This window comes from Gymnodraco acuticeps, unplaced genomic scaffold (assembly GCF_902827175.1).
Source record: "Gymnodraco acuticeps unplaced genomic scaffold, fGymAcu1.1, whole genome shotgun sequence".
In the NCBI taxonomy this organism is placed as follows: domain Eukaryota; kingdom Metazoa; phylum Chordata; class Actinopteri; order Perciformes; family Bathydraconidae; genus Gymnodraco; species Gymnodraco acuticeps.
Genome location: NW_022989947.1, coordinates 775470 through 897560, shown reverse-complemented (window position 1 = coordinate 897560; position 122091 = coordinate 775470). Strand labels below are relative to the sequence as shown.

The window sequence follows — 122091 nt, the reverse complement described above, 5'->3', positions numbered from 1 at the left end:
ATCTATCTTTTTATCTATATATTTTACAAATCAGTGGCTTCAACAATCCTACATCCTGGGTATGCCCTAACACTTCAGGTGAAATGTGACTTTGTGATTTTGATGAAGTCAACATATAAAACTCTCTATAAAAAAAAGTTTTAATATAACCAAAACATACATTGTGAAATCGTTTTTATAACAAATACTTTATTCAAACAAGTGTTGGATACATTATATTTGAATCACCATCAAATCAGAATGGTGGATGTAACTAATTGTATGTTATTTATGTTATGTACTTGTCTTTTCGTAGAGGTGTCATCCTCCTTTATTTATATAGCATCTTTCGAACTCAGTTACAAAGAGCTTATTAACACTGAACATATAGTAACAGACATAGAACGGAATGAAGTTAAAACCAACAACACAATATATAATAAAATGGAAACCGAGATAAACAATAGAGAAACAATAAAAGTTATAATGCATAAATAAAATCCCACACACTGAGCATAACTGTAGGTGACCATGTCGGTGGAATAACTGACTCAGAACAACATATTAATGCAAAAAAAAGCACATCTTTATTCGAAAACAAATTTGTTGAGGATATTATAAATGTATTAAAACAACGACTGAGGAAATAAATACTGCGCAACAATTACATTTCTATATGAGGTTGGACACTTGAAGAAGCTCCTGATCCAACTGGATCCGGAACTGAAACTCTGCGCTACTGTTTCCATCAGGGACTCCTTAAAGTCTCGGACGACCGGTAGTGGTCGCAAATTTAAACAGCCATCACATCAACAATACGCCCGGACTTTTACTTCACGGGCTGTGTGGGTTATCGATGCATTTATGAACAAGAAGATTGAATCCTACAGAAGATTTCTTTAAGGTGAGGTTTGCAGGTATGCACTTTGTCAATTGCTGATTTATTTCTGCTTCCCGCCGCTGGCTACTCTCCTTCGCCGCGGATGTTGAAGCTGACTATTACCTGGAAAACAATCTAGTCCACATTCGCAGTGGTTGTTAAGGCCCTACATTTCTACAAATCTTTAGTGCTTTAAATACAGCACAAAAGGTATGAGAGACTTACGACTTTTTAAAATATTTTCCAGATTTTTTAACTTGATTTTGAATACGCAGTTTACGAACTCATTGATAATCATGTGCATGTTATGGTTAGCTTCCTTTAATATCGGTGCGCCTTCCTGCCGCTGAAATATCGTAGTCCATTTAATACATGTACAAAAAACAGCTTTAAATGAAACGCGGATACAAATACATTAACACTTTTTTAAAGGAAAAAAAAACCGTTTTATTTACATTTATTATCATGTATTTAAATGTGTTCTTTATTCTTCAGAATATGTCGTCTATGTAGATTGTTTATGACCCCTCCCCTTTTTAATTTTTTTACAAAATTGTAATGGTATACATTTTGTCAGACATTTTATTTTTTAACAAATTAATAATTCGAATATTTTACTGATATAAAGACAATTTTAAAGCTTTTATAAATTGATCAAAGGTACAACATATATATTTTAGTCCACTGGCCAGAGGCTAGGGCAGGGGTCTGCAACCTTTTTGACCAAAAGAGCCATTTTGCTCCTTTTTCCAAAACATTTTTTTGTCTGGAGCCGCAAAACTTATTTCATAGTTTTTTATTGTTACATCAGACAAAAACTACAGTTTTTTTGCATTTATTAGGCTATTTATTACATTATATAAAACTGTTAACCTCTAATAAGAAACAAATAACTCTTATAAGGAGAATTAAAAAATAATACACAGGCCTACTTTAAAATAAATTAAACACAGCACTTGGGGAGTCCTCTGCACATTTGAAGGGAAAAAAAATATTATTAAAATGGGCCCACTTTGAAATAAATAAAACATATAGCTGCACCCTAAAAAGAGTTAAAGGTAGGGTAGGTAAGAATGGAGAAACCAGCTCGAGTGTGCTAGAATTTGAAAATACACAACCGGAAAAAATATGCCTCTTCCTTCAGACTTTCTTACAGAGTCCCTCCTCCAACACACACGAACGCGCACATGACCAATGAGGGCACGAGATAAGTTTGTGCACAGATAGAAGGCTGACAGGCAGGTAGGCCATCCAGTTACTTTAGCCGGGCCGGCTCAGATGATTGGTCGTGCTTTTTACAGTACTACGGCTTCCAGAGATGACATTTTTGTATGTATTTATTGTCAAAGCATTTAATATATTCATTGCTATCGGGACGTTAAGAGCATTCCATGGAATATAACAAAAAGTGTTTTCTGAAATAAATTACATACCCCATTGAATTATGACTGAAGATCGTCAGCTGTCTTCCTCTCCCTTGTTGTTCCTCGATAGTAAAGGCTGCACCACCGTTGACAACTTCTCTCTACATATCAAACATACCGGTAAACCAGCATCGTTTGCTGTGAAAGCATATAACTCTGTCCACACAGAATTAAATCCTGTGTTCCTCCGGTTCTTTACTTTGATTTATCCATAGTTCGCTCATGGAGCTTGATTTCCTTCTTATTTTTGTCTAAGCTCAAGGGAGCCAGAGCAGAGGGCTTAAAAGGCTGCATGCGGCCCGTGGGCCGCGGGTTGCCGACCCCTGGGCTAGGGGAATGAAGTTTTACCAGCTACTCAATAGCAACTCATTGGGGGTTTTTCAGGGGGAAGGGGGCTGTTGAATAGATCTACAAGCTATTTGCCTATTTTACCATCATTTTGCTGGTAAATGGTGTCAATGTGCCCTGAGGGAATCAGTAAGTATTTCCAGTAGTGGCTGCTCAAAATGTAGCAGCGAAAGCTCGCATGGTCTCTTCTCTACCTCTGACTTCATGTCAACAGTGAAGGCATCCACTTTCCCTGGTTCCAGTTTTCTTTATTGGCGCATTGTAAATTCACACCCTTAAGATTTTTTAAATATTTCAGAGTGCTTGATTTAAAAATCAGCATTTGGTCATGGAAATCATTATTAGTTGTAGGTCTCTGCAACAAGGAAAATAATCATATATTATTTACATCTTTCATCAAAAATTCAGATTGAACATACCAATAAAATCTTCACTGGGTTACATGTTGAGATTTTTGTTTGAGAAATGTCCCAAGTTTCATTAACTATCAAAGTAGTTTGTTAATTTATTTTTATTTTAAACATTAGCGAAAATAATACATTTCTCATTGTAAGATTGAATGACTTGTATTGCACAAAACATTTTTCAAGCTCACTCACACTCAGTAAATAATCAATATTATATAATTAATGTATGCAAAAATGTTTTATGAATTATAAATAAATTGTCCATTTCAATCTTCCATGTACAGGTGCAAAGCTGACAGAAGCAGTCCAAGCTGACGGCAACAGCATGGAAGAAGAAATAATAACGACCGAGACAGCAGGTGAAGATGTGGCGCCCAATGATGAAGAGCCTAGTGTAGACATTTCCAATGACAGTCCATCTAAAAGAGGAAGGGGAAGGCCAAAGAAGCTGAAGGTTGTAGTTACCGACGCCAACCTAATGGTTTCGGGCATTTCTAACGGTGAACCCCCACAGACCCCGAGAGGGAGAGGACGTCCAAAACTCTTTAAACCCACAGAGCAGCAAGTATCAGAAGACAACAATGCCGATGATTCAGGGTCCCAGAAAGAGACCAGTGATGAAGACGACGCTTCACCAGAACATTCTCCTAAGAAAAGAGGCCGGCCACGTAAGTCTCTCAGCACCCCTGCAAAGGCTGATACACCGAAGGGAAATAGGGGTCGACCAAAAGGATCCACGAAGCGCAAGTCAGAGAGTCCGAGTGAATACACAGGCCTACTTTAAAATAAATTAAACACAGCACTTGGGGAGTCCTCTGCACATTTGAAGGGAAAAAAAAATATTTTTGAAATAAATAAAACATATAGCTACACCCTAAAAAGAGTTAAAGGTAGGGTAGGTAAGAATGGAGAAACCAGCTCGAGTGCGCTAGAATTTGAAAGTACACAACCGGAAAAAATATGCCTCTTCCTTCAGACTTTCTTACAGAGTCCCTCCTCCAACACACACGAACGCGCACATGACCAATGAGGGCACGAGATAAGTTTGTGCACAGATGGAAGGCTGACAGGCAGATAGGCCATCCAGTTATTTTAGCCGGGCCGGCTCAAATGATTGGTCGTGCTTTTTACAGCCCTACGGCTTCCAGTGATGAATTTTTGTATGTATTTATTGTCAAAGCATTTAATATATTCATTGCTATCGGGACGTTAAGAGCATTCCATGGAATATAACAAAAAGTGTTTTCGGAAATAAATTACATACCCCATTGAATTATGACTGAAGATCGTCAGCTGTCTTCCTCTCCCTTGTTGTTCCTCGATAGTAAAGGCTGCACCACCGTTGACAACTTCTCTCTACATATCAAACATCCCGGTAAACCAGCTTCGTTTGCTGTGAAAGCAGATAACTCTGTCCACACAGAATTAAATCCTGTGTTCCTCCGGTTCTTTTCTTTGATTTATCCATAGTTCGCTCATCGAGCCGGGGGTCAGGTTATTCGCCTCCAAGAAAAGGCGCTCGCGCGGGACCGTACCAGGATGTGACGCATATTTTAGTTGACCTAATTAAAACCGTTTTGTTTTTTATTTATGTGTCACAGTATCACCTCAAAATACAAGATACGAAACATTTTCATCCATGCAACAAAATATAAATAGTCTTACAAATACTTTTATTTGATTTCCTTCTTATTTTTGTCTAAGCTCAAGGGAGCCAGAGCAGAGGGCTTAAAGGGCCGCATGTGGGCCGCGGGTTGCCGACCCCTGGGCTAGGGGAATGAAGTTTTACCAGCTACTCAATAGCAACTCATTGGGGGTTTTTCAGGGGGAAGGGGGCTGTTGAATAGATCTACAAGCTATTTGCCTATTTTACCATCATTTTGCTGGTAAATGGTGTCAATGTGCCCTGAGGGAATCAGTAAGTATTTCCAGTAGTGGCTGCTCAAAATGTGGCAGCGAAAGCTCGCATGGTCTCTTCTCTACCTCTGACTTCATGTCAACAGTGAAGGCATCCACTTTCCCTGGTTCCAGTTTTCTTTATTGGCGCATTGTAAATTCACACCCTTAAGATTTTTTAAATATTTTCAGAGTGCTTGATTTAAAAATCAGCATTTGGTCATGGAAATCATTATTAGTTGTAGGTCTCTGCAACAAGGAAAATAATCATATATTATTTACATCTTTCATCAAAAATTCAGATTGAACATACCAATAAAATCTTCACTGGGTTACATGTTGAGATTTTTGTTTGAGAAATGTCCCAAGTTTCATTAACTATCAAAGTAGTTTGTTAATTTATTTTATTTTAAACATTAGCGAAAATAATACATTTCTCATTGTAAGATTGAATGACTTGTATTGCACAAAACATTTTTCAAGCTCACTCACACTCAGTAAATAATCAATATTATATAATTAATGTATGCAAAAATGTTTTATGAATTATATATAAATTGTGCTTTTCAATCTTCCATGTACAGGTGCAAAGCTGACAGAAGCAGTCCAAGCTGACGGCAACAGCATGGAAGAAGAAATAATAAAGACCGAGGCAGCAGGTGAAGATGTGGCACCCAATGATGAAGAGCCTAGTGTAGACATTTCCAATGACAGTCCATCTAAAAGAGGAAGGGGAAGGCCAAAGAAGCTGAAGGTTGTAGTTACCGACGCCAACCTAATGGTTTCGGGCATTTCTAACGGTGAACCCCCACAGACCCCGAGAGGGAGAGGACGTCCAAAACTCATTAAACCCACAGAGCAGCAAGGATCAGAAGACAACAATGCCGATGATTCAGGGTCCCAGAAAGAGACCAGTGATGAAGACGACGCTTCACCAGAACATTCTCCTAAGAAAAGAGGCCGGCCACGTAAGTCTCTCAGCACCCCTGCAAAGGCTGATACACCGAAGGGAAATAGGGGTCGACCAAAAGGATCCACGAAGCGCAAGTCAGAGAGTCCGAGTGAATACACAGGCCTACTTTAAAATAAATTAAACACAGCACTTGGGGAGTCCTCTGCACATTTGAAGGGAAAAAAAATATTTTTGAAATAAATAAAACATATAGCTGCACCCTAAAAAAGAGTTAAAGGTAGGGTAGGTAAGAATGGAGAAACCAGCTCGAGTGTGCTAGAATTTGAAAGTACACAACCGGAAAAAATATGCCTCTTCCTTCAGACTTTCTTACAGAGTCCCTCCTCCAACACACACGAACGCGCACATGACCAATGAGGGCACGAGATAAGTTTGTGCACAGATAGAAGGCTGACAGGCAGGTAGGCCATCCAGTTATTTTAGCCGGGCCGGCTCAAATGATTGGTCGTGCTTTTTACAGCCCTACGGCTTCCAGTGATGAATTTTTGTATGTATTTATTGTCAAAGCATTTAATATATTCATTGCTATCGGGACGTTAAGAGCATTCCATGGAATATAACAAAAAGTGTTTTCGGAAATAAATTACATACCCCATTGAATTATGACTGAAGATCGTCAGCTGTCTTCCTCTCCCTTGTTGTTCCTCGATACGTAAAGGCTGCACCACCGTTGACAACTTCTCTCTACATATCAAACATCCCGGTAAACCAGCTTCGTTTGCTGTGTAAGCATATAACTCTGTCCACACAGAATTAAATCCTGTGTTCCTCCGGTACTTTTCTTTGATTTATCCATAGTTCGCTCATCGAGCCGGGGGTCAGGTTATTCGCCTCCAAGAAAAGGCGCTCGCGCGGGACCGTACCAGGATGTGACGCATATTTTAGTTGACCTAATTAAAACCGTTTTGTTTTTTATTTATGTGTCACAGTATCACCTCAAAATACAAGATACGAAACATTTTCATCCATGCAACAAAATATAAATAGTCTTACAAATACTTTTATTTGATTTCCTTCTTATTTTTGTCTAAGCTCAAGGGAGCCAGAGCAGAGGGCTTAAAGGGCCGCATGTGGGCCGCGGGTTGCCGACCCCTGGGCTAGGGGAATGAAGTTTTACCAGCTACTCAATAGCAACTCATTGGGGGTTTTTCAGGGGGAAGGGGGCTGTTGAATAGATCTACAAGCTATTTGCCTATTTTACCATCATTTTGCTGGTAAATGGTGTCAATGTGCCCTGAGGGAATCAGTAAGTATTTCCAGTAGTGGCTGCTCAAAATGTAGCAGCGAAAGCTCGCATGGTCTCTTCTCTACCTCTGACTTCATGTCAACAGTGAAGGCATCCACTTTTCCTGGTTCCAGTTTTCTTTATTGGCGCATTGTAAATTCACACCCTTAAGATTTTTTAAATATTTTCAGAGTGCTTGATTTAAAAAATCAGCATTTGGTCATGGAAATCATTATTAGTTGTAGGTCTCTGCAACAAGGAAAATAATCATATATTATTTACATCTTTCATCAAAAATTCAGATTGAACATACCAATAAAATCTTCACTGGGTTACATGTTGAGATTTTTGTTTGAGAAATGTCCCAAGTTTCATTAACTATCAAAGTAGTTTGTTAATTTATTTTTATTTTAAACATTAGCGAAAATAATACATTTCTCATTGTAAGATTGAATGACTTGTATTGCACAAAACATTTTTCAAGCTCACTCACACTCAGTAAATAATCAATATTATATAATTAATGTATGCAAAAATGTTTTATGAATTATAAATAAATTGTCCTTTTCAATCTTCCATGTACAGGTGCAAAGCTGACAGAAGCAGTCCAAGCTGACGGCAACAGCATGGAAGAAGAAATAATAACGACCGAGGCAGCAGGTGAAGATGTGGCGCCCAATGATGAAGAGCCTAGTGTAGACATTTCCAATGACAGTCCATCTAAAAGAGGAAGGGGAAGGCCAAAGAAGCTGAAGGTTGTAGTTACCGACGCCAACCTAATGGTTTCGGGCATTTCTAACGGTGAACCCCCCACAGACCCCGAGAGGGAGAGGACGTCCAAAACTCATTAAACCCACAGAGCAGCAAGGATCAGAAGACAACAATGCCGATGATTCAGGGTCCCAGAAAGAGACCAGTGATGAAGACGACGCTTCACCAGAACATTCTCCTAAGAAAAGAGGCCGGCCACGTAAGTCTCTCAGCACCCCTGCAAAGGCTGATACACCGAAGGGAAATAGGGGTCGACCAAAAGGATCCACGAAGCGCAAGTCAGAGAGTCCGAGTGAATACACAGGCCTACTTTAAAATAAATTAAACACAGCACTTGGGGAGTCCTCTGCACATTTGAAGGGAAAAAAAAATATTTTTGAAATAAATAAAACATATAGCTGCACCCTAAAAAGAGTTAAAGGTAGGGTAGGTAAGAATGGAGAAACCAGCTCGAGTGCGCTAGAATTTGAAAGTACACAACCGGAAAAAATATGCCTCTTCCTTCAGACTTTCTTACAGAGTCCCTCCTCCAACACACACGAACGCGCACATGACCAATGAGGGCACGAGATAAGTTTGTGCACAGATAGAAGGCTGACAGGCAGGTAGGCCATCCAGTTATTTTAGCCGGGCCGGCTCAAATGATTGGTCGTGCTTTTTACAGCCCTACGGCTTCCAGTGATGAATTTTTGTATGTATTTATTGTCAAAGCATTTAATATATTCATTGCTATCGGGACGTTAAGAGCATTCCATGGAATATAACAAAAAGTGTTTTCGGAAATAAATTACATACCCCATTGAATTATGACTGAAGATCGTCAGCTGTCTTCCTCTCCCTTGTTGTTCCTCGATAGTAAAGGCTGCACCACCGTTGACAACTTCTCTCTACATATCAAACATCCCGGTAAACCAGCATCGTTTGCTGTGTAAGCATATAACTCTGTCCACACAGAATTAAATCCTGTGTTTCTCCGGTACTTTTCTTTGATTTATCCATAGTTCGCTCATCGAGCCGGGGGTCAGGTTATTCGCCTCCAAGAAAAGGCGCTCGCGCGGGACCGTACCAGGATGTGACGCATATTTTAGTTGACCTAATTAAAACCGTTTTGTTTTTTATTTATGTGTCACAGTATCACCTCAAAATACAAGATACGAAACATTTTCATCCATGCAACAAAATATAAATAGTCCTACAAATACTTTTATTTGATTTCCTTCTTATTTTTGTCTAAGCTCAAGGGAGCCAGAGCAGAGGGCTTAAAGGGCCGCATGTGGGCCGCGGGTTGCCGACCCCTGGGCTAGGGGAATGAAGTTTTACCAGCTACTCAATAGCAACTCATTGGGGGTTTTTTCAGGGGGAAGGGGGCTGTTGAATAGATCTACAAGCTATTTGCCTATTTTACCATCATTTTGCTGGTAAATGGTGTCTATGTGCCCTGAGGGAATCAGTAAGTATTTCCAGTAGTGGCTGCTCAAAATGTGGCAGCGAAAGCTCGCATGGTCTCTTCTCTACCTCTGACTTCATGTCAACAGTGAAGGCATCCACTTTCCCTGGTTCCAGTTTTCTTTATTGGCGCATTGTAAATTCACACCCTTAAGATTTTTTAAATATTTTCAGAGTGCTTGATTTAAAAATCAGCATTTGGTCATGGAAATCATTATTAGTTGTAGGTCTCTGCAACAAGGAAAATAATCATATATTATTTACATCTTTCATCAAAAATTCAGATTGAACATACCAATAAAATCTTCACTGGGTTACATGTTGAGATTTTTGTTTGAGAAATGTCCCAAGTTTCATTAACTATCAAAGTAGTTTGTTAATTTATTTTTATTTTAAACATTAGCGAAAATAATACATTTCTCATTGTAAGATTGAATGACTTGTATTGCACAAAACATTTTTCAAGCTCACTCACACTCAGTAAATAATCAATATTATATAATTAATGTATGCAAAAATGTTTTATGAATTATAAATAAATTGTCCTTTTCAATCTTCCATGTACAGGTGCAAAGCTGACAGAAGCAGTCCAAGCTGACGGCAACAGCATGGAAGAAGAAATAATAACGACCGAGGCAGCAGGTGAAGATGTGGCGCCCAATGATGAAGAGCCTAGTGTAGACATTTCCAATGACAGTCCATCTAAAAGAGGAAGGGGAAGGCCAAAGAAGCTGAAGGTTGTAGTTACCGACGCCAACCTAATGGTTTCGGGCATTTCTAACGGTGAACCCCCACAGACCCCGAGAGGGAGAGGACGTCCAAAACTCATTAAACCCACAGAGCAGCAAGGATCAGAAGACAACAATGCCGATGATTCAGGGTCCCAGAAAGAGGCCAGTGATGAAGACGACGCTTCACTAGAACATTCTCCTAAGAAAAGAGGCCGGCCACGTAAGTCTCTCAGCACCCCTGCAAAGGCTGATACACCGAAGGGAAATAGGGGTCGACCAAAAGGATCCACGAAGCGCAAGTCAGAGAGTCCGAGTGAATACACAGGCCTACTTTAAAATAAATTAAACACAGCACTTGGGGAGTCCTCTGCACATTTGAAGGGAAAAAAAATATTTTTGAAATAAATAAAACATATAGCTGCACCCTAAAAAGAGTTAAAGGTAGGGTAGGTAAGAATGGAGAAACCAGCTCGAGTGCGCTAGAATTTGAAAGTACACAACCGGAAAAAATATGCCTCTTCCTTCAGACTTTCTTACAGAGTCCCTCCTCCAACACACACGAACGCGCACATGACCAATGAGGGCACGAGATAAGTTTGTGCACAGATAGAAGGCTGACAGGCAGGTAGGCCATCCAGTTATTTTAGCCGGGCCGGCTCAAATGATTGGTCGTGCTTTTTACAGCCCTACGGCTTCCAGTGATGAATTTTTGTATGTATTTATTGTCAAAGCATTTAATATATTCATTGCTATCGGGACGTTAAGAGCATTCCATGGAATATAACAAAAAGTGTTTTCGGAAATAAATTACATACCCCATTGAATTATGACTGAAGATCGTCAGCTGTCTTCCTCTCCCTTGTTGTTCCTCGATAGTAAAGGCTGCACCACCGTTGACAACTTCTCTCTACATATCAAACATCCCGGTAAACCAGCTTCGTTTGCTGTGAAAGCATATAACTCTGTCCACACAGAATTAAATCCTGTGTTTCTCCAGTACTTTTCTTTGATTTATCCATAGTTCGCTCATCGAGCCGGGGGTCAGGTTATTCGCCTCCAAGAAAAGGCGCTCGCGCGGGACCGTACCAGGATGTGACGCATATTTTAGTTGACCTAATTAAAACCGTTTTGTTTTTTATTTATCTCTGGCTACACCTCCCTGCAGTCTCTGGATTTCCTTGCTCTCACTGAAACCTGGATTACTCCATCCAACACATCCACCCCAGCAGCTCTCTCCACTGCATATTCCTTCTCCCATACACCCAGACCCACTGGCAGATGAGGTGGCACTGGTCTCCTGCTCTCTCCCAAATGGAGCTTTTCCCTCTTCAAGCTACCTAACTTTACTCCTTCCACCTTTGAGTTCCATGCCGTCACAGTAACCCATCCTATACAGTTAACCATTGTTGTTCTCTACCGTCCACCAGGCGCCTTGGGGGACTTCTTGGAGGAATTAGATCATCTCCTCTCACACATCCCTGAAACTGGCCCTCCCGCTGTACTTCTCGGAGACTTCAACCTCCAGATGGGGAAGATAGACGAACTAACATCTCTGTTAACCGCCTTTGCTTTCTCACTGTCTCCGTCCCCACCGACTCATAAAGCTGGCAATGTCCTTGATCTCATATTCTCAAGGAACTGCGCTACTTCTAACCTCTCTGTAAACCCGCTCCACACATCCGATCACTTCTTCATTTCATTCTCTCTATCCCTTTCCAAACATAACAAACTAATCTCTTCCCATCCTACACTTGTCCGCCGTAACCTTCGCTCCCTCTCTCCCTCTACCTTTGCCTCGTCGGTGCTCTCAGCCCTCCCTTCCTCTGATTCGTTCCAACTACTGCCTCCAAACTGCTGCAGAAACTCTCCTCTCTACTCTCTCATCCACTCTGGACTCGCTCTGTCCTCTGACATCTCGGCAGGCTCGTCAGTCCCCTCCGGCTCCCTGGCTAAATGATGCACTGCGTGCTAATAGAACCGTCCTTAGGGCAGCAGAGCGGAAATGGTGGAAATCCAAACACCGTGACGACCTCCTAACCTATCAGGCTCTCCTCTCCTCTTTCTCTGCTTCGATCTCTCAGGCAAAAAGCACTTTCTTTCAAGATAAGATCCAATCTTCCTATTCCAATCCTAAAAAAACTATTTTCCATCTTCTCCACCCTCTTGGACCCTCCAAAAGCTCCTCCCCCCTCCTCACTTCTGTCAAGCGACTTTGTTACCCACTTTGAAAAAAAGGTTAATGATATTCGCTCTTCTTTTTCTGACTCACCTTTACTCACCGCTGGGTCACCAGACCTTCCTTCCACCAACACACTAACCTCCTTTTCCCCTCTCTCTCCAAGTGAGGTTCTTACCCTCATTACCTCTGCCCGCCCTACCACCTGTCCTCTGGACCCTATCCCTTCAAACCTCCTTCAGACTATCGCTCCTGATATTCTACCGTTTCTCACCCATTTCATCAACACTTCTCTAACTTCTGGTCACTTTCCAAACAGTCTCAAGGAGGCAAGAGTAAACCCTCTCCTAAAGAAACCCACTCTCAACCCGTCTGATGTTATAAACTACAGGCCTGTCTCTCTCCTCCCGTTCCTGTCTAAATCACTTGAACGCGCTGTCTTTAAACAACTCTCCTGTTATCTCAATCAGAACAACCTTCTGGATCCGCACCAGTCTGGTTTCAAGGCAGGTCACTCCACAGAAACTGCTCTCATTGCTGTCACGGAGGAACTGCACACTGCCAAAACTGCATCCCTCTCCTCTGTCATCATCCTGTTGGACCTGTCTGCTGCATTCGACACGGTGAATCATCAGATCCTCCTTCGCACTCTCCAAAAACTTGGAGTTTCTGGCTCTGCACTTTCCCTCCTCACCTCATACCTGAAAGACCGTACCTACAGGGTGACTTGGAGAGGGTCTGAGTCCGACCCTTGTCAATTAACTACGGGGGTCCCTCAGGGCTCTGTTCTTGGTCCCCTCCTCTTCTCCTTGTACACAAACTCGCTCGGATCAGTCATTAGCCCGCATGGTTTTTCTTACCACTGCTACGCTGACGACACCCAATTAATTCTGTCCTTTCCCCGCTCAGAGACCCAGGTCGTCGCACGCATCTCTGCTTGTCTAGCTGACATCTCTCAGTGGATGTCTGCTCATCACCTCAAACTCAACCTTGACAAGACTGAGCTGCTCTTCCTCCCGGGAAAAGATTGTCCAACTCTTGACCTGACAATCAACATCGGCACCCTCAGTTGTTTCCCCCGACTCAGACTGCAAGGAATCTGGGTGTGATCCTAGATAACAACCTGTCCTTCACTGCAAACATCGCTGCTACAACCCGCTGCTGCAGATACACGCTTTACAACATCAGGAAGATACGTCCCCAGCTGACTCAGAAAGCGACTCAGGTTCTGGTCCAGGCTCTCGTCATCTCACGCCTAGACTACTGCAACTCCCTCCTGGCTGGTCTACCTGCATGTGCCATCCGACCCTCTGCAGCTCACCCAGAATGCAGCGGCTCGTCTGGTTTTCAACCTTCCTAAATTCTCCCACACCACTCCGCTCCTCCGCTCCCTTCACTGGCTTCCGGTAACTGCTAGAATCCACTTCAAGACACTGGTACTTGCTTACCGTGCTGCGAATGGATCTGGCCCTTCCTACATCCAGGACATGGTTAAACCGTACACCCCAGCGCGTGCACTACACTCTGCATCAGCCAAACGACTCGTTGCGCCCTCGCTGCGAGGGGGACCCAAGTTCCCATCGGCGAAAACACGTGGGTTTGCTATCCTGGCTCCAAGATGGTGGAATGAGCTCCCCATTGACATCAGGACGGCAGATAGCTTGCACATCTTCCGGCGCAAACTGAAAACTCATCTCTTTCGACTCCACTTCGAGCGTTAGAACGATTAACGAAGCACTTTTATACCAATAAAGGACTGGATTACCTAAAGCCAGTTGAGTAGCACTTGAAATGTTTGGCTCTATGAAACCTGATATACTTATATGATTCTGTTTTCTTCAAGGTTGTGTCTTCCTGGTCGAATGTACTTATTGTAAGTCGCTTTGGACAAAAGCGTCAGCTAAATGCAATGTAATGTAATGTAATGTAATTTATGTGTCACAGTATCACCTCAAAATACAAGATACGAAACATTTTCATCCATGCAACAAAATATAAATAGTCCTACAAATACTTTTATTTGATTTCCTTCTTATTTTTGTCTAAGCTCAAGGGAGCCAGAGCAGAGGGCTTAAAGGGCCGCATGTGGGCCGCGGGTTTGCCGACCCCTGGGCTAGGGGAATGAAGTTTTACCAGCTACTCAATAGCAACTCATTGGGGGTTTTTTCAGGGGGAAGGGGGGCTGTTGAATAGATCTACAAGCTATTTGCCTATTTTACCATCATTTTGCTGGTAAATGGTGTCAATGTGCCCTGAGGGAATCGGTAAGTATTTCCAGTAGTGGCTGCTCAAAATGTGGCAGCGAAAGCTCGCATGGTCTCTTCTCTACCTCTGACTTCATGTCAACAGTGAAGGCATCCACTTTTCCTGGTTCCAGTTTTCTTTATTGGCGCATTGTAAATTCACACCCTTAAGATTTTTTAAAATATTTTCAGAGTGCTTGATTTAAAAATCAGCATTTGGTCATGGAAATCATTATTAGTTGTAGGTCTCTGCAACAAGGAAAATAATCATATATTATTTACATCTTTCATCAAAAATTCAGATTGAACATACCAATAAAATCTTCACTGGGTTACATGTTGAGATTTTTGTTTGAGAAATGTCCCAAGTTTCATTAACTATCAAAGTAGTTTGTTAATTTATTTTAATTTTAAACATTAGCGAAAATAATACATTTCTCATTGTAAGATTGAATGACTTGTATTGCACAAAACATTTTTCAAGCTCACTCACACTCAGTAAATAATCAATATTATATAATTAATGTATGCAAAAATGTTTTATGAATTATAAATAAATTGTCCATTTCAATCTTCCATGTACAGGTGCAAAGCTGACAGAAGCAGTCCAAGCTGACGGCAACAGCATGGAAGAAGAAATAATAAAGACCGAGGCAGCAGGTGAAGATGTGGCGCCCAATGATGAAGAGCCTAGTGTAGACATTTCCAATGACAGTCCATCTAAAAGAGGAAGGGGAAGGCCAAAGAAGCTGAAGGTTGTAGTTACCGACGCCAACCTAATGGTTTCGGGCATTTTTAACGGTGAACCCCCACAGACCCCCGAGAGGGAGCGGACGTCCAAACTCATTAACCACAGAGCAGCAAGGATCAGAGACAACCAATGACGATGATTCAGGGTCCCAGAAAGAGGCCAGTGATGAAAGACGACGCTTCACTAGAACATTCTCCTAAGAAAGAGGCCGGCCACGTAAGTCTCTCAGCACCCCTGCAAAGGCTGCTATACACCGAAGGGAAATAGGGTCGACCAAAAGGATCCACGAAGCGCAAGTCAGAGAGTCCGAGTGAAACAGGGCTCTCCCAATAAGGACACCCATGCTGAATCAGTGAAGAAGAGACGGTCGGCCCAGGAAGGTGGAGGCAGCATCAAATGGCATCTCAAAGAAGTTGCTGGGAAGCCCCAGAAAAAGTATTGAACAGGAGAGCGGAAGATGAAAGAGGGAAGGGGTTTTATATAGGGTTGGACCAACAGGCAACAAGAAATAATCCCCTGCATATAAGGGTTCCAGTTAGGTTAGGCCGCTGCCAGAAAGGGAGGATTGTTCGACCGAGAAAAGAACCGGCCACAAGAGGAAGACCAAGAAATACCCCCGGCCGATCGCCAGAGGAGCTGAATAAGCCACGAGTATGGAAGCCGCTGGGAAGGCCCAGGAAATACCCGCGTCCCGACCCTCCTGAGGAGACTTCACCGGCCTCTCCCAGAAACCCGTGGCCGACCTCCTCGGCAAGACAGAATCCAATAAAGGCGATCACCTACGTAAGAATTTCCCTGGCCCTTCTCACCAACCTAAACCCTATGTTGGACCCCCGAGAGAAAAGGGGGCCGTCCCCCAAAAAGTGATGCTGAGGCCCCACGGGAATTGGGGCAGCCCTAAGGGTTCAATCAACAAAAATAAAGCCACAAGTGAATTAGAAGCCACACTCTCCAACGAGGCAAATGAAGAACAGACGGTGGAAGAGGAAGTGCAGCAGAGCGCAGAGACGTCCATCGAGGACATCACTGAATAATCGCTCATCGATCAGGCGGCCACTTTGAGTCACGAACCAGGCAAGATGAACAATCCCGGTCGGACCAAAAAGTTGCTGTAGTACTTGCTGTTTAAAACATAGAAGACAAACCTGTCAATGAATCCTGTTTTAAACATTTTGTCCGTCGGCTGGGCTAGATATTCAGCAGCTCTTGTTTTCTCTTACACATGTCCACCTTGTTTTATTGTGCTTGATTTGTATTCTTTATATCCTTTTTTCTGTCATGAGTAGTACTAATAACCTTTTACCAAAACTGGCATGTTGAGTTTGTTATTATAGACTGATATCCAGTTTTCATTTAGCTTTCAGATAGTGTGCGCCAGATGAAGTGTAACTATAAAACGGTTGCAGTGGAAAGAGCTGTGGAAGGGATAAAAAAAGTCCAAACTAATTCTTTTTGTTTTTCATTAAAGAACGGATGTGAAGACTATAGAGGCAAATGTCCTGACATTACATCAGGGCGGGCCTTTGTTCAAGTATAGTGTAACTCAATACAATCTGTCTTTTTTGCATTTATTTTTATTGAACTTTCTGAAAATAATGAGTTCTTGAGGTTCACTTTCCATATTGTTGGGCCATTGTCAGCCACTGTCGTTTCCATCACTTTCTCATATAGTCATGTAAATAAAAAGCCTCTTTGAACTGAAATATAAGAACCTGATGTTTATTCTGTCATGCACATACACATTCTTAACCTACAATGACTTATAAAACACAGAACATTATAAAATAAATGTTGTTCGTATGTGATCTGCTACAGCACATGATGTGTGGAAGGATTGCGTATTATAATGGAATGTCTCCTTTTACGTTTATTGATAAGATAAAAGTATTTAATTGTACACAGGGATTTCATGTCACAAAAGCAGTAGAACAATAATAATAACTTTATTTATACAGCACTTTTCAAAACAGCGTCACAAAAGCATTGTTTAGATACCAAAGTATCTACTTAAAATATTAAATAAGAAATCGAAAGGTAGGTTGTATGTAATGACACACTTGCAATTGGAGGAGCTGAGATATTTTAGCCAGGGATGTGTTAATAAATACAAGATATGTCAGTCTTTCCTGGATTCTTTTTAACAAAATCCCCTGCACCAGTCTGACTGCATGAAGACCTGCCCTTCCCTTTTGTTTGATTTAATTAGTATTACTTGTTTTCTCATAATGAAAATACAATTGTGGGTTTATATACAGGGATGTGCATATTATATGTACTATAATGAAATATTATTATTAATGTAGTACAAATGTACTTTAATTGTTTGTTTATATCTATACATGTTCATGTGCTCTGTTCAATATAATTAAAAACAGTTGAAATAATACACAGTTTAAAGGTGCAAGGTACTATATAGAAACCAATATCATTATTACAATAAAGTGTATCGAACTAAAATAATCACAGAGGGAGGACTATGCTGTATTGGGGCTGCAGATAGCAGATGTAACTAATTAAAGTAAGGCAAATGTGGGTATACACGTGTTATATGTAGGTTACAGTAGTCAAATCACAATTAGTGTCTGGAAGTCAAAAGGGTCGCTGCTGAAGCGGAACTGAAACTCTGCGCTACTGTTTCCTTCAGGGATTCCTTTAAAACCTCGGACAACCGGAAGTGGTCGCAAATTTAAACAGCCATCACAGCAACAATACGCCCGGACTTTTACTTCACGGGCTGTGTGGGTTATCGATGTGAATTTATGAACAAGAAGATTGAATCCTACAGAAGATTTCTTTAAGGTGAGGTTTGCAGGTATGCACTTTGTCAATTGCTGATTTATTTCTGCTTCCCGCCGCTGGCTACTCTCCTTCGCCGCGGATGTTGAAGCTGACTATTACCTGGAAAACAATCTAGTCCACATTCGCAGTGGTTGTTAAGGCCCTACATTTCTACAAACTTTAGTGCTTTAAATACAGCACAAAAGGTATGAGAGACTTACGACTTTTTAAAATATTTTCCAGATTTTTACTTGATTTTGAATACGCAGTTTACGAACTCATTGATAATCATGTGCATGTTATGGTAGCTTCCTTTAATATCGTGTGCGCCTTCCTGCCGCTGAAATATAGTAGTCCATTTAATACATGTACAAAAAACAGCTTTAAATGAAACGCGGATACAAATACATTAACACTTTTTTTAAAGGAAAAAAAAACCGTTTTATTATACATTTATTATCATGTATTTAAATGTTTTCTTTATTCTTCAGAATATGTCGTCTATGTAGATTGTTATGACCCCTCCCTTTTAATTTTTTTACAAAATTGTAATGGTATTACATTTTGTCAGACATTTTATTTTTTAACAAATAATATATTCGAATATTTTACTGATATAAAGACAATTTTAAAGCTTTTTATAAATTGATCAAAGGTACAACATATATATTTTAGTCCACTGGCCAGAGGCTTAGGGCAGGGGTCTGCAACCTTTTTGACAAAAGAGCCATTTTGCTCCTTTTTTCCAAAACATTTTTTTTGTCTGGAGCCGCAAAAACTTATTTCATAGTTTTTTATTGTTTACATCAGACAAACAACTACAGTTTTTTTTTTGCATTTTATTAGGCTATGTATTACATGATATAAAAACTGTTAACTCTAATAAGAAACATATAACTATTATAATGAGAATTAAAAAATAATACACAGGGCCTACTTTAAAATAAATTAAAACACAGCAAAAAATATTATTAAAATGGGCCCCACTTTGAAATAAATAAAACATATAGCTGCACCCTAAAAAGAGGTTAAAGGTAAGAATGGAGAAACCAGCTCGAGTGCGCTAGAATTTGAAAATACACAACCGGAAAAAAATATGCCTCTTCCTTCAGACTTTCTTACAGAGTCCCTCCTCCAACACACACGAACGCGCACATGACCAATGAGGGCACGAGATAAGTTTGTGCACAGATGGAAGGCTGACAGGCAGGTAGGCCATCCAGTTATTTTAGCCGGGCCGGCTCAGATGATTGGTCGTGCTTTTTACAGCCCTACGGCTTCCAGTGATGAATTTTTGTATGTATTTATTGTCAAAGCATTTAATATATTCATTGCTATCGGGACGTTAAGAGCATTCCATGGAATATAACAAAAAGTGTTTTCTGAAATAAATTACATACCCCATTGAATTATGACTGAAGATCGTCAGCTGTCTTCCTCTCCCTTGTTGTTCCTCGATACGTAAAGGCTGCACCACCGTTGACAACTTCTCTCTACATATCAAACATCCCGGTAAACCAGCTTCGTTTGCTGTGAAAGCAGATAACTCTGTCCACACAGAATTAAATCCTGTGTTCCTCCGGTACTTTTCTTTGATTTATCCATAGCTCGCTCATCGAGCCGGGGGTCAGGTTATTCGCCTCCAAGAAAAGGCGCTCGCGCGGGACCGTACCGGGATGTGACGCATATTTTAGTTGACCTAATTAAAACCGTTTTGTTTTTTATTTATGTGTCACAGTATCACCTCAAAATACAAGATACGAAACATTTTCATCCATGCAACAAAATATAAATAGTCCTTACAAATACTTTTATTTGATTTCCTTCTTATTTTGTCTAAGCTCAAGGGAGCCAGAGCAGAGGGCTTAAAGGGCCGCATGTGGGCCGCGGGTTGCCGACCCCTGGGCTAGGGGAATGAAGTTTTACCAGCTACTCAATAGCAACTCATTGGGGGTTTTTCAGGGGGAAGGGGGCTGTTGAATAGATCTACAAGCTATTTGCCTATTTTACCATCATTTTGCTGGTAAATGGTGTCAATGTGCCCTGAGGGAATCAGTAAGTATTTCCAGTAGTGGCTGCTCAAAATGTGGCAGCGAAAGCTCGCATGTCTCTTCTCTACCTCTGACTTCATGTCAACAGTGAAGGCATCCACTTTCCCTGGTTCCAGTTTTCTTTATTGGCGCATTGTAAATTCACACCCTTAAGATTTTTAAATATTTTCAGAGTGCTTGATTTAAAAATCAGCATTTGGTCATGGAAATCATTATTAGTTGTAGGTCTCTGCAACAAGGAAAATCAATCATATATTATTTACATCTTTCATCAAAAATTCAGATTGAACATACCAATAAAATCTTCACTGGGTTACATGTTGAGATTTTTGTTTGAGAAATGTCCCAAGTTTCATTAACTATCAAAGTAGTTTGTTAATTTATTTTATTTTAAACATTAGCGAAAATAATACATTTCTCATTGTAAGATTTAATGACTTGTATTGCACAAAACATTTTTCAAGCTCACTCACACTCAGTAAATAATCAATATTATATAATTAATGTATGCAAAAAATGTTTTATGAATTATAAATAAATTGTGCTTTTCAATCTTCCATGTACAGGTGCAAAGCTGACAGAAGCAGTCCAAGCTGACGGCAACAGCATGGAAGAAGAAATAATAAAGACCGAGGCAGCAGGTGAAGATGTGGCGCCCAATGATGAAGAGCCTAGTGTAGACATTTCAAATGACAGTCCATCTAAAAGAGGAAGGGGAAGGCCAAAGAAGCTGAAGGTTGTAGTTACCGACGTCAACCTAATGGTTTCGGGCATTTCTAACGGTGAACCCCCACAGACCCCGAGAGGGAGAGGACGTCCAAAACTCATTAAACCCACAGAGCAGCAAGGATCAGGAGACAACAATGCCGATGATTCAGGGTCCCAGAAAGAGGCCAGTGATGAAGACGACGCTTCACTAGAACATTCTCCTAAGAAAAGAGGCCGGCCACGTAAGTTGCTCAGCACCCCTGCAAAGGCTGATACACCGAAGGGAAATAGGGGTCGACCAAAAGGATCCACGAAGCGCAAGTCAGAGAGTCCGAGTGAAACAGGCTCTCCCAATAAGGAACCCATGCTGGAATCAGTGAAGAAGAGAGGTCGGCCCAGGAAGGTGGAGGCAGCATCAAATGGCATCTCAAAGAAGTTGAGGGGAAGCCCCAGAAAAAGTATTGAACAGGAGAGCGGAGATGAAAAGAGGGGAAGGGGTAGACCAACAGGCTCTCCAAACAAGAAATCCCCTGCATATAAGGTGCCAGTTAAGGTAGGCCGCGCCAGAAAGGGGAGGATTGGTCGACCGAGAAAAGAACCGGCCACAAGAGGAAGACCAAGAAAATACCCCCGGCCGACACCAGAGGAGCTGAATAAGCCACGAGTATGGAAGCCGCTGGGAAGGCCCAGGAAATACCCGCGTCCCGACCCTCCTGAGGAGACTTCACCGGCCTCTCCCAGAAACCGTGGCCGACCTCGCAAGACAGAATCCAATAAAGGCGCTCACCTACGTAAGAATTTCCCTGGCCCTTCTTCACCACCTAAACCCTATGTTGGACCCCCGAGAAAAAGGGGCCGTCCCCCAAAAAGTGATGCTGAGGCCCCACGGGAATTGGGCAGCCCTAAGGGTTCAATCAACAAAAATAAAGCCACAAGTGAATTGGAAGCCACACTCTCCAACGAGGCAAATGAAGAACAGACGGTGGAAGAGGAAGTGCAGCAGAGCGCAGAGACGTCCATCGAGGACATCACTGAATAATCGCTCATCGATCAGGCGGCCAACTTTGAAGTCACGAACCAGGCAAGATGAACAATCCCGGTCGGACCAAAAAGTTGCTGTAGTACTTGCTGTTTAAAACATAGAAGACAAACCTGTCAATGAATCCTGTTTTAAACATTTTGTCCGTCGGCTGGGCTAGATATTCAGCAGCTCTTGTTTTCTCTTACACATGTCCACCTTGTTTTATTGTGCTTGATTTGTATTCTTTATATCCTTTTTTCTGTCATGAGTAGTACTAATAACCTTTTACCAAAACTGGCTTGTTGAGTTTGTTATTATAAACTGATATCCAGTTTTCATTTAGCTTTCAGATAGTGTGCGCCAGATGAAGTGTAACTATAAAACGGTTGCAGTGGAAAGACTTGGAAGGGATAAAAAAAGTCCAAACTAATTCTTTTTGTTTTCATTAAAGAACGATGAAACTATAGAGCAAATGTCCTGACATTACATCAGGGCGGGCCTTTGTTCAAGTATAGTGTAACTCAATACAATCTGTCTTTTTTGCATTTATTTTTATTGAACTTTCTGAAAATAATGAGTTCTTGAGGTTCACTTTCCATATTGTTGGGCCATTGTCAGCCACTGTCGTTTCCATCACTTTCTCATATAGTCATGTAAATAAAAAGCCTCTTTGAACTGAAATATAAGAACCTGATGTTTATTCTGTCATGCACATACACATTCTTAACCTACAATGACTTATAAAACACAGAACATTATAAAATAAATGTTGTTCGTATGTGATCTGCTACAGCACATGATGTGTGGAAGGATTGCTTATAATGGAATGTCTCCTTTTACGTTTATTGATAAGATAAAAGTATTTAATTGTACACAGGGATTTCATGTCACAAAAGCAGTAGAACAATAATAATAACTTTATTTATACAGCACTTTTCAAAATGCCAGTAACAAAAGCATTGTTTAGATACCAAAGTATCTACTTAAAATATTAAATAAGAAATCGAAAGGTAGGTTGTATGTAATGACACACTTGCAATTGGAGGAGCTGAGATATTTTAGCCAGGGATGTGTTAATAAATACAAGATATGTCAGTCTTTCCTGGATTCTTTTTAACAAAATCCCCTGCACCAGTCTGACTGCATGAAGACCTGCCCTTCCCTTTTGTTTGATTTAATTAGTATTACTTGTTTTCTCTTAATGAAAATACAATTGTGGGTTTATATACAGGGATGTGCATATTATATGTACTATAATGAAATATTATTAATGTAGTAAAAATGTACTTTAATTGTTTGTTTATATCTATACATGTTCATGTGCTCTGTTCAATATAATTAAAAACAGTTGAAATAATACACAGTTTAAAGGTGCAAGGTACTATATAGAAACCAATATCATTATTTACAATAAAGTGTATCGAACTAAAATAATCACAGAGGGAGGACTATGCTGTATTGGGGCTGCAGATAGCAGATGTAACTAATTAAAGTAGCAAATGTGGGTATACACGTGTTATATGTAGGTTACAGTAGTCAAATCACAATTAGTGTCTGGAAGTCAAAAGGGTCGCTGCTGAAGCGGAACTGAAACTCTGCGCTACTGTTTCCTTCAGGGATTCCTTAAAACCTCGGACAACCGGAAGTGGTCGCAAATTTAAACAGCCATCACAGCAACAATACGCCCGGACTTTTACTTCACGGGCTGTGTGGGTTATCGATGAATTTATGAACAAGAAGATTGAATCCTACAGAAGATTTCTTTAAGGTGAGGTTTGCAGGTATGCACTTTGTCAATTGCTGATTTATTTCTGCTTCCCGCCGCTGGCTACTCTCCTTCGCCGCGGATGTTGAAGCTGACTATTACCTGGAAAACAATCTAGTCCACATTCGCAGTGGTTGTTAAGGCCCTACATTTCTACAAATCTTTAGTGCTTTAAATACAGCACAAAAGGTATGAGAGACTTACGACTTTTTAAAATATTTTCCAGATTTTTTAACTTGATTTTGAATACGCAGTTTACGAACTCATTGATAATCATGTGCATGTTATGGTTAGCTTCCTTTAATATCGGTGCGCCTTCCTGCCGCTGAAATATCGTAGTCCATTTAATACATGTACAAAAAACAGCTTTAAATGAAACGCGGATACAAATACATTAACACTTTTTTAAAGGAAAAAAAACCCGTTTTATTTACATTTATTATCATGTATTTAAATGTGTTCTTTATTCTTCAGAATATGTCGTCTATGTAGATTGTTTATGACCCCTCCCCTTTTTAATTTTTTTACAAAATTGTAATGGTATACATTTTGTCAGACATTTTATTTTTTAACAAATTAATAATTCGAATATTTTACTGATATAAAGACAATTTTAAAGCTTTTATAAATTGATCAAAGGTACAACATATATATTTTAGTCCACTGGCCAGAGGCTAGGGCAGGGGTCTGCAACCTTTTTGACCAAAAGAGCCATTTTGCTCCTTTTTCCAAAACATTTTTTTGTCTGGAGCAGCAAAACTTATTTCATAGTTTTTTATTGTTACATCAGACAAAAACTACAGTTTTTTTGCATTTATTAGGCGATTTATTACATGATATAAAACTGTTAACCTCTAATAAGAAACAAATAACTATTATAAGGAGAATTAAAAAATAATACACAGGCCTACTTTAAAATAGATTAAATACAGCACTTGGGGAGTCCTCTGCACATTTGAAGGGAAAAAAAATATTATTAAAATGGGCCCACTTTGAAATAAATAAAACATATAGCTGCACCCTAAAAAGAGTTAAAGGTAGGGTAGGTAAGAATGGAGAAACCAGCTCGAGTGCGCTAGAATTTGAAAATACACAACCGGAAAAAATATGCCTCTTCCTTCAGACTTTCTTACAGAGTCCCTCCTCCAACACACACGAACGCGCACATGACCAATGAAGGCACGAGATAAGTTTGTGCACAGATGGAAGGCTGACAGGCAGGTAGGCCATCCAGTTATTTTAGCCGGGCCGGCTCAGATGATTGGTCGTGCTTTTTACAGTACTACGGCTTCCAGAGATGAATTTTTGTATGTATTTATTGTCAAAGCATTTAATATATTCATTGCTATCGGGACGTTAAGAGCATTCCATGGAATATAACAAAAAGTGTTTTCGGAAATAAATTACATACCCCATTGAATGATGACTGAAGATCGTCAGCTGTCTTCCTCTCCCTTGTTGTTCCTCGATAGTAAAGGCTGCACCACCGTTGACAACTTCTCTCTACATATCAAACATACCGGTAAACCAGCATCGTTTGCTGTGAAAGCATATAACTCTGTCCACACAGAATTAAATCCTGTGTTCCTCCGGTACTTTTCTTTGATTTATCCATAGTTCGCTCATGGAGCTTGATTTCCTTCTTATTTTTGTCTAAGCTCAAGGGAGCCAGAGCAGAGGGCTTAAAGGGCCGCATGTGGGCCGCGGGTTGCCGACCCCTGGGCTAGGGGAATGAAGTTTTACCAGCTACTCAATAGCAACTCATTGGGGGTTTTTCAGGGGGAAGGGGGCTGTTGAATAGATCTACAAGCTATTTGCCTATTTTACCATCATTTTGCTGGTAAATGGTGTCTATGTGCCCTGAGGGAATCAGTAAGTATTTCCAGTAGTGGCTGCTCAAAATGTGGCAGCGAAAGCTCGCATGGTCTCTTCTCTACCTCTGACTTCATGTCAACAGTGAAGGCATCCACTTTTCCTGGTTCCAGTTTTCTTTATTGGCGCATTGTAAATTCACACCCTTAAGATTTTTTTAAATATTTTCAGAGTGCTTGATTTAAAAATCAGCATTTGGTCATGGAAATCATTATTAGTTGTAGGTCTCTGCAACAAGAAAAATAATCATATATTATTTACATCTTTCATCAAAAATTCAGATTGAACATACCAATAAAATCTTCACTGGGTTACATGTTGAGATTTTTGTTTGAGAAATGTCCCAAGTTTCATTAACTATCAAAGTAGTTTGTTAATTTATTTTATTTTAAACATTAGCGAAAATAATACATTTCTCATTGTAAGATTGAATGACTTGTATTGCACAAAACATTTTTCAAGCTCACTCACACTCAGTAAATAATCAATATTATATAATTAATGTATGCAAAAATGTTTTATGAATTATATATAAATTGTCCTTTTCAATCTTCCATGTACAGGTGCAAAGCTGACAGAAGCAGTCCAAGCTGACGGCAACAGCATGGAAGAAGAAATAATAACGACCGAGACAGCAGGTGAAGATGTGGCGCCCAATGATGAAGAGCCTAGTGTAGACATTTCCAATGACAGTCCATCTAAAAGAGGAAGGGGAAGGCCAAAGAAGCTGACGGTTGTAGTTACCGACGCCAACCTAATGGTTTCGGGCATTTCTAACGGTGAACCCCCACAGACCCCGAGAGGGAGAGGACGTCCAAAACTCATTAAACCCACAGAGCAGCAAGGATCAGGAGACAACAATGCCGATGATTCAGGGTCCCAGAAAGAGGCCAGTGATGAAGACGACGCTTCACCAGAACATTCTCCTAAGAAAAGAGGCCGGCCACGTAAGTCTCTCAGCACCCCTGCAAAGGCTGATACACCGAAGGGAAATAGGGGTCGACCAAAAGGATCCACGAAGCGCAAGTCAGAGAGTCCGAGTGAAACAGGCTCTCCCAATAAGGAACCCATGCTGGAATCAGTGAAGAAGAGAGGTCGGCCCAGGAAGGTGGAGGCAGCATCAAATGGCATCTCAAAGAAGTTGAGGGGAAGCCCCAGAAAAAGTATTGAACAGGAGAGCGGAGATGAAAAGAGGGGAAGGGGTAGACCAACAGGCTCTCCAAACAAGAAATCCCCTGCATATAAGGTGCCAGTTAAGGTATGCCGCGCCACAAAGGGGAGGATTGGTCGACCGAGAAAAGAACCGGCCACAAGAGGAAGACCAAGAAAATACCCCCGGCCGACACCAGAGGAGCTGAATAAGCCACGAGTATGGAAGCCGCTGGGAAGGCCCAGGAAATACCCGCGTCCCGACCCTCCTGAGGAGACTTCACCGGCCTCTCCCAGAAACCGTGGCCGACCTCGCAAGACAGAATCCAATAAAGGCGCTCACCTACGTAAGAATTTCCCTGGCCCTTCTTCACCACCTAAACCCTATGTTGGACCCCCGAGAAAAGGGGCCGTCCCCCAAAAAGTGATGCTGAGGCCCCACGGAAATTGGGCAGCCCTAAGGGTTCAATCAACAAAAATAAAGCCACAGGTGAATTAGAAGCCACACTCTCCAACGAGGCAAATGAAGAACAGACGGTGGAAGAGGAAGTACAGCAGAGCGCAGAGACGTCCATCGAGGCAGGGCTCGCAATTAACGATGTCCCGATGTCCCGGGGACCATAAAAATTCCTACTGGGACACAAATCTATTTTGTCTGGGACTATTTCGGGACAGTGAAAAAAAAATTAAAAGTAAACTTCAAAATGGGTGTTATTTGCAAAGTCATTGGGCTGTCAAATCATAGAATGCATTCTACGTCATCCACTCTGCTGCTGACTGCTGCTAGACTCGCGCCAATGCAACGGTCACGACAGTTAAAAAAAAGTAGAAAGAAATGCTGAGGTGGTTGAATAAACAGCCCCCTGATGCAAGCCCCAATTCTGCCGACTCCCGAAACGAAAACATCCCAAGTCCTGGTCATGATGCATCGTCTTCCACTGTGGTAAGTTAGTTGTCTTAAGTGTCAATGTTAGCTAGCGCTAGCGTTAGCTAGCGCTAACTAACGCTATTAACTGAAGTGTGCCTTACAATGCATACAAACGTCCTAAAATGTGGTGTCATGTTCTTTTGAAGTTTGTGACAATGATGTGAAATACAGTTGATCAGAATAAGAGGTGTAGCCGATCATTTTTGTATTTTCTTTGTCAGCCAGTCAGTGACCAGGCTAAAATCTTTAGCTGCAAAAACGTAAGGCATTTAGCTAATCATTTAGCTTTTCATCTTTTTTTAGTGTTTTAGTTTTTTTGGGTCTAGAACGTCAGTCAGATTGGGTGACGATTAGAAAGGGGGTCGCAAGGTAATTTTAGTTTGTCAAGAATCAACTCTGGTATGAGACTAATGTGTCATGTTAAGAGAGAGTAATGTTCCAGTTGTTTTTGTGCCTAGGGGGGGGGGGTGAATGAGTGAGAGCAAGATGATTGACAATCATGAATGAAGATAGAAGATCAATTTATATTCCTATAGTACTACTGACTTGTGAGGATAACTTGTAATTAGAACTGAAAACAGATACATTTAGTAAACTGTATTATGGAACTTCTGTTTTTTTATTATCATTCATGCCACTTTTATTGCCAGATGGAGGGTTCCGATCATAAAACACAGAGCCCATACAGCCATACCATATTGAATTGAAAAATACAAATCAGAATTCTTCTATGTTGACATGACAATGATAAATTAGTCTGGATATTGAGAAACAATAGAAAAACATGTCTTAAAACAACTCTCTTCCCTTGTACTCTAGGAGAGGCAACAGATCAGACTAATATTCATATGTTTAAAAGAACAAGTATTTTAAACTTACATGGTGGACCGGAGTCTATGGTGTGATGATTAAGTGACAAAAAAGTATCAAATTATATGTATTCTGCATAATTGGGGGGGGCGACGATACAAATTTAAATTTGGGACACTGCTGGTTATATCCGGGACAATACAAAGTAGAATTCGGGACAGTTGTGGGACACTGAGGAAAAAAGTTAATTTCAAGCCCTGCATCGAGGACATCACTGAATAATCGCTCATCGATCAGGCGGCCAGCTTTGAAGTCACGAACCAGGCCAGATGAACAATCCCGGTCGGACCAAAAAGTTGCTGTAGTACTTGCTGTTTAAAACATAGAAGACAAACCTGTCAATGAATCCTGTTTTAAACATTTTGTCCGTCGGCTGGGCTAGATATTCAGCAGCTCTTGTTTTCTCTTACACATGTCCACCTTGTTTTATTGTGCTTGATTTGTTTTCTTTATCTATAGGCGCGTTCACACCGCAGTACTTTTCCCACTTTAGTTCCGAAATGTTGCGTTCACACCAAAAAGAGCCGGAACTAAAATTAGTTCATGAGAACCTTTTCGCCCCCTTTTCCTTCCCTGCTAGAGAGCAGGGACTTTCGTGGGAGAAAAAGGTTCCTATTTCTGATTGGCTGGGCGGATTGCAAACCACGCCCCGTAAAACTCCCAAAAAGTTTTGTGAAGCCGCCATTTTATTATCCTCGCATTAGCATTATTAGTATTAGCTCAGCGCAGAGAGACTAACTTATGGCAACACAAAATAAGATGAGGATGAGGAGTTGTCGGCGTTCTGGCGATTTACTCGGAAGGCTTCAGTAGAAGCTGCTGGGAGTCCCAGCAGCTTCTACTGAAGCCAGTCCCCAACTCCGGGGACTTCTGGCTGGGGAAGTGGTTTGCGGCCTGCCAGTAAACCCAAAGCAGAAGAAGTGACGTCAGCGGCTTCATTTGCCTAAACCTCCCCAGGGACTTATTCCGGTGTGAACGCGTTCATGAGAACTAAAGAGTTCTCATGAACTAAGTTCTCATGAACCTTTGTTGGAAAAGTACTGCGGTGTGAATTTGCCTTCTGTCATGAGTATTATGAATAACCTTTTACCAAAACTGGCATGTTGAGTTTGTTATTATAAACTAATATCCAGTTTTCATTTAGCTTTCAGATAGTGTGCGCCAGATGAAGTGTAACTATAAAACGGTTGCAGTGGAAAGACTTGGAAGGGATAAAAAAAGTCCAAACTAATTATTTTTGTTTTCATTAAAGAACGATGAAACTATAGAGCAAATGTCCTGACATTATATCAGGGCGGGCCTTTGTTCAAGTATAGTGTAACTCAATACAATCTGTCTTTTTTGCATTTATTTTTATTGAACTTTCTGAAAATAATGAGTTCTTGAGGTTCACTTTCCATATTGTTGGGCCATTGTCAGCCACTGTCGTTTCCATCACTTTCTCATATAGTCATGTAAATAAAAAGCCTCTTTGAACTGAAATATAAGAACCTGATGTTTATTCTGTCATGCACATACACATTCTTAACCTACAATGACTTATAAAACACAGAACATTATAAAATAAATGTTGTTCGTATGTGATCTGCTACAGCACATGATGTGTGGTAGGATTGCTTATTATAATGGAATGTCTCCTTTTACGTTTATTGATAAGATAAAAGTATTTAATTGTACACAGGGATTTCATGTCACAAAAGCCAGCGGCGGGGACCCTGTTTTTTTTTTTCCCAAACCGCCCCCTACACTAGGGCTGTGCGATTATGGCAAAAATCATAATCACGATTATTTGGTCAATAATTGATATCACGATTATTTTGACGATTATTCATTGACCATTTATTGAACTTTAAAACAAATAATATTTTACCAATAAACAAGATCAATAAATGTGTTGGAGCGCACTTCCAAAACCATACTAAACATATATTAATATGATAAATAAAAATAAATTAGACCAAAATAAATGAAATCAAATATGTTGCAGTGCACTGTCACAACCTACTGAAAACTCCTTAACATATAGCCAACATTTTGGTAAAACATATTCAACATATTCCACTCAGTTAAACGTTGAAGGCTGGCCAACCGTCATGGTCCAGAAGTAACAGGAAATAAATGTTGAACTACAATTTAAGACCAAATAAAATGTTTAGGCCACCATGGCAAATGCTGGTAGGGCTGCTCATGTAATCTCTTAAAGATTTTTTGCAAGAAATACCAGCCTGTTTACATGGTCTGGTTTCAGAGATGAGCGCAGGCAGGTGACAATATTGCCACCTGTACTGAAGACCCTCTCTGAAGAGGAACTTGTGGCAGTGCTGCCACATATGACACAGGAAAAAAAGAAAAGACTCTGAAGAACCCTTTCTTTGCCATTATATAAAAATAGTGTTACAAAAGTATAAATTAGGCTTACTAATAAGACAACTCAGATCTGAAGCTACACAGTAATCTGCTGCAGCAACAGTGCAATAAAAAAGACAACATTAATAGAATCAAACCCATTTTTTGTTGCATTTTATTAGAGTATACAAATAAATGCCTTTAAAATAGGATGCAAGCAACACTAGTTTCTGAACTGATAGACTATAATCAATTTAAACAGAACAGATCTTAATGTTTGCATTCTTATACCATTTTGTACAATAATTATCATGAATAAATTCAAACAAACTAAAACTTACAGCAGATTAATAACGGTATCTAAATTGAGTTTTTATTATATCAAAAACCTGTTGAAATGCTACTGTCCCACAAAAGCGCGTCGCAGCCTCCAGGAAAGCTTCTTTCATAACTTCGCCGTCTTCGAAAGACTTCATGTGTTTCGCAAGAATGTGACTGACACGATAAGATGCTCTGGTAGCAGCCTTGCTCTTGTTGTTGGGCCTGGTGAAAATGGACTGCTGTGCATTTAGCTGTGCTCTCAGGCCCCTCCCCTTTTGGAGCGTAGGGCAGAATTAGGAGGGAATTCCGTCTCGTAGCGTTTGTGCACTGTTTTGAAATGCCGCTCCTAAATTACCCTTCTTCGATAAAGCCACGCTCGCATTGCAGATGAGACAGATGGACTTTGAATTGGAATAGATACAAAAATAATGATCCTCCCACTTGGAGTGAAAATTATATATTTTGGGCTTTTTTGCTTCTGCCATAATTGCGGTCTTGTGTGTGTGCGGACTGTCACTCCTGTTGACCATCCATGCTGTTGACACGGACAACGTCAGCGAACTAGTGCACTGCTCACCAGCCACGCCCGGACACATGGGGTGAGGCCGGCCAATCACAAAGCTTTGATGCGTTCAAGTGCATTATTCTGGCACGGGAACATTATGTTACAGGACATTAACGATAAAACAGAATATTGTTGTTCTATTTTTAGACACATCTCGCGATCGACTGGGAATCTCCCCGCGACCCTTCTTTTTAACTAGTTGCTGCTCTTGTTCTGACATCTTCGCTTGCGCTGAACACTCACAACACATGTCACTCCCACGTGGCCGAGTGGGCTTTTAGGGAGGGGCGAAAGCGCACCCAGCAAAATAATCGTATTTTGTCAATTATGCTGTTTTCCTAATCGTCGCAAGCCATAATCGTAATCGCGATTAAAATACGATTAATTGCACAGCCCTACCCTACACCCTACCCCTCCGTTTGCGAGTTCACGCGGAGGGTCCGCCATATTGAGGGCTGTTCCAAAGCAACGAGTGTGGAGGGGGAGTGGGCTATCAAGCCCTCAAACAGCGAGTCTGCAGCGGTGCTGACTTGAGACCGGTGTCAGTACCAGATATGTTCGGGCTACCAGATATGTTCGGGCTACCAGATATGTTCGGGTGTATTTCCGTCGCATCCGTCTTCCGTCATATACTCACCTCCCTCTGCTCCCAGCGCTCTGCTGCCACACACCGGCCGTCTGCGGAACTGCAGCCGGAGGAACTCGGGACAGCTTGTTATGTGTGGGGTGCTATGGTGTGGTCCCATGTACTTGTGCACATAAATAATGTTTCTAATTATTTACAATTTAAAAATATATATATATTCTGCGTTACTTTAGCCAACACTGTTATCAGGCCACTAGATTAGATAATTACGAAATGTGTAGATAGAATATATATATTTCAGGTTGTTATTTTGCCATTATGTTTAATGTTTTATTTACCTTTTAGTATTTGTATATAGTATCTGAACTTTGGAGAGGAGTTGGGAGACACACGACACATCAAATCACATCTACATATCAAGGCGAAGCGAATGGAAGTACTCCCATACTCCTAGCGTGAAAATGTTTGTGAAAACGTGTGCAAAGTCTCCGAAAATCCTAAAAATAAGCTCATATTTGAATTCCCCATTAAAAAAAAACACATCATTCAGTAAAAACAAGGCCCCACTGATCATCTACTCTCTGAGACGATTCCATGGATGTCTGGCTTGAGTTTCGGCCACCAGGGAAAGTGGACAAAAGTGCCCGAGATCAGCCTCTTAATTTACCCAGGGCCTAGTGCTTGGCTTTGGGCATGAAAATTCAGGAAACTCCCCTGAGTATTTTATTAAATATCTGAACTTTGGAGAGGAGTTGGGTGACACACGACACATCAAATCACATCTACAGATCAAGGCGAAGCGAATGGAAGTACTCCCATACTCCTAGCGTGAAAATGTTTGTGAAAACGTGTGCAAAGTCTCCGAAAATCCTAAAAATAAGCTCATATTTGAATTCCCCATAAAAAAACACATCATTCAGTAAAAACAAGGCCCCACTGATCATCTACTCTCCGAGACGATTCCAGGGATGTCTGGCTTGAGTTTCGACCACCAGGGAAAGTGGACAAAAGTGCCCGAGATCAGCCTCTTAATTTACCCAGGGCCTAGTGCTTGGGCATGAAAATTCCGGAAACTCCCCTGAGTATTTTATTAAATATCTGAACTTTGGAGAGGAGTTGGGGGACACACGACACATCAAATCACATCTACAGATCAAGACGAAGCTAGTGGAAGTACTCCTAGCGTGTGAACATGTTTGTGAAAACGTGTGCAAAGTCTCCGAAAACGGAGCAGTGGCTGTGATGCTAGCTTTGCGGCTAGCGGTTAGTTGTTATTGTTTGAAGTTGTTGCTATGGAAACAACATGACGGAGAAAAAGTATAATCTTCTACATATAATAACGGAAAAAGTAAAGAATGAAGTGTCGGCTATGTTTAAATGTTCGGAATTTGACCGTGATGGCCCTCTTGAGTTGCCGTAAAATATGACGAATATGACGGATGACGGATGCGACGGAAATACACCCGAACATATCTGGTACTGACACCGGTCTCTACCTGACCGGAGTCACGCTGTGTGTGTCCATCAGGAAACACGCTGTTTACAAGTAGTTCCAGCAAACATCCACTGATAAATTGCGATGTTAACAACCTCATGATTGATAACCTCATGTTTTTAACTTAGGATCATACCTGTGTTTAGTCTAGAAAAAGGTAAATGTGTGCATTTTATTATAAAGTTGTGTATACCGTTGCAAAAACTAAGAAGCTTATAAACATCAGGTTTAAAACTAAAAGAGCTTTGAAACACAATGAAAGATGTTTGGAGTTTTATTTGAGTTATTCATTTAAACTTTTTGTCTAAGAGATGCTGATTTGAAGCCGTTGTTACATACAGTTACGGCATTTCCTGTTTCTGCCGGATAGAGGGGAGGCCGTCCCAAAGCTTGCTGCTGTATTTACTCCCTCCATCTGACAGGAGGGAGCCTCGTTGAGCTGCGAGTGTGGCTGCAGACGGAGTTCACTCCATCACGGAGGGGTAGGGTCGAGGGAGTGGTTTGGGATTGGGCCTGTGTCTCAGGCAGTGGCGTTTTCTCCTTGAGGCCAAGGGAAGCCAGGCTTCCTCTGTTTTTTTTCTGATTGTAGTTATAATTTGAATAAATAAATAAGAACACTTCGTTTAGTTTCGGAAATTCTTTGTTGTGTGTTGCTGCCGGCCCGTCTCTCCCCCATTCTCATTGAGTATTTTACAAAGAGTGAAACAGCGCCCCTCTAGATGTGATGGTGAAACAGTAGATTGCACTTTCTGTTGCGGGAGGAGGCCAGCCGAAATTGGCTTCCCTTGGTGAAAAAAATGGAGGGATTGACCAATCAGACAAGGCTCACGTCAAGCCCCTGCCAACATTTGATAAGTCAGGGCCATGCCTCACAATCCAATCAATTTAGTGTTGCAGTGACTCGTCCTAAAACCCGGAAGTAAGCTGCGCTCGGTTTCCCTCTACAAAAAAGCAATGGGATTTCTCCATAGGATTTTGGAAAATAGCTCGAAATAAGGTCAGTGGAAAACGAACCTGTTAGATAAATGCACGTTTTGTTCAGCCGGATAATATCCACATGTCTACTCTACTTTTATAATTTTCGAATCATAAATCTAATCGATAGAAGATAGATAGCGTCACTGCACCACTCTCACTGCCGTTTGAAAGAAGCAAGCAACTGAAGCAAGTGCAATTATGTAGGGTGGAGATTTGGAGTATTTAATCAAACACAATTGTACTAAACTTCCGCTAAAGCAGCAACAACAAATACAATCTGATGACAGGCTAATGCCCAAACTGAAGCTGTGTACAGCGAGGAAAAAAGGAGCGAATCGGACGTAAAACGTTTAAGGTCTCCTGATTTAGTTTGTGAATTAATGCTTATTAGAGTTTCGGCTGGAGAGTGCGTGCGGACATGTCGGTTAGATAACAGGCGTGTGCAGGCCCGGTTCCAGAACAAAATGACTAAGGGTGCAACTGATGCCCCGGCCACACGAGGACGAAAACGGTCGTTTGCGTTACTGTTTAGTGTCATATAGACCGTTCGGCCACGTGAGGACGACCGAATACGGCACTAAACGACTGCGTAAACGATAACGGGTCCCAAGGTGGATAGAACGGCATACGCAACGCTCTGGGGGGTCCAACGGCTCCGTGTGTACGCCCTATACGATAATTTTCTGATAATGATGAGGCAATAGCCCCGCCTCTCCCCACCTCTGCTGCTCACCCCCGCGTCAAAGTAAACTGCACACTGAATTCAGATTATTTATCTTTCTCTCGATATGGACCTAAACGCGAGTGAAATCTAATCTGACAGGACGGAGACACGCAGCTCTGCTCACCTGCAGCTCCTCCCGCTGTGATGCGGTGGTGAACGGAGTAAAACACACACTTCAAGTCCGATCATCACCCTTAGCTATTTTAATTACCTCTCAAACTACCTAAACTAGATATAAATATGTTTATTTTTACTGTCGGCCGGGTCACTCATTACTGGATCAGCTGCTACATGAAACAGACACTGGCGCTGTCCGAAGAGAGGGAGGAAAAAGAGAGGCTCCATGTATTTTATTATTATAATATATAGATTCGTTATTCATTTGTTTTAAAGCTCAATAAATAACAAAGAAGACCTTTGACCGGCACTTTTATAATTTTGTCGGAAGATTGAAACTTTAATACACGTTGACTGGCGAAAAACTCTGCCCGGTTCCCTCGGCCCCCACCGCGGAGAATAAACAGAAGGGCAACCATGACAACCATGCTTCTTCGCTGCTTTTGTGGAGGAAGTTACAGCGCCACGTACAGGCTCCTGCAGATGTACTGCAGCTTCTCCAGCGGTTGGAGCTAAACGGAGCTGTCTCGTGTGGACAGACACTATCCGGATGACTATTGCGTGTGGACGGAAGCTTTTTTGCGATTGCGTTTGCGTTAATCCTATGCGTTTAGCCGTTTTCGTCCCTCAGTGTGGCCGGGGCATGAGATTAGAGAGGGGTGCAGTGGGTAAAGTGCTATTTTTATAAGTGGGGAGTGGACCTAACACCCTCTAGGGGGTCCTCACCTCCTCTAGGGGGGTCCGTGCTCCCCCGGGAAGATTTTTTTTTAAATATTGAAGTTAAATGCATCAATTTGGTGCACTTTGAGAGCAAAATGAAGAGATCTATGGATACTCAACACCCATATGAAACAGAACTGTAAGCAGATTTACTATTTCTTTATGGATATTTTACAAATCACTCATATGAAACAGAACTGTAAGCAGATTTACTATTTCTTTATGGATATTTTACAAATCACTCCCCTTTCAAGACCGAAATGTCTATGCATAGCAGAAAATGGCATATTTTTTTGAGGAATATTCCAGCCAATCTCTGTTGTGAAACCATGAGCTGCAAAATGAGCACCTTACCCCACTGTACAGGCGAGTTGGGTACTTTTTTAATATACCTGGGCAGGCTCTGTTTTGCCGAGGTCCTCTGGCACTTGCGGGCCGCCGAGGGGTGGCGGTGTTTGGGGCAACGAAGACGGCTGCGGCTGCTCCGCCTCCGTGGGCAAAGCCGGCGAGTCGGGCGGGAAGACGTTAGTGTCCACGACAGTGGCCGCGGGTAATGTAATCTCCCCATGATCTGAACTGTTATTACCTGCAGTAGATGCAGTGTTACTGCTGGCGATAAGGGCTGGTTGTTTTAACCATTTTCTGAGTTCCATCATTGACTGCTGTGTAAGCACCTTGCAGATGATGAACACGCAGCGGCACAGGTCACGCGCACCTGACATAATAACGTTACTTACCATTTAAATTGACCAAATAAATGCAGCAGACAATGTTATTTAACCACAATTACAATTTATTTTATTTCAACTATATTATTATTATTATTATTATTATTATTACTATTGTTATTATATATGTAATATCTTTCACTTTTAATAATAAAAAAAAAAATTCACTGTTAATTTTTTTTTCACTTTTAATTTTTCAAATGAGGGTGCATAACAACTCAACTGAGGGTGCAATGCACCCTTATGCACCCCCGTAGAACCGGGCCTGGGCGTGTGTAAGTCCTGCATCTGTATGATACAAATAAATGTGTGTAAAATGATACCGGGTGCTGTAATCACTCATCTGGTTACGTTATTATATTGACCACCAGACCCCCGACCCAAAAGAAAGGACGTATTATTGGCTTCCCCTAATTTGTTTCCCATGCCACGCTACTGGTCTCAGGGGATCTTAATATTTAAGAACCTATTAATATGTTTTACCAGATTAACGGGAATAATCTCAGCTAACTGACGATACAAACCATTTTTACCAAAACAAAACACAAGTTTCATAAGAAGCATCTAAATGACCCCTTAGCGAAAAATGCTAATGGCCATTGGCACAGAACTCAAGATAAAAGTACCCTTATTACTTGTCGTAGCTGCACATACAAGATATCCGATTAAAGCTGATGTTCCACAGATTATTTAGGTATATAGTATCATCACTGAGTGATCCGAACTCGCGACAGGGGAAGCAAACACAGACATCACAACACGTACCTTTACGGAGCTTCTAGGGCAGGGGTGGCCAACCAGTCAGAGGTTAAGAGCCACATTTTTTCTATGTTACTGCAAAGAGCCACATCAAACACACAGTCACTGATAACGCTTGTTTCAGTTTTTTGTTTTCTGGAGACAAGATTTCAACCACGTCACTGATGCATCTTTGTGGCATTGGGATATATATTTTTTAAATCCTCTGGAGCAGAGAGAGGAGCTGTGGATTATTGTTATTGATTATTGCATCAGTGTTTCTTAGGGTCAAAAACACTAAACTCACAACTTAAAATGAAAGCGTTTAGTTTATTTAATAAAAGAGCACATGTTCAATGTGAAAAGTGACAGTAGTTATAGATTATTTGCAATTTGGTGCTATATATATATTTAAAAAAATATATATTATATATATTTTTGAAACACCTTGAATTTCAGGGGGGGGGCGCGGGGCTCCGTTGGCGGGGCGCAGCGCCCCTCCAACACAATGGTAGGGGAAACACTGGATAGTGTTTAATCAACGATAGGTTTTCCCCCCCTCAAAGGTGATTGGTTCACTGCATCGCAGGTATTATTGTGATTGGCTCTTGGGTCACATCAAAATTAGACGCGCTGTCATCCTCTCATACTGACACCTGACACCACACATACACACATAGGGAGAGCCGGGACGAAAGTAACACGGGACGAAAGTAACACGGGACGAAAGTAACAGAGCGATTTTATCCGAGCCCAAACAACTTTGACCGGCCAAATTACGTCAGAATTATCAGCATTCAATACTTAACAGACCTACTAAATATCAGGTTTAACTGTCAGGAGTAGCTAGTGTTGTCACGGTACCAACATTTTGGTTTCGATACCAAGTCAAGAATTGCGATTCCGATTCTTTTTTGATACTTTTCTTAAAAAAAGGGAAACAGTCTTAAATGTAATTATTGTGCTTTATTTCACACCAGAACCATAACCATAACATAACCTTTTAAACAATGAGAACAATAAATAAAATAAATGACAAGAATTCGTATTAAATAAAATTAATACATGTCTCACAGACAGGCCTCGTGGTGTCCGTAGGCTTGCCCTCACTGTCAGAGATATAGCTCAAATACTTCCAAATTTCGCTTCTGGCGTCTTTTTTGTCAACAAGCCGAGGCGCAGCGGCAGCTGCACTCCCACTTGCAGCCATGCTTCTCGTTTTCTTACATGCTCTGGCAGCTAGCGCGTGCACGAGAGAGGGGAGGCACTTAGAGCGTGCTTGAGAGGGGAGGGACTTAGAGCGTGCTTGAGAGGGGAGGGACTTAGAGCGTGCTTGAGAGGGAGGGACTGCAGGCAAGGCTGCAGTGCAGGGAGTGGAAGCAGAGCGCTGAACACACACGGCTCTTATTAAAACGGCGCTTTCTCACCGGAGTACTTTTCCCCGTCATTCTTAAAGTACCGATACTAATGAAACGGCGGAATCTTAACGTTTTTAACGGCAGGGTATCGCGGTACCTTTCAAGTATCGGTACACCGTGCAACACTAGTCAGGAGTCAATGTCTCTCCCCCAAACTCACACATATACAATTCGATATGAACTGAAGAGCCGCATGAAACTAGGCAAAGAGCCGCATGCGGCTCGAGAGCCGCGGGTTGGCCACCCCTGTTCTAGGGCAACACATCCTCACTCCCAGGTCGGCCTATGTTGACGTTATGTCCAGTGCTGGAATTGGGCCGGTACTCACCGGTACGCAGTACCGGCACTTCTGGTTCTGACCCATGGAGTACCGGCACTTCTTGCTCAGTACCGGCATGCTGGCGGTACTCCGGTACTCATCACTCTCCCGCCGTTCTTATTATACATCTATATACATCTATATATATATATATACATATATACATCTATATATATATACATATATATACATATATATATACATATATATACATATACATATATACATATATACATATATATATATATACACATATATATACACATATACACACATATACATATACATATACACATACACATACATATATATATACAGCCGCCCGGTACTCAGTAGATGCGTCATGAGGTGCCGAACGGACATTCTCATCGCTCTAACCGCTGGAGTTTCACAGCGGCTGTCAGCTGTTTACTCCTGTCATTCAAACAGAACGTGCTGGAGAGGGGGCGGGGCTTATCTTCTCCATGTAAATACTGTGGTGGAAACGACTATGTCAAAATTAACCTATTTGACCGTGATTTAATAGTAATACACGTTTCAAAATAATAATAATAATAATGCCGAAGTAACAACATACTGAAAACTGTTAGTAAAACCATGTTTTAATGCTTTACAATTTACATACCTAGATGCACGTGTGTTGTGTTTATGCAGTGCAACTCCCACCCCCCCCAGTGGGTGGCTATGTAGAGTGATAGAACAGAGCAGGCACGCCCCCGAGAGAAGGAAAGCAAGTCACGTCACAAATTAGCATTTCTAAAATGTTAGCGTGGATTAATAAAAGTGCAAAAAGACAGCGGTTGTCGCCGGAAGAAACTTCAAATACAGAGAATGCTGTGCCTGTGTTGGAAATTGTGTCTGATGGGGAGCTTTCTTTGGTTGATCCTCCTGCTCCAAGTTCTAGTGCATTAGCACTAGCTCCGCCGCCTCCTCCAGAGCCTCTAACGTTCGCTGCTGCTGGCTCAACTGCCACCACCAACACCGGGCAAAGCGATGCACCTGACTGCTGGACAACGGACCAGGTGCAATATTTTTGCAAGACCAATGCATGGCTCCTTCTTAAAGATAAGAAGCTAGGATGTCGGATATGCAGAGATGTCAAATCTTTGGGAATACACACTGGACAAGGACTGAAACTGTCAACTGAATGGGGTGAGTGTGCAGTGTCTCATTTCGGTGTTGACAAGGGCAAACAACAAGCTAGCCTGAGAAAAAAAAATCAAAGAACATAAAGAATCACAAGCCCATGTAAAAGCTGCTGACATCCTTACATCTGCTTCACGTGAAACTATTCAACATCAAGTGCAGTCTATGCATAAATCTGAATTAGACACCACTATCAGAGTTTTTAGAACGGCATATAAAATTGGCAAACATAGCCGGCCATTCACAGACATGCCAATTGATTTGAATGTACAGAAACTGAATGGGCTGAACGTGGGCAGGGTTTTGCACTCCAATAAAACCTGTGGCGAAATCATCGACCACATAGCTCATGAGCTGAAGAAAAAAAATGGCAAAAGACATTACAGAAAACCAAAGAAAACTCTGTGTTTTGGTCGATGAATCTACCACTATTAGTGGTAAAACGGTGCTTGTTGTGTGTCTACGCTCAGCATTAGCTGATGCTGAGCCCGAAACGTTTTTTGGGAGCTGATCGAGTTGGATGGAACAACGGCTGATGACATCACAAAGGCGTTAATGGAGTGTCTTGGAAGAGATTTTAACGAGGACTTTTTAGGTCAGTGTTTCGTTTCTTTTGCATGTGATGGGGCTTCAGTCATGCTAGGGAAGAGAACAGGCGTTGCTACCCAGTTGTGTAGTAAATTCCCAAGCCTGTTTGTGTGGCACTGCTCCAATCATCGTCTAGAGCTGGCAGTTGGGGATGTGGTCAAGGAGGTCTCAGGGCTCAATCATTTCCAGATCTTTTTTGACAAACTCTATTCCTTGTTCCATGCCTCCCCCAAAAATCAGAGGCAGTTAGCGCAGTGTGCGCAAGCAGTCGGACAGCGTCTCCTGGTGATAGGGCGTGTTTTGTCCATCCGCTGGGTGGCTTCAAGTGAAAGGAGCGTCAGAGCAGTCTGGGAAAACTACCGAGTGCTTCATGATCACTTCACAAATGCTGCAAACGACACGAGCAGGGATTCCAGAGACAGAGCAAAGTACAAGGGCCTGGATGATGTGCTCACATCTGCAACGTTTGTCAGCAATCTGGGACTGATGTACGATGCGCTCACAGAGCTCAGCGACCTCTCTCGGCAACTCCAAAAAAGAGAGATGACACTGCCTACAGCAGATAGGCTCTTAACTCGAGAAATACGAGTTTTTGAATCCATGGTCACCATGCCTGGCCCACACATGACTACAGTTCATACAGCTCTAGCTGAGAAGTCCTTCAAGGGTGTTGCCCTGCGTGAGAATGGCAGGCTTGTACAGATTCATGCAGGTCAGTTTTTCCGCAGTATGGTAGAGAATCTGAGACACAGAATGACTTCCACAACCTCCTCTCATGTCAGCACAAGAGAAATCCCATTACATGGCCGGGAGGCGTAGAGGTGCTACGTTTGTGCGAAGTGCTGAAAGTGGACAGAAGAGAGACTGTTCAGGGCTTTCGCGAATACAAGGAAACCAGGGCATCCCGTACACCTGCTGCCATGGAGCCTCTACTGAAAGCAGTCCGAACCATCGCTGTCTCCACTAGTGAGTGTGAGCGGGCATTCAGCTGCATGAACGATATCCTTACTGCAAAAAGGAATGCTCTCTCTGTCAGCCGACTGTCCAGCCTTGTTTTCATTAAATGTAATGGACCATCACTAGGACAGTTCAATCCGGAACAGTATGTGAGGTCCTGGCTGGCAAAGGGAAGGAGAAGTGCTGATGAAAGAGCCTGTCCAGCTCCAGCCCCTGATACTGATGTCCCCAAGGCCTTCTGGAGCCTTTTCTAACAATGTGAAGTATATTGCAAAGCAGCTCACCCAGTGAGAAGACTTTTGGCATAATGTGCCGATTTGTACAGATCCTGGAGATAGAAGGACTTCAGACCAACCAGGGAGTTATCTGATCAGCTTGGTGTTCAATGTAACTCTTTACCGGCTCAGACTTTGTTACTTGCAGTTACAGTTTCTCATTTTAGATTGTGCAAATTTTGCATTTGTTTTTACATGTTCTTTGTTCATGCTCTTTATCATTTTTCTGAGTTGGAAAGTTAGATTGCATCATAGTTTACTTTATACATATTTGTATTCTTCAGTGGTGAAGTATATTGCAAAGCAGCTCAGCCATGTGAGAAGACTTTTGGCACTTTTTCGTTTTTCGTTTTCTGAGTTGGAAAGTTAGATTGCATTCAAAATGTACAGAAATACTTAATTTTGTTAAAGCTTTTTATAAAAAATGCTTCTGACCAGAGCTTTGTTTCCTTGTCATTAATGTTGAACACCACCAGAGGGGCTCTCACCTGAAAGGTCTCTGCTTCATGTGTCTTCAGCAGAAGATCTAGACTTTGATTGCTATATTTTCAGTTAATATTGACCTTACTGAGCTTTAGCCATATCCGCTGCCTATCATAAAAAATGTTAAGTACAGTGAACCTTTCTAAAATATACAGTAGTAAAGAGACAAACCCACCAGCATTATAGTAGCCAAATTCTTGTTTGTGGGCTGTATATATAAAATTGACTTGAAAAAGTTGCTGATTTTAGAGTACTGGCACCTTTTTCATTCCAATTCAAGCACTGGTTATGTCAAGTTCCCTGTCGGCTTTTTCCAACGCAAGGGGGGGGGCCTTAGCGTCCATTTTCAACGCAAGGGGGGGCCCCTTAGCGTCCATTTTCAGCTTTCCGGGATGTCCATATGCTTCTATAGACGCTCATGGAAGCACGGCATTCGTTTGTGTCGGCTGCCCTTAAAGGCAATGTGAGCGTCCATTCTCATTGGATAACGGAGAATTGTACACCCGGAAGTAAGTATTCCCCTTACTGTCGATTGATTTTACAGTGATATCTGCACTACTCATCGACTAAAAAACACCAGATTATCCTTGTTAATTACACAACATTGATTGGTTTAAATTGTGTGCAATGCTTTTGTATTTTTCCCCTTCGATTCGGAGAAACAAATGTTTTTTCTGAGTAAAGGATGGCAGAAGACACTACACTACCCAGAATCCCCAGCTATCGTTTGGACTACACCATGTGCTCTGTTTGACAAACCCCGCGATAGTCCTCAAGCTCTGTGATTGGAGAGTGTGCTCCGAGGGTTACGCCGAGCCTCGAACAGCACTTTAAATGGGATGGAACCACGCAGACTGTCCAAAACTGGATTTGAACGGGTCCACCGCGTCCCCCCTCCCCCACCCTGTCCCCAGAACTACAAATGCTGGCTATTCTGTTTCGCAACATGTTCTGTATCTATGGCACGTCTCTACTGGGAGTTGTAGTTTTAAAAGACGTTTTCGTATTTCCCATAATAAGAAGTTGCCAGTATTAAACTGTGTACATCCCTGGAGGTTTAGGGGATAGGAAACACTCACATTTAAAACATATAATTAATAAATGGGTGAAAATTGCTTGTGCCCATAATGGGCAGCATTAATATATATATACACACATGCCAGCTAAGGTCAGAAGAGCTTTATTTAACAGCTGGTCTTATGTTTGTGACCCCTGTTGTTAATTGATAACATTACATTACATTACATTAATTGATAAGCCTGAAACATGCACTTGTTAAGGTTCAGAGGCACATTTTGCAAATATGGCAGTATAGCCATCGATCAGCTTAAGATAAGATATACTTTATTGATCTCAAGTTGGAACATTTGCGTTACATCAGCATGTGTAACAGTTAAATATGCAGTGGTGTTTATTTGTAAATAATTTAGTATAATCACACAAATTCTGTGTTTTATATTCAACAATTCTGTGTTCTTTATTTATTGATTGTTCAATACCTGACAAGGTCGGAGATGAAATATCTACATACATCTTATAAGAGTATAATACATTATGTATAATATCAGTTAAAATAAGTGCTTCAACATAGTTAACATTGCTGGAGGTACGCACAAATATTGATAGATGTCTTGTAATGCACTATTGAGGAACCTGCGACCCAAGTTTTTCATTCAATGCATAACTACACCATAGTTGTGTAGGCCTATATGATATGTCAATAAACCTTAGAAAATCTTGAAATCTTGAAAGGGATGTGCAAAATAGTCATTATATACAGTCTTTAATGGACTATTAGTAGAGAATAACGAGTAATTAATATACTTTATAGGGATCCTATTAATATCTAATGATAAAAATAATGAAATTCAATAACATGCTTTAACCACTAGGTGTCCCTTTATATCAGCTGTGCACCTTTATGGTGTAAATACAGCTTATCTACCAATTGGATCAAATATAAAAGTCAGCCGAATTAGTGTTGATACTGCAAGGAGACGTATTGTGTGAAAAGAAATGTAAGATGTTGTTTAATGGCTGATATATTTATGATCCACGTCACGTTTTCAGTTCCTCATGTTTGTCTAGAAGTCTTCTCATCAGGGCTCTATAAATACAGAACTACGGCAGATATGTAATATTTAATGCAGCCGAACCGTGTATTACAATGCCGTTATGTGATGACTTCCAAAGAGAAAAGCAAGCACACTCGGAATAAAGTATTATTGTATTTTTTTTCAATGTTTTCGGTCTGTTTCCGTTATTTGTTCATGACGATGTGCTGTGAGATGTGAGACTGGAATTGCACAGGGGAAAATAACGTAGGCTATCTTTAGATGCGGATTTTGTTAAACTAATATGTTTCGCTGTGGACCAACACTATACATTGACGGGGAAGGGGGTAGCAATAAAGATAACACCATTAAACAGTTAAACAACATAACAGAAATAATATCGATAGCAGCGTCCCTAGCAACCACCTTGGTAACAATGAAAACGTTATGGACGCAATTTCCTGAAGTAATCTTCGTAATAACTAGCAAACTAAAGATCATGTACATCCACTGCACACATAATCTGAAATAACAACTCATATTTCTCGCATCAAATGACATCAAAACGCATTTTAATGGCCAAACTAACTTTAAAATAGGCATTTTCCATCGAGAATAAAACGAAGTTCGGCCATGTTTTTTTTTTCTTCAGGGAGAAATTTGAAGATCACGTGACGTCAAACAGAGCACATGGTGTAGTCCAAACGATAGCTGGGGATTCTGGGTAGTGTAGTGTCTTCTGCCATCCTTTACTCCGAAAACATATTTGTTTCTCCGAATCGAAGGGGAAAAATACAAAAGCATTGCACACAATTTAAACCAATCAATGTTGTGTAATTAACAAGGATAATCTGGTGTTTTTTAGTCGATGAGTAGTGCAGATATCACTGTAAAATCAATCGACAGTAAGGGGAATACTTACTTCCGGGTGTACAATTCTCCGTTATCCAATGAGAATGGACGCTCACATTGCCTTTAAGGGCAGCCGACACAAACGAATGCCGTGCTTCCATGAGCGTCTATAGAAGCATATGGACATCCCGGAAAGCTGAAAATGGACGCTAAGGGCCCCCCCCTTGCGTTGAAAATGGACGCTAAGGCCCCCCCCCTTGCGTTGGAAAAAGCCGACAGGGAACTTGACATAACGTCAACATAGGCCGACCTGGGAGTGAGGATGTGTTGTCTAGGGAGATCGTCTCACCGTAGCTGTCAATCTGATCAAAAGACGTGTTCAATGGCATTAAAACGAGAAAAAAACGCGGCTGAATCGGTTAATCCATAGGTTTTTAACGTCTCTGTATAAAACAATTATTTCATTTATAATCCATAATTCCATTTTTATGTAAAAATCGCAGAGCAAAAGTTAGCTGCTAATGGTAGCTACCAGAGTGGCTGCTGCTTCCGGTCTTGGCTATGAGGCAGTATAACACACACACATTATCAAATAAGGACTATGTGTGAGTTCCCCTCGATTCCATTGGCTCTGACGGTTAGAAAGATATGTCACATGTCAAAATCCAGCAAGGGGGGCCAGAGATATGGAAAATCCACCCAAATGGCTTCAGAAGAGGTTTTTTTTGCTAAATCTGTCTAAAAAGGTCAAATATCACTTGTTTTGCATCAATCTTGATACAGGGTACTTATTATATGTTGTACTTTGGATTCCTAAAGCTTTTAGTCTACTAACCCATCATCCAAGGTTAGTTTTCACTATAAGTACAACATATTTTTGGGACGGACACTATAATTTACAGTTTTTTACCATGTTCAATCTGAATTTTCTTTAAAATAAAAAACATCTATATTGATTCTAACTTTTCCACATCCAACTCACAGGTTTATCATTACTTTGAGAAAAAAGATTATTAATTTAACCCTTTTAATAATTCCTTACATTTATTATAGCACGTTTCCAGATGCTCAAAGCGCTTTATTTGTATACATGCAATGGTCACTGTGGACAATACCCACAGGAGCAAGTTCAGGTGAAGTGTCTTGCCCAAGGACACAACGGCTTTACAGACGCAGCAGCGGCGGGTTTCACCCTTGATCTGATGATCATTGCACAGCGCACTGCGCCACACAAAAGGTATGAGAGATTTACGACTTTTTAAAATATTTTCCAGATTTTTTAACTTGATTTTGTACGGAAGAGTATTAGGGCCACATAACAAATTTTTTGTGAGGATTTGAAAAAAAATATATATTTTTTTGTTCTGAGAAAAAAGTCAGAATTCTGACTTTAATCTCAGAATTCTGACTTTAATCTCAGAATTCTGACTTTTTTTCTCAGAAAAAAAAAAACATTTTTTTTTTGGGAGAAAAAAGTCAGAATTCTGACTTTAATCTCAGAATTCTGACTTTAATCTCAGAATTCTGACTTTAATCTCAGAATTCTGACTTTAATCTCAGAATTCTGACTTTTTTCTCAGAACAAAAAAACATTTTTTTTTTTGGGAGAAAAAAGTCAGAATTCTGACTTTAATCTCAGAATTCTGACTTTAATCTCAGAATTCTGACTTTTTTCTCAGAAATACCGGTAACTGTAGAACCAGCTTCACTGCGATTTACACATTGCAGTAGGCAACAATGGAGGACGTGAGTGAATTTCTGCGCGCCAGAGGGGTCCAAGAGGAAACCATAATAAGTCATTTTACAACCATCTGCAATGTGTAAATCGCAGTGAAGCTGGTTCTACAGTTACCGGTATTTCTGACTTTTTTCTCCCAAATAAAATGTTTTTTTTTTGTTCTGAGAAAAAAGCCAGAATTCTGAGATTAAAGTCAGAATTCTGACTTTTTTTCTCCCAAAAAAAAAATGTTTTTTTGTTCTGAGAAAAAAGTCAGAATTCTGAGAAAAAAGTCAGAATTCTGAGATTAAAGTCAGAATTCTGACTTTTTTCTCAGAACAAAAAAAATAATATTTTTTTTCAAATCCTCACAAAAAAATGTTTTATGTGGCCCTAATCCTCTTCCGTAATTTTGAATACGCAGTTTACGAACTCATTGATAATCATGTGCATGTTATGGTTAGCTTCCTTTAATATCGGTGCGCCTTCCTGCTGCTGAAATATCGTAGTCCATTAAATATATGTACAAAAAACAGCTTTAAATGAAATGGGGATACAAATACATTAACACCTTTAAAAAAAACAAAAACGTTTTATTTACATTTATTATCATGTATTTAAATGTGTTCTTTATTCTACTTCTGAATATGTCATCTACGTAGATTGTTTATGACCCCTCCCCCCTTTTTATTTATTTTTCAAAATTGTAATGGTATACATTTTTAGCCAGACATTTTTTTTTAACAAATGAATAATTCGAATATTTTACTGATATAAAGACAATTTTAAAGCTTTTATAAATTGATCAAAGTTACAAAATATATATTTTAGTCCACTGGCCAGAGGCTAGGGGAATGAAGTTTTACCAGCTACTCAATAGCAACTCATTGGGGGTTTTTCAGGGGGAAGGGGGCTGTTGAATAGATCTACAAGCTATTTGCGTATTTTACCATCATTTTGCTGGTAAATGGTGCCTATGTGCCCTGAGGGAATCAGTATTTCCAGTAGTGGCTGCTCAAAATGTAGCAGCGAAAGCTCGCATGGTCTCTTCTCTACCTCTGACTTCATGTCAACAGTGAAGGCATCCACTTTCCCTGGTTCCAGTTTTCTTTATTGGCGCATTGTAAATTCACACCCTTAAGATTTTTAAAATATTTTCAGAGTGCTTGATTTAAAAATCAGCATTTGGTCATGGAAATCATTATTAGTTGTAGGTCTCTGCAACAAGGAAAATAATCATATATTATTTACATCTTTCATCAAAAATTCAGATTGAACATACCAATAAAATCTTCACTGGGTTACATGTTGAGATTTTTGTTTGAGAAATGTCCCAAGTTTCATTAACTATCAAAGTAGTTTGTTAATTTATTTTATTTTAAACATTAGCGAAAATAATACATTTCTCATTGTAAGATTGAATGACTTGTATTGCACAAAACATTTTTCAAGCTCACTCACACCCAGTAAATAATCAATATTATATAATTAATGTACGCAAAAATGTTTTATGAATTATATATAAATTGTCCTTTTCAATCTTCCATGTACAGGTGCAAAGCTGACAGAAGCAGTCCAAGCTGACGGCAACAGCATGGAAGAAGAAATAATAACGACCGAGGCGGCAGGTGAAGATGTGGCGCCCAATGATGAAGAGCCTAGTGTAGACATTTCCAATGACAGTCCATCTAAAAGAGGAAGGGGAAGGCCAAAGAAGCTGAAGGTTGTAGTTACCGACGTCAACCTAATTGTTTCGGGCATTTCTAACGGTGAACCCCCACAGACCCCGAGAGGGAGAGGACGTCCAAAACTCATTAAACCCACAGAGCAGCAAGGATCAGGAGACAACAATGACGATGATTCAGGGTCCCAGAAAGAGGCCAGTGATGAAGACGACGCTTCACTAGAACATTCTCCTAAGAAAAGAGGCCGGCCACGTAAGTCTCTCAGCACCCCTGCAAAGGCTGATACACCGAAAGGAAATAGGGGTCGACCAAAAGGATCCACGAAGCGCAAGTCAGAGAGTCCGAGTGAAACAGGCTCTCCCAATAAGGAACCCATGCTGGAATCAGTGAAGAAGAGAGGTCGGCCCAGGAAGGTGGAGGCAGCATCAAATGGCATCTCAAAGAAGTTAAGGGGAAGCTCCAGAAAAAGTATTGAACAGGAGAGCGGAGATGAAAAGAGGGGAAGGGGTAGACCAACAGGCTCTCCAAACAAGAAACCCCCCGCATATAAGGTGCCAGTTAAGGTAGGCCGCGCCACAAAGGGGAGGATTGGTCGACCGGGAAAATAACCGGCCACAAGAGGAAGACCAAGAAAATACCCCCGGCCGACGCCAGAGGAGCTGAATAAGCCACGAGTATGGAAGCCGCTGGGAAGGCCCAGGAAATACCCGCGTCCCAAACCTCCTGAGGAGACTTCACCGGCCCCTCCCAGAAACCGTGGCCGACCTCGCAAGACAGAATCCAATAAAGGCGCTCACCTACGTAAGAATTTCCCTGGCCCTTCTTCACCACCTAAACCCTATGTTGGACCCCTGAGAAAAAGGGGCCGTCCCCCAAAAAGTGATGCTGAGGCCCCACGGAAATTGGGCCGCCCTAAGGGTTCAATCAACAAAAATAAAGCCACAGGTGAATTAGAAGCCACACTCTCCAACCAAATGAAGAACAGACGGTGGAAGAGGAAGTGCAGCAGAGCGCAGAGACGTCCATCGAGGACATCACTGAATAATCGCTCATCGATCAGGCGGCCAGCTTTGAAGTCACAAACCAGGCCAGATAAACAATCCCGGTCCGACCAAAAAGTTGCTGTAGTACTTGCTGTTTAAAACATAGAAGACAAACCTGTCAATGAATCCTGTTTTAAACATTTTGTTCGTCGGCTGGGCTAGATATTCAGCAGCTCTTGTTTTCTCTAACGTGTCCATCTTGTTTTATTGTGCTTGATTTTTATTCTTTATATTCTTTATTTGTCATACGAGTAGTACTAATATCCTTTTACTAAAACTGTCATGTTGATTATTATAGACTAGTCTTTTCCAAAACATTAGCTTAGTTTAACTGTTAAACGGTTACTGTGGAATCACTCGGAAGGGGGGTGGAGAAAGTCCGAAAAATGCTTAAAGGTCCCATGTCATGGGCATTTCTACTGATCATAATTCAATTTTTGAGGTCTACTAGAATAGATTTACATTGTTCAATGTTCCAAACTCACATTGGTTTCCCATACAGCATATCTGTTTAGTATGTGTATTCACTCTCTGGGTGTTTCTCAATGTGGAGGACGCTTCCTTGGTAGGACATGTCTTCCGAGTCAGGTCCTTCAGAAGCGAGGCAAGAATCTTTCCTAGCCTCGGAAAACGAAGAATGGTGGAGCCGGTGTGCGTCATATGCGAGGCCCCGTCTTAAATGGAGCGCGATTTCCGCCAAAGATTTGGAAATTGGTCCGTGCGCAAAGCATTGTAGGGATTTTAAGACGCGGAGGATACACATGGGCAGCCTAGAAATGTCTCGCTACGAAGGACGTTGGGCTCGGTAGAATTCCAAGGAGCCTGGACATTGGAACAGTCCTTCGGCGGGACTCGATGACCTAGCATCCTTGAAATAGTGGCTCTGGAGCATCCTTTCTTGACATTGAGAATCACCCTCTGTCCTAAACAGCTTGTTGGAGCTCCTACCTCCCCCTCCCTATGAGCCCACTTTGCTCTGATTGGTCAGCTCGCCCATTCTGTTCTGATGAGTCCACCACCGTTACAGCGGAACATCAGTGATTATGTGTTACAATGGCGTTAGCAACCAGAAAATGACACCAGTAAGGGCAAACAGATGAGAATGCTGCGTGGGGTCTGGGTGCCGTGTTGGCGGGACGTTGCGCGGCTCTCTGCTGTGAGGAGGGTACAGTGTGAGCTCTATTACTGGTGTTGCGTGGGGTCTGCGAAACTCAGCCTGAGAACCATGGACGGAAGGGGGGTGCTGAGGGAGCTGCAGCACCCCCATCTGCGAAGCTCCACTAGCAATCCACCCCCACAACGCGGCGCACCTACAGTGCGCCACAATTTTGTGTGTGTGGAAAAATAAATGTCCAACAAGGCGTTCTGGGGCAGCATAGACAGGTATTTTCTGTGTTAGAGTTTTACTCGCTACAGGATTTACTTTGAGGGTTTGTGACTCTGCAGACCGTTTACATGCAGAAAAGGCTACATAACACACAAGGGGACGGGTAATAACCGTAAAAGCATGACATAGGTCCTTTTAAAAAAATGTGTGACTGGACTTTTTTTAATGTATTTTCTGGTAACAAAGAAAGGGTTCATGATTTATCTACAGATGATTATCCCCTCCAGCTTTCTATCGTGAATCTGTGAGAGTGCTTGCTAGATAAAATGTCTAAATACATACTGTCATACTTTTTCTCAATGCCATTTCACAGTTGTTTTTGCCTTAATTGCCAAAGCTTTGAAAGTACCATCACTTACGGTTCCTGAGAGCGATGTGTCTTCCTTCTCTACTTTTGCATTACTTGGCAGGACGATAAAGCTCTATGCACTGCCTTCCTGCCACTTAGTTACTTATTTAGTTATTGCTATAGTTAGTTCACTCTTTTATTTAAATGTTTACTTGTAGTTGTGAAGCATCTTCATTTGTGTTTTTAAAACTGTCTTGAGATTAATTCATGTGATTGGTTTGCAATCACAAACATACATCTACATGTGTCTTTTTTGTAAAAAGAGTGACTTGTATATAATGTTTACATTCATTTTTTCTTTGTCGGTTCAAAGATTTTACATTTCTAAATGCCAAATTGTTTATTGGTTTGTAATGTTAAAAAAGGTGATCTGAAGTCTAACTATTTTAGTAGACATTTGAATTGTATGTGTTTTTGAACAAGAAGTCAATTATTTGTTTGCTTATAAATAAAAAAAGAAATCTTGCTGTTTTATTTTCAACAATATCTATTTCAGATTATTTGTATTCCTTTGTCTACCTCCACACAATTTAGATAAATCAACGATGAATGAGAAACTTTTTAGGTGTAGCAGCACCACTCTTACAATACTGTTTGAAGACTGCATTGATGCTAAGCTAATATGCAATACTTAATACAACTTTATTTATAAAGCAGTGTAGCAGCAGTGTGTGTATTTAGATTGATACATCACTTAAAACTGGAACACCTTTACACAATGTAGTTTTTCTTTTTAAATACCAGTACTTGACATGATTCAGCATTTGGCATAATTAGTTATATGATAAACCCAAAACAAAAGGATGTACTAAGCCAGGGGTGGCCAACCCGCCAGGGTGGCCAACCCGCGGCCTAGTTTCATGCGGCTCTTCAGTTCATATCGAATTGTATATGTGTGAGTTTGGGGGAGAGACACTGACTCCTGACTAGTGTTGCACGGTGTACCGATACTTGAAAGGTATACCGCGATACCCTGTCGTTAAAATCGTTACGATTCCTCCGTTTCATTAGTATCGGTACTTTAAGAATGACGGGGGAAAGTACTCCGGTGAGAAAGCGCTGTTTTAATAGAGCCGTGTGTGTTCAGCGCTCTGCTTCCACTCCCTGCACTGCAGCCGTGCCTGCAGTCCCTCCCTCTCAAGCACGCTCTAAATCCCTCCCCTCTCTCGTGCACGCGCTAGCTGCCAGAGCATGTGAGAAAACGAGAAGCATGGCTGCAAGTGGGAGTGCAACTGCCGCTGCGCCTCGGCTTGTTGACAAAAAATACGCCAGAAGCTAAATTTGGAAGTATTTTAGCTATATCTCTGACAGTGAGGGCAAGCCTACGGACACCACGAGGCCTGTCTGTAAGAAATGTATTAATTTTATTTAATACGAATTCTTGTCATTTATTGTATTTATTGTTCTCATTGTTTAAAAGTTTGTGTTATGGTTATGATTCTGGTGTGACATAAAGCACAATAATTACATTTAAGACTGTTTCCCGTTTTTTAAGAAAAATAATCGGAATCGCAATTCTTGACTTGGTATCGAAACCAAAATGTTGGTATTGTGACAACACTGACAGTTAAACCTGATATTTAGTAGGTCTGTTAAGTATTGAATGCTGATCATTCTGACGTAATTTGGCCGGTCAAAGTTGTTTGGGCTCGGATCAAATCGCTCCGTTACTTTCGTCCCGTGTTACTTTCGTCCCGGCTCTCCCTATGTGTGTATGTGTGGTGTCAGGTGTCAGTATGAGAGGATGACAGCGCGTCTAATTTTGATGAGGCCCAACAGCCAATCACAATAATACCTGCAATGCAGTGAACCAATCACCTTTGAGGGGGGGAAACCTATTGTTGATTAAACACTATTCAGTGTTTCCCCTACCATTGTCTTGGAGGGGCACTGCAAGCCGCCAACGGAGCCCCGCGCCCCCCCTGAAATTCAAGGTGTTATATATATACTTTTTAAAAATATATATAGCATCAAATTGCAAATAATCTATAACTACTGTCACTTTTCACATTGAACATGTGCTCTTTTATTAAATAAACTAAACGCTTTTATTTTTATTTGTGGGTTTAGTGTTTTTGACCCTAAGAAACACTGATGCATTAATCAATAACAATAATCCACAGCTCCTCTCTCTGCTCCAGAGGATTTTAAAAATATATCCCAATGCCACAAAAATGAATCAGTGACGTGGTTGAAATCTTGTCTCCAGAAAACAAAAAACTGAAACAAGCGGTATCAGTGACTGTGTGTTTGATGTGGCTCCTTGCAGTAACATAGAAAACATGTGGCTCTTAACCTCTGACTGGTTGGCCACCCCTGTACTAAGCCTTTAGTTCTTAGCTTTGTGGTAGCCGCTGGTAGTGCTCATTGGCAGGTATATAATTAAACAGAGACTAACACAAAGATGAATCCCTTAAAAAATGAATATGATTTATACATTTAAGCTCAAGATCTCAAATAATAGTAATTAGAGGACATCAATTGACCGTTTGTGCGAAGGGACTAATAAACGAATGACGTCAGATTCAACGAGGGGGCGGGGAAATATCCGCAGAGTGACACCTCGCGACTGTCTCCGCCTCTCTCTCAGCTGGACTCACCTGCCAGGTTACCTTTACTTCCCCCGGGAGAAACAACTAAAGTGAGCTCGGTACTTCTTTCCGACAAAGCCCAGGATTGTGTCGGTAATGTGACCAGAGTGAAAGCAGGTACGTCTACCATAAACAATTCAGTACTTTTCTGTGTTTCTGTAATACAATGCTCGACGTAAATACAGAGTCGCTCAACAAGTTTGAGCTTAGCCTGAAACTACATTCCTCCCTGCTCCCTCCGGGCCTCCAGCTACACCTCAAGGAGGGGGAAGCTTTGGTATTAAGTTAACAACGTTTTGAAGTAAATAACCAGCAGAGGACTGTTCACAGTTCAGACTCCATGTAACAATCACTTAAAAGTGACAGTGTATCGGTAAAATGCGTGCCACTAATTTAGGACTTTAAACAACAAAGTCAGAGTAAGGGTAAAGTAGACACTTTCACGGGGAAAATGCTGTTGTTTCCTGAGGGTTAATTCAATAAACATGACTCATATTTCTTAACATTAACACATCTCTCCTGAAACTAGATTAAAAACAATGATAGTTTAAAACTCAGTCTCACCATTAAAAGCCAGCCATGTTTAATTATTTCATCACAACAAAACTTATTTCTGAAATCTGGTACCGACATACCTACACACAAAAAAGAGAAATAAAGATAACATAAGGTTTAACATTCTTATTCCACATTATTATTTCCTAGAATATAATTAAATATTGAGAAAAAGGTAGTCCAATGTTCCAGAGACTTAACATATTATGCTAAGAAAAACTCAAATCAACAGAGCAGTAAAAATGTCATCAGATTTGTCTAAGGAACGCCTGTAGTGATAATATGTCAAACGGTCAAAGTCCAGTCTGTTTCAGGAGAGCAGGAATGCAGCCAAGTAGTGTATTACTCACTTAATGACTGGAACTATTCAGTGTTGTCTGTAAATGTTTAATAATTGATTTGGACTTTATTAACGCAATGTAATGTAATGTAATTAACAGTGTTTCTGTTATCTTCTTCAAAGCATTGTATATAATGCTGATGTTTTCACATAGCTTCTTATACACTTTCTGGATGTGTTGTTGATGATACTTGTTCTGGTTTTAGAGCGTCATATTATCACTATTCAACAGTTCGATTTTGGTTACAAATGTAGATATTAGAAGTGTTCCTGAAAGGAATTTGTCTTCTGTGGCGTACACCTTACCTGCTGTAGGCTACACATGGCTGGCTCTGCAGGGCAGGACAAGCCATTTAGTGCAACACACCCATGATAAACAGTGAACTTTGATATTTTTGTGAAGCTGAAGCCAGAACACACTATTGTTTTAAACTCTTTTCTTCTTTTCCTTACACAGAAATCAATCAAAAATGACCATAGGAAGCTGGAAGAAGCTATGCTAACAGTTAGTGTGAACAAGTATTGACTGAAAAGAGAGAAAATTAAGATAAGAAGCTTGAAAAAATGTCTGGCCAAGTCAGTGTAGTCACAGACTTAACCGAGGAGGATGCACTTTCACCTGCAGAGCCACACATAGCAGGAAATAAAAAGCCAGAAGAGAGCAAGAGCAAAGAGGAAAGACGGGAGAGTACGGACAAGGGAGGAGAAGACTCAAAGGAGGAAGAGGAGGAGGAGGAGGAGGAGGAGGAAGTGATCAGCTCTGCTCATCTGGAGCCAAGCACTCTGCCCTGGCCTGGAGACAAAGACAGGCCTCAGACGGACAACGACGATGGAGTTTGGTCCGAAGAGAGAGACACGGGGGTCAGTGGGGGGAGCCAGGACCTGTCAGAGGAGCACAGAGACATGAAGAGCAGCATGAAGAGCAAGTGGAGGGAGAGCATGCCTGAAGGAGAGAAGTGGAGGGACGACGAGCTGGAGGTGCAGCGTGATGATAAAGGGGAAGGCTCCCTGGCAGACGATGAAGATGAGGAGGAGGAAGAAGGGGAGTCAAACTGGAGGTCAGATAAAGCTGCTATGGGTTTTTCTCCACAAGTCACCATCGTGCGGCCGTCCAGCAAAGAGCTTCTTGAGGAGAGCCGGATGTTCATAGAGGACGACGAGAAGGAGCAGCAGGCGGAGCACGGCGCAGCCAATCGGTTTCATCCAGAGTGGAGAGAGCAGGACGACAAGTTCTGTGAGTATAAAACGAGAGTCAAGATACTTTATTAGCAGAGGTGGAAGAAGTACTCAGATCTTGTAAAAGTACCAGAGTGTAGGAATACTCTGTTACAAGTAAAAGTCATGCATTCAAAATGTTCCTAAAGTAAAAGTACACAAGTATTCGCATCAAAATATACTTAAAGTACCAAAAGTAAAAGTACTCATTATGCTGATTGGCCCATTTCAGAATATTATATATTATGTGTTATTATAATTATTGATGCATTAAAGTGTTATCACAGCTGCTAACAGTGCAGCTTTAATGACTTTGTACACGGCAGGGTAGCTGGAGAAGTGTACTAAAGTCTTATTTTTGTGTTGATTTTATTTCACACAATGAATCCAAATCTGCAAAGAAACTAAAGATTTAACAAATATGTAGTGGAGTAGAAGTACAAAGTAGCAAAAAATGTAAATTCTCAAGTATTGTACAAGTACCTTAAAAGTGTACTTAAAGGAGACCTATCATGCAAAATGCACTTTTTGATGTCTTTTATACAGAAAGATGTGTCCCCCGTGTGTCGGGGAACTCACGCAGCGTCAGAAAATAAAACCCTCTCTCTTTTCCTCCGTACCCAAATCTTTTAAAAATGGGGCTACAACAAGCGGATACAGATTTGCTGCTGATATGATGTCAAATCGGCGGCGGACCCACAGAGAGTTGCTATCAGAAACAATGCCTGATGTGTTTTGGATGTAATCTCGTTTTTGTTTACATTAGCAAGCCTCGCTAACACTCAGAGCTAACCTGTACTGTAGAGCAGGGGTTCCCAACCCCCGGGCCGCGGAGGTGTTACTGCCGGGCCGCGAAATAGCTGTGAGTTTATCGTAATATTTGCAGAATTATAAATATATAAAAATATTTTATCATAATATTTTTTTTAAAAGGTGTTTAATGTTTGCACCTATACCAGTCATATTATTTCATCCAGTAGCCTAGTTAATCTTTCACCAGATAACCGTTGAAAATGGCTTTTATGATGTTCCGAGGGATTCGGCGGCTCAGCCTGGTCTCAGCCTCTCGTGCGCACGAGAAAGTTACCGGAAGAGGAGCGCACAGGAGACAACCGTTTAATTGCAGACTGTTATGTTTATGTGGGGAAATGGCAGTGCATACATTATTTGAGATATATTTCAAACTCGGACTTCATTTTAAGGACATATCGGCCAGGGGCGTAGAGCTATATGTTTATTTTATTAGCTTTTCTTTTTAATGACTGATTTTAAATGCCATTTTCTTAATGTCTTTCATTTTTTTGTAAAGCACTTTGAATTGCCTTGTGTTGAAAAGTGCTATATAAATAAACTTGCCTTGCCTTTGTTTAAGCACCGGATTGGCAAAACAGGAGAGTAAACCAGTCTGCCTTGATCTATGAATTCATGTCCGGGACTCTCACGGTATCTGCTGCCCGCAGCTGTTTTATAGAAGGAAAACCTCCTTCACTTCATGAAATGGCTGCAGGCAGCATCAGGAGGCAGCGGGACGTATACTCCGCCTCTGAGAAGTGCAGCAGCAGCGTGCCGAGAGCTGTGCCTTTTTACGCACCGCCTTCGCTGTGTTCACCTTCATCAGAACAGCGAGTGACTGCAGGCTGCTACGTGTTAACCACACACACACCTCTACACACATCGAAATGCCCGATTACTCCCCCTTTTATTAGTTTTATGAAGGAGATGTCCAGTCACCAAGGCGCATGATGTGTGTGTGTGTGCTCTGCTCAGCTCTGTGTTTGTGTCTATCCGACACCGGCATTTGTTTTCAAATGACCATGAACAGTAATTTACACACATCTGGCTAACTCCATAGGTAGTCTATATGCGGGTGATCCCAAAATAAATTAGTTTAATCTTAATCTCGATGTAGTGCTAAATGCTGTCAGACGTGCACCGGAACGAACGTCACTATCATAATTATCTTCTGAAAACAAATGCCAGTCACACACACACACACACACACACACACACACACACACACACACACACACACACACACACACACACACACACACATTGTTAATATGTTTTGGATGCATATTGATCTAGTATTTGTTCAGAGTTATTTGTCTCTCCCTGTCTGCCGCTAACACGCCTGTTCACTCTCCTCTCCGTCTTCTCTCCCTGTATCGCTAATTATTGTCTTCACACTTTCCTCTCCGCTTCTCTCTGCCGTGCTCTCGTCTCTTCTTCTGTGTTTCTCTCCCTGTATCGCTCACTCGTCTCTTTCGCCCCCTGTCGGCAGTGGTTAAAATAGAATCGTCCCGTCAAAATTGAAATCCCCTATTAATGTATTGATTATAGGTCCGGGTCCGTATAGGTCGGCGTCCGGATCCGGACTGCGGTCTGCCTGTTGCCGACCCCTGCTCTACTGTGACATGTCTCCATGCTTTAATGTTCAAAAAGGTCTTTATTTGTAACATACTGCCTGTGCTGCAGCACCTCTTTTCACCCTCCGTCTGAAACCAGAGCCCAGTCTGCTCTGATTGGTCAGCTGGCCGGCTCTGTTGTGATTAGGGATGCTCCGATCGGCCGCCGATCGATATTGGCCGATACTCACTCTCTGCCGATCGATCGGTGCTCTCTATAAAGGCCGATGGCGAGAGCCGATCACATGACGTAAAATACACGACACTTTTCTCAGAGAAACTCCCTCTGGTATAAACTTTGGGATTTTTGCCTTTGCAGACCATTTACACACACAAAAAACATATAACGCACTACAGGAAAGGGAAACCCCAAAAAGCATAAAAGGGCGCGTTTACGATGAAACACACTATGACTCCAGTCGCTCCTCATGGTCCCCCCCCATTGAACGTGTCCCTTCTCCTTCCTCAGACCTGTGTGAGTCTCTCTGCAGTGAGAAGCTGAAGCTGGTTCTGGGGACGGCGGCTGCAGCGTTGCTCTTCCCTCTGCTGGTGTGGGGGGGCTACGCCCTCATTCCCTTTGAGTCCCCACTGCTGCAGAGCACCCCCCTCAGGGTGGTGTACACTCTGCGCTGCGCCTTCTTTGCCATCATCCCCATCATGCTCGGTAAGACCTCAGTAAAGTTTATCATGCATTGGAATAAAAACGTATTAAGTTTGAAAACAGACACTGTTAGCTCTGAACCCCCCCAGGTGTGTAACCCCTAACCCTGACACCCCCCCCCCCCCTGCAGGTGTGTTGGTGCAGGGCGTGGCCCGGCTGCGCTACAGCGCCCTGAAGCCCCTCTACGAGAGCACCCTGGTGCACAGAGAGGTGGCCGTGCACTGGCACTATGTCAACGAATCGCTGGCTCTCTTCCTCTTTTACTTCCTGCAGCTCACTGTCATGGCAACCTACATCAGCCAGGACCTGGTCAAACTGGTGCCGCTGCTCACCATCATATTTGTCTTCGGCAGGTATGTGAATTGAATTTGTATAGTCATTTGAACAAATATGTTTTCCCTACTAAATAAGGTTAAAAAGGTTAGGAGTAAAAACCGAATCAAATATTTAAAGGCGGCATTAAAACTCAAAGCGTTCATAGTTATTGCAAAACCACCAATCCCACCAGTCCATATTCCTTTAGATTTTAAACACTTTTGATAAGAAAAACATAAATGAATGAATATTTTATTTTTATTTTTGAACTGCAGTTGTTTATTTCAACACATGATGTTTCAATCAGGAGAGTTTGAATTTCAAGTTGTATTTGAATGACAAAAGATGACACTCACCTTAAAATGTCCTTTGTATATTTCTATTTGTCTTAACTGTGGGAACTTGTCCAGGCATCTTAAGTGGGAGTGGACTTGAAATCCTTAACTCAAGGTGTAGAACAATTAAGTTATCAAGCCAATTGCATTACTTACTTCAACTTGAATTTAGGTTGAAGTCAATTAATGCAGAAATCAGAGTTCAAATGACACAATATTATGTTGATGTAATTACCAACATTATTACGTCAACACAACTTATAAATTAATGTTTGCAACTTAAAATGTTTATCTAAAATCAATTAACTCACATTTTTATCTTGCAACCAGTGCATTTAATTAAGTGGAGGTGAAAGGTCGCCTGAATTCGGTTTTGAGATGTACAGATCACTCATTTTGAAATATTAAACTTAGTTTTCTTTTCTTTAATTTTTCATCCTCGTGTAGAATGCTATCACGAAACACACATTTGGTTGTTTATAGCATAAAGAACATCTGAGGTAGGGAAATAATCATTTGAGTATGTGCATATAAATATGTAATTTACAACAGCTGTAAGATACTTGAAAAGCTTGAAAATGCACCTTGAAAATGCTTGAAAAGTGCTTGAATTTGACTTTGGAAAAGGTGTAAGAACCCTCTTATGCCTTTGCCTGAAGACGGTGACGAACACGACTGTGTTGCCGAACTAATATTAATATACCCATCTCGGCCGCTTGTATCCGCGATCTCGTTCTTTCGGTCATGACTCATCCTTCATGACCATAGGTGAGGGTAGGAACGAAAATGGCCCGGAAGACAGAGAGCTTTGCCTTCTGGCTCAGCTCTCTTTTCGTCACAACGGTGCGGTAAAGCGACTGCAGTACCGCTCCGGCCCATCTCACGCTCCATTGTTCCCTCACTCGAGAACAAGACCCCGAGATACTTGAACTCCTTCACTTGGTAAGGACTCATTCTCTACTTGGAGTCCGTTTTATAATCTGTGTAATACTGCGTATGTTCTGTATTCACACTGTGTTATACTGTGTGTGTTCTGTATTTACACTGTGTGTTTTCTGTATTCATACTGTGTGTTGTTCTGTTTCATACTGTGTGTTCTGTATTCACACTGTTCTGTTTCATACTGTGTGTGTTCTGTATTCACACTGTGTGTGTGTGTGTCCTCAGGCTGATCTACTGGCTCTGCCTCTCTCTGGGCAGCAGCTTCCGGAGTCTCGGCTTCGGCTTCTCCTTCTTCCCCATATTGGTCATGCTGGGGGTCAACCTGTACTACATCTGCTCGTCTGTCGGGCCGGAGTCAGTGTTTGATGTCGAGCCTCCAACATCAGCTCCTCCCCCCAGGCAGCGCTGGTGGGGTTAAAGGGGGACGTCCAAAAAGACGACAAGGAGATAAGACACAAACGACTAAAAACACCTTTTTCACATCACATCACACCTGCACCTTGAATCCCTTCTTCTGTGTCTTAAATATGACTGCAAACTCTCCTTGGGTAGTGTTTTTATTATTAAAATAATAACGATGTGCTCTCAAAAGACCCTCCCAGTAATGGCCACTGTCACTATTTGTTATGCTATCTGCAGTGACAAACACAGAGTTTCTTGTGGCTGTGCGAGTCCCTTGTGCTTCAAAAGACAGTTGGTAATGCTTGGTTTGATTTCGTGAAATCCCAAGGATTAGATTTTTTTGTTTTTGATAAAAAAAATGTAGGCCTTTTTTGCTTACAAAGATATAAAGCCTGTTGGGGGTTTATTTGTAGTTTGAATCACTGGATTGAAAAAAGGAAATGCTAGTTCAGAGAGGAAGTTGAAAAAGTTTACATAAAAACAAAAAAGCTCCTGTGTACTTGCAAATGAAAAAAGGATGCTCTCAGGAAGGGCTTTAATTACTTAACTAACCTTCTGTTCAAAATCGACAGTGAAATAATATAAATGAGGCTTTTGAATTAGAAGTGTTTCTGTTGAGGCATCCAGTGTGTCGACGTGATGCAGCAGAAATAAAAGTAAGAACTGATATTGTAAATATTTACTATCAAAATTATTTTGAGATTGAATTAACTTTTTTTTATGAATGTTCACATTTTTATTTTTGCACTCTTGGTATTAATGGTAATCTTATGACGTAATATGTATATGTGAGACTGATGAATGCATCTTTGTGTTATTGATCAAAGGCTTTTCTTTCTTTATGTCAACAGAAGTTGTCTGTTTTTGGGCAGTGTCTTTTTTTTTATTGTGAAAATGTTTCCAGCCTGAGTCAAGTTTAAGCATTTTTTCAATAAAGCTTTAACAAATGATACTCAACATTGTGCGGAGGCTGATGATTCAGATCTGACTGAGGGGATGTTTCTGAAATAAAGGGACTAACAGCATGACAATTTCATGTTTTAAATGTGGTTGCTGCGATCAGATGAGGTAAGTTGCAACTACGCCAACAAGTACATTTATTATTAACATGTGGGACACACGGGGCCGCCCCTCCCTACAGGCCAATCACGCAGGCTGCATGGGGCCCCGCCCAGAGGGCCTCAGCTGCTGTGCGCAGTTCTCCGCTCAGTTCTCCTCGCAGTTCTCCGCGCACCCCCCGCGAGAGTGAGAGTGAGAGATGACAAGGGGAGCATGTCTGTAACCCGACACCGTTGTAATGTATCGACATCTGACCAATCACGGCTTTGATACGGCCACTAGTGCAGGTAAAGAGATGTCGGTGAAAAGACAGTTTCAGTCCGGCGCAAAAAACAAAACATGAAGAAACTAGACTAGAGCATCACTCGAAGGTGGGTTATTATTGTATGAGTCAAATGTACAACTTGCGAATGTTGTATAAGTCAAATTGCCAAATTAAAACATCAGCTGCAATTCACGACATGCAGAAGGCAGTCTCTGCATAGCATATATTATAGGCTAATGGAGATGCAGTTATTTCCAGCATTCTTTATTTACCATTCATTCAAGTATGTGATGCCTTTTATCTGCTAATGTACAGGAGGAAGAGTGATACACTGTAGTTGGCTTACATAACAGTTAAAGTTTACAGCCTAAAAAACATGGAGCATTGTTTCCCTTTTATTCATTTTTATGTCAATTTGCACATTTCATGGTGATGCTCAGCCTCTCCCCTTAACTCCTAACAGTCATCATCATGGTGATGCTCAGCCTCTCCCCTTAACTCCTGACCGTCATCATCATGTCAACCACAACACAGAGAAATACTGATAGAGATGTGTGTCAAGTTGTTGATGCATTGCTGACAGAGGGAACTACATTTGAATACAGATTTAAGAAATATCAGTTTTTGAGCATGTTATAAGCATGTTTTGTCTTGACTATATTATAATAAAACAATATAGTATTTTTATTATTGAATTGATTATGATTATTAGTAGAAGTAGTTTATTTGCATTAATTATATTTTAATCTTTTTGAGGCTAGTATTTGGCAGGAAATGCAGACGTATTCACCTGTAAACACATACTGAACGACATACATGCACATTTACCTTACTGTATAAAAAAGTAACTGTTGATAATAATAATAAACAGGAATTATATTTGCAATTTTTTTTTCACTCCTGTCGGCTGGGGGGGGGGGCCTCATCTTACAATGTCGCTTGGGGCCCCAAGTTGGCAAGGGGCGGCCATGGACACACCTCTTTTTATTATATTTTAGTGTTTGTTCTCTATTTTATGAATGTTTCAATGAAACTTCAGAAAAACCAAAGTATAATTCACGTTTTAATAACTTCCATGTTAAGCTTACAGGGACTCTAAGTCAATGCAGTATTACTATACGACACACCTTTTTCCTGGATTTTAGTTTTTTTTTTCTCTCAATATTTTGATGAAAGGGTTATTTTCTTCTATGTCATGTAACTTTAAATAAATGCACCACTGTATTACCACCCTGGACAAAAACACTAAAACCCTTTTTGTTTAGAATTATTGAGGACAGTTCACCAGTAAGTAAAGCAGAAGCCAGTTCAATATACCCTGGATATGTTTGTGTTACCCAGCTTAACTAGCCCTAAGAAACGAGGGTTGCGTTCCGATAATCCAAAAATCAGCTCCTAAATTCTAACCCTATCTCCTATTCCTTGACCTCTGAGTGAAACGTCACGGGGTTAAGGGATAGTGGATAGGAGAATTCAAAAGGACTTGGGAGAAGAGACCGCGGTACTTTAGAGAATCCGAATGCACTTTCACTATCCGACGTGTTTATGATGCGCCAGCGGACGTCATGAATGTGCGTCTGCTGCTGTGGGGAAACTATGGAAACTACAGTTTTCTATACAGCGGACTACAACATGGATGTTTAATAAGAACGAGGGACTACTGTAAACTCATCTAGAGACTCTGCACCGTGCTCTGATGCTGTTGCTTTATGCTTTATGAACGTGGACAACAGAGAAACATATTCTTCATGACCAAAGTTGGAATTGAAATAAAAAAGGAAAGTGAAACTTATGCTCGTCACCCTCTCCCTCCGGTCCGCATTAATACAAATGATCCCAATACGTATGATTGTATGGAAATATCTTAAAATCAATACAAATGTATTTATTATAAACGTTAGTCCTTAACATCTATCACTGTGTATATCACCATTCAAACATCTTTTAAAAGTTGAACAAACCCCACACAGCTCAGTAAAGACTGTGAAATGTTGACTTTATTTGATCATTTCAGTAAAAACTAACGTTCATATTTCTCTTTTTGATTATAATACTGATGAACGTTCAGAAAAAAGCACTTTGGCAACTTACCATATACGTTTTAAATTGCTTAATAAGCACCGTAACTTTCATGATATCATTTCTCGGTCATAATCGGTTGTTTCCGTGAACGGCCGACTGTTGTGATGGCAAATTCTGCGGCTGCAATGCATTGTGGGGCAGCATTTTCTCCTCTCCTTTCGGTTAGGGAGGTCCAGTGGTTCCTAAACTAAAGGAGGTTATAAAGGAAGTTTGAAACCTCCTTTCCTTTCATTTGGAGAATTTGAACGGCACTTATCATGGTTGCTATGGAGTCAGATTTGGGTCAATATTCTAGCGCGTAAAACAAGCTACTCACGAGCGGAAAATGTGCTTTTACACGCGCATAAAATGACCCTCGCGCGCAGATTAAACCCCCGCGAGCGGCTCTGCGCTCGCTCGCGAGAGAGACAGCCCTCTTGCTCGCTCGCGGGAGTATCAGCCTCGCGGAGTCTGTCTACACGTGCGTGAAAAGTTTCTGGCACTTTGGGGCGGAGCCACTGGACTTTGATTGACAGCTGCCAGGAAACCCGGAGTTGCCAGGTTTGATAAATGCCTGAACTACCAAGAGCCGGCAGGAGGGACGGCAGCAAAATCAGTTGGACGAGATTGAATGGTAAAGTTGTCCATAAAAAAACTATTATATTCGTAAAGTGTACAGCTTATATATATATATATTTTTTTTTTTTGAGTGGGCTGTATCTGTCGAAAATTGACTCAGATTTGACTCCATACATAGTTTCAAATTCTAGCGCACTCGAGCTGGTTTCTCCAAAATTACCGACCCTACCTTTGCAGTGCTTCTCAAAGTGTGGTCCGCGGACCACTGGTGGTCCGTGAGCGCCCCCTAGTGGTCCGTGAGTATATTGGTAACATTTCACATTTGAAATAAATAAATACATTTCAGTTTTCCGCACTCTCGCGGGAATATCTCCGCACTGGAGCGAGGTTAAGTTTCACTTTCGATTGCATGATATAGCCCAGCGCAACACCTTCATCACACATGTTGCCACTTGTTTGTAGCATTTTCAGGCGATTTGTAATCTGTTTTAGAAAAACGATGTGTTTTTTGATATTTGTGGAGTTAGGTGGTCCGCGAGTGTGTTTTTATTGGTTAAGTGGTCCTTGGAATGAAAAAGTTTGAGAAACACTGCTTTAAGGGGATGACTTTAAATGTAATTGTGTCCAAAACATAAATATATTTAGTGTAATCATATATATGTTCGGCACCGACATCGTATAAAAGCATTATTCCCTCTCAGTGGCGAGCCCGTCTTCATAGTAACTCGCAGACGGCATTTAACCCTTCACATTCTAACAGAAACTGAACAGGCAGAAGGGGCCCTGACGGCTCGCCACTGTTCCCTCTAAACTGTGGGTTTTCTCCGGAAGTTTGTCCTTGTACGATGTGAGGGTCGATAGAGGGTGTCGTTTTTTCTCATACTGATATTCTGAACAATCTGTGCTATTGTATTAGCTGTAAAGTGTCTCTACTGTAGGCTATTTTTATTATATGTATGTACAGCACTTTGGCTCGACCAAAAATCGTTTATAAATGTGCTATATAAATAAAACTTGATTTGATTATAATAATGTTGGGTTAAAAAGATCAGCATGAAAGAATATTTTATTTAAATTGTTAAAGTCTATATTGTAGCTCCTGTCACACTCTTGCTAACTCACAGGAGGGGATTAGTGATGAGCTAATTGTATCCGTGTTGTTAACACTGAATGTGTGAAATGAAGCTTCATCACACGTGTTTGTAACTGTGCCAATGAGCTGAGGAGAGAGAGAGAGAGAGAACAGATGATAAAGTGACAGAGGACAAACACTCGCACCTCTGAGATAAACTACATTTTAAGATATTGAGATTATACCAAAACCAATGTTTCTGATGTTGTCTTTTTTTTAAGAAGTGATTTTACTTTTCTACACAGAAAAATAAAACGACAGTCAAATTCATTTCACTCAGTTTGTCTATTTAATATATAAAATACGGTAAAACATACGCAAAAAGGGTAAGGTTTCAAGGGACTTGGATACTTTGGTACAACAAACACTTTTTTGTAAAAGCGGTATAGAATTTCAATAACATATCAGTGCATACTTTGTATATGAAAATATACACAAATTGTATATCATTCTCAAAAAACACAAAGAAATATTTTCTTTACAACAAAAACCCAAAGCAGACTAGCTCAACACAATATATTAGCTATACATTTCATCTTTAGTATTTCATATGCTACATTATTCTGAGCCGTGATGCATGTCCTGTATCATTACTGTACGTAACATACGTTGTGTTACCTGTATCCCATGCATTTACATTTTTTTCAAATTTAATGAATTACTAATTTCAGTTGTTTCCCGTTTTTATAAATATATTCTATATCTTAATTAAAATTGCAGCATTTAACTGGCATTTCCTTCATTGCATTTGCTAATACCACAAGAACTGATCGTGCAATTTTCAGCAAGTTGTTTTAAAAAAAGGAAACCAGTACTATATGTTCATGATAAGGAAGAGAAAATAAAAAAAATGAAACCAGTACTATATGTTCATGATAAGGAAGAGAAAATAAAAACTATCCTACACAAAATAGCAATAAAATAAAAGCTCCATAATAATATCATTATCATAATAATAAACAATGGAACTGTCACCAGCACAAATTAATCCAAAAATAGTGAGTTTCTAAAAAACATTGTACACAACGAGTAACAGGGTGCAGGTTGTCATTTCTCATATAGATTGTCTTGTGACTAAGCTGCGAGTTGGACAGAGAACCTTTCTGTACATGAAGAACCTGCAGTGTGGTGTCACATCTCAGTCGACCATCAGCACCCACAAACAGTTCCACTCAAATCAGTTTTTGAAAAAATAAAATGATGCATTAGCTCTGCCTGAAGGCTGGTACAGCTGGTAGTTTGGATCTTTAGAGCAATAGTTTTCCATTTGGGAAATCATTTGCAGTATAATGAGAAGTTTGACTCCACGCATAGTCTGTTAAATATGAAGCCAGTTAGCTTAGCATTACGACTGAACACAGGGGTAAGCAGCTTGCCTGGCTCTGTCTGAAGGTTGAAAAATAATGAAAAAACAAGAATACTATCACCATCTCAGTGAATAACTGATTGTTTCATCCAAAGTGAAGTGAAAAAAGTTGTCTTAAGAACTTGATGCTATATTCTGTCTTGAGAATATGGTTAAGTCCATGTTTAGCCTTGTAGTCACATCATTTAAATAGCCCAAATTAGCTACTGTGCTATGGATTTGCAGAATGATTCCCAGCAGTGCATCCAACTCATAATATAAGGAATATAAGGTATAAGGAAATTGGGTGAAAATGCTCATTTATATACATTTTATGAAAAATGTTATTACCTTTAGACAGAGCCAGGCTAGATACTTTCCCATTTCCTTCTTAGCCAACTGATTTACTGCACAAACAGTATTGATATTTAAATGGAATTTTCCATCAGAAAGTGCATTTTCGCAAGTTTCCCAAAATGCAGAACTACTCCATAAATGGTTCAGGAGGCAATTGTTCTCCGGCATGAGTTTGAATTGATGAATGACAGAAGAAAAACTGTACTAACCTGAAACTAGCAGAGTAAAAAGCTACCCATAGCACTGTCAGCGAGGGACGGAAAAATGACCTGATCATAGAAAGCCTCAACATGATGGTGAAAATGTGTCTCAACACAAACCCACAGTGGAGACATCAAACTCTGCTTTCACTCTCTGCTGTGACTTATCGCACCAAATGGCATCGATTCATAAAAGCAGCCACCTTCTGCACTTCAAGCAGATAATAACAGTCGACAAACAGCAGCCAGTCTGAGCATCCTCTCAAGGGAAAGAAAAGGTCGAGCAGTCAGGAGAAACTTCCTATTTGTAGGCTATGAACAACCCATGTACACACTCATACACACAACTTTGAAATGGTTTTCGACTAAACTAGAGAACATACTATAAAAACAAACACAGCACTTGGTAGCCAATTTCTTGACTTCTTTTCAAAGTGAAAAAAGGCATAATCTGTGTCTATGGAGGAAATTCTGTCAAAGAAGTGCATTTTATCTCCTAACTACGCTATAAGTGAACGGTTTGATGGGCAGGTGGTAATGGACAATATTACTTTGATCGTGGGTTTTTAAATAAGTGTGGAAGGAGAATATGATGACAAAGTGCACACACCATCAACACTAGCATAAAATAGTTTTACTGAAACACGTCGGCCCAACAGCTCTACCTAGTGTGGAGGAGCCCCTGCACCGGAGCTCCACATATCAAAGTCACACTCATATATGCAAACAGATCCACTGAGAATCAACACATTGCTTGTTTTTAGGGATACCTAGCAAAGTCTATGCAAATATAGTCGTCTGTACATACACGTGGTTGAAGCTGATAAGCTATTTCACTTTGTCGCCAACTGAAGCGGTAGAAATATAGAAAATGTCTTTCTCCTTTTCACTTTTTGAAGAGCTGAGGAGAGCTAGAGAGAGCTAAAGAGGACATCAAAGCTTTTGTATAAGGAGTGATTTTTTTATACAAAGTCAGAATTCCTATTCTGGACAACTAAAGGACCTTCAAAACAAGTTTTTTTTTACTCCAAATACCAACAGATAAAGAACACCTGGACTGAAAGACCCAAAGACTTTCCCTACCTACAAAAAGAGAGGCTCCAATAACTACTATGCATTTAACAGGATGGCATCTATTCCTGGTGATAAGCCAGGCGGCTGGCTGGATTTCTGGTGCAACAACTTCCATCCTGGAGAGGAGAGTAGGGGGGGGGGGGGGAGCGACGGCCACGTCTGAAAAGCATCATCAGTTTCTAGTTCTCGTGTCCTCGACAGTGATCTTTCGTCAGCCACTGCATCGTGTGCGAGAGGCATTTGTTGTTGTCGAGGAGAGGGGGGGAGTTGGCACTCTGGCAAGCTGCTCTCTGTCCCCCCTGTGGCTCGGGCCTGCCATGGGGGATGTGGTCGAAAATGTGGCAGCGTAAGGAAGAGTGATACATCTTCACCGGGAACTCCTTGGTTGCATCTGTTTGCTCAGTGCCAGATAGATGCTCAGTCCTCAAAACGTGTCCAGATTAAGTTCTATCCAAAAGTGCAGTTAGGAGGTGACTAATGGAAGGATGGACGGCACACGATCCGAGCGACGTTCAAAGAGCGAGAAGCGGCGAGTCGTACAAGTCCCATAATGACTACACGCCACCGTGAACAATGTCTATGTAAATACATGAAGGTGAAACCATGTGAGAGATTAATGTTTGCATGGTTTTGTCAGATTGCAACAAAGAAAAAGTTCAACACCTCATTTTCTACCAAAACAAATGACTACGAAGTCCATTCAAGCAAGAAGTCTTTAAAAACCTACCGTCCGTTCTTCACGGATCTACACGGGACATCCAGCTGATTTACTTTTAGATTTTTAAAATGTTTTTTTGGCAAAGACGCAGCTGAGTTGTATAATTTTGGACAGAGGCAGGTGTGTGATAATAGTGTCACATGGCAGTGAGGTGGGGGCAGTGGGGGTGTAAAGGATGTGTGTGTGTGTGTGTGTGTGTGTCTAAGTGTCACCAGAACTCCACAGTGGGTTCAGAGCGGCTCTATGTGACCCAGGTGTCTAATCTCATGCGCTTGATGTTTCCTCCCTCCTGATCCGGTTCGTTCGACGCCCTGAGGAGCTCCGCCGAGGGGCTGAAGTCGGGGCGTCCGCCGGGACCCCCGCCTCCTGTAGCACCGGCCGCGCTGCCCCCCCCCCCCTCCTCCACCAGCTGCCCCGGTGTCGTCGCGGTCGCTGCCTTCGAAGGAGCTGGCGTTGCTGCTGACGCTGTCGGCGGGCGAGCGGCCGGTCGGCGGCTCCAGGCACAGCAGGGAGCCCGGGTACTGGGGGGGAGCACTCAGGATGGCCCCCCCTGAGGTGGAGGATTGCATGGATGAAGACGGAGGGGGGCAGGGGGTGCTGCGGTCCCGCCCCGGGGACACGGGCTCCGACTTGATGCTCACACAGGAGTTGGTGTTGACGGTCAGCATGGCGCCTTGAGGTATGTGCGTCACCGGCCTGAGAGGGGGGGGGGGGGGGGCACAGAGAGAGGGAGACAATGGAGGGGGAGGGACAAAGGCGAGAAAACAAAACATTCAAATGATTAGCTACTTTACAAAAAGGCGTACAAAGAAACTGGAAGGTCAACGTGTCGAGACAAAAACTCCAAAAACAAGGCACAGCACCAACAGGGAGAAGCAACACTCGATTAATCAATAATCAATTCCGAGCCTTTAAAAGCAGAATAACCCCCCCCCCCCACTGGTATACAAAAGATCAACACAACAGCCCGGGAAGCGTGAAATGATTGGTGTGACAGGGTGGGTCGCAGTGAGGCAGCTATGATGTGAAGAAAAGACAGATGATGAAGCGGGTTAGAGAACGCGGTGAAACCGGAACTACGTCTCATTTCCTGTTTGACTGCAGACAGCAGCGGACATGCTTGGTGGTGGGGGGGGGGGGCAGCCAGAAGCGAACAGACAGGAAAAAGGAAGTGTGATACAGTACCGGCCCAACCACTCATCTCTACCCAAGAGCAGGTTGGACGGAGAGCCAACACTGTGGGGAGAAAACAAGATGTTGAGCCCAAACCAAAAGGAGAGGTGGATTAGAAGGCATGTGTGGAGAGAAGGGTGACACATTATTGCACATTATTACAGCAATAATGTTATTAATGTCTTCAGAAACAATAAAAAACCCTAATCTGCTGAGTTTATGTGACGAGGAAAATCTTGTTTTCTGATCTACAAACTCAGGAATAAATGAGATAATAAAGGACAGTGATGTATTTTGAAATGTATGTTTTTTTTACAGAGGCCCTTAAAAAATGATACTCATTTTCTATACAGCAAATACTTGTAATATGTATTAACTGAAGTATCGTAATGAAAATGTATCTTCACCTTATTGTGTGAGCTAAATTAAAACCAGCCTTTATATTTCTTTAGGCTAAACAAGTTGATGTTAAATACCACTTATTTATTTTCTTAATCACAAAGTATGGCCTTAACGTTCACTGTGTGTCGTTTGGATAGAAGCTCTTTAAAGTGGATTGAGACAAGCTCATGACATTTCACACACGCACACACTAGCAGTGGCTGTTCACCTCAGATTGGCAGCCAGACTGGACACCTGGCTACACAGATCGCTCTGTTTGTCCACGCCCCACATGCTGCGGACGAGAGAGAGACACACTTCAAGACCTGGTGTTCACGCTGCAGGAGACAAAACTGGAGCCTGCTCAGTGCTCGCCACGCCAAAACTGTGCTCTGATTTCACACAGAAGCTTCTCAGTTTTCTTTTTTGTAATTGTGTGGTTTCTGTTTTTATGTCTGTGAAGCCCTTTGGAACCTTGTTTAGAACGTGCTTACTAAAGAAATATTCATATTAAATCTTGATTTCAAATATAAATGAATCTTATATAATCTTATAGATATATAAAACGGTGAAAAAAATAGGTGAACGTTTTCTATCAAGGGTGTTTACAGTAGATAACACAAATTGCGTTCCATGTAGATAATACTTGTGACTTGTCTTTGCACGTCATTTTTCACTGGCAGAACGCAACTTGCTTTTTGGTATAGTTTTATAAAGCTCTATTCCATATTTTAAGTAAATAATAACATAATTTATAACAAAAAGTATGCACAGGCAAAATACTGTAAAATAATAAACTGCATATGGGTACATGGGACCTAAATAAAGGGTTAAATGCTTAATAGATCAGATAAAGGCCATTAAGAGGTAGCACCTTTGGCTTTTCAGACTGTTGAGTTTCTAATAAGAAATCCATTCTGCAGTTACTAATGTCACTAACAAAGGATCTTTGTTGTACCGCTCAAGTGCATCAACTCCAGCGAACCTGAGTAGGAGATATTCAGATTGATGTTATGAAGAGGCTGAGATGGTGAGATGCTGGTGAGAGGTCAATTCACTAAAGAGGAATGTGAATTGCTGGCGTATAAAAAGGTCATGGTATGGATATCATGCAAGCTGACAGCGAAGGTCAGTAGTAAAGTATTATGAGGGTTGTCAGGAGACAGAGCTTTTACACCATAAATATGTCAGCCGCCGCCACCACCATCTTCCCTGAGGCGGGACGCGAGTGTCGGAGCAGTTTTGAGGAAACTGATTGAAATTAAAGACGCAGCGCGGTGCAGAAAATGAAGAAAATACTTACACCAAGTTGCTGAGGGAGGCAAGACTTAGTTGCTGCTGTTGTTGTTGCTGTAGCTGCTGCTGTTGCTGTTGTTGCTGGGAAACAACCTGCTGCTGTTGCCATGACGACACACTGGTGGGCAGCAAGCCGCCAGGAGACGCCAGAGCGTGTAGAGCAGTGATGTCTGCGCTGGTCAGCTGGTACTCTGACAGGGGATACAAAAATAAAAATCACAACAAAGTTCACATCTAATATTTAATTTCTTAGGTTTAAAAATGTGATTTGATTCACTTTTAATGAACTATGGAGGTAAATGAATACAAGTAGGAGAAACATTTAAACTATGACTAAATAAGTTTGTGCATTACTGAGACGACAAACACGACTAGACAGCACCACAATCCCTAAACTCCTACTGTGACAATATCAACATGATATTTTGTTGATGAACAAAAGACAAGACTAAAATGCATTTCAAAAAATAAATAAAAAACACATGAGACATTTCCTGTGTCAGGAATATATGTTAACACATAATGAGCCCAGTCAGAAGGATATAGTCAAACTCATTTACTTAAGTTTAATTTAAAAAAGGGCTCTGTAGAAAGAATAAAAAGTGACATTGACTGAAAAGTTCCATTATATTCAGATTTTAAAAGACTTTGACAAAGAACTAAGACTAAATAACAAACTAGCCGACAGAATAGCTACTTCAGCCTGTTGCTTTTCCCCTTAACTAAGAGGATATTTGAGCTGCTGTGTTCAGTTCACCTGTGTTGTACGCGGTGGGCATGGCGGAGAAGGGCAGACCCTGAGCCAGCAGGCTGGGCGTTGCCACGGAGACCACGGGCGTGCTGAGGCTCTGAGCGGCCTGCACTCCTGCTGCCAGCCGCTGGGCGTTCTGACGGAGGAAGACACGGACATGTTAGTCACAGCGGAGCAACGTCCTGTGTGGCCTCATGCTGAAAGAGTCACTTTAGTAAAGTGCATTCTGACATGCTGGGAATGACAATGTGTTTATGGCTTCATAAGTACATTTCAGCCAGGAGGATTTACCGTCAGCAGGTTCTTCATGTCATGCATCAAAGAAAAGTTTCTTTATTTGGATTACGCCATAACTCATAACATTAAGGCAATTTGTTCAACCATCAGATATAATTATCTAAGAGTTTAAGGATTTTTTAAAGTGCAATGTATGCGTTTATTTAATAGCGACGACAGAAGATTAGAAAAAAAGAGACACACTAACCATGGAAATTATGCTTTATAGATAATGTATTAAAATGAAGGCCACGATGTGGGTTACATTTTTTACTTCAGACTTTAAATTAAATACCTAATGCTTCGAATAACATTAATTTAATGTATCATTTTGTGAAAGTGTCATTCACTACTTACTCACACTAACTTCATTTCTTAATAATTTTTCACAAGAAATGTGTAGGTTTTTCATCAAGTATTGGGACTATATAATACTATTGGGTTCTGCAACAAACAATTATTTACATGATCAATAATATTCTCATTATTTTAATGATACATAAAGTCATTGCTCAACCTACACATTCCAGAAATGCAATTCTTCCATCTGCCATACTTTACAAAGTGTACATGCAACATTTTATATTCTACTTTGAGATTGACAACATTTCAGAATGCATTACACAGTCCCACAGTAAACTATAAATGTATGCAGAATAAAACAGGAACTGATTGTTATTTTGTAACTATTGTGACCCAAGTCTTAAACATGGGAACTGAATGAGCAGCAAATATCCTGTTTCTCCAGTGGATGTCACTGCAGGCCTTTCAGTTTGCTGCCTGGGAGCTTTCTGAACACACCAGCTGCTTGCTTAGTGTTTGAACATCAAGATTGTACTTATTTCTCACACAGGGGCAACAGATATTACGACGGAGTATTAGGGCCACACTTAGAAGAAACAAAACAGAGAGATTTCGAGAATAAAGTCGTAACCTTACGAGAATAAAGTCATAGTTACGAGAATAAAGTCGTAGTTTCATAAGTGACTTGAGAAGCGGACTTGGAGGAGATTGTCTCCTTTCTGCAGGAGGAAATGGCTGGTTCTGGCCGACTACACTACATTACATTGCATTTAGCTGACGCTTTTATCCAAAGCGACTTACAATAAGTGCATTCGACCAGGAAGATACAAACTTAAGAAAACAGAATCATATAAGTACATCAGGTTTCATAGAGCCAAAACATTTCAAGTGCTACTCAACTGCTTTAGATAAGCCAGTCCTTTATTAGTATATAAGTGCTTTGTTAATAATTATATCGCTCGAAGTGGAGTCGAAAGAGATGAGTTTTCAGTCTGCGCCGGAAGATGTGTAAGCTTTCTGCTGTCCTGATTTCAATGGGGAGCTCATTCCGATTCCACTACAAGGCTATTGTTCGACTCCTTCTGGATCCAAAGCCTTGATTACAAGTCTCATCGTTTTTTGTGAAACAACAAATCCCCTTTGGACAGCTCGTAGATGTAACCAACGATAGCTTTGTAGTCGGCAAGAACCAGCCATTTCCTCCGGCAGAAAGGAGACAATCTCCTCCAAGTCCGTTTGGTTCTTTCTTCGAAATAGACAGTTTCTTGCACAACCTTTTCAAAGTTTTAATACTTATGATAAGCTGATGCGCCAAAAGATTAAGTATTTTGTTATTTGAGAAACCTAAACTAAAGTACTGCTTCACAAGATGCTCCACATTCCTCATTATATTGCAGGACGCTGATGTCTCCTTCTCAAGTCACTTATGAAACGACGACTTTAATCTCGTAATTATGACTTTATTCTCAAAATCTCTCTGTTTTGTTTCTTGTGCGGCCCTAATACTCCGTCGTAAGATATGCTGCTGCATGTGTGAAACTGCTCACATGAGGTCGTATCATCATGTAACTGCACTGACAGACACACATCTCTGAAGTAACCATGACACTCTGGAGTCTGGGTCAAATCAATTATACCACACATGAAAGGAAAAAATAAAGATGTGCATACAGAAAAGCAAAAGAGGCCATCATTCTGCTCTGAAATGATTCTTCAGACCACTGAGACCTTTGGATACATTTACAGTGAGAGGGAGAGGGGGGGGGGGGAGAGGGGGGGGAGAGGGGGGGGGGGGGGGGGGGGGGGGAGATACACCAGAGAGATGGGCCAGATTCAATTAACTCCCTGTGTGAAGAGGTGAGGAGGGGAGGCAGGGTGAGAGTGATGAAAATGAATCACTATCCTCTGGAAATGAGATTCTTGCCTGTCAAAATAGTTGCCGATTAACTTTAAGTTGATCTACTTATTGACTGCTCCTAACAACACTTATCATTTGATTGAAAACAAAATGCAACCATATATATTAGGAGCCACAGAATCCTAAAGTATGAAACACTTTAAGCTTTCCATATAAAAGACACGACTCCTATGTGACATGCTGATAATGTAACGCCGGTGGGTTTTTCCTGATTGACTCTAATTTCAATGGAAGGTGAAAATGAGCGTCGGTGCAGGGGAACATGCTCCGTGGCGCTTCATACCACAATGCCAAGTGAACAGACACCCATGCTTGGAAGTGATATCGTACCATGAAGTAAATGGGCCGGGCTCAAACAGATGAGAGCAAGGATAACTCATGTTTCTAGATAATCACTGCAAAGATCACGATCCTAACCACACAACCATGAACCTCATGCAGTCGGGTGGGAATGACAAGTTGAAGACTATGCCAAAACAAATGTCAGTGGAGCAAGACCAAAACAATGAGAGTCTACATCGTAACCATGCTCATAATGTGCAAACAGCCGATAGCCGTCGACTCATGCGAGTGACTGACGCGAATCACCTCGTTTACCAACTCCAGCTCCTCCTCTGTCTGCAAGGGTAACAGAGACAGTTTGATTCATTTGCATAACTAAGGGTAAAGAGAGCAATTTGAAAAGAAATACACATAACATTTTTACTAGCAGATTACTTTGACCTTTTAAGTCATTCAAAGTATGCTAATTGTAAGTTATTGTGTAGGACCTGAGATCACAGAAGGTGCCCTATCACCTCCATCATTAGGAGAACATTAAATAGTTGACAAAAGATCCATTTAGTCCCTTCTGCAGCTTTTGGTCGTATCACAAGATCTTCTTAGACAGTTTTCTCCTGTTGCCAGGATCAGAAATAAGTAATCAAATGGTTTGAGGTTATGTGCCGCGCTGGTAGAGTGGGTTCATCAGAGCCTTTTGGCTGAAGAAGGGCAGAGCTGAGACTGAATAGAAAAGTTGCAGGCCCTTAAACCAAAACAAAGTTCTGAGAGCAACTGCAGGTGATATTTATCCGTTGGTTTGACCCAATCCACACACGAAAAGTCATGTGATCCATTGTAAGTATACAGATATTGGAGGTTTAAAGTACACACACAAAATGGTAGTGGTCAAACTGCTTAGGAAGATTGCGTGATACAATCAAGAGCTCCTTTCTAAATGGACCGTGTGAGTTGAAGATGTCAGCAGACGTGGGTGCATGTTTAGCTGATAAGGCTCTGAGGAATCTTATCAGTGTGTCAGTGGGAGTTGGCTGATTCATCTGAGACTTGGCCAGAGTGAATATTGAACGCAGAGTCGTGAACGCAAATCTCTGCTAAGAAGGAATGGCGAACAGCCTCTAGTTTTCTTCTTTTGAAATAATATAAATTGTTATATTATAATATAAATATATAAATTCCCAATGTTTTTGTAGAGTTTCCATTTCATTTATTGGCCAGTGAAGATGTGCTTCTCTGAAGTTAATACAAATAATTGCTAGGGTTTCAAGCGTCAGGGTTGTTTTGATTTGAAAGACTCTCACTATTTATGATCCCAGGTAACTACATGTGTGAACAGAAAGGTATAAAGAGACGTCTTCTTATTGTATAAAGGACCAGTTCAGGCTGGTTGAGCTCACCATCTGCATGAGGCTCTTCCCGCCCTGCGAGGTGATGACTCGGAGGTCTGGCTTGCGGCTGTTGGCCATCTGGGGGCTCGGAGGTGGGGGTGGCGACTTGGCCGGAACTACTTTCCCCAGACTGTTGCCGTTGGAAACGGTGAGGAGGCCTGGGGAGGCCCTGGCACTGGTGTATCCATTAGCTGCGGGTGGAAAGAGGTGCGAATGGACAGGAATCAATAGGAAAATCCAACAGGTGAATGCGAGCAGCGGGGTACGCCACTCCGACTCTAAATATTCCTCCACAGCTTTCTCTCCCGACTGTTCTGTTCTGAGACGCTCTCACGTATACACATTTCACAGATTGAATACATCTGTTTATAAAAAGGCAAACATCGCCCTCATCGAGAGTCAAATTGAATTTAAGTAACAATGTTGTACTTTTTATTATAGTACATTTCTGTTCAGCCACTACCGCCACATGCAGTATCAAAATGGACTAGCCTATGACCCACTGTTTAAAGTATTGCAATATTTATACATTTTTGATGGGTATCTATGGTAACTAACCAGGAAAAATGCATTTAGTTACTGCAAATTCAAATTAAACATTTCCCTCAGCTTTGCATTAAAATCATTCAAAGGGGGAAAGTCTTGTTTGTAATGTCAACATTTCTTCAAAAAATACATGTGATTTGGGAGCCCTTTAGAACATTTGACCACACAAACATTTAAAGAAAGAATTACAAAAAAATAAAGGACTATGATGTCCTATAGCTGCTGGGAATCCCATGCATGTCTTTTGAGGTTACAGGTGGCCTCCCTGTTCACTCCACACACACAGATGGTGCAGAGGAGGAGAGGAAGGCTGGGATTCATCATTGAATACAGACCAGATACCTGAGGAACTCTTGACGGTCACAAATAATGATTAAACAGACTCAGGATCTGAACAAACGCAGCAGTAGAGTAGTAGAAGACTCACGGACTGGACTTGGGCATCCTCCATTTGAATGATTCAGATCGCCTCCAAGAAGAGCACCTTTCGAATAAGGAAAAAGAGGATGTGAATAAACACCCAAAACAACACCAGAAGGTTTCACATGTTCTGAAATATAGTCCATAATAATGTGATATTTAACAACACTACACACTGGAGATTGTGCCAAGCCCACCTACAACACACACTTTTTAGATACTTATTTTTCTTTTAGTTTAATCAAATTTTCATCCTTAAAATATATTTTCCTCTAGTTCTTTCTTACTTTCAAAAAATGATTCTTTATCACACATTAACCCGGCATTTCACAGATTGTGAACTTCTTGAATTTGTCTTGCTCAGATAAGACAAAAACACGATCACGAAATCGTTGAATTAATTTAAAACATCATTTAAAAAAAGAAGAAGCTGTGCAGCAAATACAATTTTGATTTAGGAAACTTTACTTTATGAATGAAGCTACAAATGTATCGTCTGCTTCATATTGAGGTTTCTTTTAAACCTCAATATGAAGCCTTTGTTTTGGGTGATGACGTCATAATATTCGACTGGAGACATGATAAGCTTTTCAAAAACCAGAAATAGAAACTTCAAATGTAAAAAACAGTCGAACAGTGCAGAGGAATGTGATCCCCTTCCTGACGAACTGATCAGATCTGTACATGAAATGATAACAAATAAGGGATGACACCTGGTAACAACAGACGCAACATAACACAGTATTTTCCTAAATACGTCTTCACCCTCTGTTTCTGCCCGAGTTTATAAATCTACTGAGGACACTCACCTGCACTGGCTGGTCGCTGTGGCAACCCAGGAGACACCGTGTTTCTCTGGAGACCCGGTTGCTGTGGCGACAGGAGGTGAGTATCCGTGAGCGATGATGATGTTACATAGGAGGTAGTTACCAGTGAGTTGCCAGGGTTACTGAACTGCAGTGTGCTCTGATTGGACGCCTGCACTGTGACTGGCATGGAGAAGGTCTGGGACGGAGCGGTGGACTGCTGCAAAGCCGGGAGGGAGAAACTCACTTTTACTCTTCATCGCACAGAAAACTGCTCACCGCCTCATCGCCGCTTTTCAGAAATCATACAGTATACACAACATCTTTGATAAGCTTAAATATTCTTAAAAAGCGATCTTTCCACTGGGTTCTATTACAGGTAAGCGACACATTTGAATACATTTGAGTTTTAACACAGCAAAGCAGATGGTTTAGCATGTCAAATCAAATGAAATGTAGTTACCTGACAAATTCACAATGTATACACCTGAAGGGCCAAGTAACACTTTAAAGGGGCCATATGATGCTCATTAAGTCGAGGGAGGTTCTTCAAAGGAAGCACAGCATGAATTTAAGGCCACCAGGGTACTTTGATATAAGAGAGTTTCGTCAGCGTATAATATTTAGTTAAGATTTTCAGGACAGAAGCAGTACACATAGGGCCGGAAAAGAACCAACAAACTGTTAGTCCAAATAACAAAAAGAAATGAAGTTTCAAGAGAGTATTAGTTACAATTCCTTTAAAAGAATTCCGTCTCCTCAACTGCTTGAAATGTGCTTTATTAACATTAACCAGATATGATAGTGACTGATCATACATCTGTTATCTCTTGTGCTGATCTGAAGTTTCTAGCTCTCTGTAAAAGACCTGGTGATAAAAAGTGTGAAACAACCGGTTAGAGGAACTTCACCCCAGTAGCCGTTTCCTGTAGGCGCTTGAGCAAAACACAGAATAATAACAAAGAAGTGTTTTTATTCCACAGTCCAGAGAGAAGCAGAACAGTCTTTACAGTATACGAGATGACTCACCCCGTAGCGCTTGAAGAGGACATCCAGGTCCTCTGTGGTCTTACGGTACTTGTCATCATTCAGGGGACTCTGGTCGATCGAGTCTTCCCCGTCCAGCTCTGGGCTGTCACACCCGTTGAAGCCTTTCTTCCTCAAAGTCTATCAAAAAGAAAGTTAGGGTAGAATAAAATCAGCTGCTTGACACTCCAATACAAGTTCAATTCTGATGCCTATATTTATATAAATGTTGATTAAATATGTAAGTGAGACATTAGCAACACTACCTGAGGAGGAGCCGAAACTCCGCTAATTGGTTACTTCTAAATTTGCATTGTCAAATATCTTGGTCCTGGTGTTTCTCATACAAGAATTGTATTGTCTTAATTTAACCAGATGATGTGGAAAAGTGTGTTCTTGTGTAAAAGCTACAAGGAGGAACTAAGGAGTTTTATTAAAGTGGCAATAGACATTATGAAGTACATTTTGATTGCACAATGTAGTTGAAAAGTTGTCAGATAAGTGTTCAGATCTTGTACTTGACTTACTGCCTTCCACTTTTAAAAAAGGGGGAATTTGTTAACTTCTATAAAAGGATGATTGGTATCTTATTTCTCTTTAAGGCTATGTCTCTGTTTTTACACATTTTTAGATGACCGAAAAATCAAGCAAGTTTGCGACTCGTACACCAACGCTGCTTTGATTCGTTTACCTCGATAATGTCAGCATTGGTCCGGCTCTCGTGAGGCTCGTTGTACTCGGTGTATTTGAGCAGGACCTTGTCCATGTCAGTGCTGGCATACTGGAACAGCTTGTTCGCATGGTTGAAGATGATCAGAGCGATCTCGCAGTCACACAACACACTCAGCTCGTAGGCCTTCTTCATCAAGCCAAACTTTCGCTTTGTGAATGTCACCTGGGAGAAAAGAGCAGAGAAAGATGGGGAGGGGGAAACGGGGCGTTGTTTGAGTACACGCTTTAATCAAAACTAAGAAAACTCACTGAAGGTCAGACATTCAGGTAAACAGCCTGACTTTTGCCGTGTAGAACTTTCTCACTTTATCCATTCACTCACATCTTCTACTATTTCTAAGGTCTCAATGTTTCCCTTTCTAAGGGTTAACACTTGCTGTTGAGATAAAAATAATGAATATTCTTGGGTTTGATGTAATCCACACAAAAAGAGGTTTACACTTGCAAATCAAAATGAAATTCACAGTTCAGGAGAAGAGATGTTGATGCTATGCGAGTAATGTTTCAGCTGCCTAGTAATGAAAAACATACCCAATAAATGGTATTGTTGTTTCTCTTGGGCTTTCAGAACCATCACTGCACCAGCAGAGGCAGTGTTCAGCCTCAGTAATGAAGCATTCTTGTTTTTGTTATTGCCTTAACTGACTCATAACTATCAGCACAACAGTGCAATAACTAGGGATGCTCCAATCGCCAATTTTGGGGCCGACAGTGAAGAATAAATATATTTATAACTAGTTTAGCTAGTTCCAGAGGTAGATCAAATAGCTAAGTGTGTTAGGTCTAACTCTTAGTGTGTGTTTCGCTCCGCTCACCGGTCCGTCACAGCGGGCGGAGCTGCAGGATTTCTGCTTCACACGCGTTGCATACGCTATTTTACTGTCTTTTTCGGACACCTTAAAAAATACTTCCAGACCCGTGAAGCCACTTTGGCGAGCTTGTTTTGCCGCGCACAGAGAAAAGTGTCTTGTACTTTACGTCATGTGATCGGCTCTCCCGATCTGCATTTATAGAGAGCACCGATCGATCGGCAGAGAGTGAGTATCGGCGGCCGATGGATCGGAGCATCCCTAGCAATCAGACTTTGGTTTTCGAGCAATAACCAGTCACGATTCAATTCACTGCTAGTACAAACATGAATATGCATTGAAAGGAAGGGCTGTTCATTTCGACATTTGTTTATTTAAGTTGTTGCCCATATTCTATAATGTTGCGCTGAATTATTTGATATAAAAACAAGAGGATTGATGTACTTCGATGTTAAGGATCATAAGGAATGTGACAGAACACCCAGTACACCTTGGTCCAGGTAGAAAACTACATTGTAGCACAATTTGAAAAATCGTAACGATGAATGGGAATACGTTTATTTTCACATGTCAAAAGCACAGAGGACATGGTGACAAGAGTTTGGGAATTAAGAGTTTGATTAATTGTTTCACACAGATTAAGATGTTTTATAAAAGTTTGATTTGAAAAATGATCAAAAAGTGATTTGATTATATTTCAGTGACATATGCATACAATGCTGCACACTATTTGTCCAAGTAGTAGATTTGGTTTAATCTAAAAACAGTTACCTGTCAGAGTTTGTGACCACAGCTGGGAAGAGTTCACAAAAACAGTGATAACAGGAATAAAGATCCCCTGAAAATATCAAATTAACATTTTTGTTTGATTACTCCTCGAACTGGGAAAACAAGAAAGACGTTGGTTAGGGAGGAAAACAAGAGCCACGGTGACGGAGCTGCTGTGATTGTTGATCCAAGTGCAGCATTTTACAAATCTGGGCTGCTTGGCAGGAAGACAGAAATAGAGAAAGAGACATGACGCATGGCAGTGTGCTTGGGTTTTGAAAATACAAAAAATGAACACGTGGAGGACTGAGAAAAATCAGTCAGTCAAACATATTCTGTGGTGTGATGAAAGCAGAACACAAACTCATCCAACACCGTGCCTACTGTGACGCGGGGTGCCAGCCTCATGCAGGGCAGACTCGTGAGGAGAAAGGAAACAACAAATGGAGCTGAAAAAGGAACATTGCTGAGGCCATCCTGCTGAAGAGCAGCTGAGACCTTTCACTGCAGCTAATGTGTATATCTGAATGGGACAAAGACACAAGCATCAAGCCAGATCAACAATAGAGCAGCTTGAGAATCAGAAAACTCATTTAAAAAAAAAATTGCGAATGATTTCCAACTGCTGAGTTCCCAAATCTGCCTGGCAAAGATCACAGTGTGACTTCAGTAACTGCACGATGTATCATCTGTGATATTAATATGTTGATACTCAAGTTTCTTTTAATCACCGAGCCTTTTCATAAGTATAAAGATCATCTTTTCCAATATATTTGAATGATAAATGCTTAAAAATGGTGTTGATTAATATTCCGAAAAACTATTTAAAATCAGTTCTGCTTGGGTAATACCACTTTTAGTTTGAAAAACACTTCAAATAAAATGCTGGATTTTTAACTTAGCCACAGAAAAGAGTAACGTTAGTTAAGACTCACCTGCTTGTTCCTTTCGTCGGTGATCCGTTGGATCTGAATCTTTTTCCTACCCATGATGCTTTGCAGTCGTGGACACAAATGTCAGTCAAGTGGAGAGAAACGCCTCTCAGAGGGTGTGAGAGGAAGTGCAGTCTTCTACCGCTTACTTCAGCCCAAAAGCACTCCGACACAGTCATGCATCCGAGGACACGTGCACACACATTTCCCTGGCCAGGTGTGGGGAAGCTGCAGTCGCCTCGAGAGCGAAGAGTGTGATGAAGAGATGTGTGATGTTGAGAAGTGGAGGTCCTCAGTTCATCGTTTGGTTAACAAGGAAAAAGTGACAAACTCCCCTGCAGCTGCTGCGGTGAGGGGGGGGGGGGGGCGCTGCTCTCCTGCAAGAGACAGAGATACGGTTACTCAAATATCACAGACATCAACATCAAGACATGTGACGGAAATAATTCAATGAGATCAGTTCATAAGGGTCGCGCATTTAGAAAGAAAGAAATCATTTCATGTGAGGAAAAAGAAAATGTATATAATAACAAAGAAGACAGCAATGATGTGTTATTATAGCGGGGGGTCACAGGCACACATCATGGCTTCTGTCTAACCAACACTTCATTCTTAAGAAGCAACAACCATGATATAGTGAGAGGTTTTTTGTTTATTTACATTAAAGGGTTTATGATTTCATCTCAAGCTGTGCTATGTCGTTACTCGGTCTCCAAGGTGACTGTCGGGAGAGGTTTGTGTTGCATATCTCTCTCAAGTACATTTCAGCAGGTAAAGCTGCTGAGGAGAAGGATGATTCCTACACATTACAATAAGAAGAGGTGGATATATGCATGTAGAAACAAACCCTATCCAAGGCAGTATTATGAACTCATTGTAATCATCGACAGTTAACAGCTCCTGAGTCCAACATCTGTGGACTACTGGATTTCATTTCCAACTACACATTTGAGTGTCCATCCACTCATCAATGAATCATAAACTCTTGTCATTTATTATTGTTCTATCTTTGTAATGGCTTAATGATTGATTGAGTAGATGGATAATAGATGAGTGAATCCTAAAAAACTTGAGTCATCAGGATGCACAAGCAAAAGGTCAGCATGTTTTCTACACGCAGGGTGCATTAGCCCCTGTAGGGCCATTCCGTAACAACACTACACAAAGAAAAGCCCATTCTTCTAGGAGGAGATATCAGAGAAACGGACTCAGTATAGACAACCTAAGAGCTTTAAGATGAATTATAATTCATTAGTTATAGGTGTAAGCAGCTGTGCGGCATCAATGCATCATTAATGGTGGAGTGGATCCAGATTTATAAATCTTTATACAGCAGTGTACAACAGTTTCCCTTTGCTTAGTCATGTCAACATGACATTATATATTGCAGACTATGCATTTGATTGCATCTAGAATTAGAAATGACACTTAATCTTCATAACGAATCCAAAGGAACTAAACAGTAATGTAGCTGCACATATCCTTCCCCTAAAGTATGTCTCCAACCTAAATGAAGTTTAGGGTAGCACTGCGCAGTTAATCATATCACAGTTCTAGCTTCATCAGTTCATTAAACTTGCTCAGGTGTGATGCTGAAGGTGTTTGCATTGAAGGTGGCCACTCGGCTACATTAAATCAAGCGCTCCCTGGAGATGATAGGAAGGGTCGATTCATCGGCAGTTCATTAGAAGATTAACAGAAAAGTAATTGGCAGCTTTATTAATGATTGATTCATTATTACATTTTTCAACCAGAAATGCCCAACATGACATTTCTAGCTATTCTGATTTGAAGATAACTCTTTGGGCTCTGGTATATAAAATGTGCCTTTGTCGCTATTGTTCACATTCCCATAGGTTAATTGAGGATTGATAGAGGACGAAGATATCGGTTTTTCTTCTTAATCGTCTGAACCTTTCCCCCATTGTGTGTGTCCTCTATCAGAATCAGGTTATTGCCCATTAGTGTACTGATCTATAAAGAAAGTGCCTTGGTGTTTTGTTGCATTAAAAAAAGGAAATGTAAAAAAGGGGGTATGCAAGAGTCGAGAGAATAATAGAAATACTAGACTAAAATTACAAAAAAATACTACTATAACAAAAGTGTACGACACAAATGTAATATGTATAAGTGATTTATTTACAGTCTAGAGAGCTATATATTCAGAACGACATACTGTACATAGCTGAAGTTAACCATACCAGTCAAAGATGATTGATACTTTTGATTTTTTTTTGCTATTATGTATGTGTTTGTATAAATTCCCCAATGAAGGAACTGGTTTGGTGTTACACCAGCTCTGGAGTTGAAATTAAGACGGTAAGGCTAAAGATTCTAGTCTCCATGCTGTAGTGAAAAGTGGAAACAAAACAAGCCTTTACGTTACTAAATACATTAGCTTCCTTGAAATCCATTCTCCTTGCTACACAAAGGCTCAGGTGTGTTAAGTTTCCCCTTCAGTCTTAACCCTCCATGACCATGCTCTCCTGTGGGATTGTTGTCAGGCCAGATGGAATACTCCAGTGGAGCGCACACGGGGCCCCCACAGACCACATTGAAAACACTTCAGAGCACCAGCTCGAGAGTTCATCAGAAATTGTAATAAAATCCAACATATAATGTTCAACTCTGAAAATCTCAGTGTCATTCTATCAGTGCCATGTGTTACGTCAACAGTATATGAAACTTCAACCTTCTGTATCAGCCATATTCTTAGCAATCCATTTTCACTTTCCTGCTTACTAACTCGTTTTTAAAAGATGTTACTATCAGAAGACAATTGATTCTTCAAATAAATCAGCTGTGATAAGAATGACCCACAATAAATACAGTTATTACTATCACTATTCATTCAGTCACCACAGCAAGTGAATTATACATATTTAAATTTGACAAAAAGAGAGCATTACTATTGACCGGTATATTGGCAGATATTCTGATTAAGGTATCAGAATTTGATCAATTGATAAATAGAAAAATAAGCAGAAACTTTTTTGAACGCATTTTAAGGTTCCAGCGTCTGAAATGGCAGGATTTGCTCTCTTTGTTGTTTATGAAAGCAAACTGAATAACTTTTGGTTTTGTGACTTTTCGTCAGACTAAACAAAACATTTAAAGGTGGGGTAGGTACGTTTGAGAAACCGGCTCGAGATACACTTTTTGTTATATTCCATGGAATGCTCTTAACATCCCGATAGCAATGAATATCTGAAGTGCTTTGACAAAAAATCCATTAAAAAAAAACGTCATCTGTGGAAGCTGTAGCGCTGTAAAAAGCACGACCAATCATCTGAGCCGGCCCGGCTAAAATAACTGGATGGCCTACCTGCCTGTCAGCCTTCCATCTGGGCACAAACTTATCTCGTGCCCTCATTGGTCATGTGCTCGTTCGTGTGTGTTGGAGGAGGGGCTCTGTAAGGAAGTAGCAGATTTTTAACGGCTGTGTATTTTCAAATTCTAGCGCACTCGAGCTGGTTTCTCCAAAATGACCTACCCCACCTTTAAGGACGTCACTTTGGGCAATGCTCTCATATTTATTTTATTTTTTATTTCATGGTCAAAACTAGTATTGTTACAGAAATGTGACTGATGTTATCATGCCTCAAAGCTCAATGTGATGTTTTTAAAAAGTATCGTGTTGTTAAGATAACAAGGGGCAATTTTGTTGCAGCTGGCATTGAGATAAGCATCATACGAACATTCATTATACAAACAATTACCACGGATTACGTAATGTAAACCCAAACTTATTAATTTAACAGTGAGAAAAGCAGCAAATCATACAGGCTGGATAAATGACTTCAAAAGGTTATTGCATTTTTCACTCGTTGACTAATTGTTGCATAATGGCTTCGATTAGCTCATATTAGCTACTTCACAATGTTCTGAACACGAGTATGTTCAGTAGGAAATCACTGCTGTAAAAGGACATACTAGGCCAATGTATTGGATAACGTGATCATGTCAAAAATAAAAATGTTATTCAAATGTTATAAGTTTATATAAGTAACATTTTCTGTGACAACAGCCCTAAGAAAAAAACACAACTTAAAAGTGTTTGAATCCCACTTAATAATGTCCGCTGTCAAACAACATACACTAGCAATTACTTCCGGACAGCCTCACACAATACTCCAAAGACTGAATCATGTATGATGTGGTTTGTGCTGCGCCTTCATGGAGATTTTCATACATTATAAATATCTGTATTCACAGCGGCTCTGGACGTCATCATTCATTAGTGCAGCACTAAGGCACCAACTCTAAACAATTCGCACAACAAGACATGTAGACATAACCCACTGCGAGAAGGGAAAATGATTAAAACTTGTCTTCCCTGCTGATTTAAGTAACTTTACCACTGTCAAGCTAGAATATTATCTTTGATTAGCCGAAGAATGAGCAGAAAGGGGCAACACTGCAAGGCTTCTGTCTAGCCTCCATCTCCCTGCCTGCCCTCTGCATGGCTGCCCCCTCATTACTGTAATTGACACGTTCTTCCCTCCTCGTCCCCCTTAAGGCGCTGATGGCTCAATTAGGAGCTGGCCGGAGGACTGATTGGACGCCAAGATAATGGGGTCGCCGCTTGGCTAAAACTGAGCCCTGCATCCGGCCAGCCAAGCTCGCTCCGTGACATACGGAGAGCCATTGAAGCCGAGAAAGACAGCTTAAAAGTCAATCTAAAAAGACACTAGATAGTAGTGTATAATAGCAGAAAATGAATGACTTTTGCTTGGACAAGGTTTGCCTCGTTATATAAAGAGGGCATACATTTGGTCACTCTTTTACCAAAGTGAGCCACGCACATGTTATTGGAATCATCCAAGTGATGGTTATGCAACCCTTGAAATGTCTTCTGATGAAGGAGGGCGCAATCAAGCTCAGGGTAGGCATCTGTCTGCTTTGGAGCAGTGTAATTAGTGGCTATGACCTTTAGCGGATTATGCACTGGCCAATGAAATGTGCCAAAGCCCTGAGATAAGTGGTTGGAGCCTCAAACATGACTTGCAGTGGAGTTTGGCCATCCACATCCCTCAGACTGGGCTTTAGGACGGCCTTAATGGCTCAATCTCCACTCCCCAAAGATGGAGAGCGTTGATTTACATTTGCATAGTCTCGTGACTCTGCAGCAACCTTTCACCTGACAATAAAAAGTAAGATGTAGGGATGAAACATTCATGTATTTATTTCACCTTTAAGAATTACACGAACAAGACATGTGACTATCAGTACATTTGCTGATAATTGTTTGGAACGATTTGTCTTCAATGTCAGAAAATGATGAAACATGTCCACTGTAATGTATAGGTGGTCTCTTCAAATTCAAACGGTCCAAAACTAAATTAGTTTACTATCAATCAAAAAGGCGCAAATTCTCGAGTTCAGGTAGCTGAAATCATAAAATGTTTGCATGAAAAATCTCTTATCAAAAAGGTTGGACTACATTTCAACCAACTTAAAGAGTAACCAACACTAAATGTCAGATGCACATGCCACCTACTACGATTAAAGCTGGCACTTTTTTCAAACAGATCGTTATTTGAACCATTACCAAAAAAAAATAGTTTTACTAACGTACAGTATTCTTAGTTCTGTGTAACAAGCTCACTGCTATCAAAAAACACTACCTCAAAGCATAGTACCTAGTTAAACTATTTAATAAGAACATATTTTCATTTATTACTTGACTCCTCATGTCTTGCTTTAAAACAACCTCTAGCAGACAAATCAATACAACTCCTCCAATGAAAGCCCCAAGGTCTTACTGTCCCTCCCACTTAACAGAATAAAAAGGATATAGAAAGTAAATCACCCAGGATTATGCTTGAGTAGTTGAGAATATCAATAACAACTTTTTAGGCAGACCTGAAGTATTTCGCCCCACACAGAGGACTGAAACTTGGAATAAAAGATGTTGCCTTTGCATTTACTGTTTAATACAGCACATTCAGATGCTGCTGAGGACTTTGAGAAACCTTTGGTTGATTTAATCCTGTTCATTTTGGCCACCACTACTGGCTTTGTCAGCTTAAAATCATACCCATAGGAAGTGCAAGTTTCAATAACGCTGTTATTTCAAGCATTTTAATAAAATACTTCTGTTAATAATATTGTAGCAAGGTCTGTGGGCAGCCAAGTTGTTGATCCTGCTGTGAGGCAAACACAGAAATATGAATCTTTTTGATACGGAGAACTTGGCTTTGACTTAACAAAAAATAAGGATTCAGCAGCAAATCCAAAAAACGTACAATATACCTGCTGCTGATGGAGAACTGATTGCTGAAATGTGTCATCCACAACAATCAATCACTGTGACTGTACAGATGTTGATATCAGTCAAAACCACAGCTGCTTATGTCCATTGTACTGAATACATAGATCCCCATGCTCAAATCGTCACTTGTGCCCTACATTTACTAGGATTCCTCTTATGGTACAAGTAATATAGTCAGACTTACAGTAAATAAAGCCATGCAAATGCCCTTTAGCCAACAGCATTGCTGCCTGGCATTATTAATATCAGTCTAGTCTACACAATCTTACATAAGCACTCCACACAAACAAACTTAAACGTATCAATAAAGTATCTTTTTTCTTGAGGCTGTTGTTAAAAGGAATCTGGAAAAATGCAGCTGAATGAGCAGCTTTTAACAAAAAGCCGATAAAGTATGTGTCTGTTTTCATCATAATGCCATGAAACTACTGACCATGCTAGATCTGATATACGAGGTCCACATGAGGTTAGTTTTTTGTAGAGAGTGAGCAGGACTCATGGCTACAAAAACTATGACAGATGGAGACTGAGTGAGTAGGCCCACTCACGACAGACAGACAGACAGGTACCATACTGGCTCTAATGTGACAGGTTGGAAGCTAATACCACTATCATATCCTGATTTTTAACAAACCAAATAGGCCTACCCTCGTTTGAGTCACCACAGCCGGGGATGATTCACAGAGCAAAGGACGAGCTACTCTAAACAGGCCATTTCACAATGTTCAAGTTACGAGTCGACCGACAGCCATTACCTTCCTCTCCATATAACTCGGCTATGCAAGCTGTAGCACGCACTACTTTAAAATCACATTACGTACATTTAGTACTGAAAAACAGACTATTTCTATATGTTATATAAACCAATACAGTGATTCTTAGGATAATTACTTTGCTTTATTTAAATTGTAAAGCTAGCAGGTCAGCTTCTGTGCGAGGAGAAAAGACGCAGGAAGGAAATGTATCACTCCACTTACCCTGAAATATTGCTGATAAAAACTCGAAAATAGGCCAGTCAACACGTGCTCCTAATGTCTTAAGGTCTTAATTACGAAGCAGTAATTAATTACGCTGAGGTGACGTCTCTATTTACATGAATCTGCGGCATTTTATTCCATTTCATGTTGAAGTAACTATACTGTCCACCCCGGCGATACAGCGAACCCAGTGTACGATCGACGTCATTGAAATTAGCCCGTGATTGACCCGTCGGTAATCCAATAAGAAGCTGGCGTGCGAGCCTTTCGTCCAATCAGAGCGCGGTTTCGCAAAAGTGGGCTGGTCTTTGCGAGAGGACATGACGGAGGTGACGGCCATGTTCTGCAATAGTGGTTGTATCCCTCCGCTTCAGTATTTACCTTTTGCATGATTTTGCATGTGGGGAAAATGTCACTGTAGCCCCACTGTGCCCTGCCTGCTTTCCATAAGACAGCCCGCTCGGCCATTTGTTTTGCACGTCTGTTACCACAACAGCCTTGTAAAACGGTGGATAACCGTCCGTAAAGGCCTGTTGGGGTAGTTAGACTAATGTTGAGTGTTGGGAAGCGTAAATAGTCTACCTTAGATTGTTCTCCCAGACCTTCTTGTATTGTGCCAGCAGACGTTATGGGATCTTGACACAAAATAGCCTGCTAAACATTTGGTTTTGGATAATCTGCCTAGAGCAGGGGTCTCCAACCTTTCTCCACCTGAGAGCTACTTTGAAAAAATGAAAGTGGCCAAGAGCTACTTGCATCGCATCGCTTACATTTATTCACATAGCACTCATCAGTTGAATTAAGCTACTGTTGTACACGTGTGAAATTGCAATAGGCTACCTAAAGCTTATCTAAAATCTTAACTTCACATCAAAGTCCAAGAAAACGACAATTTATCACATATTAATATGGACAACATAGTAAACTTACATCACTGAAGATTCACATAAATGTCCAAGAGAAAAATACAATGTTTTCACTTTTTATTATGGCCCACATAGTAAATACATCGCCTTAATCACCACCTTGCAAGCATCTTATGGCACGTGTAAAATAAGTGCATTCACTCTTTTTTACAGTTAGTGAGATGACTGACGCTGCATGGAGTCCATCATAGAGCTGGAGTACCCACTTAGGTTCACTCTATAGAGTCATTTAAATGTTCATCAGTCGGTCTTGTTCTGTATTTAGATTTCATGACATTCATGCCAGAAAAAGCTGCTTCACAAAGGGATGTAGAGCCAAATAAAGCAGACATTTTCAGTGCTGCTTGGTGAATGTTCTTATAGTTTTCTGGGTCTACAAGGCTCCAGAAATGTTGTGAGTTTTGCTGAGACTTCAGCTGAACATTATTTTGGAGATGTATAACCTCCATCTCCATCTCCACAGGATTGACACTGAACAGTGCAGCCATATGTTCTTCTTCTTCGTCTTGACATACAATTATAAACCATAATTAATAAATTGTATAGGTCTAGCCTCTCTATATCTGTGTGTGACATTTTTCTATCCTCAAAAACAAAAAACTAATACTTCTGCAGTCTAGCTGCAGCTTCAAGCAACGGTCTTCTGTTAAAAAAAGGACACTGAATGTCCTGAATGAGGAATCACACACATGACTTAAGTCTGAACAAAGCAGACAACAGGAGTATTTACAACAGCATTATAAAAACAAAAATAGTGCATGTGGGTGCACCAGAGTTCCCGTTAGCCGGTAATTACTGGACTATGACCGGCAAAATATGCTGAAGACCGGCAAATCTAAATCTCTCCGGTCAAAGTGTCCGTCCAAATAATTTCCGTTTAACGCAATACCGCATCAGTTGCGCAATTTGCGCCATTTATGTGACAGACAAAAGAGTATGTGACAGACAAGAATAGTCAATTCTAATGTCTAACACTTAATATGCAGTGCTGGAATTGGGCCGGTACTCACCGGTACGCAGTACCGGCACTTCTGGTTCTGACCCATGGAGTACCGGTACTTCTTGCTCAGTACCGGCATGCTGGCGGTACTCCGGTACTCATGCACCGTGCCAGTACTCAACACTCTCCCGCCGTTCTTATTATACATCCATATATATATATACAGCCGCCCGGTACTCAGTAGATGCGTCATGAGGTGCCGAACGGACATTCTCATCGCTCTAAACCGCTGGAGTTTCACAGCGGCTGTCAGCTGTTTACTCCTGTCATTCAAACAGAACGTGCTGGAGAGGGGGCGGGGCTTATCTTCTCCATGTAAATACTGTGGTGGAAACGACTATGTCAAAATTAACCTATTTGACCGTGATTTAATAGTAATACACGTTTCAAAATAATAATAATAATAATGCCGAAGTAACAACATACTGAAAACTGTTAGTAAAACCATGTTTTAATGCTTTACAATTTACATACCTAGATGCACGTGTGTTGTGTTTATGCAGTGCAACTCCCACCCAGTGGGTGGCTATGTAGAGTGATAGAACAGAGCAGGCACGCCCCCGAGAGAAGGAAAGCAAGTCACGTCACAAATTAGCATTTCTAAAATGTTAGCGTGGATTAATAAAAGTGCAAAAAGACAGCGGTTGTCGCCGGAAGAAACTTCAAATCCAGAGAATGCTGTGCCTGTGTTGGAAATTGTGTCTGATGGGGAGCTTTCTTTGGTTGATCCTCCTGCTCCAAGTTCTAGTGCATTAGCATTAGCACTAGCTCCGCCGCCTCCTCCAGAGCCTCTAACGTTAGCTGCTGCTGGCGCAACTGCCACCACCAACACCGGGCAAAGCGATGCACCTGACTGCTGGACAACGGACCAGGTGCAATATTTTTGCAAGACCAATGCATGGCTCCTTCTTAAAGATAAGAAGCTAGGATGTCGGATATGCAGAGATGTCAAATCTTTGGGAATACACACTGGACAAGGACTGAAACTGTCAACTGAATGGGGTGAGTGTGCAGTGTCTCATTTCGGTGTTGACAAGGGCAAACAACAAGCTAGCCTGAGAAAAAAAATCAAAGAACATAATGAATCACAAGCCCATGTAAAAGCTGCTGACATCCTTACATCTGCTTCACGTGAAACTATTCAACATCAAGTGCAGTCTATGCATAAATCTGAATTAGACACCACTATCAGAGTTTTTCGAACAGCATATAAAATTGGCAAACATAGCCGGCCATTCACAGACATGCCAATTGATTTGAATGTACAGAAACTGAATGGGCTGAACGTGGGCAGGGTTTTGCACTCCAATAAAACCTGTGGCGAAATCATCGACCACATAGCTCATGAGCTGAAGAAAAAAAATGGCAAAAGACATTACAGAAAACCAAAGAAAACTCTGTGTTTTGGTCGATGAATCTACCACTATTAGTGGTAAAACGGTGCTTGTTGTGTGTCTACGCTCAGCATTAGCTGATGCTGAGCCCGAAACGTTTTTTTGGGAGCTGATCGAGTTGGATGGAACAACGGCTGATGACATCACAAAGGCGTTAATGGAGTGTCTTGGAAGAGATTTTAACGAGGACTTTTTAGGTCAGTGTTTCATTTCTTTTGCATGTGATGGGGCTTCAGTCATGCTAGGGAAGAGAACAGGCGTTGCTACCCAGTTGTGTAGTAAATTCCCAAGCCTGTTTGTGTGGCACTGCTCCAATCATCGTCTAGAGCTGGCAGTTGGGGATGTGGTCAAGGAGGTCTCAGGGCTCAATCATTTCCAGATCTTTTTTGACAAACTCTATTCCTTGTTCCATGCCTCCCCCAAAAATCAGAGGCAGTTAGCGCAGTGTGCGCAAGCAGTCGGACAGCGTCTCCTGGTGATAGGGCGTGTTTTGTCCATCCGCTGGGTGGCTTCAAGTGAAAGGAGCGTCAGAGCAGTCTGGGAAAACTACCGAGTGCTTCATGATCACTTCACAAATGCTGCAAACGACACGAGCAGGGATTCCAGAGACAGAGCGAAGTACAAGGGCCTGGATGATGTGCTCACATCTGCAACGTTTGTCAGCAATCTGGGACTGATGTACGATGCGCTCACAGAGCTCAGCGACCTCTCTCGGCAACTCCAAAAAAGAGAGATGACACTGCCTACAGCAGATAGGCTCTTAACTCGAGAAATACGAGTTTTTGAATCCATGGTCACCATGCCTGGCCCACACATGACTACAGTTCATACAGCTCTAGCTGAGAAGTCCTTCAAGGGTGTTGCCCTGCGTGAGAATGGCAGGCTTGTACAGATTCATGCAGGTCAGTTTTTCCACAGTATGGTAGAGAATCTGAGACACAGAATGACTTCCACAACCTCCTCTCATGTCAGCACAAGAGAAATCCCATTACATGGCCGGGAGGCCCGGGACAATCAGCTAATCCAGGACATGAAAGTTATCCATCCTGGAAGTTGGCCTGAAGAGGAGTTAGACGTACAGTATGGGGACATAGAGGTGCTACGTTTGTGCGAAGTGCTGAAAGTGGACAGAAGAGAGACTGTTCAGGGCTTTCGCGAATACAAGGAAACCAGGGCATCCCGTACACCTGCTGCCATGGAGCCTCTACTGAAAGCAGTCCGAACCATCGCTGTCTCCACTAGTGAGTGTGAGCGGGCATTCAGCTGCATGAACGATATCCTTACTGCAAAAAGGAATGCTCTCTCTGTCAGCTGACTGTCCAGCCTGGTTTTCATTAAATGTAATGGACCATCACTGGACAGTTCAATCCGGAACAGTATGTGAGGTCCTGGCTGGCAAAGGGAAGGAGAAGTGCTGATGAAAGAGCCTGTCCAGCTCCAGCCCCTGATACTGATGTCCCCAAGGCCTTCTGGAGCCTTTTCTAACAATGTGAAGTATATTGCAAAGCAGCTCACCCAGTGAGAAGACTTTTGGCATAATGTGCCGATTTGTACAGATCCTGGAGATAGAAGGACTTCAGACCAACCAGGGAGTTATCTGATCAGCTTGGTGTTCAATGTAACTCTTTACCATGGCTCAGACTTTGTTACTTGCAGTTACAGTTTCTCATTTTAGATTGTGCAAATGTTGCATTTGTTTTTACATGTTCTTTGTTCATGCTCTTTATCATTTTTCTGAGTTGGAAAGTTAGATTGCATCATAGTTTACTTTATACATATTTGTATTCTTCAGTGGTGAAGTATATTGCAAAGCAGCTCAGCCATGTGAGAAGACTTTTGGCACTTTTTCGTTTTTCGTTTTCTGAGTTGGAAAGTTAGATTGCATTCAAAATGTACAGAAATACTTAATTTTGTTAAAGCTTTTTATAAAAAATGCTTCTGACCAGAGCTTTGTTTCCTTGTCATTAATGTTGAACACCACCAGAGGGGCTCTCACCTGAAAGGTCTCTGCTTCATGTGTCTTCAGCAGAAGATCTAGACTTTGATTGCTATATTTTCAGTTAATATTGACCTTACTGAGCTTTAGCCATATCCGCTGCCTATCATAAAAAATGTTAAGTACAGTGAACCTTTCTAAAATATACAGTAGTAAAGAGACAAACCCACCAGCATTATAGTTGTATATATAAAATTGACTTGAAAAAGTTGCTGATTTTAGAGTACTGGCACCTTTTTCATTCCAATTCAAGCACTGTTAATATGGAGAAAGAGATGTCCTGTATGGGTTGATACTAGTGCGTTGATCTGTTGGTAATGCCTCGGGGTTCCGGTGGGCATGTAAACAAATGCATAATGCTGCGCTATACTTTGCTGCCTCACCCGGTTTCATAGCGACGCTTATTGTTTAGGTGTCTTTTAATAAGCAGGTAGTCCTATCATTAGCTAGAACTAGCTGGATCTGATCGATATGGAGATAAACGCGAGTAAAGTCTAATCTGACGGGAGAGAGAGATCAGCTGCTGCTGACGAGTCGACACGCAGCTCTGCATAACCACATGCAGCGGTGAGCGGAACAAAACACACACTTCAGGTTAGAATATCACACGTAGCTATTACACGTAATGACCTCTCAAACTACCGTAACTGGTTATAGATAGGCTATGTTTAGTTTTACTAGCTACCGGTAGTTCGCGATCGACGTGTTGGAGACCCCTGGCCTAGAGTATAGTCAGTGGCGGTTCTAGACCAATTTGACTGGGGGGGCCAGGCTGGGGCCAGTTATTTTCTGAGGGGGCACAATAAATGCAGGACGAAAAAGACAAAGACAGTATGAAGTAATTGCACATACACCTAAGAAAACAATGCAATACAGTTATTGGTATTTGTTTCATTGCACATTATTATACACTTACCTTTGTGTACTGTTTGGGTCTGTGGGACCCGTTTTCAGTGTTTACTAAAAGAAAATGTACGCAATTTAATTATTTGAACCTGCTTCATTCGGGGGTGAACCTAACCTTCTCTAGGGGGGTCCGGGGGCATGCAGCCCCGGGAAGATTTTTTTTTTAAATGTTGAAGTTAAATGCATCAATCTGGTGCACTTTGAGCACACAATGAATTTATGGATATAGCTTTCAACACTCATGAAAGAGAGCTGTATACTTTTCAATAATCAACAAATCTTTCGAATATGATCACAACCAATAACAAATCATTTAAACTAGTTTATTCTTATCTTATGTTACCTATAGTTAGTATTCTTTCTTCTCTTTTACTGTCCTATATCATTGGAATGATTTCTTTACTTTTTACAACACATTAAATAGATAAAGGTGTGCTCTCTCTAGCTCTCTCTCTCTCTGTATTGCTCGCTCACAAAGGCTGTGTGCTCCTCCGTGGCGATGACGGCTTGCGTTAAAAAAAAAAAAAACATATTTGTAAAGTGGGGGCTATTGAGGGCTTGCGAGATACCGGTAGCTCGTGATCGACGTGTTGGAGACCCCTGCTCTAATGGGTCTGATTAGAGTGACAACAATTGTTACTTCCGCCTATTCCGTCAGCCAAGAAATCGTTTAATCATAAACTTTTTTTTTTTTTTCATTTTTAGGGGGGCCACAGGGGGGTCCAAAGTCAGTGTTAGGGGGGCACTGGCCCCCCCTAGAACTGCCCCTGAGTATAGTAAGTATTGGGACAACAGCTAAATCACCTTTGATGGGTCTTGATGGGTCTAAAATATAAAATAAACTGCAGTACACAAGCATACTGTAGGCTACATCAAGGGTGTAACTTTGGTTTGAGAAGTGGGGGGGACACAAAACAGGGGGTCCTCCGCAATGAAACATTGTTCTCGATTTAATTCCATTTCCAAATATATATTAGGGACTATGGTGTTAACTAATCCAAGAAAAATGTGTAGTGTATATAATGAGTGTGCAAACTTATCTATCCATGAACCTGTTTTATTTGTGATGACCTCACATCCTATAGGGGGGTCCGGGGGCATGCACCCCCGGTAGGGCATCAATCTGGTGCACAAATTAAGAGATTTATGGATACAGATCTCAACACTCATGAAACAGAACTGTATATATTTCAATACTCCAAAAACCATTAGAATATGCTCACAACTAATAACACATAATTGATATGCTCCTCTCTTTATCTTACCTAGTCTGCATTCTTTCTTTTTATTTATGCATATTTTACAAATCACTCCCCTTTCAAACTGTGTTTTTAATTTTTTACTGACATTGGAATTATTTTTTTACTTATTTTGAACAACTATATTAAATAGATGGAAATATTTGTTTAGACCAAACCGTTTGAGACCCACTGAGATAACTTAGACTATAATATAATCACTCAGCGAGTCCTTTACCTCCCTGAGCTGACGTTATCTCAGTCCGACTCTCCCTCTCCTTATTGTTGAAACAGCTTCTAATCTCCGTTAGCTCCGTCTCTCTCTCTCTCTCTCTCTCTCTCTCTGCTCTATCTCTCTCTCTTCTCTCTCTCTCTCTATCTCTCTCTCTCTCTATCTCTCTCTCTCTCTCTCTCTCTCTCTCTCTCTTCTCTCTCTCTCTCTCCTCTCTCTCTCTCTCTCTCTCTCTCTCTCTCTCTCTCTCTCTCACACACACAAAATGCGCTCCTGCCACACACACACACAGACGCTCCTCCGTGACGATGACCACTTGCGTTAAAAAAAAAAAAAAAAAAAAAACACATTTGAAAAGTGGGGGGAACATGTCCCCGGTGGACGCCCATGGGCTACATACAGAGTAGGCTATATGGGCCATTCTACCGAATTGATGCAATGTCAGGTTGGAACAGTTTTTAAATGTTGTAGGTTTTTTCCCAAAACTTTGTCCATATATATTTTGTACCATATCTAAATTACACATATCTAGTAAAATAACTGTACATTTTTCTATCGTATTTTTAGACTGTATTGGAATGTTCTTCCTCTACCAAAAATGTTCACTACCGAAACATAGTAGCCTACATACACTGTAGTAACCTGTTAAGATTGTTTTACCTTCCCTTCTCTAAATAGTATTTTAACAAATATTTCTTGAGGGTTTTCACAATTAAATCAATGCAATTTAATTTTTAATCAAATGTAAAAGTTCAATTTATACAATTCATAAAAATCATAACGCAAACTTTCTTTGTAAAATGCAAAATACTGATCATATTGATTCCAGAGTTGATGATTGTTGAAATTGAACATACATTAAACCAATCAGTATCATATCATTTTAGTTGATAAATCAATAGACTTTATTTTTTTTTACAAAACATCCAGTGTTTCGGTAGTGACTGCAGTATTTTGTTCTCAAGGTTGTATCATATTCGCTCAACCTTATTGCTTAATCTTAACTCATAACATGCCTTATGTTGAAGTGTGAATGTTTGAAGCTACTGACCCAGAATCAGCACTTTAGTAACAGGCTGAAATAGAGGGGAATGAGTATGGTATTTTGAGCAAAACACTTCATAGACATGTTTTTTATATCTGAGACCTATAATATATGCCTAAAAATAGTATAATAAGAGACCTTTAAAGTAACACACTGATTTTCAGACTTTAAAACAGATTTATTTAAAAACTATGGGATTTACCTGCTTACCATTCCATTTTGTCACTACCGAAACGACCATGTCAATTACTGAAACTTATCCATATATTTCGGGAGTGACTGTTTCGGTAGTGACTGTTTCGGTAGTGACGATTCTAGCTCAAATTGAGCATAACTAAAGAATGCTAGCAACTACATGGCTAGCATACACGATTTTGAAGAGGTTTACGCACATAAAAACGTAATACTTTGCATAAAACCCCGAAAAAGTTTACTTAATTGAAGATAATATGTGTTTGGTAGTGACAATTCTCAAGGTTACACGCCAATTTTCAGATTTTGGAACAGATTTATATCAAAAGTATGGGATATAGCTACTTGCCATTCAGCCATGAGGGACAGGGATGTAGTGTCACTGCCTAGTCAAGTGTTGCTAAAAGCCAGGCTCAGCCATTGGACTAAAACCCCTTGTGTTTCGGTAGTGACATGAAAACTGGGGACATGATTTTTTGAGTATAGTTTTTTTTATTAAAAAATTATACCCACAATAAATCTAAATATTCCAACTTCTGTTTGAATGTAATCATAAAGATCTTCTAAATACACCATTGAACAACATTTAAAAAATGTTTTAAGTGTTATTTATAGAAATTGAAATGTAGATGTCAGGGTTGGGGACAGCTACTTCCCAATAGAAAGTATCCTATACATGATGTTTTTGTATATTAAGCTTATCACTATCTAATGTAATGCCATGTGTTTAAATAGACCATAACATATTCTTAGTAAATATCTATGTCTGAATACTTAATTGTTTTGTTAAATAGTTGTTCTTGTTGTGGGACCGCACTTTGTACTAATTCGGTAGAATGCCCCATATAGTCTAATTCCAATATGCACATAAAACCACCTCTGTATGCAGACTAATTAATTATCTATCACAGGATTGGTATAACTCACTGAGGACCCTCTGACAATCCCTACTACAATACACCGCCCACCCACCCAATCCTCATCACATTTTTATATTTAGATTAAGCTAGACACAAATTCATATGGAATACACACCATTAAAGTTGCATTTTAACAGATATCAATTTTGACACAGGGTGCCTTACAAAATGTGTCCTCAATACAGGCAAAAATTCAACATCTGGGAATTATTTGAAGAGAGTCAGATCTTGTTGCTCTGTTCCTTTTCAAGAGACAAAAGAACAGCTCACAATTATTGCTATTGTTAGTAACAGAGCTTGTTAAAATTTTACTCAGTTACAAAGCACTGGAGCATTTTGATGTATCCCCACAGAATTGTTTTCATTTAATGTAAATGTTATTGCCCTGAGAAGAGTTTTATTTGACAACAGCTGGTTGTTGTCAGTGTGTCTGGGTGCACAATGTAGCTGCTGTGTATGGTTTCTGCTACCTGTACTACTGTGCTTAACCGTTCAAAATGTTTGAGAATGTTAAATGAGTAAATCAATACCATTGTCATGTTTGTATGCTAAACATAAAGCTTGACCCAACAGCAGTTAGTTTTGCTTAGCATAAAAGCTAAAAAAAAAAAAAAAAGGGGAAAGGCTTGCTTAGCTTGGCCCAAGAGATCATATTGATGCACACTGACTCTCCAGATAGTTTACTAAAAAGAAGACTGTAATTACTTGCCTTTCTAGTAACATGCTGCTTGCATACAGTACTTTCAGTATTCTCTGGGTTTCTAGGCAGACTTGTGTCCTAGTTTAAAAACAAAAGCTGTATCAGTCTCTGTACAGCGGACCACTGGGAATAGAGCGGCTGACAGAGATAAAACACATGACATCTTGGAAAAATGCCTCATAAGGGACATTTTGGATTAGAAAAACAGTATCAAAGGCAGGCTTGGTTTGTTGGATTCAAACCCACAAGCTACAAATAGGCACAAAGATGAGTCATGGACATCACTGTGGACCAGGAGAACAGTGAGTCAAATAGTTAAGAAGCAGAGTATAAAAACAACCAGGTCGGCTTTTTTGGATGAAGGGACATAAATGCCCCCAAGAACAACAGCTAAAGATTGCAAGAATCCTATGATGACTAGGAAGTTTGTAAAAGGTCATAGGAGTCATTTCAATGAAGTCCAGCAGTAAGTAGAACAATTCAATTCTGTAGTCCAGATGTTGTCCAGAGGCGGACATAAGAAATGAAATGCAGGGGTACAGAGGGCAGAGAGATCAGGCAGCAAAGTTCAACTGAAATTCCTGAGAGAATTGGCCTCAGGATCCTCAAAAGAACAGAGTGGGTACTGTACGATGTTCAACACCAGCTGAAAAGTTAACCGTTTATATCTTGAAATATTGAGCTTGTTGGCTGCAGATCGTTTTGTAAAGCAGGTTAATTGGAAGTTTGGTTGTTTGTTCCTTGAGCAAATTCTAAACATTGCACCCCAAAAATGCAGAAACTGTAACTGTGAGCCATAAAATGTACACAGAGGAAGCAGTTAAACGGCACATTTACAACATGAGAACATTAGGTAAAAAGGGATGTGGAAAAATAAAATAGAAATCAAGGAGAATTTTTTTTGGAATAAACCGAAAAGAGTCAATAAGCTTATCTTAAATAGATTGTGTTGAGAGATGTGCTACCTTTGTGAAATCTCATTTGCTAATTCTATTCAGACGAAATAGTATTCTGAATAAACACCTGATAATACTGTAGAACTGCTTACTAATATCTGCTACTGTTGCTAAGATCAGCTAAGCCCCCTGATATCATTTAAGGGGCATTTAGATGCAGTATAGCCTACTACTGTATGTATGGACACCTTACAACCAAATGGGTGTAATGTGACAACATAACCACAAATAAAAGCCTAAAAATAACATTAAAGTTGAAGTTACACATGTCTGACACACACTCAATACATATTAATAATATAAGATTGGAAAAGTTAGTATATGAGGTCTATTGTACTGGACTGAGTAACTCTTGTATATTACAACTTTCATTCCAAACAAGCAGAGAATATAAAGCTATACAAGTATCACATCTGCAAGCTTGAACATGTGCTTTACAGTTACCGTGGTAATGACAAAAACCAGTCTGAGTGCTCTCCATGCAGGTGTACTCCACTCTGCAGCCCACACACTCTCCAAACTGCCATCGTGTACTCTTTTATGATCTCGTTTATTGTGGAGACTAGAGCTACTTATCACTCTTATTAGTCATGAGGGTGTTTTCTAGTACTAGAACTTTTCAGATTCACATGACTGTTTCAGTAAATAGGTCAGATCAACAAGCTTTAATAAATGAAATAAAATGCTAACTTTTCTTAATTTAAAAACACTTTATAGATAAAATAGAATTAGGAGGGATGAAACCCTCTTTAATAGTCACACATGCAGAGCACACAGCACACAGTGACATTTGTTCTCTGCTTTTAACCCACCCTACCAGGAGTCTAGTACTAGGAGCAGTGGGCAGCTATTGTACAGCGCCCGGGGAGCAATGAGAGTGGGGGGGATGTGCGGTGCCTTGCTCAAGGGCACCACGGCAGGGCAGGAGGTGAACTGGGACCTCTCCAAGTAGCAGTCCACACTCCATATTTAGGTCTGTTCAGAGACTTGAACCGGCGACCCTACGGCTCCCAGTCCATGCCCCTACTGACTGAGCCACTGCCGAAATAAGTCATCATGAATGACGTCATATGTATATTTAAAAATAATTTACATCAATTATAAGTTAAGCATAACAGTTAATTCAAAGGAGATATGATAATTGTACTTATATAATCCTTTTTTTTCCTCAGCAATTTCTATTTTCAGCTAAATGGAGTGGAAAAGGTAGTCATAATGTAGAGACCTACAAAGATAAACATATCAACTGAAGTTACAAGTAATTTCACAGATAAAGCAGCCGTGTTTGTTCTGTAATCAAAGATTTTTCAGTGTGTATTTTGTTATTATTGGTGTTTCCATAGAAGCAGTTGACCTAACCCTCTTTGTCCAGCAGGGGCAGCAGATAGTTGGATTCGATAATCCACAGTAGTGTGAATGTAATACACACACTGTCCTCACGATGGCAGCAGGAGAACACAGAAACGTCCCTCCCATTGTCAGTCTGCTCCTGCACTCATGGAGCAGCTCCTAAAACAGCGTTACCCTCTTGTTATACAACCCCGAGGGCCCGAGGCCACATATCTCAGTTATGTTTTATTTTTGTTAGTGTTCAATGGGACAATTTGATTTTAGCCATTTGTTTTTACTGGAAACACTGCGTATATGACACACACTGAAGCAGAGAGCAAAGGAATGTAGCCTCATTATGGGGAATATGCAATTCTGCTGATGTAACCTTAACACCACAACAGATCACACTGTAGGCCTACTCTCAACTGCAAAGGCCGGTCCCCTAAAGCATTGCATTATAAAATCTTAAAAAACATAATGACAAATATGTATCTTCTAATGCACTCCCAGAATACCTGATAGGCTATGTATCATGTTGGTCGTTAATGTATCAGGTTTTGAAATGTAGCCTATTAAGAACAAGCACGATGTATTATACCAGCTGTAGAAATGGTTGAAGCCGATCTAAATGTTTAAATAGTGTCTTCATATTTTCTTCAACCTAAATATAAGTCAATTAAGTGAACAGTAAATCAGCTGCAGATCTGTGAGTCACACCTCCATGCTGCCTGGCGCCCGGAGTTATTTAACAGCTGATTAATCGGCTTTTAAAAAATACACAACCATCAAGTCCAAAATGTAGAGTAACGTTTTTGAGAATGATTACTATAATGGTGAATTTTAGGAATCAAAACCAGAATAAATGAAATGTTTTGACCGGGGTGGAGATGAATTTAACAGTTGTAGGCTACCTGTTCCTGTCGTTAAAGTCATAACAGGACAAGATGTAAGAGTGAACCATAATACAATCCAAAATAAAAGTCGGACATTGTATCGCAAAATGCGATATTTTATGAAATAGGTTATAAATACGTACCTGGAGAATTAGTGAAAAACTAATCTGAACTTGGTTTTAACATCGAATTGAATATTGGATTTCAAAGCGGTTGTGCATAAACATCAATATAGAATATAAAAATAGGAAAGTGCGCTGAATAGAAAATCATATTTTAAATAACAACCTGAAACAAAACTCGTGGGGTCTGCTACTGTAAAACGCTGAGCTTTATGTGCTTACAAAAGAATGTATAATTATTTCTCGTATTGATTTAAGAACAGGACTTTTTAAAGCATTCTTAGACAATAGGCTACAACAAGTATTTATTGTGTAGCATTGCATAGTTGCCCAGTGGAGTTTGGTCTGTCAGTCCAAGAGTCCCACTTTCTTCCTGACTTTTACTCTATTCATCAACTCATCACCGTTGCACAAAAAGCATCGAGCTGAATCTCGAACCATATACGACATCTGATTTCACTCTCTCTGTCACTTGGGTTTAACTTTGATGCGATTGCGATTCAAATGATGCGTTTTTCTGTCATCTTGATAAGGGGAAAGAAGATGTTTTTAATGTAGACAAAATCTAAATGTTTGAAATATCAAATGAATTACAAAATATCTGTGTGTATCTCATATATTATGCATTCATAAGGCAGAATGTGTTTTTCGAAATTAGAGACACCCTTAGAAGCAGCACACACACACGAGAATAAAATGTGTTTCTGAGTGCAAAAGCTTTCCAATAAACACATACTCCAACATCATGTTCCCAAAATGTACCACTTGGTTGAACTAAAGATTGTAGTGCCAGTTCTTCAGTCTTACAAAATGGGAAGGACTTTGATCTGCCTTCACTTTGACTGTCCTTCAACACATGGAGCAACATTATGTAAATTATCATCAACATTTCTGACAACCAGGAGTCCTCTGACCCCTGCACGGCATAGAGCTTGCTGGTGGTCCTTATGGTGGACCACCAGTTGATTTCATGCAATCCTCTGAGGAGATTTGGCTGTCAGAATATATGTAAAATCGAATCCACCAGTGAAATATACACAAAGAACAGCATCAAAATAAGAAACCAAACGTAAAAGTTCATCCTGCAGTATGGCACAGGTAGTGGATTACAATTATTCATGTGTTCCTCAAATTCAATATTACAGCAGGTGAATGAGGGGATTTTTCTTAATTTATATTTTCACTTTATATAGCATACTGCTGGGTAACTTAAGTTTCACCAAGGAATTATTAAAGTTTGTCATACCCTTTTATTCTTTATCTTAAAATTATCAAATAATTCCAGTGAAGTAAAAAGTACACCTATTTCATTTGGAAGAAGTATAACATATATGAAAACATACAAGAACAGTACATTCTCCTAAGTAAATGTACTAAGTTTCCAACATTGGACATAATTCAACACACATAGCCTGGTTCCAATATTGTTTACATTTAATTGCATGAGGATTATAAGGACTAGGCTATTTATTATTTATGTTAGGCCTAATTGTTTTAATATGCAAACGTGTATATCTTGCAACAATTTTGAAATAACTCTGCCAATGCCTTCAATCTCATGAAGTACCGCCTTTTTCATTTATTATACACCATCATGTCTCATTAAGCTCCTATTGAAATCAAAGGATCCCAATTTTGAATATTGGCGCGACGTGAAGTGAAAGGGTGAGTCTCTGCATGCATGGGCACAAATACACACTGTCCTTGTGGTAAGGGTAGAGTATTACAACTCATATTTACAGTAATAAAAGGTGAAGTTTATCTAGGCTACATATCAAATGTACTAACACGTGTCTGGCGTGCGTAAAAGGCTGTGTTTGGTCTCGATGCGCGCCGCCCTGTGCAGTGGAGCCTGCATGGTGTCTGGGCTGCAGCAGTAAAACAATGGAGGGTGGTTTACTGCTGTCGGAGGCCCTGAGACAGACTGTGACCCACCCGCCTAAAGACTGTCTGCTTCTCACGGCCCGTATATAACGCGTTACAACAAGTTACAAACCAACATGCCATTGTTTTTTATGACTTTGTAAGAACCAAGTAGTGGAAAAAATACTTATAAGTTCAATGGCGTATAAATTCGGTTCTGATGTCGTTAGTCGTTACCATGACAACACCCCCTTCCTTATCATATATCTTGTGATAAATGTAGCCTGTAGATGACAGAGTAGATAAATAAAATGCTGTATTTGTAAGCTATGAGGTGTTCTACCGAGCTTTTCCAATATGCTCGTCGACAAGCTTATGTCTTACTATTTTGGGATAGGCTAAAGCCTATTTCCATATCGTTTTATAATATTCAAAGTAAGACATGAAACATTGTTGTATTGTTATACAGGAGTAGGCTATGTCCTATTGAAAGCCTTATCTTTAAATTCTCAAATACTTGAGTCTATAAGCTAGGCCTACATGTTTATGGACTCGTTTTTATTCTTTAGGATATTGTAATTCTGCTGATGCTTTGCAGCCCTGCTACATCTATTGTTTCTTCCATAGGTTATTTCTATCTATTGAGGCAGTTGAACGCTCCTTTTGAGGTTTATCCCATTTTCCACTTTATTTATAGAGTTGATACTTTCCAAAAAAAGAGGGGCTCAGTATCTTACAAAGCCTTGAAGACAGATTTGTGATCTGGGGACGTTAAAAAATAAAGTTGAATTGTTTTTGATTAATAGCATATGTTAAGCTGTTCAAACCATAGCCAATTGCTATAGTCATATATATTTGGAAATAAGCCAATATAACGTTGACTTCTCTCACTGTAAATGTTTAAATACCCATTATTGCTTGGCCCATTAGCGTATACAACAGTTTCCTGGCAACGAGGCGCGCGCAGGTGTTAATGTGAGCGCGCCTGCAGCTCCCCAGAGAGCGTGTTGGTGGAGGGTCTGCGTTGGTAATGAACTTGAGTTATCTCATCACAGCCCAGTAAACGCGTCTGGATCATAGACCGTGTATGGTGTGGATGTGGTTCCCACGCTGCGGCTGCACGGGGACATCCTGCAGCCCGGTGCCCGAGGCTCTCCCCGGGTTACCATGTGCCTGAGGCCTTTAGATGTCTGACACAGGACTGGCATGGGTTTACTTTCACTCTTATGGTTATCTTGCGGGTTTGATGTAGCTAAAACCACAAAAAGCGTGAAAAGAAAAACTACAAGATATACATTTTCCATCAGTGATTCACAATGGTTTAATTTGAAGGCTTATATTAATAATATAATACATTTAATTTGTATAGCACCTTTCATGCACAAAGCAGCCCAAAGTGCTTTGCAGAACAAGAAATTACAACAATATTAAAATAAATACAGAAAAAGATAAAACATCATCAGTGAAATTCCCTTGAAGTAAAGCTGACAATACATTTAAATAGGTTAAAATAAACAATTTAAAAAAGAAAATTAAAAATGTAAAATAAAAGCAAAACAGAGAAAATACAGTAAAACATGGACAATGATACCATGTGAGAATTGAAAGTTAACCCAAACTAAAAGCCTTATCACAAATATAGGTTTTTAGTTTACTGTTCTAAGATCCACGTTATAAATAACTATTGATAGAGGTCAATGATGTGTAAGCTAATTTATGGCTTTAATAATAATATGGGTTGTCCAGTTTTGAAAAAATAATCCCTAATCATGTAATCTTGTTATAACTTAGATGATTAATAAGGATTTGTTATTACATGGATTTTGATGCTTTCACACAGAACAATCAGTGCAACAGCATTTTCACATGGCGTCCCAATGGTTAATAACTGATCAATATATGTATTAACTTAATAAAGCTACACAACTTACACACCCTCAATAAAGTTATTTTGAAGTATTATGGAACCCTATAACATTAGCCTATTTTTCTACGGGAGAATGGATAAACAAGAAGTTTTGCAGTGTGTGTCTGTGTAGGGGGTGTCTGTGTGAAGGCATTTCCACACATTGGTCTAGACCAGGGGTAGCCAACACGGTGCCCGCGGGCACTCAGTCGCCCGCAGGGGCAACGTGAGTCGCCCGCGGGGCATGTTCTAAAAATAGCTCGCCAAGCAAATCCAAAATGTATAAAATACACAAAACAAAAATGGAAATGTAATTAAAATAATCTACCCTATGCATAAACGAAACCTAAATCATAGCAAACTCTATCTACTTACTACAACTCTATATCTATCTAACACCCCTCCTCCCCCACCCCCACAATGAATATCGACCAATCACGTTCTTGCTTGATTTGCGGGACCAGCGTTGCAGTCGGGAAGAAAAGCAACCTCCCCGCTGATTTTCCTTCTGGCCGAATCTACACAACACATCAGCCCCATTGAACACAGCCTAGTCATGCCAGCCTATACTGCACATGAGGGGCAGAGTTTTACTCTGTGTGTTGTAACTTGCATATATATTTATTGCACTTGACGCACACACACGCATGGCGTAATCTCCACTGGGGACATGTCCCCCGCACTTTTCGAAATCCCGTTTGTGTCCCCCCACTTTACAAATATGTTTATTTATTTATTTTTTAACGCAAGCCGTCATCGCCACGGAGGAGCATACAACCTCTGTGAGCGAGCGAGACAGAGGGAGAGAGAGAGAGCCAGGGAGCTAGGGAGCTAGGGAGCTAGGGAGCTAGGGAGCTAGGGAGCTAGGGAGCTAGGGAGGGAGAGAGAGGGATAGAGAGAGAGCTAGGGAGAGCACACTTTTATCTATGTAATAGATAAAGTAAGAAATCATTCCAATGTGTACTATAGGACAGTACAAAAAACTGTTTAAAAGGGGAATGATTAGTAAAATATGCATAAATAAAAAGAAAGAATGCTAACATAAGATAAGAATAAACAAGTTTAAATGATTTGTTATTGGTTGTGATAATATTCTAAAGATGATTGGAGTATTGAAAAGTATACAGCTCCCTTTCATGAGAGCTGTATCCATAAATTCATTTTGTGCTCAAAGTGCACCAGATTGATGCATTTCACTTCAACATTTTAAAAAACATCTTCCCGGGGTGCATGCCCCCGGACCCCCCTAGAGGATGTGAGGTCCCCCTGGAGGAGGTGAGGACCCCCCTAGAGGATGTGAGGTGCCCCCTAGATGATGTGAGCCCCACCCCCAAATAAAGCAGGTTAAAATAATTAAATTGAATACATTTTATTTTAGTAAACACTGAAAACGGATCCCACAGACCCAAACAACACACAAAGGTTAAAGGTAAGCATATAAGAATTTTAAAATGTGCTAAATATATACATTGCAAAAAACAAAAAAAAAGAGGAGGAAAAGTAGCCCCCGACTTGTTTTCTTTTTTTAAAGTAGCCCTCATCCTAAAAAAGGTTGGTGACCCCTGGTCTAGACAGATCAACATGACTGAGTTAACTTTATTAAATGCAAATGAAGAGCACTGTCTAGGGCTATGCACACAGACAAGCCTGGGCCCTTATACAATAACGTTCGAGAGGATTCTTCTTTCAGTAATTCAAAAGATTCCTGGTGTGATTATCATGATAATTAGCCAAGCCGGAGCGCCTCTCAAAGCTGTCTACACATTTCTGTTTCACAGCCACATCTCTGAGATATATACTCTGGGGGAGAAGCTAAATGCTACATTTTTAACATTGAACAATCTGAAAATCACGTTTTACCATAAAAGTGAAGTCTAAAAATATTATTTAAAGAAATGTGAGACAGTAGAAATGTAATGATTCATTATCAATCATAGCCTATGGTACCAATATGTTAGTGAGGCTGAGGTAAAGCCCAATATGAACACTTAGCAAATAATGGCTGCATTCCAAATTGAAAATATGGTGATATAATAAACATTGGCATGCAAACAAATTACTATAACGTCTGTATTATGTGTTATATGATGCAGAGGAAGCACACATTGACTAACAACAAATAGGTATTGGAATGATGTTTGGTGGATGAATGAATTATGGTGCCACCATGCACTTCTGCATGCGCCTGTTGGGGGGCGTGAGAGACGCTACCAGCTTCTTATTATAATTACATCGTCTTGCATAATATCAAAAATCTCAGAGGGTGGGAACAGTGTTACCTCACTGATTCACAAGGGGGTGGGACTTGGACAGCGTATATGATTGGGGACAAATGAGATGTTAAACCATTTTGGAGACAACAGTGGTGGAGATGTAGCCATCCAGGCGGACTGCCCCAACTCCCTGCGATGGAGAGGGGATGTCGCGGGCTGTGGATGTGGAGGACAGCCGTGTGACGATATACGGGGAAAGAAAAAAAGGGAACCCGTTAGATTTAAACAAATGGACGGGGCCAGCGGGACGTCACGATGCGCAGTCGCCACAAAGCTCAATACGCCGCTCATGAACGCGCTCATTTGGCTCCCAGCATGCTGCACGTCCGGAGGGACCGCTGGCTACCAGGAGCTCATCCAAACCAAGTGCAACCCACCCTGCTGCAAATAAGGAGGACACAGTAAGAACCCTGTTTTGTATTTTGAGTGATTTTGTTGAATATGAGTTCAAAACCTGCAGTGGGGGATTTATATTGCGAGCTCAGGCGCGTTTACGCTGCAACACACTGTGTTTTTCGCCCTGTTGTGAAATAAGAAAGGATCTGCAGGCCGGCCAGATGGTTTACACTCAATCTACATTTTCTTTCGGAGAACCATGTGCTGTTCTCAGACCAGTTTGAGGTCTGTGTAAACAGAAGCATCTGAAATAACAACGGCTGAACATCTCGTGATGGCAGCAGCACAGACGTGAGTTTCACTTGTGGCTGCAGACACTTTTGTTTGGCACGAGATACTATGTCCAAGGGAGTCTGCTGAAATCTGAGCATCACTGTGAATCCAACCAATTTTAGCACTGAGTTTAGTGGCCTTTTCTCGGACTTTATTCACATGTGATATTCTGTCTCACATGATCCCTTTTGATTAGTTTTTAGTCATCTTTAATTGTGTAAATGTTGATATTGTACAAAGGAATGTGCATGTTGCCCTCCGATCTCTCTAAGCCTGCCCATTTAAACAGTCCTTTAAGAAAATGCCACAACAAGGACAGTTTTGTTCTACTTTATTAGCCTAACTTCAAATTCTGCTTCAATGTCTTTTACATGAATTAAGAAATGTTGAATTTGAATCTGTTGAGGGATGCTGACACCAGATCAGCCATATATTGTGTTGTTAAACCAATAACACACGTTAGATCCAAAACGGCAGACTTTTATTTTTATTTATTTTGTTTTAATACTACGTCAACTCATTGTAGAAGAGGCTCGGCCTGTGGCGGTGTGAGGGGGGCCTCGGGCGGTGCAACCTTTCCCAGCAGCGTTGTGTTGTGGCCCGTTTGCTGTCAACACATTACGCGTTGAACAGGCCAAGCAAGGGGAAAGCATGTACAAAAAAAATGGAAAAAAGAGAAAGGTGATTATAGGCTACATGAACGCAGCGGCTTCCTGCAGGATTATACAGTACGTGCCAGCATTGGAGGGTTCTTACATAAGGCCTGCTTAATCTGTGTGAGTGGGTAGAAAGACTCCATCTCATGCGTGTTTCTGTTTTATTTCTATAGGCTAGTTTTTACTTTTCTATAGTAGGGCTTTTGAATACAGCGTAATTTTAGTGGAGGCGTATTCATAATTACTGCGCAAAACTGTAGCTGACAAAGTAGTGAAGAAGTTAATTCACTATTCTTTTGGACTTTATTATCAAATGCAGTATTGTTTATCTTATTTGTATGAAAGGAAACAATATTTCCAATTGAAAAGGGACTTATTTTCCTTCATCACTGTCACAAACAAACAGCATAACTCACTCCTGGGGGCCAGGCCGGATTACGCAAAGGCAGAATAAATCAGATGCTTCCCAAAATGAAGACGTGAATCGGAGCTTTATCATGACTCTGCAGTTAGACGGAACAGGTGAATTCAGTTTTTTTTTAAAGACGACCCATAGTTAATGACCTCACCACCAAGTCCACTTTTAAGTCTCAAGTGACAGGTGGCAGTGGATAGACACACGTCTTTAACATGTTGAAATGTGACGCTGAGAGTCTGCAGCAGCATGGAGCCTCTATGCAGTCAGTGGAGCTGCAGGTGCAGGGCCCCCCTGCAGAGCAACACAAAGTGGATTAGTTTGGTGCTTTCTGTGACCCATAGGCACGTTTCCCACCAAGGTGTTTTCCAGGAATAGAGGGAGAGAGGAGAGGAAATGCTCGTGTGTTATTCAGCGTGCATTTCTTGGATATTCCAGGTGATTTATGTCGTCATTCTTTCTTTTTCTCCCTCAGAAACTTACAAACAAAAGCGCGAGAAATGAAGACGAAACTGCTCCCAACCGCCTGTCAGGTGAATATGAATCTTCTCACTTTTTATTCGCCATGGTTTTACTATTGCTATTCAATCTGCATATATAATTAAAATCCATAGTAGGCTATGTTGGTCTTGCGCTACACACATATAGAGGAACAACCCGAGCGAGCACGCAGCAGCAGCACGCTGTGTGGAACTAATTGATTACTACAGGAAATCATTTTAAAATCCTTTCGGGATCCTTTTCGTGGACGCGAGGGTTCCGCTCAGATTTAGCATCGTTTACAGCAGCCTTTCATGCTCCTGACAATCTGTTAAAGTACAACATGTTCACTGTGTTACTGTGAAGGTACCTTTAACCTAACGTGCTATAAATTCCCTACACAGACCATAAGGTGTTTTTATTCCTTTAGTAATCATTATTTCTGTAGCCGAAATTAAAGTAAGGGGTTTCAACTTTTGGGCAATGTTGGTTTCGTTGCCTGAATCCAGGAATACATCAGATGTACATTTAAAGGAAGTTAAAGTTTCTACAACAGTTTTAATTTAGAGTTAGGCTATGAGTCGTATTTAATATTATGTTACATTCAGGTATGCTTAAAATGCAGCTAAAGTATGCAGCTGACAAAGCTCTGAATAACACACATAAAAAACAAATAGTGTTGTACCAACATAAATCCTTGTCACAGAAATTACTAACAAAAATAAGTCGAATTTTAGCATTTTAAAAACACACATGGACTTGATTGGGAGAAATGTGTAGCCATTAAGGAAATTAATTTGACTGTAATCCAAATTATATTCACATACACCCACTAGGAAGGACAATAAATGGTATGTGGTTAAACACTATTATGTGGTATTTGAAATAGAACATTTATAAAAAGGGAAATTCACTCTTTGTATAGGAGGTAAACCTATAGCTGTTGACGTGGACGCTGGACCAGAGAGCTCGTGTTTAACCGCGTGTGTGTCACAACCTGCAGACGCAGAACAGCAAAGTGCTCCCACTAATGGATGTCTTTTGGCAACAATCCAAAGCATTGTGTGCATCCTATATAATTCATCCCTATCTTTGCCCTTCCAGAAAGAATATTTGAAGAAAATGTAGGCTTAAAATATGGAATTATGTGCAGGCAACAATATCTTAATCTGCATTTTAGCGCATTTCTACAATGAGAGTTCTGTGTTTTTTTAAATTTTTAAATTTGTTGATGAAGGCAGTGGCCTATTTTCACGATGCTGTGAGAAAGAACAGCCTCATAATGGCGTGTGTGTGTGTGTGTGTGTGTGTGTGTGTGTGTGTGTGTGTGTGTGTGTGTGTGTGTGTGTGTGTGTGTGTGTGTGTGTTAATTAGGCATCACACTTCGCTGCATTAATTGAAAGCCAGCTATGGGATTGACGTCATTCCCCTCTCAGCCAAAGGCCATTTTGTATTCAAAAGACAAACAAAATAAAAAAAGGGATTTGCAGTATGTACGTTTTATAAAGTGGTTGTATTTGTTTGGGTCTCTTATTTTAGTATTTGCAGATAATTATGTGATAAGGAAATGATGTGCAAGCATAAAACATTTTGACATGAATATACTCCAAATACTTAAAATCGAACAAGTATCTACTAGAACGTAATGTAAAACAAAATGAAAGCATAAACATTTTCATAATGTAAATCAAAATAATGATATTAAATGTTTCCACAGTATTTGAAACCATTTGATAAATGTACTATATAATATAGGTTATTTTAAAATCTAATCTGTTTTTCGCTGTGAGGTGAAATAAGAGTCTTTGGTATGAGACAATGGCACTCAAATGTTCTTTTGAACTGCTATTTTAAAAAAGAAATGTTTGAAACGTGCAGAAAAATCTTGAGGTTTTAAACTATTTATGCCAGTATACTATTTGAATAATGATCAGATAAACTTCTGAGTACATGTTTATCTGCATGTACAGTTAACATACTTCCAGATTCGACATTAAGTTGACTGAATAGACTACCTTCATTATATATTAACCAAGTATTTACCTTGACTAAAATGTGTTTGTGTTAAACTTTCGAGGGATTTCCTCCTTATATTCTGCTATATTGTAATATTTCTTACTATTAGCTATTGTGTAAATTATTCCCTTCAGTGCTATTTCATCCCGAGCTTCTGATGCCCCTCATAAAGATTTTTATCGTTGTTTTCTTTAGTTCACTGGATAGTCGGCTATAATGCTTTGTTTTGAATTCCTATAAGAACCCATTCACATTTCAGTCATATAAAAGACACTTAATAGCTTGGAAAATGTGTTTTCCCAGCAGTATCCCTTGTGAATGTTTAGTCATGCTTGTTTTTCATCTCATTTCACTGAGGCATTTTTAACACCATGATATAAATCATCTGCATTAACACTCCAGATTTATGACCATTATTGTCATTACTTCAACCTCTGGAAAACATGTGCAAAACAGAGTAAAGAATCTTTATTTGAGTGAATTTAAAAGCATTTTTCCGTGTCATTGTTTGCCCTTACAGGTGTGTCGGAGGCTGTGTGTGCTGCGGACAGAGAGCTGTGTTGCAGGCCGGAGGGGTTGTCTGTTATCTTTGGTTATCTAGCTGTATGAGTGATGCACATTTTTCATAAAGCTAGATAACCGAAAGTAACAAGAATCCCATTACACGCCTGCACGGAGGCAGAAGACTAAATTTAAAAAAAACATAAAAAGAACCAGGAAGGGGCTCGGACGATGGACGCTAAGCGATGATGCGAAGGTATGATGCTGTGTTACATCAAATCTGATAAAAGGGAGGGTCGGGTCTATCATCATTTGCAACACAAAAACAACTATACTTACTACAGAAAATGTTATTCATTGTAACATGTAATGCTGCAGTGACAGGGCATAGATGTGCTGTGTGTGAATAGTGCTTTGCTCAAATATCCACTCAAACAAATCAATATATCCTAAAATGAATATGTACACCTTCTCCCACTAAAAATATATAGCAAAAAATGACTAATACATCTGATAATTTTAACTTCAAAATGTACTTGTATCTCCTGAAACACTAAAGTCTTCGGTGTAACTTTTATTTAACCTTAACTTCTCTCCATAAAACAACACCCTATTGAATAAATAATTTCATCTACTGTCCAAACATCTCATTTCAGGAGGAAATACATCAAATTAACAAAGAACCATGTTAAGGAAATTAATAATTCAAACCCTCTTCTGAGTCTCTGCAGTGAGTGATACTGGAGGGACGAAGGTCTTTGCTGTTAGACTGTAGTGCTGCCTGTCAGTTAGGGGCCAAGCATTGCTGAAGGAGGCCAAATTAGATGAGCAACAGTGTGATAGACAAATATTATTTCTACCACCTTCTTGTCCTACCGATCTATCAGTAGAGAGGTCAATTGTGTAATTACTTTCTATAACTAAAGTACCTTACACAAGGAAAGGTCTATTCTTGATGCACTGCGGCCCAGAGATCTATGGCCTTTACCTAGCTGTGTGTTTTTTCTTGTAGATTAGAGGCCTTTCTAATCACACATCAAATCAAATTCTATTTTGGTTTACGGTTTTGTTTCTGAAAAATGTCTAATCAATGCAAGTACAAATTAGTAAAGAGTAAAGCGATTAGCTTTAAGGAGCTACAGCCAATTTAAGAAGAAGCTGAACTATTGAGTTTAAAGTTGTAAAGTGCTTGGATAAAATGTTGAGATAAATGTAAAAAAATGATATCCTATAGGCCTTTCCTTTTCTTCAGCCTTTCTCTCTCCGTTTTACACGCACAAAAACAGTGTACACACTGTTCATACAACACACACGCACACACACACACACACATAATCTCTTTGTCTAATTGCATTTCATTTGCGTACGAATTTGGCCGCAATCGGATTCTAATTAGCCTTCATTTTGCCTTTTTAATTGAAGCCAGATAATTGGCTACATTTTGTTTTTAGCTCAGTTTTCTTGCTTGAATCTTTTTTTTTTTTTAAGGGGAATCTGTTTGTTGTTGAGTCGTTAGATGAGGCGTTAACTACACATGGTGGAGACACAAATACACAGCCATCCCCTCCTAGTTTGAGGGATTGCAAGATTCACAAAGGGGTGATTATGTGCATGCAACTCTCCTGCGGTTTTAGAGAGCATGTCCTACAGAGGCAGTGGTGGTGAGAGAGGTGAAACAAAGACAGGAGCACCTCGAGAGGCAATTAGCGGCACTTAGCCATCATTTGGAGCCTCTCCTCTCCAGTTGATGCTCTTCTGCAGTTGATTTTCTGCCTTTCTTGCTAAAAGAACATAACAGGCTTTGTCTCAAACAAGTCAACAGTGTGTCATCGGTGGGCACAACGAGGCAGTGAGGAAAGATGGTGTGTGTGTCAACCCATCTTGAGTGACTTTGTCAGTAAAAAAAACTGTAAAACGCTCAAGCTCCCTCAATTGCCTTTACTAAAATCACAAATGTATTCATCTTTAAAAGACCAACACATCAGTAAAGATAAGACCGTAAGACATTTACATATACTGAATCGATATTAAAACTTCTAAATTATGCTTCCCATTCATTCATCCCTAATGCCTGCAGTTTAATTTGTTATATGCAAGATTAATTAAGCCTTTTATGCCTTCAAACCCTATTTTATTGTTGGCAGGAAAAATAGGTTGAAAGCTATTTTTCTTCATTGACAATTAGCCACATGCACTTTTTGACACTGTACTTTCCCAACATGCCTCCTTTCTTTTGCTTTCGCCCCTCATTCATTTAATTTTATTCTTTTCGTTTTTTTCCCAGCTTGGATTCTCAGATGGTTGGTTCTGATTTGTATGCATTTGCATAATGAATGTCATTTGCATGCTCAGGGGCAGACCATACCATGAGAACGGCTGTGTTGGTTGTTTGTGTGTGTGTGTGTGTGTGTGTGTGTGTGTGTGTGTGTGTGTGTGTGTGTGTGTGTGTGTGTGTGTGTGTGTGTGTGTGTGTGTGTGTGTGTGTGTGTGTGTGTGTGTGTGTGTGTGTGAGTGTCATGCATGGGCACATGTGTGCGGTGTATATTAAGCACATGTAAATTACACGTTTTTACACAAACAGACCATCACAGGGTTTTGTTTGTTTCGCGCCCACACTGTAAACACTTTGTTCTTCCTCTCTGACATGGGTGTGTGTGTGTGTGTCTTGGAGTGTCCATGTGTGGGAGAATTCCTCCTCTATGTGTGGTGCATGTAGGGCACCAATCTGACAAACATGCCTCTTTCTGTCTCTCCGCCTCTCTCCATTCTGTCTTGGTAACCGTTCAGCAACATACTGAGAAGAATGAAAATACAAGAGTCACTCCTCAATCCCATAATCCTCCTCTTCTCCAACCCCTCCCTTGCCAGTTTGTCCTCCTCTCCCACACGGCAAGTCACAGTCCTGCCACCATCTTAGGTGTTAAGACTGGCACAAAATGGCAGCTGTAGCTGGGAGAACGTGGATAGCGTACACTGCACCTTCCCCCACTCCATGTTGGCCCTGATCCTTTCCGCGCCATTGGTTGCCTCAAGACAGTGTTAATTACTGCCAGTGTGTTAATTGTAGAGATCGCCCCAAGAGACGTGCAAAAAGGGATGAGATAGGAGGAAACCGTGGAGCCGGTGGCTTTTGAGTGTCGGCAAGCTGGCATTTTCGAGGGCAGCTGCGATTCGTGCGTCGCTTTCTCGGTGCCCGTCGTCACGCTGCAGACGCTGACGATCGACCATTTTGTGGATTTCCAAGACGCTCGAAAAAGTCTTCCGAGTGTTCGGCATCTGGGACTTTAATTAGATTGTTCTTTTGATTACAAAGAGTTAGAATTTTGCTCCACTAGCATTTTTTCTTTGTGTGTGGAGCATTCAAACGATATCTACGCTGCAGGCGAGTGCACACAGCTTTGTTTGATGAAGTGGGAGAAAAAAAAACACCTACATCCCTGACATTCTCAAAGAGCTGTAATTAGCAACATGGTGGTCTTCACAAATCTGTGGTTTTTGTCACACTGTAGTTTTCTCAGATGTGCAACACACTCCCTATTGGCTTGTAGAAGAATATTTCTTGCCACGAGTGATCAGCAACCGTCACTCATTTTTGGACTGGAGGAACGTCCTAACTTTAAGATTTTGTTGGACTCAACATTGAAATAATCTAAAAAACATCAAGTTTGTTGCTGTTGAGTGAAAACCTTTAGTCTCCAACATACAGACACATTTTCTGGCCCTTTTTATGCTCTATGATAAAGCATTTTTGATGTTGAAGCCAGTTGGTTGTGAAAATTGTTTTACAAGTCTAAACTTTTAGAGTAGCATAGGATCCTTTATCATGTAGGAAAACAATTAAATCTCTCTTGTAAAGGGTTAGAATTTCTTTTTTCTCACTGGCAACTTAGTCAACCTTTTAAATAGGGTAGTACGATAGCCTCCTTCGATGTGGTTTTTCGACCTGCAACTCTCACCCTGACAGCCATGAACGAGGGTCCGACGATGAGTTGAGGGAGTTAGTTAGTGAATGACTGAGGAAGACTGGAGGGAGGGGCGGGGGGGGCGGGCGGGCAGACAAACAAGGAGAGGGAGGCTGCGACAGTGAGATCTCAATAGTGAGAGGCCTTCTTTGTGCTCCTGTGTGAGGTTTATCTTGGAGGGGTGCAGGGGGCACTGAGAAAGGAGGGGAAGAGGAGAGGGTGGGGATCCTATCCTGGGCCCTCAGACAAGCGGCACATTGTCCTCCCCAATGTGTGGCGGCACTTGTGGCGTAACGCCATTATTTAGGCCAGTGGAGGGGACGGGGGTCTGGAGACCAGCTTAACCAAAACGCCAATTAGAGCCGGATCGTCCTGATTAATGGACGAGGGAGATTGGTAAACAATGCCGGCCATTGTTAACATTACCCCACCACTCCTCACACACACATACAATCCCCTACCCCTCAGGTTTCTTTCACACAGCAGACCATACTGCCTCTGACACACACAGGCACACACAGGCACACACAGGCACACACATGCAAACACACGCACAAAACGTGTCCGTCATGCCAGTCTTGCTATGCTGCTCTTGCATTTGTTGCAGGCAGCCTCAATGTTAAGTTTGGCTTGATCTTCATTCATAATTTTCTCATAGATTAAAGTCGATTTTTTTAGATTAAAACTACGTTTGTGACAAAAAGTTTAACATTTCGTCAAACTAAAATGTATGAAAAAAATAAGAATTACAGTTTAAATAATCAGAAGACATGTCCTAATGTATTTAACATGCACATAAAATTAAGCACTGCATTTAAGTTGTACATGGAGCAATGAAACTGAGCGTCTTTCATCAAAAGCAGCGCTGGGCTCATATGTTAATCACACACCATGCGATGCTCGGCTCTGCATTTCAATACGTCCTACTTTATTGTTTTTTTTAAGCATATGCGCTGAATAATTAGCCACCACATAGTCCAATCAGGGGCATGCCAATGTGGGGTTGCTATGGCGACCCCATCAGTTCTTACCAACCTCCACCCCCCAACTCCCTTTGCCCTCCACCCTTATGTCCCCCTCCTACTCCCCCGGCTGCCTGGCTGCAAACAGGACGGGGAAAACTAAAGCGTGGGAAAAAACACTTTGGTGGATCAGACAATGAAAGTGGGGGTGAGGAGAAGGGGGGAGAGAAGAGGGAGAAAGAGAAGGGAGGAGAGGAGAAGGAGAGGAGGAAGGAGAAGAGGAGATTAGAGGAGAGGAGGTGGCATGTTGGTGATTGGAAGAGCAGCTTGTGTCTAGACTGGCAAATACAGACATGGTGGTTCTGGAGTTTAGTGTTTTGGGGTTTGGGGGGGGGGGGGACACATTTGATCTCGTCTGGGATGGTTTTGTGTGTTTGTTCCCTCTGTTATTAGTGTGCCATCTATGGGCAGGGAAAGGGAGCTTACAGTAAAGGCCACTCGGAAAGCGATATACAGTAGCAGCGAGCTTTTAAATAAATTACGCAGGGATTAGCTCAGAGTCCGACAAATATTTGTGCCATTGGACAAAACCCTGATGCAATCCTCCAGGGTGGGCTGGCAATATGACCAAAATATTTTATGAAGAGATAGCATGTTTTATTGTTATTCAAAAAACTATGGTTTAATTTAAATAACCACATTATGCCTATAAATAAAAGAGGAAAGTACTTTTTGTATTCAGTTAAGAAGTTGAAAATTGAGAGATGCAGTGAGATCCCGGTCCTAAACTGTATGTATTTGTGCATTCTGGGGTATGGGAGAAGGTTGGAGGAGATGGTGATGTGAGTGTTGCCACCAGCTACTGTATACAGTGGTGGTGGAGAGTACAATGTAAAAAACAAAACATTTTCCCAAATATTTCACACAAGATTTTCTGAGATATG

The 122091-nt window shown here is 40.8% G+C and overlaps 4 protein-coding genes and 1 long non-coding RNA gene across 6 annotated transcripts in view; 4 read left to right on the top strand and 1 right to left on the bottom strand.

Moving 5' to 3' along the window:
- Nucleotides 1-728: 728 nt before the first annotated feature.
- Nucleotides 729-15332, top strand: LOC117542537 (chromatin modification-related protein EAF7-like). Of its 2 annotated transcripts, none has more exons than XM_034210257.1 (6): nucleotides 729-883; nucleotides 3323-3706; nucleotides 5519-5902; nucleotides 7718-8102; nucleotides 9917-10300; nucleotides 15085-15332. In XM_034210257.1, the coding sequence occupies exons 2-4, from the start codon at nucleotides 3364-3366 to the stop codon at nucleotides 7981-7983; spliced, it is 993 nt and encodes a 330-aa protein (XP_034066148.1). In that variant the 5' UTR covers nucleotides 729-883; nucleotides 3323-3363; the 3' UTR covers nucleotides 7984-8102; nucleotides 9917-10300; nucleotides 15085-15332. The 2 variants fall into 2 exon arrangements, with proteins under 2 accessions (XP_034066148.1, XP_034066149.1); XM_034210258.1 differs by having other exon boundaries at nucleotides 749-896.
- Nucleotides 15333-18045: 2713 nt separating this feature from the next.
- LOC117542596 (origin recognition complex subunit 4-like) lies at nucleotides 18046-50654 on the top strand. The gene is made up of 4 exons (XM_034210358.1): nucleotides 18046-18062; nucleotides 20646-21029; nucleotides 26009-26392; nucleotides 49073-50654. The coding sequence occupies exons 2-4, from the start codon at nucleotides 20687-20689 to the stop codon at nucleotides 49810-49812; spliced, it is 1467 nt and encodes a 488-aa protein (XP_034066249.1). The 5' UTR covers nucleotides 18046-18062; nucleotides 20646-20686; the 3' UTR covers nucleotides 49813-50654.
- A 3827-nt stretch (nucleotides 50655-54481) lies between these two features.
- Nucleotides 54482-62772, top strand: LOC117542546 (transmembrane protein 79-like). Its single transcript, XM_034210268.1, has 5 exons — nucleotides 54482-54691; nucleotides 55927-56703; nucleotides 59562-59756; nucleotides 59884-60106; nucleotides 61571-62772. Exons 2-5 carry the CDS (start codon nucleotides 56034-56036, stop codon nucleotides 61761-61763), a joined length of 1281 nt encoding a protein of 426 aa, XP_034066159.1. The 5' UTR covers nucleotides 54482-54691; nucleotides 55927-56033; the 3' UTR covers nucleotides 61764-62772.
- A 4337-nt stretch (nucleotides 62773-67109) lies between these two features.
- Nucleotides 67110-91804, bottom strand: LOC117542585 (myocyte-specific enhancer factor 2D homolog). Its single transcript, XM_034210340.1, is given in 14 exon segments — nucleotides 67110-70932; nucleotides 70934-71233; nucleotides 71723-71773; nucleotides 72321-72386; nucleotides 73395-73578; nucleotides 74145-74274; nucleotides 77224-77253; nucleotides 78312-78493; nucleotides 79276-79332; nucleotides 80078-80294; nucleotides 81104-81241; nucleotides 81792-81995; nucleotides 84345-84718; nucleotides 91593-91804. Coding segments are annotated over 13 exon segments (1767 nt in total). The 5' UTR covers nucleotides 84399-84718; nucleotides 91593-91804; the 3' UTR covers nucleotides 67110-70778.
- A 19772-nt stretch (nucleotides 91805-111576) lies between these two features.
- The window catches only part of LOC117542684, a 12750-nt gene continuing 2235 nt past the window's right edge, over nucleotides 111577-122091 (top strand). Inside the window, exons 1-3 of the long non-coding RNA XR_004568467.1 lie at nucleotides 111577-111887; nucleotides 113702-113759; nucleotides 116243-116479. This is a non-coding gene — a long non-coding RNA (uncharacterized LOC117542684). The remainder of the gene's footprint in view (nucleotides 111888-113701; nucleotides 113760-116242; nucleotides 116480-122091) is intronic.

What these genes read in the sequence shown, in the direction of transcription:
- LOC117542546 (XM_034210268.1), top strand. Translation starts at nt 56,034, where the DNA reads ATGTCTGGCCAAGTCAGTGTAGTCACAGACTTAACCGAGGAGGATGCA. An exon ending in AGAGCAGGACGACAAGTTCT is followed by an intron (nt 56,704 to 59,561) that starts GTGAGTATAAAA and finishes CTCCTTCCTCAG; the next exon opens with ACCTGTGTGAGTCTCTCTGC. An exon ending in CATCATCCCCATCATGCTCG is followed by an intron (nt 59,757 to 59,883) that starts GTAAGACCTCAG and finishes CCCCCCCTGCAG; the next exon opens with GTGTGTTGGTGCAGGGCGTG.
- LOC117542537 (XM_034210257.1), top strand. Translation starts at nt 3,364, where the DNA reads ATGGAAGAAGAAATAATAACGACCGAGACAGCAGGTGAAGATGTGGCG. An exon ending in TAAGAAAAGAGGCCGGCCAC is followed by an intron (nt 3,707 to 5,518) that starts GTAAGTCTCTCA and finishes TTCCATGTACAG; the next exon opens with GTGCAAAGCTGACAGAAGCA. An exon ending in TAAGAAAAGAGGCCGGCCAC is followed by an intron (nt 5,903 to 7,717) that starts GTAAGTCTCTCA and finishes TTCCATGTACAG; the next exon opens with GTGCAAAGCTGACAGAAGCA.
- LOC117542596 (XM_034210358.1), top strand. Translation starts at nt 20,687, where the DNA reads ATGGAAGAAGAAATAATAAAGACCGAGGCAGCAGGTGAAGATGTGGCG. An exon ending in TAAGAAAAGAGGCCGGCCAC is followed by an intron (nt 21,030 to 26,008) that starts GTAAGTTGCTCA and finishes TTCCATGTACAG; the next exon opens with GTGCAAAGCTGACAGAAGCA. An exon ending in TAAGAAAAGAGGCCGGCCAC is followed by an intron (nt 26,393 to 49,072) that starts GTAAGTCTCTCA and finishes TTCCATGTACAG; the next exon opens with GTGCAAAGCTGACAGAAGCA.